The sequence below is a fragment of the Aphidius gifuensis genome, linkage group LG1 (genome assembly GCF_014905175.1).
Source record: "Aphidius gifuensis isolate YNYX2018 linkage group LG1, ASM1490517v1, whole genome shotgun sequence".
Classification (NCBI taxonomy): domain Eukaryota; kingdom Metazoa; phylum Arthropoda; class Insecta; order Hymenoptera; family Braconidae; genus Aphidius; species Aphidius gifuensis.
In genome coordinates, this window is record NC_057788.1 from 14,203,716 (window position 1) to 14,347,894 (window position 144,179).

General features: G+C 29.0%; 5 protein-coding genes across 13 annotated transcripts in view; 2 read left to right on the top strand and 3 right to left on the bottom strand.

The window, feature by feature from the left end:
- Positions 1 to 27,010: 27,010 nt before the first annotated feature.
- On the top strand, positions 27,011 to 29,950 carry LOC122849217 (golgin subfamily A member 7). The gene is made up of 3 exons (XM_044147880.1): positions 27,011 to 27,275; positions 27,416 to 27,583; positions 27,735 to 29,950. The coding sequence occupies exons 1-3, from the start codon at positions 27,267 to 27,269 to the stop codon at positions 28,023 to 28,025; spliced, it is 468 nt and encodes a 155-aa protein (XP_044003815.1). The 5' UTR covers positions 27,011 to 27,266; the 3' UTR covers positions 28,026 to 29,950.
- LOC122848804 (cGMP-specific 3',5'-cyclic phosphodiesterase) lies at positions 29,868 to 35,557 on the bottom strand. Of its 2 annotated transcripts, XM_044147153.1 has the most exons (11): positions 34,533 to 35,557; positions 34,206 to 34,328; positions 33,808 to 34,148; positions 33,489 to 33,725; positions 32,877 to 33,404; positions 32,473 to 32,770; positions 32,348 to 32,386; positions 31,989 to 32,273; positions 31,493 to 31,869; positions 30,943 to 31,379; positions 29,868 to 30,868 (listed from the first exon to the last, which is right to left on the bottom strand). In XM_044147153.1, the coding sequence occupies exons 3-11, from the start codon at positions 34,086 to 34,088 to the stop codon at positions 30,204 to 30,206; spliced, it is 3,147 nt and encodes a 1,048-aa protein (XP_044003088.1). In that variant the 5' UTR covers positions 34,089 to 34,148; positions 34,206 to 34,328; positions 34,533 to 35,557; the 3' UTR covers positions 29,868 to 30,203. The 2 variants fall into 2 exon arrangements, with proteins under 2 accessions (XP_044003088.1, XP_044003079.1); XM_044147144.1 differs by having other exon boundaries at positions 33,808 to 34,328; positions 34,533 to 35,556.
- A 1,403-nt stretch (positions 35,558 to 36,960) lies between these two features.
- On the bottom strand, positions 36,961 to 72,782 carry LOC122848860. The gene is made up of 7 exons (XM_044147255.1): positions 72,147 to 72,782; positions 63,707 to 63,835; positions 62,322 to 62,813; positions 61,269 to 62,255; positions 48,952 to 49,292; positions 44,649 to 44,900; positions 36,961 to 37,754 (listed from the first exon to the last, which is right to left on the bottom strand). Exons 1-7 carry the CDS (start codon positions 72,253 to 72,255, stop codon positions 37,500 to 37,502), a joined length of 2,565 nt encoding a protein of 854 aa, XP_044003190.1. The 5' UTR covers positions 72,256 to 72,782; the 3' UTR covers positions 36,961 to 37,499.
- Positions 72,783 to 81,132: 8,350 nt separating this feature from the next.
- On the bottom strand, positions 81,133 to 83,091 carry LOC122849212 (peptidyl-prolyl cis-trans isomerase-like 3). The gene is made up of 4 exons (XM_044147868.1): positions 82,877 to 83,091; positions 82,711 to 82,785; positions 82,348 to 82,628; positions 81,133 to 82,233 (listed from the first exon to the last, which is right to left on the bottom strand). The coding sequence occupies exons 1-4, from the start codon at positions 82,877 to 82,879 to the stop codon at positions 82,107 to 82,109; spliced, it is 486 nt and encodes a 161-aa protein (XP_044003803.1). The 5' UTR covers positions 82,880 to 83,091; the 3' UTR covers positions 81,133 to 82,106.
- A 12,584-nt stretch (positions 83,092 to 95,675) lies between these two features.
- LOC122848753 overlaps positions 95,676 to 144,179 on the top strand; it is a 49,023-nt gene continuing 519 nt past the window's right edge. Inside the window, exons 1-12 of one of the 8 annotated variants that reach the window (XM_044147086.1) lie at positions 97,868 to 97,979; positions 98,041 to 98,129; positions 121,305 to 121,487; positions 125,609 to 125,832; positions 126,516 to 127,311; positions 127,776 to 127,894; positions 128,672 to 128,752; positions 137,390 to 137,720; positions 138,092 to 138,315; positions 138,397 to 139,489; positions 142,343 to 142,798; positions 142,914 to 144,179. The exon at positions 142,914 to 144,179 is cut by the window's right edge and continues 519 nt beyond it. In XM_044147086.1, coding sequence (XP_044003021.1) covers positions 121,482 to 121,487; positions 125,609 to 125,832; positions 126,516 to 127,311; positions 127,776 to 127,894; positions 128,672 to 128,752; positions 137,390 to 137,720; positions 138,092 to 138,315; positions 138,397 to 139,489; positions 142,343 to 142,798; positions 142,914 to 143,504 — 3,921 coding nt within the window. In that variant the 5' untranslated portion in view covers positions 97,868 to 97,979; positions 98,041 to 98,129; positions 121,305 to 121,481 and the 3' untranslated portion in view covers positions 143,505 to 144,179. Of the gene's footprint in view, positions 95,817 to 95,990; positions 97,105 to 97,220; positions 97,980 to 98,040; positions 98,130 to 121,304; positions 121,488 to 125,608; positions 125,833 to 126,515; positions 127,312 to 127,775; positions 127,895 to 128,671; positions 128,753 to 137,389; positions 137,721 to 138,091; positions 138,316 to 138,396; positions 139,490 to 142,342; positions 142,799 to 142,913 lie in introns of those variants that run through there. The other 7 variants (XM_044147061.1, XM_044147052.1, XM_044147068.1 and 4 more) reach the window with 7 other exon arrangements.

Below are 144,179 nucleotides of genomic sequence, written 5' to 3' on the forward strand. Positions count from 1 at the left end.
AAATGGCGGAGTTTGGAAGTATTTTGATCCTTTGTTGTGGTAGATCTGATTTTTTTCATTTGAAAATATCTGATCAAATTTGACGTCAGCCAATTTATTCGACAGATTTAAAATAATTAAATAGAAACTCTGTCAACTTAAACCTGAAAAAATACTAATACTTAATATTTCAAGTTATTATAAATCTCTGGCCTTCTTTTTGGCTATAGTGATGTATCATAGTAACTTTTAACATTATTAGGATTTTCATTTTTTTCGTCGCCATTTTGAAGTTCGTACGGACTGGATAGCCACGGAACGCACCCCATATTGGGTGCATTCCTTCAATAAAAAATTTTTTTTCGCTCTGCAATTTCGCCCTGTAATACTGACAAGTGGCTAGAAACAGAAACAACGACAAAAGTGATAAAATTCTCCATGCAATATCCTAGACTTTACTAATGTCTAGTACGACCTATGTGACAATAACAAGCAAGTACAACAAGTCTATTTTTTATTTTTTTCAGTTTGATATAACAATTGAACAGTCATTTAGGTAATTCTTCCAATAATTGGAAGCTTAAAAAAATAATGTCATGTGCCAGTACTGCCACTACAAGAAATAGCATTTTCCTATAAAATTTCGGTCAGTATTAGAGGGCGAAATTGCAGCACTCGTATTATCGGGGCAAAATTGTTCTCATTCGGGCTTTTTTTTCCACTGATGGCGCTTGACAAAATTTTTTTTATATAGATTTCACATAGAAAAGCTCCACAAACGCCACCATCGGAAAAAAAACGCCCTAATGAGAACATCCTCTGAATACGGCAGTCCAATTCACAGGGCAAATTTTTTACAATTTAGGGCTTTTTTTTGCCGGTGATGGCGCTTGTCAAATTTTTTTTATATATATTTCACATACAAAAGCTCTACAAGCGCCGCCAGTAGAGGAAAAAAGCCCTAAATTGTAATGCCCTGTGAATTGGACTACGGGTGCTGAGCGAAAAAAAAATTTTTATTAAGGTTGAATGTAAATCGCATCGGTGGACGAATTTTGGGCCCGAGAGGGTGCGCATCTACATATGGTTATAAAAAATATTTTCAGTGCCCCTCTGTCTAAAAAATATTCACTATACTGACAGGCTCTTGGGCGTTTTTTCTGATGGCGGCACTTCAAAAACTTTTTGTCAGAGTTCTGTATGAAATGTACTCTATGACAAGAGAGCTCATTTTTATGCTGCCAAGCTGGGATATCGATGTATATATGACAAGAAGACTAGAGACCAGGGGTGCGTTCTTAAGGAGGTTATGCAGAAATTACTCTTTTTTCAAAAAATATAATGAGAATGTTCTGAAATTTTGTACACAAGTAGATCTTTTCATTCTGAATACAACGGTATAATTATTTTCTTATGTTGATCGGTTAAATTTTTTGTAATTAATTATTGAAAATAATATTTAACATTGGCTCTTATGGAGATTTCAACCATTTTTTTCGGATAGAAAAAATGATGAAAAAGTCTTGAAAAAAATCACACATATACTAGAAACCGAGTTTTATTGATTGCGCGAAAAATTTTCATATGTTGATCGGTCAATTAATGAGAAATTAATTATAAACTTTACAAAAATTAGATGTGACAACGTATGGCATGTTCAAACACACACACATACCCGCAATCCCATATATTGTATACGGGGCGCAGGCGCTTTTCACTTTATTTTTTTACAGTGTAGCCAGATTTCAGTTTTGTCTGTGACATCAGAAGCGCCCCGCAACACCCGCAATGAATTTGTGCATAACCTCCTTAAATAATGAGTTACGGGGTAGAGTTAGGCAGAGTTAAGTCAACACCAGACTATAACCCCGGTCGTTCTTAAATGAACGAGGTAGAGTCAGTGGGTTAAGACGTATATACGTGTGTTTAAGTCTTAACCCACTGACTCTACCTCATTCATTTAAGGTTGAATGTAAATACGAATTCCCTCTACTCGATTTTGCTAATTTTTTTTTTAATCGCTAGCTAGAACGTTTCTCTATTTTATAGAATTTTTTCAAATTTTTCGACCGTGAAATAAACTTGACCGATTTAAGACGGCCGTAAACGGAAAAACCCACGTTTTGATCTGTATCTAAAAACCCCTCTACTCGAAATTACTAAATTTGATTTAGATTTGTAGTTTTTTTAATTACGAAAATTCAAAAAAAAAAATCATCAATTTCGACCGTGTTTTTTAGAAGATATTCAATCGCAAACGATTAATTAACGCCGAAATTTACTTCACTTTACTGCTGCAGTCGTAGTTGTGTGTGTTCGTGTAGGCCGGGTACACTCATACTACTACAGATGTGATAGTAACGAACACAGATTTTAGGCATAGACGGCACCAATTTATTTTAAAAAAGCATGGGCTGGGGCGAGCCCCTTTGGCACAAAAAAGTTATTCGACGATGGGACTTACATTCAACCTTAAGGGCTCAAACTCACGACACGCAAAAAGTTTGCGTTTTTACATGGCTGCCGGAATTTTAAACATGGCGCCTCCGTGATTCAAGCTTTGAACACTAGATACACTACACACACATTACACACATCTACATTTTTCAGTGATATTTTGCTAATATATAGTAATTTCTAGTGATTTAAACGCGCATGTGAATTTACCCGCTCGACATTGTCGAGCCGGTGGATTAAATCCCGGAGGCGCCATGTTTAGAATTACGGCAGCCATTATGCTAGTGGCCACACGCCCTAACTCTACCCCGCAACTCTCTATTTGGCTTGAGGACACACGGAAAGAATCATGTTGGTACGATTGGTGCAACAGTAAGAATGTGGAAAGTTCCTACATCGCCCTGGTGAAAATAATTTTGACAAAATTTGCCAAAATTAGTCAAAATTTGCCAAAATTAGTTAAAGTTTGCCAAAATCTTCAATTTTTGGCAAACATTGGCAAATTTTGACAAAATTCAACTAATTTTGGCAAATTTTGTCAAATTTTTTTTGTCAATATTTGTCAAATTTTGTCAATTTTAATAAATTTTTTCTTTTGATAAATTTTGGAAACATTTGACAAAATTTGTCAAAATTTGTCTAATGTTGACAAATTTTGTCAAATTTTTTCTGTCAAATTTTGTCAAATTTTTTCTGTCAAATTTTGTCAATATTTGTCAAATTTTGTCAATCTTAATAAATTTTTTTTTTTGATAAATTTTGAAAACATTTGACAAAATTTGTCTAATTTTGACAAAATTTGTCTAATTTTGACAAAATTTGTCAACGTTTGTCTAATTTTGTCTAATTTTGACAAATTTTGTCAAATTTTTTTCGTCAAATTTTTTCAATGTTTGTCAAATTTTGTCAATCTTAATAAAGTTTTTCTTTTGATGAATTTTGAAAACATTTGACAAAATTTGTCAAATTTTGTCTAATTTTGACAAATTTTGTCAAATTTTTTTTGTCAAATTTTGGCAATATTTGACAAATTTTGTAAATTATAATAATTTTTTTTTTTTTTGATAAATATTGCCAAAATTTGTCAAATTTTGTCAATATTTGGCAATATTTGTCAAATTTTGTCAATTATAAAAATTTATTTTTTTTTGAAAAATTTTGAATACATTTGACAAAATTTGTCAAAATTAGACAAATTTTCTCAAACTTTGCCAAATTTTTTTTAAACCGTTAATTTATAAGAAATTATATGAATTTGATAATTTTTTAAAATTTATCTATAAACCGGAAGATATCGTCGAATTGTTACCTTCTTTGCTACTGATGATATTAATTAATTAGAACAAAATAGAAAATAAAATATTGATGAATGTTTCTCGCATGCAGTCATGTAATGTTCTGTTAGTATATAGAGAAAATCATATATCCATCACTCATATGGAAATATTGAACAGATAGACAGATTTCTATAGATGATGTGTTAAACTTATGAAAATGATATATAACTGTCGGAAATTGGGTACATAATATGATTATGCAGACAACATAACTAGGTTTTTTTTTTTTTTTTCAATTCAAATAATTTTAGCAAAATTTGTCAAATTTTGACAAAATCATTTGACAAAATTGACCTTAATTTGACAAAATTTGTCAAATTTTGTCAAATTTTGCCAAAATTAGATTGTCCGTAAATTGAGGAGTCCCAATTTCCTCTCAAAATTTGCCAAATTTTGACTAAATTTGCTAAATTTTGACTAAATTTGCTAAATTTTGACTAAATTTGACAAATAATTTTTGACAAATTTTGTCAAATTTTGTCAAATTTTGTCAAAATTATTTTCACCAGGGCGGTTTTGAATTGAAAATGGCATCAACCAAAAGGATAAATTACCGACTCAACAACTTTTTTATTTATATAATGAGCAGAGCCGGGAAGTTCGTCTGTTATTTCAGCTTGTCGTAAATACCATGGCAACATGGTGAAATATAGTTAAAAAAAAAGACGATCTGAACCTCGTACATGGAAAAAATGGCCTCAAAAAATGGCCTTATATTTTTGGCCTCTTCAAAATGGCCTTAAAAAATGGCCTTATTTTTTTGGCCCCTAAAAATGACCTCAAAAATGGCCTTATTTTTTTTTTTGGCTTCTTAAAAATGGCTTTAAAAAATGGCCTTATGTTTTTGGCCTCTTTTGGCCATTTTTTAAGGCCATTTTGAAGAGGCCAAAAAAAATAAGGCCATTTTGAAGAGGCCAAAAATATAAGGCCATTTTAAAGGGCCATTTTTAGGAGGCCAAAAAAAAAAAGGCCATTTTTTGAGGCCATTTTTTCCATGTACGAGGTTCAGATCGTCTTTTTTTTAAACTATATTTCACCATGTTGCCATGGTATTACAACAGCTTTTTCTGTCTGATAATGAGTAAAATTGGATCCATTGGCAGATAACATCCGGTGTATTTGCGTTATGATAGATTCAAAAATAAATGAAATATCATTCATATAAAATGCTGATAGTTAATTAACAAAATGTTGTTACAAGCATAAGCTTTGAATTTTAAATCAAACAGACTCACGGAATCTTATGAGCAAAGTTTTTTATGATGTTATTAAATTGTCGAGTTTTGTAATCTTTTATTTGAGAAGAATGTTCAATTGAGTATTTTAGAAATTACAGTTTATATCCATCATTAGTGTCAAATATCTGTTACATACGTTAATTGAAATTGACGAGTTACATTTTTTTTAAATTTCAATTGTCAATGAACATACTTTGAGATTGAATATTCAATCAACTTATGTATGTGATTGTTTAAAAACGAAAAACTAGTCTTTTATTTCGTAAAGAAATTGAATAAATGTTCTAAGGGGAAACATAAATTTCATTGTATGATTAATTCCAGAATTTATATGACATACGAAACAATTTATTATAAATTCTATTTTCAAGACGATTTAAAGATGAAGCGTTCTTATGGAAAAATAAAAAGTGATTTTTATCAAAAGTTTGCCGACAGTAGAAATTAGATGCATTACATAATCCAATTCTATTTTAGTACAGAAGATTATTATAGTGATAAAGAATAAGTATGCTGATGCTAAGAGTAGGTCATTAAATTCACTGGATTCCGTTTATTTTATACTGTATGACATGAATCGATTGCATGATGTAAAGTATTGCAAAAAGATCGAAAACCAACAAAATCTGATTGTTTAGAATGATTTAAGAACGCACCCCTGGGGTCCGTTCGTAATGGCAATTCGGCAGGGTTAGGGTTAGTAGGGATAAGTTAACACCGAACTATATAACCCCGTCCGTTCGTAATGGATGGAGTTAATGTTCGCACTTAACCCTGGCATATGAACAAATCCGAATCGGTGTCTTATTTTTTTCAATAATATAAACAAGATTTATTATTGTAAAATCTTAAGCAATTGCTAGAAAAATAGAATTCGTTTGAATAATATTAAAAAGTTGTAAACATGATAAAATTGTACACGATAAAATGATCCGCGAATTCGTTTATATGCCAGGGTTAAGTAAACACTAACTCCGGCCATTACGAACGGACGGGGTTATAGTTCGGTGTTAACTTATCCCTACTAACCCTAACCCTGCCGAATTGCCATTACGAACGGACCCCTGGAGTGCTATTCTTGGTCCAATGTTGCGGGAGATGTTGCTAGTCGAGCAACATCGATTCGCCGACATGAATTTTTGTCGCTACAGAAAAATATAAAGGCGCTTTCTGATGCTTTTTTGTGAATCTGCCAAAGTGCTATATATTATTTGTTTATATTTAATTAAAGGTTATAAACACACAACAAATAAAGTATCATTTACAAAAAAGCATCAGAAAGCGCCTTTATATTTTTCTGTAGCGACAAAAATTCATGTCGGCGAATCGATGTTGCTCGACTAGCAACATCTCCCGCAACATTGGACCAAGAATAGCACTCCTGGATAGCTATAGGTATATTCTTGACACAATTATCCCACCTACATGGGATAACATGAAAACGCTCGAAAGCGATATTGAGAAACGCACTGTGGGCGTGGCCAATCGCTGTAAGCAGTCGGCAAAAAAAGAAACTAAATACACACACCCAAGTATATCCCATTAACATTGAATTTTATTGTTTATTAAAAAAATGTTATTAACTATTGAGTATATACTTTCATGGGCACGAAAAACGAATTCCTCACGAAATTCCCTTGAAGAAAATCGTATTATATATGCGGAACATATTACGAGTATTGGTGTAAAAATTGATTCAAGTGATGAGTATCATGTGTTTGCCACTTGATATATTATCAAAATGTGATTTTACTTTGACAGGTTGTTGTTTGTCTAACCTCGAAAATGCATAGAAACTCAGATCTCTATTTCTCCTGGAATTACTGTTGCACCCAGAAACGTAAAGTCTTGTTTTTTATTTTTTTATATCAATTTTGCGGAAAATTTTGTACCAGACCTTTTAAACATTTTGTAAAAATATTATTCGTTTATTAATTTAGCATATATACTGTGTATACCACATATGAATGGGTGTATGAAATAGATTCCAGAAAATTACCACCAGACGTCGTGGTGAATTGTGCGTTTCCCATATTGCGGATATGTGTGTGTGTTTGAACATGCCATACGTTGCCACATCTAATTTTTGTAAAGTTTATAATTAATTTCTCATTAATTGACCGATTAACATATGAAAATTTTTCGCGCAATTAATTGAACTCGGTTTCTAGTATATGTATGATTTTTTTCAAGACTTTTTCATCATTTTTTCTATCCGAAAAAAATGGTCGAAATCTCCATAAGAGCCAATGTTAAATATTATTTTAAATAATTAATTACAAAAAATTTAACTGATCAACATAAGAAAATAACTATACCGTTGTATTCAGAATGAAAAGATCTACTTGTGTACAAAATTTCAGAACATTCTTATTATATTTAAAAGAAAAAGAGTAATTTCTGCATAACCTCCTTAAGCTAGATAAGTCATGAAGATATCTATGTTATTCAATATCTGGTCATTTTGGTGAAGATAAAAATGAAAATGTTAAATTATAATTGGTTGTGATGAAAAATAAAAATGCCAAAAAAAATTTGAAGTAATGTAGACTACAAATTAATTTATTTTGTTGAACCCTTCTCTTAGATACATTTACAAAATTTATTATAAATCATTTGACCTGACAAGTAAGCAAAATGACTAAGCTATTTAATATTTAATTAATTTTTTTCAATTTAATTAATGGAAGGTTTAAAATACTAAAATTTAAAAAAACAAAAAAAATATAGTCCATATTTTTTCGACTGATATATTATACTTAAACAACTACTTTAATTTATAAATAAACGAAAAAAATTAATATAATATTAATTTGTTCTTTTTTATACGATGTTAGTTGCGGTTTTATTTCTATTTAGATTTTTATTTTATATCCAAATTTTACCACAAATTACTTTAATTTAATATTACAAGATTTTAGTTAAATATTTTAAATAAAATCAAACACAATTTTTTTAATTTAATATTATTTTAACTCTGTATTTTAATATGCAATTTATATGATATACTGGTACAATATGCTTTTATGTATGGGTGATGTGGCAAAGCCACGTCACCAAAAATATTTATAATTTTATTTTGCGGACGCACTCGATGGTGGCCGGACTGGAAGTGAAGTTTTTATTTTTCTCTCCCTATCGAGACACACATACAAACATTTTTACACCTAAACTCTCTCCGTCTAGTGTCACGGACACTCATACATACATCTTATACATATATATATTTGTACACGCTACAACTACCCCCCTTTTTCATTATACATGATTTATCATATTAATGAAAATTATAGTAGCGTTTACATACAAGTAGTATACAAAATATTTATAATAAACAATTTAAAATTCTTAATCATCATAGACTTTAAAATCACTATTATTTTACATTTAAAATTAATTTTAACTGTACCTAAATAAAATTTTACAATAATCCTTATTTACAACCACAAATACTTCTTTTTTAAAATCAAATTAATCCTTGAAATTTAACATACAAAATTATAGTTATCAAATATTAAAATTTTACATTATTTTTTAAAAAGGATATAATATACATTTACATTGATTAGTAAAATTCAGATGAATTTCTGCCACATCTTACATATTCCCAGCATATTGTAATCGTGGCATCCATCATTGAGTTATTGAATTTAACTTCTAGAATATTATATACGATATATAACATTGAAGTTATTTGAATTAGGATCATCAACAATATGCCACCTGGTCCTTGGCATGAGGCAAATGACATTAACCAGAGTAATTCAGCATTCACTCTTCTCAATTGAATAGTCAAATCAAAGTCAACAAACATATCCAAATGACCCAAATATCTTTTACATCCAAATTTGCCATCAAATTTGTACTTTCTGCCATTCATATTATTATTATTAATTAAATGTTTGTATTTTATCTTGCATTTAATTTTATTTTTAATTTTATTATTGACACTATTGACCAGTTTGTGTCGTTGCCCAGTATTTACTTTTCCAATATTATTGTCATATTTATTATTGAACACATTGACTTTCATTTTCTTTTCAGCAACACTCAAATTGTTATTATTAGCATTATTTTTACATATATTATTATCACAAATTATTTGGTGATAATTATTTATTTTCTCAACATGATTCTGGTGATTATTATTGACAAAATTTAATTCATTTTCATGACAACCATTTGTTGCATCAATGTATTGATTATGAATTTTATCCACAATATTAGATACACTTTTATTTTCACAGATATTTTCAACAAAATTTAATTTATTTTGCTGATTACAATTTATTTTATCATTTTGATTGTTGTGATTATTCATCACAATATTAAATTTATTTTTATTTTGATTATCAACAACTATTGTTTGATTGTGTTGATCACCCATTGTTTTATCATTGTGATTAACATCTCTTGAGATATCACCCCCCTGCTGATCATTTATTTTATTTTTATTTTTAAACATATTGTCATAATCATTCAATTTATTTTGTTGATGGTTATTTATATTTTCAATATGTTTAAATTTTTCTTCAAGCTGTGCTCGTGCTTTATCTGCACCCGTATTCACAGGGCATTACAATTTAGGGCTTTTTTCATCCACCGGTGGCGCTTGTAGAGCTTTTATATGTAAAATCTATATAAAAAAAATTTTATAAGCGCCATCAGTGGCAAAAAAAAGCCCTAAATTGTATAAAATTTGCCCTGTGAATACGGGTGCTGCTTGTGCACGTTTATGCTCAGCTTGCGCACGTTCACTTTCAGCTCGCGCACGTTCACGCTCGGCTTTTAGTTGTGCTTGTCTCGACTCTTCTATCTCAAATTTTAATATTAATATTTCTGCCTCTTTGGCTGCCATCTTGCACAACAATGTGTTATTTTTATTTTTATTATTTTTATTATTTTTACTTTTATCAACACTTGTTGTATTTATTTTATTTTTATTTTTGCTTTTGTGGCAATCTCCTGAGGTGTTACCCCCCTGTTGCTCACTCAATATTTTCATGTTTTCTATAATATTTAATTTTTCATTTTTATGTTGTGACTTCATATCACCAAAATACTCAACAATATTATATTTGTTTATGCTGATAGATTTATCACCATAATTTATTGACACTTCATTTTTAATCATCCATTGATAGCCCAGTATCATATCATACTCAAGATCATATTCCACAACTGCTTTGTCATAAAATTTGACCCCGTTTATTATATATGTAAAATAAACTGTTTTATTGGCTGGATTATTTTGGTCATCATCTATTTCTAAAACTTCTAGATGTGATTGTTTAAAAACATTGTAAGACATCATATTATGTGCACCACCTGTCCTTATCAATGCCTTGTATTTATTTTTGCCCATTGTAATTATTACACTTGGACATTTTATATTCAATATATCATTTAATTTCTCCATTTTATCATTATTTTAATACCAGCAATTATTATTTTAAATATTCAATTATCACTTATTTTATATTGAGTATGTTTTTAATGAAAATGTTGTGTTTACTTTTCACGTATTCTTTTCATACAATTAATTTTATTGAAAATATTATTATTATTATATGTACTTTATTATTTTTATTTTATTTTTATGATGAAATATTCAATACTATGACGTGTCCAACTTCTAGTTGCCACGTGTAATTTTATTTTATTTTTATTATTTTTAATTTTCTTGACAAAATTTTACACATCAAGCGTGTCCAACATTAGTTGCCACGTGTAATCAGATTTTATTATTATTATTATTATTTAATTTTTCTGATGGAATTTTCACAAATATGGCGTGTTCAACACTTCGTTGCCACGTGTATACAAATTATTATTATTGTTATTTTGCTCACAAAATTTGTTGATTTTCGTTTAATTTATATGCGAAAATTCTTTCTCAACGATTTTTTATATTTTAATTTAATGATATATTTTATACATTTATCAATTTTATATACAATATTATTCTTCTCACTCTCGTGATTGAGATTATAATTTTGAGACAATTATATGTACTCACGACTGAATTTTCACAATTTTATTGATTTCTTTCTTTTATCAAATATTTATATATATATATATTTTTTTTTTTTTTCTCACCTCTTGGTTTGAGCTGCTAATTGGAAGCCAATTGTGAATTTTGATCACAACTACAATTTATAATTATTAATTTATATAAATTATTACTCTTTTTTTTTTTTTTTTTCACCGCGTGGTTTGTGCCACTAGTTGGGAGCCATTTGTTAGTTGCGGTTTTATTTCTATTTAGATTTTTATTTTTATATCCAAATTTTACCACAAATTACTTTAATTTAATATTACAAGATTTTAGTTAAATATTTTAAATAAAATCAAACACAATTTTTTTAATTTAATATTATTTTAACTCTGTATTTTAATATGCAATTTATATGATATACTGGTACAATATGCTTTTATGTATGGGTGATGTGGCAAAGCCACGTCACCAAAAATATTTATAATTTTATTTTGCGGACGCACTCGATGGTGGCCGGACTGGAAGTGAAGTTTTTATTTTTCTCTCCCTATCGAGACACACATACAAACATTTTTACACCTAAACTCTCTCCGTCTAGTGTCACGGACACTCATACATACATCTTATACATATATATATTTGTACACGCTACAACGATAACAAATTTATACGATTGGAATCTTATTCATAAAATGAAGTGGCGAGATACTGGTAACCATTTTTCTCCAAAACTACTAGACCCATTCACTTTATTTTTTTTCCATACAATCTTTTTGTCGGGAAGACGAACGTATCGCCTATTATATATTCATGTCAGGATGCATCCTTGTTTTACAGGAAGTGACAAGAATTTCACCATGTGAGCAATGTTTTTATTATTGATATTATTATTATTATTTAAATACTATATATATACAAATGAATGTATATAACTACTGTAAAACTGTAAAATATTAACACTGTGTAATAATATCAGTAATAATAACCCTGTGAGTAATGAGTTTTTACCTGATTTTCGAACGATACGATTAAAACTCATTGCTCACAGGGTTTTTTTCACATCATTTTCAAATGGTACGGATAAAAAAACCCTGTGAGCAATTACTTTTCACCTGATTTTCGAATAATACGATTAAAATTCATTGCTCACAGGGTTCTTTTCACATAATTTTCAAATGATACGAATAGAACCCTGTGAGCAATAAATTGCTTTATTCGTAAAATTTAAAAATCAAATAAAAAGAACTCTGTAAGCAATGAGTTCGTTCATATATTTTGAAAATAGGTCAAAATAACCCTATGAGCAATATTTAGTGTTACTAAAGTATTTATTATTATTATTATTATTATTATTATTATTATTATTATTATTATTTTATATAACAGAAAATAAATGAACAAATACTGATGTTTTTTGATATGTTGCTATGTATAAAATAATTCAAATACTATTTTAAAATTTATAATATTTACTTCTAATATAAATGAGTGTTTTTGATTTTTTTATATGAGGTGATCATTGTAGTTTATATATATTGGTCTAGGTAAGTTTTATCGTTTTATTAATAAGATATAATGATTATTAATATAATTATAAAAAAATTAGTATGGGAAAAAGAAAAATAATTGGGAAAATCATCATATTCTTCTGTAAAAAAAAAAAAGTTCAAAAAAAATAACGATAAACAGAAAAGCTGATGATGATGATGATGATAATGATATCCCTGAAGTTTACAGTAGTGAACGAACCAGATAAAGAAATTTTTAAAAAAATTTAAAAAAGATAGCATTTTCCTATAATCAAGAATATGACTATGAATTCGAAAATAATATTTCAATTGGTTTAATGGATAATGAATGTACTTATTGCAAAGCATTAAAATACAAAAAAGAACCAAGTGGTTTATGTTGTGCAAATGGTAAAATTAAACTGCCAGCAATAAGAAGTCCAATTGAACCATTGTAATCATATTTAATTGCTGAACTGACGAGGCCGGCGGAGCCGGGTAACACCTGCTAGTTTATAATAAAGATGTCATCCGCACTCAGAGAAGGATAAGTTAACAGTTAACATACCAATATGTTTACATTAAACATACAAAAGTTTAATGTTAAGATATATATATTAACAATAAACATAGATATCTTAACTGTTAACATACGTATGTTTATAGTTAACATACGTATCTTTACGCGGCCAAATATTTTGATGCGCCGGTCTACTTCTTGTCATCTTTTTTTTTTGACATTATATTGTGATACTATTCTAATTGTAATATAATATAATATGTACTCGTGTTGTCATAAATTTATTTAAATTTAGTTTTTTTGTAAATTCATTCTTAATTTTACATTAAATTTTCATGTTTACATACGTAAATGTCTTCAACTATCAGCCTAACCTTCAAATTGTGTCAATTACAGATATCTTAATAGTTAACATACGCATATTAACTATTAAGATACGTATGTTTAATGTTAATATATATATCTTTGATGTAAACTTATCAGCCACCACCCATTTTAACATGGCATATGTTAACATTAAACAGGATATGTTAACTGTTAACATATCCTTCTCTGTGTGCGGCCTTTTTAACATAATTTTATAAATAAAAAAAAATTATCAACTTATTACAGCTATAATTGGGTTTGAATAAATCATTAAAACCAACATTTTTTTAAAATTAAAATTATTGTGTCAAATGGCTGATGAATTTTTTGGACCGTGATTCAATTTATTTGGGTTTTATCTTTCTCTTAGATACATTTGCCATAATTAATAAATTAAAAAGCTATTGGCAAATGGTTCTCAGAAAAAGATGGTGCCAAATAAATTAATTAGTACAGCCATTTTACAGCCATTTGACACAATAATTTTATTTGAACAGAGAAAATAATAATGTAAACTTGATATAGACTGCGAAATAATTTAATTGGCTACACGTAGCAAAAAGTTTTATAAACATTTCTATAAAACGTTATTATAAAAATTTTTATACAAATTTTTATACAAATTCTCATATAGATTTGGCGCTTTTTTTATAGAATAAATTCTATAAAATTTGTGGTTGATTTTTATAGAATGAATTTTCTTAATTTTTTATAGGATTTGGTTTATAGAATTATTTTTATAAAGAAAAATGATTTGTATCCTATATCATAATCATAATAATACGCTGTTCTATAAAAATATTCTTCTATAGAATTTTGAATGATTTTTATAAAATATCCGAAACGGAATGTTTTATAAAATTTTTCCTATAGAATAGTTTTTATAGAAATATTATGAAAACTCTATAGAATAGTCCTGTATAGATTTTTTTATATATGTATAACATTGTATATAATTGATTCATTTCATTTATTTATTGCTGTAACGAGTCTTTTTATTTATTGTACAATAATATTCATTTTTTAAACAAAGATATAAACCAAGCCAATTAAACATGATGACACTTAATCCATTGACAAACAGTTACAGTCACTTCTGAATCATCAGGGTCTATCTCATTATTAAACTCGACTAGAACACTTTTTTTTTTTTAATCTATACAATAAAAAGACATGGCCGGATCCTTGGAAACGCAGTTTTACGCAAACTATTGGTCCGATTTACATGAAATTTAACTTAGATATTCAGTTTGAGTTCAGGAGGGTTTAAGTCAACGAAAATATCACCCAGGTTACTTTTTACGATCACCAGGAGGTCAAAATGATTTTTCTATTTTTCTTCGAGATTTTTCTTATTATGTTAATATTATTTTAACTAAAAATTATATTTTTCCAAAAAGGGGTTATTAAAAATATTACATTAGTTTGTATAGCTGGCTTCCGGTTTCCCAGGATGTGGAAATTGAATTTTTTCATCATCTCCTGGGTTTTTTTTGATTAAACAGTATATTTTATCGAGAACTCAATTTAGAATAATATTGTATTATTTTATAATGTTGGTTTTCGGTTCACCAGGATGTAGAGATTCGATTCTTCCATCATCTCCTGGGTTTTTTTTTCGATTAAACAGTATATTTTATCGAGAATTAGAATTAGAAATATTGCATCATTTTATAATGTTGGTTTTCGGTTCACCAGGATGTAGAATCAACTCCTGGGTTTTTTTTTATCAGATCGGACGTATAATTAATACTTAAATTAAATTGATTGTGTAATAAATCAACCAGTATAAAGTTTTATTTATTATGCATTGATAATTGATAGAGATGTAAGACAAGTTTGGCAAATATAATCCAAAGATTTAATAATGCCGTGATATGCAGAATGAGTGAAAAAAGGTTCTGAATTACAATTATTCGAATGATCTCTCGCCGGATGATTGGAAACGCAGTTTTACGCAAACTATTGGTCCGATTTACATGAAATTTAACATAGATATTTAGTTTGTGATCAGGAGGGTTTATCTCCACGAAAATATCATCCAGGTTACCTTTTACGATCACCAGGAAGTCAAAATGATTTTTCTAATTTTCTTCGAGATTTTTCTTATTATTTTAACTAAAAAATATAATTTTTGAAAAAGAGGATATTAAAAATATTACATTAGTTTGTAATGGCGGTTCTCGGTTCACCAGGTAGTAAAAATTGAATTTGTTCATAATCTCTTGGGTTTTTTTTTGATCAAACTGTATATTTAATCGAGAATTAAAATTAGAAATATTGAATTGTTTTATAATGTTGGTTTTCGGTTCACCAGGATGTAGAGATTGAATTTTTTCATCATCTCCTGGGTTTTTTTTGATTAAATAGTATATTTTATCGAGAATTAAAATTAGAAATATTGTATTATGATATAATGTTCGTTTTCGGTTCCCTAGGATGTAAAAATTGAATTTTTTCATCATCTCATGGGTTTTTTTTTGATCAAACTGTATATTTTATCGAGAACTAGAATTAGAAATATTGTATTATTTTATAACGTTAGTTTTCGGTTCACTAGGATGTAGAGATTGAATTTTTTTCAAAAAGTAGATAATAGAAAAAATGTAACAGGTATTTATATATCATACTATTTATTATATTCGATTTATTCTCTATTTATGATATTTATTCTATTTGGATGGATAAGAGTTATACAAGTAAGACAGGGCTCACAACAATAATCCAAAGATTTGAGAATGTCGTTATCTAATATATAACCGAACCCAGGTTCAAAATTACAATTACTTGAATGTTCTCTTTCTAAACTCAGAATTGCATTTCGAAGTCGGTTTATATCAATGTTAAGAATCTTCAAATGACAAAAAGAACATATAATAACTTTTTTGGTTGAAGACATGGTCAACTTTCTTTTTATACATATTAAACATGCAAAATCATTACGTACACTTTCATTAATCATCTCCAGTAATCTGATTACCTCTGCAAGAATGAAATATGGTTGAATCTAGAAATAATTTTTTTTTTTTTAAATGATAAAATCATACCTGCTTTATCAAACGAGAATTCCTGTTCATATTCTGAAATCTCTATTTGATCGTCTTGGATACTGTGATTATTAGCAATTGAAAAAAAATTTTTCTTCAAAATGTTGAGAAGCAATTTATATGAAATTTTTTTTTTTGAATGTTTATTTCAAACTTTGACTTTCAAAGATATATCATCGAATTCAAATAAAATATATCTACTATTGAAAGTCATTTCGCAACATGTCTAATTATTGGAATATAAATAAAATATTAATAAATATTAAATATAATAAAAATGAATACAAAACAAACTTTGAAAATTTGATGATTCATGATGAATAAAAAACATCAATTAGCTTTGTAACAGGAAACCTTTGTAGTAAATAATTTTTATAATAATTTTTAAGAAAAAAATTAAACCATAAATTATTTAAATATAATTTACTATTTATTTAATTTTCAATATATGTATCTCAATTATGTATCTTAACGTACAACGCTAGCAAAATTTTTGGGGCGTGGCCTAAATCCAGCTCCTATGCTTTAACACAGGAAATATTCATGCTTGACAACCCCAAATAAATAAAAAAAAATATTTTCAATTAGTTTTTTATGTATGAAATCAATCATTATTTATATATATTTTGATCAATCTAATTATTTTATAGCATAAAGAATCATTTTTCCATAAAAAAAAATTTTATAATCGTATTTAAAAAAAAAACACTGAATTGTGTTTATTATGTTGTCAGATTGATGGTGATAAACAGTGAAAAACCTGATGAAATTCCATTTTTTTGTGGATAGTTTTTATAATTACAAAAAATCTAATATTATTTGCCCTAATAATATTGGTATAAAAAAAAACTTGATATTTTTTTTTATAATTCAGTAGTTTTTGGGAAATCTGTCATTTCATTTGACCACATTTGTTTATGTTTCAAATTATTTAGTCACACTTGCTCCCATAAGAGCCATGTATAACCTCTCTAAAACAGGCCTACTTTAATAATTAATATAAAAAAAACGAATATTATTACCTATAATTCTAAGGGCATATTAAGATTCGTTATTATTTCATTTATCTAATCTCAAAATTTCAGAACATTCTCATTCCATCAAGTTTACTAGCGTTGTACGTTAACCTTCCTTGATTTACAAATCTTCCTTGGCAACTGAAAATCATTAACATTAAAAAAGAAAAAACAGCTCATTATTTGAAAAAAAAAAAAAAAAAAAAAAAAAAAAACAATTGAACGTTGAAATTAAAATTTTTTCAATTCACTTAAAATTTGAAAAATAAAAATTCTAACGAACAAAAATTAACTTATTTAAAATTATCTTATTTCTACAATCAAGAAAGTTCTTATTTTTTTTGATGTACTTACATACAGATTAGTGAATATGAACATAATAAATGTTTTAAAGTCCTAAGGGTGTTAAAAAAGAACTGAATATTCCGGTTTATTGGAAAATATTGATAAAATGAGTAGAACACTTTACCGGAGGTTATCGAATTGTCATATTTTATTTATCTTATCATTACGGATGACAATCGTTTTTTTTATTCCAAGATAGTTCTGACTTTTTTTTGAGTTACTTAGATTCAGGTCTATTTGTAAATATGAAGAATTTCTCGAACTTTATTGAAAAATTACCGCAATTTTTGACAGTTTACTGGAAGTTATCGAATTGACATATTTTATTACTTTCATTATTACGGATGACAATCGTAATGATGAGATCATTTTTTTCGATTTACTTAGATTCAGGTCTATTTGTAAATATGAAGATAATAAATGTTTTTTCTTCGATGTTCAGAATTTATGATAGAAAAAGATTGAAAATATTTTTGAATGTACTAAGGGTATTTAAAAAAAGCTGAATACTTTGGTTTATTGGAAAATATAATTGCTATTGATAAGATGAGTAGAAATTATCGAATTTTATTGAAAAATTATTGCAATTTCAACACTTTACTGGAAGTTATTGAATTGTCATACTTTATTTATCTTATCATTACGGATCACAATCTTTTTCTTTTATATCAAGACAGTTCTTACTTTTTTGTGAGTTATTTAGATTCAGGTCTATTTGGAAATATGAAGAATTTCTCAAAATTTATTGAAAAATTACCGCATTTTTTGACACTTTACTGGAAGTTATCGAATTGACATATTTTATTTCTTTCATCATTACGGATGACAATCGTAATGATGAGATCATTTTTTTCGAGTTACTTAGATTCAGGTCTATTTGTAAATACGAAGATAATGAATGTTTTTTCTTCGATGTTCATAATTTATGATATTAAAAAATAAAAAAAATTTCTAATTTGCCCCAAGATTTTTCTTATTATGTTAATATTATTTTAACTAAAAATTATATTTTTCCAAAAAGGGGATATTAAAAATATTACATTAGGTTGTATTGCTGGCTTCCAGTTCCCCAGGATGTGGAAATTGAATTTTTTCATCATTTCCGGGGTTTTTTTTGATTAAACAGTATATTTTATCGAGAACTAAATTTATAAATATTGTATTATTTTATAATGTTGGTTTTCGGTTCACTAGGATGTAGAGATTGAATTCTTTTATCATCTCCTGGGTTTTTTTTTGATTAGACAGTATAATTTATCGAGAACTAAATTTAGAAATATTGTATTATGTTATAATGTTGGTTTTTGGTTCACCAGGATGTAGAATCAACTCCTGGGGTTTTTTTTTATCAGATCGGACGTATAATTAAAACTTAAATTAAATTGATTGTGTAATAAATCAACAAGTATAAAATTTTATTTATTATGCATTGATAATTGATACAGATGTAAGACAATTTTGGCAAATATAATCCAAAGATCTAATATAATGCCGTGATATGCAGAATGAGTGAAAAAAGGTTTTGAATTATAATTATTCGAATGATCTCTTTGTAAATTCAAAATCCTATTTCGAAGTTGGTTAATGTCAATATTAGGGATCATAGATTGACAGAAAGAACATACAATTACATGTTCGGATAATGACATGGTTAATTTCCCTTTTTCACATATGAAACAAAGAAAATCATTAGGTAAACTTTCATTAATTATCTCCAGTAATTTGATTACCTCTGAAAGAAATAAAATAATGTTGAATCTAGAAATAATTTTTTTTTATAAAATGATAAAAACATACCAGCTTTATTGAATGAGAATTTCTGATCGTATTCTGAAATCTCTATTTGATCAAATTGGATACTTTGATTATTAGCACTTGAAAAAAAATTTTTCTTTAGGACGTCGAGAAGCAATTTATATTCGAGTTTTTTTTTGGAATGTTTATCAATGACTCTTGAAGTTATATCATCAAATTTAAATAAAATATATCTATTATCAAAAGTAATTTCATAACACGTCTAATTTAAAGCAAAGAAATAATTAATAAACATTAAATATAATAATAGAAGGATTACAAAAAACAACCTTTAAAAATTTGGCGATTCATGATAAGTATTGGCTGTGTCCCAAAAGACCTTTGTGGTAAATAATTATTGTAATAATTTTCAAGAATAAATTCTTTGAACATAATTCACCATTTATTTATTTTATTTATTTATTTATTTTCAATTGTGTATACCAATTATGTATCTTAACCTTTCTTGAATCACAAATTGCTTGGCAACAGAAAATCAACAACATTAGAAAAAAAAACAAAGAATTAAAAGTTGAAAGTATGTTTCGAATTACTTACATTCAGGTCTATTTGGAAATATGAACATAATGATTTTTTTTTCAAAATGAGTAAATTCAAAAAAAACGTAACAGGTATTGATGGTATTTGATTCATAATCTATTTATTATATTTATTCTATTTGGCTCAATAAGAGTTATTCTTTTTTTTTAATAACGTACATTCAGGTCTATTTGGCAATATGAACATAATAAATCTTTTTTCGTTGATGTTCAGAATTTACGATCATAAAAAATTGAAAATATTTCCTGATGTACTAAGGTTGTTTAAAAAAACCTGATTACTTTGGTTTATTGGAAAATATGATCTCTCTTATAATTACCGATGACAATCCTTCTTTTTATAATGTGAGAGTTACAACTATATTTCGAGTTACGTACATTTAGGTTTATTTGGAAATAAGAACATAATAAATGATTTTTCCTTGATGTTCAGAATTTATAATAATAAAAACTTAAAAATATTTCCTGATGTTCCAAGTTCAAAAAAAGGTGAATTGGATATTAGAATAATTACATCTATTGGAAAATATTTTTTTTAGAAAATTTTCATTGATTCAATAATTTTATTCTTATCTGAAGTAAGCTGTATGTTTTACAAAAAAAGACAATCATTTGAATTGCATAAAATTATCTCTTATAACTGACATGTCATGTTACAAATAAGTGATTAATATGCCGAAAAGAAAACAAAATATTGGAAGAAAAACATTATTAGGAAAAAGATCAAAAAGATTCAAAGATCCACATGATGAAATTCAAGAAGATGATGATGAACCACGAGAAGATGTACAAACATTAACGTTAGATCAAATTCATGAACAAAAAAGTGAACGTACACAACGAAGACATTCTAAAATGAAAAAAAAATTCGAAATGAAAGCTTTCAATTATAGTCATAGTGATATGAAGATTGTCGTATTTCTATAGGTCAAATGAATTTCGAATGTAAGTATTGTGGAGCTTTAAAATTTAAAGACGAATCACATAGCCATTCCCATTGAGGAAAATAACTCAAAGTGGCCAAATACGATCTCACATACTGATAATAGATATTACCAGTATCTGTGAAAACTAAATTTCCTAAATAATTGAAAAAAAAAAAAAAATAAATACGTGTAAATTTTTCTTATTCGATGTACTTTAATTTCGTCTCAGAGAATTTTCACGATCTGAACACCCCTTTGCATCTATCAACCAAATGATAACAAGACTTTGGATCAATTTTTTTATTATATTTTCATGTTAAAATAATGAATGAATTTTGTATATGTTATACAAGAATCTTAGAAAGTACTTGGTGGATTCAACAAGTGTTAAAAATACATTCGAAGTCTTTTTATGTTACATCAGCACGTTAAGAGGTACTTGGTGGATCCACCAAGTGATAACGAGTCTTCGAATATATTTTTATATAATACTAAGTGGTATAAAAATACATTAAAAATTCGAAAAAAGTGTGCAATTGTATTTGTCTAGGAATTTTTAACTTTTCCATTTTCAATAACCTTATTGAGATAGGATTAGTATATTACTAATCATGACCGTAACCAGCCCCAACGGTATTAATATTTGAAACTTACCTGTATATATTTTATTATACAATATAATATTTGTTTATTTGTATATGTAATATTTTAATAAATATAATATTTGTATGTATTTTATATATTATATTTGTGTATATATTTGTATACTTTATACATGTATACATATGAAATGTTTTTTTCGTTTAATTATTTGTGTATCTGTTGCTAAGAAGAAAAATAACGATAATAAAAAAAAAAAAGAATAAAACATATTGACATAAGCATTACCCCGGCATAAGCATTGAAAAATAATTCTTTGGTCACATTAATTCCTTAGCTACATCTTTTCCTTAGCTACTGCTTTTCCTTGGACTTTTTTAATTTTTTTTATAAATAAAATACATGTAAATTTATTTTTCAACAACAAAAATCCCAAGGAAAAGCAGAAGCTAAGAAAATGATGTAGCTATGGTAAGGAATTGCCAAATAAATTACTTCGTAGACTAGATTATTTTTACAGCATTATTTTCTAGTTTAAAAGAAAATTATTTGGTCAAATGGCTGTAAAAATAATCTAGAGTGGCAATTAATTTATTTGGCAACATTTTTTTCTCAGAACCACTTGCTGATAGCTTTTTTATTAATTCATTATGGCAAATGTATCTTAGGAAAGAATGTTTCCAAATAAATTAATTCGTAGCTCAGATTACTTTTACAAACATGTGACTTAATAATTTTTTTTTAAACTAGAAAATAATGCTGTAAAAATTATCTAGTCTACGAATTAATTTAAATGCTATCGGCAAATAATAAAATCGAAAAAAATTTTTTTTGCAAATTTACATTATTTCCATAGACATTTGCCAAAATAGAATAATAAAATAATTTTGGTAAATCGGTCAGGAATTAATCAAACCAAAACGTTTTCCAATATTTTATCTAAATTTTTACTTCGCGAAGGAAGTACACGGTCAAGGCACTCGTGATCCACTAATGCAGCTCGTATGGCTTGCATGGTGTCTGCTCCATCTGCCGTACATTTTACGAATACACTCTGCATACACTATGAAGGCACCAGGGGTATAGCACTACGTGTATTTTTTTCTGGGCTTATATTTTTCCCTAACTGAAGATTTTTCTCATGCGCAGAGACCGATTTTTGCGTTTGGGTGGAAGAAGAGGAGAATGTGGATAATATGACAATAATATCTTCAATATCGGCCCGAACTATGCTACCGAGTGATTTATTTTATAATTTGAAATGTGACTAATATTTTTTATTTTTATTTATTTATTAAATATCGTATGATTAATAAAAAGCTATAGGAAAAATGTCTGTAAAAAAAATGTAGCCACATGTAAATTTATAGAAATTTAATTTTGCCAAAGAAATAAACATGTTGGCAACATCCTTTCCTTAGCTGATATTTTTCCCATAGCTTTTTATTAATTTATAGAAATAAAAAGCTAAAGGATAAATGGCAGCTAAGGAAAAGAAGTTGTTTACCTGTTAATTTCTTTGGCAAAATTAATTCTACATAAATTAACAGGTAAACAACTTCCTTTCCTTGGCTAATATTTTTCACATAGCTTTTTATTATTTTAAATAAATGAAGAGCTATAGGAAGAATGGTAGATGAGGAAAGGAAGTTGTTTACCTGTTAATTTATCTAAAAATGATTTTGCCAAAGAAATTAACAGGTGAACAACTTGCTTTCCTTAGCTAGAAAATTATGTTTTAATAAAATAATGTTGCTTAAAATATGATTTTTTGGCAACCTCAATTCCTTAAGTAAATATTTTCCTTGGAATTTTTATTTATTTTATAAATAAAATACATGTAAATTTATTTCATAAAAATACAAATGTCCAAGGAAAAGCAGTAGCTAAGGAAAAGATGTAGCTAAGGAAAAGATGTAGCTAAGGAAAGGATGTAGCTAAGGAATTAATGCTGCCAAAGAATATATATTTCAAGCAAATATATTTCTTTAAAACATAATTCTTTGGCAGCATTAATTCCTTAGCTACATCCTTTCCTTAGCTACTGCTTTTCCTTGGACATTTTTATTTTTTTTAAATAAAAATACATGTATTCTATCTATTGAATAAATAAAAATGTCCAAGGAAAAGCAGTAGCTAAGGAAAGGATGTAGCTAAGGAATTAATGTGACTAATGAATTATTTCCTTGAACATTTTTTATTTATTTTATAAATAAAATACATGTAAATTTTTTTTTTTTAAATACAAATGTCCAAGGAAAAGCAGTAGCTAAGGAAAAGATGTAGCTAAGGAATTAATGTGACTAAGGAATTAATGTTGCCAAAGAATTATATTTCAAGGAAATAATTCATTAGTCACATTAATTCCTTAGCTACATCTTTTCTTTAGCTACTGCGTTTCCTTAGCCATTTTTTATTTATTTTATAAATAAAATACATGTAAATTTTTTTTTTTGAAATACAAATGTCCAAGGAAAAGCAGTAGCTAAGGGGAAGATGTAGCTAAGGAATTAATGTGACTAAGGGATTAATGTTGCCAAAGAATTATATTTCAAGGAAATAATTCATTAGTTATTATTCTATTACTGCTTTTCCTTGGACATTTTTTATTTATTTTAGAAATAAAATACATGTAAATTTTTTTTTTAAAAATACAAATGTCCAAGGAAAAGCAGTAGCTAAGGAAAAGATGTACCTTAGGAATTAATGTGACTAAGGAATTAATGCTGCCAAAGAATATATATTTCAAGCAAATATATTTCTTTAAAACATAATTCTTTGGCAGCATTAATTCCTTAGCTACATCCTTTCCTTAGCTACTGCTTTTCCTTGGACATTTTTATTTTTTTTAAATAAAATACATATAAATTTATTTTATAAATAAAATACATGTAAATTTATTTTTATTCAACTACGAATGTCCAAGGAAAAGATGTAGCTAAGGAAAAGATGTTTTTTACATGTTTATTTTTTTTAGCTGAATTAATTTTTTATAACATAATATGTGGCTACATTCTTTTCTTAGACTTTGTTTCTATAGCTTATTATTTATTTAAATTAATCAATTATCAAATATAGTTATTACAATCATCAAAAGGAAATTCAATTTAGCGGGTAAGAAAGAATCGCGACAGATAACGTAGAAATAAACCGATTTACCATCTCAATACAATATGGCGGGCTATACTTATACTCACTAGACTCAGTCTAGGGTCCCTTGTGGCAAATAAGCCCACATAAAAATACATGTAGTCAGTGTTGGGTAAATGGTCGATTTTTGGGTTTAATACTTTCATACCGGTATGAAAGTATTAAACCGGTATAATACCGGTATGAAAGTATGAAAGTATGAAACTCAGGAACGCCCCCTATGGCATCAAAATTGTCTACCATACCAGCATAAAACTCTCGAATGTCAAATTTTTTGTTGATATATTAATAGATGTATTACAGAATAAACAAATAATATGAACAATATTTGATTATAAAAACAACAACAGTAATGTATTTTAATTTATTTGAACAGATAATAAGCTATTGACAAATGGCTAAGAAACGGATGTAGCTTCCCTGTTAATTTCTAAAGAATTAATTCAGCCAAAGTATTATCATTTTTCTTAGCTACCATTTTTCCCATAGCTTTTTATTATAATTTAAATAAATAAATGGTCATAGGAAAAATGGTAGCTAAGGAAAGGAAGTTGTCACATGTTAATTCATACGAAATTAATTTTGCCAGAGAAATAAATAACATCCTTCTCTGATAATATTTTTCCCATAGCTCTTTATTTATTTAAATAAATAAATGGTCATAGGAAAAATGGTAGCTAAGGAAAGGAAGTTGTCACATGTTAATTCATACGAAATTAATTTTTTGTTAAAGAAATTAACATGTAGTAATATCCTTTCTAGCTAATATTTTTCCCATAGCTTTTATTTATTTAAATTGATAAATGGTCATAGGAAAAATGGTAGCTAAGGAAAGAAAGTTGCCACATGTTAATTTATACGAAATTAATTTTGCCAGAGAAATAACTATGTAGGCAACATCCTTTCCTTAGCTAATACTTTTCCCATAGCTCATTTATTTAAATAAATAAATAGAAAATGGTAGTTAAGGAAAGGAAGTTGTCACATGTTAATTCGATGGAGTTTAATTTTGCCAAAGAAATATGAGGCAACATCCTTTCTCAGCTACCATTTTTCCTATGACCATTTTTTTTTAATAAATAAATGATGGGATATTATCCAAGGAAAGGATGTTGCCTGCATGTTAATTTCTCTGTCAAATAATTTCATAACACATGATAACTTCCTTCTAGCTACCATTTTTCCTTATAGCTTTTATTTGTTTAAATTAATAAAAGCTATGGGAAAAGTATTAGCTACGGAAAGGATGTTGTTTCAGAATTTCTTTGGCTAAATTAATATTTATGAATTAACATGTAAATAAACATCCTGTTCTATAGACATTTTTCCAATAGGTTTTACATAAAATAAAAAAAAAACTATGGAAAAAATAACTAAGGAAGTGTTGCTTCACATATTGATTTATAAAGAATTAATTGAGCCAAAAGAAATTAATAAGCCTCATCCTTTTCTGACATTTGTCAATAGTTTTAATATATTCAATAAATTTATTACTACTACAAAGTCTGAGAAAAGGATGAAGATCATTACTATTATGCTATAATTAAAGGAATGATATTCTTAAATTTAAATTATGAGCAATTAAAAATGGTGTGTGACGTAATATACGAAAATTCCTTCAGATGGCGTTACTAACGTGGTATGAAAGTATGAAAGAGTTCCGCGGTATAATACCGGTATTATAACGAGGTTTACGACCGGTATGATACCACTATTATACATAAAAAATGATACTGCAGTCCAATTCACAGGGCAAATTTTTTACAATTTAGGGCTTTTTTTGCCGGTGATGGCGCTTGTCAAATTTTTTTTATATAGATTTCACATACAAAAGCTCTACAAGCGCCGCCAGTAGAGGAAAAAAGCCCTAAATTGTAATGCCCTGTGAATTGGACTGCTGGAAGGCACGATAGTGCATGCACGGCGTGACCTCAACGTGAACGCAAAGTGTACGCCGCTGGCTATCGGGGTTGACACAAGTGCTATGGCATAGAACTTGGTCGAGAGAAAAACTATGCTAGTGGCCACATGCCTTAAGAGTGTTTAAAACATTATGTTTTATACATGCCCATCCCTGACTGTAAGAAACCTTGGAAATCGACCGAACATACATTCGATATAGTACGATACGTATAATTGTATAATACCCCTAAAATCGTCGAATTTCCCATCGTTGATAGCCACTGGGTGCCACACACACTTTGTTTGCCAGTTGTTCGTTTTTTTTTCTCAACATTTAATTTTAATTCAATAATACATCAAATTGAAATAAATAAAAATAAAAGACTAATCCAGTTTACATATATATTTAATAGAACTAATAATGAAATTTTTTAATCACTAATGTTTTCTGGTTGTTGGAACAATCAAGAGTTGACCTTTCGTGGGTTGATTACACTGTCAATTTCACACAATAAATCTAAACATGTCATTAGTAAGTCAAATCTAATTACAACAATCCGTCTAAATAAATGAAAAAATTAACCAAACAACAATAATATTTAACATCAACAAAATTGCTATAATTTCGGTATCCAATTAATTTTAAAAAAAAATTATTTCATTGCGTTATAGGGTAATCATGTTGCATTGACACCTTTGGATGACATGTCAGCTGGACCTGGTAGACAAACTGGTGGTGTACCACCCGCAAACTGTATGAAAGTTTTTGTACAAAGAGATTATAACCAAGGAACAATGGTAAAATTTCAAACGAGATTTCCACCTGAGCTATCTGACCGAGTAAGTATTTTTATAATTAAAGTAAAATTATCATTCTACACCGAATCATGAGTTATATTATCTAGTTCATCTAGAAAAATAGCTGCAATAACACACAATCTTATTATCTTCATTAAAATTTACTTTTAAATAATGGTATTTTTTTTTAAAGTTGGAACTCGAGACATTCGAGTATACCGTTAACCAGTTAAACAATTACTTTGCTGAAGCTGAACGTGCAAGTTGTTCAACTTATTGTGAAGGATGCTTGGCATGTTTGACTGGCTACTTAATATACATATGCACTGAAACACATTATGAAAAATGTTTACGTAAAGTATCCAAATTTATATGTGAACAAAATGACCGGATTTACCGACCGCGCGGTTTGTTATTAACGGATCCAACAACACGGGGTTTAAGACTTATAGAAATATCGGTTTTAGATCGTCCACCATCGTGACTGCATGTCAGTCGATCCACTGAATTTTTCATGTGATTTTATACATTACAATTATGAATACTATGTACTGAATTATTTTTAATATATCTCGTGACGCGCAAATATAAACATTACCTGATGAATGTAATCATGCGAGATAAAATAGTAGTATGAGCATAATGTTAAATTCTTTTTAATGCAATTTATGATATGGAAAATCTCCAAATGAATTATTATCTTTTTTTTGTTAAAATGTTTTAAAGATCAATGAGTACCATTTGTAATTTTAAGAATTCTTTCTTTTTGCTCTTGTTAAATGAATTTTTTCTGTTACTCTTTAACAAATATTTATAATTATTCAATAGAAATTATAAAATCTGTATTTATCTTATCAAACTCAATAATACAAAATAAAAAGGACATGTTGTATTATACCGGGTAAATTGAATCAACAAACTATTTTAAATAAATAATGTTTTTGATTGATATTTTCAACTTATTTGTTAGAGATTATTTTAGCTATACATACTTAATAATTTCATGCATTTTATATTCGGTAACTTATATATAAATAAAAATCAAAAGAAAATATTCTAACCGTCATGAACAAGACCAGAGATAAAATATTATTATAAATGATTATTGTATATAGTATTTAGTATCAAAGGGTTGGGTTGTTATACTTAGATTGATTTAAAAATAAAAGTTGAAAATAAATTGATTAGAATGAATGTATGATTATGATAAATGATCAATATATATAAATATTTATGTATTCTATAAAAAAATGCAACAGGGCTCTTGGTCTGAATTTCTTAAATGAGAAAAAAAAAAAAAATCAACCAATAAATAAATAGCTGTCGAGCAACTTATCGATCAGTTAGTTAAAATTTCAATAATTGACCATTTTAAATTTATTATTTATTTGACTATTCAAAGTCACAAGTTCTCTTAATCGAACAAAAAAAAGTCGTGATTGCGATTATGGTGTAATATTATAAGTTTAACATGTAAGTTCTTAATGTTTGTTATAATAAATAGATGAAAATAATAATAAGGTATAAAAATAAACAAATATGTATTTTTAATTTATTGTGAAAAAAAAAAATGTATCATTTGGCTTGGTTGAGCGTGTCATCTCATACAAAATTAATAAGTTATATATTTTAAATCAATGTAGCATTCTATGAATACATAGTTTTTTTGTTAGTTTTTATTACTTTTCATTTATCATCTATCCGTAATTTAAAAAAATTTAACAAATAATAATTCAATAACTATTTTTATTTTTAATCTCTTTTGTAAATTACCTTGAAAAAACAATTAATGAAAAAATAATGATAATGTTTCATTTTTTCTATCATCATGGAGGCCAATGTTGTATTCATAGTTACTCCAAGTACAACCAATACTTGAGCGATTTGATCGATAAAGATGATGAAACCTTAAAAATATATAAGTATATTTGCTTATGTCAAAATTGTCGGATGTTCTCATTTTGTAACATAAATAAGTCTTATTGAACATTAACATATGGTTATAATATTACAAGAAAAAAAAAACAGTGATTTTCTGTTGTTAAATAAAAATAAATATATATCAACATAATTTGACTGTACAATATTGGATTAAATCTAATAATTAAAAGAATTAATTTATTTTTTTTCCACTCTCGTTCATTATCAAACGCAACAATAATACATTTAAAAAATAGAAACAATAAGACAATAACCGACGACTAGTTTTACAATATAGATAATTTTCTTCAAATATTTTTTTTTTTTTTGTTGCATTGATGATACAATAAAAGATTGTCAAGAACCTTTAAAGCCATATAAATATCTGCATCATGGACATCATAGTAAAAACTCACCTTTTTAGACTAGCATTGACTTAATTTTTTAAATATAATTCTAACTTTTTTCAATACTATATTTTCGTTTTTTTAGTTTTTGATTAACTTAATATATCACTTTCCGGTAATTATTATTACTATTATTATTATTATTATTATTCATTCTCCAACATTGAGGGACTGATAAATTCAAAAAACTGATAATTATTATTAAAACCGATGTTAAAATATATTTTAAAAAATTTGATGATGAGAGAACTAATTGTCAAAATTTAAAAGATATTTTATTTACTAATTATTAGTCACTCGGGTATACTTTCCAAATTACTCGATGTCGTAAGACGTCAAATAAGAAGACACAATTTATTATTATTTTTAGTTTTTCGCTCAGGTAATGCAACCTTGACTTTACCAATATCTTCAGAACTACTTCTTGCATATAGTGATCTACTTAAACGATGACGTACACCTTTACCAATTGAACGTCCACCTTTTCTCAACGATGCAAATCTACCAAGTGGCGTTTTTGGTGCATCAAGTGTTTTAGTTGTTCCTACAATTGCTTCTTTTTTTTCTTGTACACAATTCAACGTTGTTACTGTAAATTCAATATCTTTTGGTTCTTGTGATACAAATTCTTCTACTGGTTCTTCGATTGTATCACGATCAATCCATGTTAAACCCATTTCAACTTTCTCAGCAAGATCTTGCCAGTGTTTTCTATTATCTGCAGTACCTTCGTACAATGGCATTATCCAAGGAAATGTTTCTGATAAAACTTTGTATAAGGGTAAACAAATAACATCAATGAAACCAACTTGCATTTGTGGTAATTCATCACGACGTTCACGATCCATCATTGCAACTGGTTGTTGATTTAGCTGTAATTTTTCTAGATCACCCTGATCAAAAAATTCATCAGCAACTAATTTTGCAACTATGTGTTGTACTTCCCAAGGTTTTGCAATTGCACTTACATCACATGCTGTCATCATCATCCCACAAAGTACTGAAAATTAATAATAGTTTTAGTATTTATATTTTTTTTAAAATTAAATTTGAAAACAAAAAGAATACACTAACATTCTTTTTTTTCTTCACTCTGCCAATCGAATTCACCATCATCAATTAATTCCATAAATTTATTCTTTTTTTTAAAATAAACAGCAAGATCAGTTGACAATATTGCACTTTCAACGACTTTCATAACACGTCTATAATCCTCCATTGAGAGTGTTTGAAAAATATTATTACTGTCTGAGCTGAGTATCATGACACATTGATCAAAATGATGATGTTCCATTGTACTAGTTGAATATAGAATTGCAAGTGGTGATTCTATTTTTGTTTGAAATGCATTGTTTGTCCCTCGATGATCAAGATCATGACACAAACAAGCAACCAACAAACCAAGTATCTCCAAATCAGTCATAAATTGTTCCATTTTTCCAGTTTTTAACATTGCAAACATTGTCTGAGCAACATTAAGAGCATGTCTCCAATTGTGATATTTTACAGGTCTATAAAAAAAAAAGATATAAAATATCCATGCAAACGTTTAAATTATAAAATTAAATTTAAAATATGTAGGTGACGCGGAGTATCCAACCTGCGTAAAATTAATCAAACTCACCGGTAATTTTTTTTAACACTCAAAATCCAACGACAAAGTACATCATAAGGAATATGAAATCTTTGAATAAGATTACATGCTTTGAACATTCTTACAGTTGCACGACAAGTATCATCATCATTGAGATCGAAGTCAATAAATGTAAAACTAAATAAATTATACTTGTCTGCTGATGGTATTTGTTCAGTTGTTAGCTTAACTGCATCTTCATTGCTTGCTGTTGCATGATAACTAAGACACTCAAGTGCTACTTTTTGTTTAGCCATTAATTTACATGCTGATTCGTACATCTGAGTATTGTGAATACCTAGGCCACAAAAAATTGCAAATGCTTCAAATATTGATACATCCAAATCGGTAAAAGAACTTTGATTATCCTGTTTAGTATAAAAAAATTTCAAACATTACTCAATTCAAAAATTTTCTTGTTTCTTTCTTTTGTTTCATAAATTATTTTCAATAAAGATTTAAATAAAATAAATAAATAATTAAATACCTTGTTTATTAACTGAGCAACACCAATTACAATTTTTTGACCATTAACAATTGGCATGCATAGAATACTCTTTATTGAATTCATTTCTTTGTCTAAAACTTCACGTTTCAGCCAAATAGCAACATCACTGATATTCAATATTTGACCAGTACTTGCAACGTATCTGGCTATTTTACCAAGTGGACTGGACAAATCACTGGTACTTGGACGACTGACACGTGCTTCCTGGCTTTGATTTTCCATTTCAAATGCCATTGTAAATTTTGTATTTCCATCATTCACAGTCTTTAAAACAAAAAATAATTTCATAATCACATTTTTGTTATTTCAATTTATCAATTTATTTTTTTGTTAATTACCTGGCGTGAAAAAATATCTTCTATGTTAATATTATTGCTCTGAAATTAAAAAAAAAAAAAAGAGTACAAAAATTAAATTAAATATCGATCTTAAGAAGGTTGAGAATAATTTAAAAATTTTTTACTTCTCTTCTCGACAATGGTTTTCTATCACCTTGAACAAATTTACCAGGTCTCTCAACAATTTTTTCCAAATGTCCAGCTTCACTACAATCAAGATCAAGCAAATAAACAGCACATTTTTCACATTTAAGCAGTCCTTTTGCTTCAGTCATGATTTTAGTAACCAAACATTCAAGATTATTTTGATCTTCAAATATATTTCTTGCTAAATTTAACAAAATCTGATTTCTTTTATATTCTTGAACAGATAATTCAAATAATTGTGCATTTTGTATTCCAATGCCACAAAATGTCAGGTATCTAATGTAAAGAAAATTAATAATTATATTATTTTTTTATAATTTATCAATTATCATTAATAAATAAATTCAATATTAATATGATAAAATAAACAAATATACAATACCTTCGAAAAACTTCAACATCTTTATCATCAAATTCATTACTACCGTCAGTTTTATTAATAATTTGAGCAACTCCAATAACTTCACCCTCATAATCACAAATTGGCATTGACAATATTAAATTAGTTTTATAACCAGTTCTCATATCAATTGTATTGTTAAATCTTGGATCATTGTAAGCATCTTTAATATTTATTATTTCTTTAGACTGAGCAACGTAACCCGCAACACCAATACCAAATGGTATTTTTACTTCTTCATTTTTAGCTTTTTTTACAGCAGCTTCGAGTTCAGTATCTTGTGTTACATCAAATAATTTAGCTGTTAAATAGCGTTCATCTGATGATCCTTTTGCAAGAAATAAACTTCCTCTATCTGCATGGGTTAATAAACCAACATTCACTAATATTTTATGACATAAAACATCAATATCCAGTTCATTAGATATATCACGTATTAATTCCATAAATAGTTCATTGTCATCAAGTTGATTTAATTCTTCACGACGTCCCGTGAAAGTTATTGGTCGACTTATTGAATTTATATAATTATAATCAATTAATACATTGAGTAATATTTTATTTACAAAAAATACGAGTAAATATTTTTATTACCTGGAAGAACTTTTTTGTTTTGGAACAGATGAATTTGTGGCCAACCAAGATTTAAAAATTTTTGTTGTAACACTGTTTTTTTTTGTTTCTATAAGTGTATTGTCACTCGATGACGAATGAAGATTTAGAGTTGCTGATGGAGGCAAAAGATTCGTGTTTAATAGTCTCATTTTCAAATCTGGGCTTGCTTTGTCTCGTAGCCAGGCTTCAACAGTTGCAGGATTATCCTCAAGGTATCTTAGAATATATTCAACTTATTCATATTTTTGTACATTCAATTATTTTATTTAAGTAACTTGATGTTGTTTGAGTAACTTACCTGCCAACTTGATCCATTGTTATATTGTTATTTTCCTCAATATTATCTTCATTACACTTTTTACTATTATTATCGGTCATCAAATCAGTTTTGATCGTTTTAGTCTTTATATTTACATTTAAATTTATTTTTGATTCAACATTGATTTGCTCAGAATTCTCATCTGAGTTGCTCAAAAACAGTTCATGATTTTCATTTGAATTCTGAGATGATTTAACCAGTAAACAATCATTTTTTCTCGTCAATGACTTTGGTGATCTTGACATTGTTGAGATCTTCATTTCGATTTTATTTATACTTGAATTATTATTAGTAGTATTATCATTATTACTGTTGTTTTTCTGTAAATTTAATTTTAACAATTTGGGTTTTTTTCTCAAATTCAAATTTTATATTACCCTTGCTGTCAGGTCCTCCTCACTCTCGGCGTCCGTATCATTTGTTTATCAAAATTTCCAATCTTAAGGAAGATTAAAAATATTATTTCTTAATGGTTCTAGTTTAAAGTCCAAGACGATGTCCTAAAAAAAAAAGCCAAGTTATCACAATTACAGTTTTCATTTTTCACATGTTCCTTTATTATATCCAAAGATAGTTGATTTTAGTTACCGCAACCCTCCCTGCTCTACTTAAAAAAAGTGTAGCAGTTTACCAGAAGTAGTTCTACATTATTTTTAGCATCATTAAAGAAGTATTCAATTATTTTTTGCTGACATTTCACATACCTGATTGAAAATATTCAAATTGCAAGAAGAAATTACACACGTTATCTCCATTATTATCAGACATCCGCGAAAAAAGTCAATAACCCGTCCTAGCGGTGGTTTTTTAATAACCGCAAAAAAAACTAATATATTTTATTTACGTTTGAATTTAATTGAATTAAATTTAATACACAATTTTTTTTTTTTTTTTTTTTCAATCGAAATTTTTTGATTTTTTCAAAAAAATTATTATTAGCTATTCTATCAATTTTAATGTATCGATGATAATTGTTAACAGTGATCTCATTTGTTAGAATAAATCATTGTTGAATCTCATAATTAATGATAAACTACCACCAACAAGAACTTTTTTTTTTTTTTTTTTTCAAATCAATTATAGAAAAAAACAAAAATTATCACACATATTATCACATTGTTCCACTTTTTAAATTCGTAAAAAAATATATTTTTTTATATTCTCCATGATAATTACTGTTAAATGTTTATTACAAGAATTTAATAAATGTCATTCGTTATTTTTGATAAAAATAGTAAAACTCCGTGTGTGAACAGTAGCCAAGTTTTAAGCTTACTGAAAGATTTTGCCAGGTTCGTGGAACTACTGTAAAAGAAAAAAAAAGGGCTGATAAGAGCTGTAAGGGCGCAGACGCAACGTATTATCTGCATCTATCTAGGTACATATAGTTAGATAAATAGATAAAGAAAAACAAATATGGAGAAAAAAAAGAATATCGAAAAAAGAAGTAGTGTAGAATACTACTTTATTTTGATGGTTAACTAATGAGGATGATAAGGAAAAATTTGAGAATTGCGAGTGAGAGGGATTAATAAAACCAGGATGAAATATAAAAGAAAAAAGAGAATACAATAATAATAATAGGGTATCAGATCGATACCGTCGAGTATGGTCCTGGACCAGCCAGCATCAGACCACCCTCTTGCCACCTGAACACACTACAATGACCTCTTTTCACATGTTATTACTTATGTATGTTATACGTATATATATAAGTGTACATCCAGTGATTATATCCAATACATTAATAAAATTTTATGACGACACAAAACATGGAAGTAAAAAAATTAGGTGGTAATTTTATTTATTTTTTTTCTTTTTTTGTAGAATTTTTTTTTTCTCATTAAAGAGTTAGTCTTCTTTTTTTGCTTGCTCTGACCGAATTTGGGATTTACATACCGCCTTAATCCAAATTTTCCTAATGCCTATCGGTGGGGATCGAACCTAGTACTTGGAGATTGGGAAGCGGACACGGTATACACACTGAACCACGATATGCTCGTTGAACACCGTTTTACGTAGGTGGGACGCTTCGCGTCACCTACGTATTGGATTTGTCTACCGAAAATTAAAAAAAAGCTCTCATTTCTTAAGTAATTGTCAGAGACACTTCGTGTTAAAACAAAAAGAAGCGTATTTTCAATTTCTTTAATTTGTATATTTTCGATTTTTTCTCAAATAATTATTAAAGTTGCCAGAGCCAAAAATGTTAAAAACCTTTTTTTCTTTTTTTTTTTAAATATTAAATAACTTTTTATCTGTAAGCGTGATCGATTTGCACCGACTAATTCAAAGTTTCCTTTTATTTTGATCTATAAATCGCCGCTATTTTGAAAACGATATCTTTAAAACTCACGGAGTTATTAGAATTCTAATAGAAAAATTTGATGTGCCTTTTTTTTTCCCGATTTACATTGGAACCCAACAAAATCATGTTTTGTGGAGATTCGACGCGCAGTGTTGGCAGCCCTGCTTAGTTCGTCTTACTCACACAGATGAACATATTTATTTTATGATAAAATTTCATAGTGTTGTGACTAAACAATATGACATTTTATTTGAAAAAAAAGAAAATTACACTAACTAATAATTGCACATAACCCACCGGAGTATTGAAAATTTTAATTTTCGTTATATATGATTTTTTCTTTTGTCAACATAACGGATTTTCGTATCCAGTATATAGCGTTAGAAAATTACACTACAGTTTAAGAATTTTATGATACAGATCTACTATATTTAAAGCATTGGTATTAGAATTTTAAAACTGGTATTCTAAAATTAACTTTTTTTAAAATTTAGTGTGGGTGCGGCCCTCACGAAAATGATTTCTCCGATTCTTTTCGATTTTTCTCCGATTTTACGAAACCAGCAAAATTCGGAAAAAATCAGAAGAAATTAGAGGTAATGCGGACAAAAATGTATGTAGGTATATGAATAGTTTTTGGCAATGGAATTTTTAACGTAAAGCGTTACAAATATTGTTACTTTTTTTCCAAAATTTGGCAAAGTCTGCTCAAAACTGCTAACTTATTTCCACAAATCAAAATTTAAGTCTAATTATAACTTATTATAGTTGACATTATATTGAATTACATTTCAGTATTACTTAATGAAAAATTGAAGACTAAATTCGATTTATTATTATTATTTATTCGACAGAATTTCCACATAAAATAATAATTAAGTTACGCTTAATATTTTAGGTCAGAAAATTATTATTTAACTAAAAAATTCGTCTTTTTTTCCTCTACAGACTGATAGTTTTTAAGAATTCTTTAACTTTTAGTTTTATATGAAAGTTTAAGTTGAACCCAAAAAAAAGTAAAATCTCCCTATCTCACCGTGTTTAACCTCGAAAAAAATAGCAACTTTAATAGTTTATTTTAAACAAACAAAGTTACCTAGGACAAAAAAAAAGTTATGAATAGATGTATTTCTTTGCATAGAATCGTTTTTTATTAATTACATTGGTCTCTAACTATTTTGACAGTGACACTTCGATGCCTTTCCAGAGTTTTAGGCCATTTTTTTAACCATAAAATTTTTATCTACGCTTAGATTCTTTTAATTTTATTTCATTTCCAACTTTAAGGTATATGATATAAATATTATTATGATAATACTTGTTCCAAAAGATAGGAATACTTTTTGTTAGATGATTTATCGGGTCAAAAACGTGTTATTTTGATTGTATCAATATCTTGGTTTTCTTTTTCTTCAAATGTTCCAGTTATTAAACAGCTTGGACTAGGACTTCGTGAAGAATCATTTTTATTTGGGCTTGATAATTTATTGCATTTTTTATCATGGAAGTCTGTTTCCATATTTTTTTTTTTGAAATTATCTTGATAGTTACTTATAGAGTACGGCTGTGCATACTCAAAATTCGTTAAAATTAGTTGAGCTCGTAAATTTTTTTTTGTCTGAAAAATTCAAAATATTATATAAGTTTACATTTATATAATAATTGCTAGACATGTTTTCTTATAATTCCTAATATAAACTTATCAGTGACTTATCGGTTGCTTGCCGATAATTATATTTCTGGTAGATTTTTTTTCCTATGAGGCTTATTTTTGAAATGAAATAAAGGCAATTGCCAAGTTCGTTCCGACTTCCCCGAAATGCCCAGATTAATTTTTCATTTTTCGGCCCGTTCATCCGAGTTCGTTCCCGAAAAAAAATCCGAGTTCGTTCCAATCGTTTCCCCTACCGTGTCCCCTTTACTTTGCCACTATTTAGTTTTTTTTGGTATTACTTAGATATTATCTTTTCCTTAGCTAAATTTTCTACTTAGCTATAATTATAGGCAAACACGCAATATCTACATAATTTTACCAGCTTAATTTTTCCTTCAGCTACATCTTTTCCTCGGCTAGATTTCTTACTTACCCGTGTAAGAATCGCCAAGCATGGAAACACGGCCATACACTGGCCGATAAACGGCAGCCCATGATTGGTAGCCAAGCAAGGGCCATTAATGGGATATACTTGGCAAACCCGATGGGTCCATTATTGTGTTGCCAAGATTGGCAGTCTTGTCTTGGCCAACGTCTGGCCATTAATTGGCTGGCCATTCAATGGCTGCCATTCATCGGCCAATTCATGGTAAATGCATTGCTGGCCATTTAATGGCTGCCGTTCATTGGCCGATCATTGGCAAATTCATGGCTGGCCATTTATCGGGTACACTCAGAGGATATGTTAACAGTTAACATATCCTGTTTAATGTTAACATATGCCATGTTTAAATGGGTGGTGGCTGATAAGTTTACACCAAAGATATATATATTAACATTAAACATACATATCTTAATAGTTAATATGCGTATGTTAACTATTAAGATATCTAAGATATTTGTAATTGACACAATTTGAAGGTTAGGTTGATAGTTGAGGACATTTACGTATGTAAATATGAAAACTTAATGTAAAATTAAGAATGAATTTACTACAAAAAAACTAAATTTAAATAAATTTATGACAACACGAGTACATAGTATATTATATTACAATTAGAATAGTATTATATCTAGATATCTTAACTGTTAACATACGTATGTTTATAGTTAACATACGTATCTTTACGCGGCCAAATATTTTTATCTATCAGTCTACTACTAACTGTTAACATATCCTTCTCTGAGTGCAAGTCTTGTTACAATAATGGCATTCAATGCTTGGCAGCCAATCGTGCGCCATCCATGGGCCAAGGTTTGGCTGACTCATGACTGGTTATTTGCTTACCAAGGCTTGTATTCCAATGCTTGGCCGACCATTGGTTATCAAGCCATTTATCGGCCGAGTCTTGGTAAATTATTGGATGGCCGAGACTCGAAACAGATGATTAGGCCAAAGTTTGGCTCATTAAGGGCTGGCCAGCTAATGATCAACCGTTCATCGGCCAAGTCTTGGTAAATTATTGGGTGGCCAAGACTCGAAACAGATGATTAAGCCAAAGCTTGGCTCATTAAGGGCTGACCAGCCATTGATCAACCATTCATCGGCCAAGTCTTGGTTAATTATTGGCGGCCAAGACTGGGTATATACAATGAAGCTAAGAGTTGGCACATTAAAAATTCGTGAACTTGACTTGCCATTTGTCGGCCGAGTGTCGATTGTTCTTTGGGTCACCAAAATTGATTATTCTTCATTTTTTCGACATATGTGAATATATATTAAGCGCCACTGTTATGTATTTAATATTGAAAATTTTTCATTCAATTATATACTGTATAACAGCTACTCATTTTTTTCTTACATAACGAAAATTTCAAGAAAAAAATTTTTTTTTTTTATAAATTATTAAAATATATTCCGGGGTTAATGAAACAAATAAAATTTATATATCGGCCGAGTGTCGGTTGATTCTTGGATTGCCATGATTATAATGTAAATTCAAGTAGAACAAATTTTCCTCATCTCCAATTGTTGCTGCTATGGTTAAGTAAGTAAGGCTCTGGAGTTTCAACTAGAAGATCCCAAGAAGATGTCCAAGTCCTGGTGATGTCAAGTATTTATGGTGTAGTTTTTTCAGTCAAATAAATAATTAATTATATAAATAACAAAATTAAATAGTTTAAACTTATAAAAATTTTTTTTTTTTATAAAATTATTCAATTTTTGGATCTCTTGGCCAAGTATTGGCAGCCAAGCTTAAATTGGTGTCAATCCCCAAGCCTGGTGCAAGCACTGACCAAGAGTGGCAGCCAAGACTTGGCAGCATTTTTCCAGGCTTGGCCCAATGCTTCGCCACGTTGTTTTCTCCTTCACGGGGTACCGCCCCCGGGAACGAAATCTGATTTTTTTTTGGCCTTAATCCGGCTTGGGAACGAACTCGGTACCAGCCGAAATAAATATCTTCATTGTCAAATTTTTTCAGATTTTTCGGACTCGGTCTTTTTGAAATAATGATTGTTTAAGTTGACAACTTTTTTACACGAGAAATATTTTTTTTTCTTCAAGAGCATAATGCATATTTGATTTCTAGTAGTAAACCTATTATTTACTATCAAATTGTAGTGCTTACAAAGACAGTAGAATTTTATGTCCAAGATCCGAATAAATGATAATTTCTGAACGGACTCAACTCACTGGTGAATTTTCGCACTCAACGAGTTCGAGAATCAAGCATCAGCGGTCAAATTCACATCCACACAGGGCAAAATTTTACAATTTAGAGATTTTTCTCCGCTGGTGGTGCTTCCCGAGTGGAAATTTAGTTAAGGTTCTGATCAGAACCGGATCAGGGAACCTGATTTCAAATCAGAACCGGATCAGGAATCCTGTTCAGGAACGGATCAGAATGTAACGCTCTTTTTTAGGATTCTGATCAGAACCGGATCAGGAAACCTGGCCAGATTGTAGGGTTAGAGCCAGGATACCTGAACAGGAATGGATCAGAATTCCTGACTAGAATATAACCAGGAATCCTGTTCAGGAACGGATCAGAATGTAACGCTCTTTTTTAGGATTCTGATCAGAATCGGATCAGGAAACCTGACCAGGATACCTGATCAGGAACAATTTCTGAAACGGATCAAGTAATTCTAAAAAAAAATTAATTTTTATTATTTGATGTTTTGTAAATCGGCTAATTAATTTACTATAGCAATGTTAATGATGAACCAGGTTGAATGATAAGATTTTATATACCTAACATAACTTAAATTACCTAACCACTAGCGGGACGCGAACTCGGATCGTTCAGATTACAACTACGGGCCTTAACACGCGCGTATCGATGATCGGATGTGATCTTTTGCTTTCATAAATTACATCAACTAAAAAAAACTTAAATTAGAATTTGCGACGTAAATTTAACGTAAAAATAAAATATAACAATTTGTTAAATTGTCCCTTGTCATTTTGTTTTAGAATTAAAATTAAAATTAAATCCAAAAAATATTTTTCCTGATAATATTCTGGTCAGAATCTGTTCATGAAACCTTATTCAGGATACGTTCAGGTTTTCTGTTCCTTTCCTGAACAGGAAAACTGAATAAAAAAAATTAATTTATTTGATAAATTTTTCCTAATAATATCCTGGTCAGAATCTGTTCAGGAAACCTTATTCAGGATACGTTCAGGTTTCCTGTTCCTTTCCTGAACAGGAAAACTGAATAAAAAAAATTAATTTATTTGATCAATTTTTCCTAATAATATCCTGGTCAGAATCTGTTCAGGAAACCTTATTCAGGATACGTCAAGGTTTCCTGTTCCATTTCTGAACAGAAAAATTGAATAAAAAAAATTAATTTATTTGATAAAGTTTTCCTGATAGTATCCTGGTCAGAATCTGTTCAGGAAACCTTATTCAGGATACGTCAAGGTTTCCTGTTCCTTTCCTGAACAGGATTGGGGGAAATCGTAAGGTATCCTGACCAGGTTTGGGTCAGGAATGAGTCAGGTTCCCTGAATAAGGAATCCTGATCCGTTTCTGATCAGGGTTTGAGGTCAAATAGGGCATCCTGAAAATTTTTCCACTCGGGTTGTGGAGCTTTTTTATATACCTATACAATATACATATATATCATGTAGAATAGAGAACAAGAGGACGAACTGTAACGAGGCTATCGCGTCAAAAACGCTCTGAAAACCAACTATGTCTGGCAATTAGTTATATAATTTGACCTATACATATAGAAAGCTCTGCTGGGCAATATTACGATAACCGTGGAGACAAAATTTTATGACTGATTCCATATGCTTTTTTCATGAAAAAAATAATGGCTGCATCTCGAATATTTTTTTGAGATATCCTTTTTTTTTTTTTAAATCCAAAGATTGTCGAAAAACTATATTAACCCATCCGAGGGAACATTTTTTGACGGGAAAGTGTGTTGTATTGAAGTCCGCGAAGCATTGTCATTTGTGATCTTGTTATTGTTTTAAAGTTCAGTCTCTGATGTCTTTGAACATTTGACAACTGGCGTCGTAATAAAATGATAACTCAGAAGACTCGTAATTCAGTTGTTCTACTGTCGTAGATTATTACAGCTATTGTCGGAAAATTGCTGAAGTTGTTGTTTCCAGTGCTAACGTTCGGATGGGGGAGTAAGTAAAACTGTCCATATTGATGAGACATTTTTAACCAAACGTAAATCATCGTGGTCGGCTTACCGAACAGATGGTAATAATCGTTCTGGAATTGTACTGTAAGGAAGACAAAAAAGAGTTATTTTTCGTTGTTGAGGCAGAGAGCAACGCTGAGTTGTGGCCATACATCATTCAATATGTTGATCACAACACTGCACGGCTTTGTTCAGACAGTGCAAAACAGTATTCCTTAATCCCGAGGCTGTAAATTTGTCACCAAATCACAGCAAAAGATAATACGTAGATAAATCTAATCTAATCAATACCATCAATGATTTCAAAAATTACAATAAGTTGCTCAAAAAAGCACTTATTTGTAGAAGGACAACAAAACTTCTCCATCAATACATGGCTTTATTTATAGAATAGCATCGGAAACATGATATCGGGTCTCAAATCATGGAATTTTTTACTGTATATAATTAAAGTATATATCCAAGAATAAAAAATGTAAAAAAATTAGAAAGATTATCACTGTGGGTATTTGATAAACTTACACCAGAGTCAGAAAGAATAGAAAGATACATCCCATCTCCTACACGTGCCAGAGTTATCACTGAAAAAACGTTCCCGCTGCAGGCACGGTCTATTGTACCGGTAATGGTAGACAGCTACAGTAGCAGGATGTCCATGTAAATCCACAGTAAGCACTCGTATATTCTCGGTAAACTGTACTGCTGTGAGAGCAGTACAAAGCACTGCTGTGGCAACTGAATGCGCACATCTGTATGCGCGGTCATATACGATTTACGACTTTGACATCACTTATAGGTTAGGATTAAAATTTAGAATTTTTAAATGTTCAATTAAACATTTCTTTTAATGTTAAATTTGAAAATTTTTTTTCACGTTAAAAATTAAATTTTTTACATTTTTAATTTACCATGTAATATTATTTTTATGCTATCATTATAGTTAATGCAATTTCTTCGTTTATTCAACAAGTTAATTTATTATTATTACACGGTAAATTAAAAATGTAATTTTTTTTTTTTTAAATTCTATATTCAAATAAAATATATTTTTTTCATATTTTTTATTCATATTTTTTTTATAATATACAAGATTTTAAAATCAATTCATATTCAATAATAATAGTAATATATAATTATATTTATTAATAATGAATATTAATAATATACTTATATACATCATTTAATTTATCGAATGAGTCTTTACGTGTCATACAGCTATTCTTTGTACTGCTAATACGCCTGAACTCATCGACAGTAAAATGTTCGGCTGCAGCAGCAGTGCTGTACTGCTGTAAGAGCAGTACAGAAATTCCAAGTTGGGTGTACTGCTCTCACAGCAGTACAGCGCTTCGCAGTCTACTTTACTGCTACGGCAGCAGGAACGTACCGTGCCTGCAGTGGGAACGTTTTTTCAGTATACGGCAATTAAATTCAAAATATTCGAAATTCTATTGCAGCCACTATTTTTTGCTCCAAATGACGTTTTAACATCGATCTTAAAAATTTTGGTGCCACGGATATCGTAATCTTGCCCTCTGCTGCAGTGCTGAGACCATTTTTAATTGTAGTAGTCACGTACATGTGATAATAAATGAAACTTTATATCTTTACATTTATCATGTCACTATGTGAAAACCCGTATTTTTTATTTTTTTTATAATGCATTATAAAATATTCAATAACCATACTATAACATGGTGGAAAAAATTTTTCCGGATTTCTACGTAATTGAAACTTCGGGAAATAGAGTTTTCTAATTTACGGAGATATTCACTAAACAATCTCTAGATTATTTTCATAATACCTCCGGATTTTTTCCGGATGTTTCGCGTTAAAAATTCAACGGAAAAAATGGAAAAATGAATTAAAAAAACGAGAAACAAGAGAAAACATAAAAATCCGGAGAAAATCGGGAAAAATATCTCCGGAAGTCTCAATTGCGTAGAAATCCCTAAAAAATCCGGAGACATTTTTTCTACCAGGGAATATTTGAACTATTATTTCTCAAAATTCAAGTGCAATTATAACTATTCAACAAATATATGTTTGATTAAAAATATTTTAAAAATTTAATTCAGGTGTCAGTTTCAAGGATGGTATCACATGGAGTTCGAGCTCCTAGGACCCGTTCAGAAATTATCATTGGGGTCTTTAAGATAGTCGACTGTCGAGAGATTTTTTTTTCAAACTTCTTTTTGCAAAACGAAGTTTCACTTAAGAAGATTTAATAAAAAATAAACTTACTCGAGAATCTTCAATTGAAACTTTTGGAATAACATAATGGTTTTCAGAATCTTGACCATCTGAATGATAGCCAGAATTGTAGTGAGCAGTCTTGCCATCAACATAGCTTTTTCCACGATCGTCATACTGTTTTTTTTTATTCATAAAACTAGAGTTAGCATAATAGTTTTGATCTGGCAGTTGACTAGTACTAGTTGTGCTGGTTATCATATTCTTCATAGGTAAAGTATAATCAGAAAAAGATCTTGATGGCTTATTAAAAAATAAAAATTAGATTCATGTATAGAAATATTTTAAATTAGTCTTATTAAGGCGGTCTGATGGCAATTGTAAAATTGTAAAAAAAAAAAAATTTACAGATTTTATTAATTGAGGGTCTGGATGCAATAACACGTCGAGCGCTCGAAGTCAAGAAAATGTTATGTTGCTGTGGGTGGAAAATAAGAAAAATTAAAATTGAAATAATTGAAAAAAAAAAAATACAGTCGTCGATAAAATTAAAAAATACATGTTTTTCTCCAAATAAACTTTTTTATATGATAATTAGTTTACGGGATAAAAAATAAAAACGAAATTTTTTTTTTTGAAAAAAATACTTTTTTTTAATCATATAACTCGAGACAACTTCTTTAAAAAGTGATAAATCGACTGGAAATTTTGACTGTAATTTCATTACAAGCTACCGATTGCAACAGTATAATAAAAAAACTCATTTATTCATATTGTTTAATTTTTATTATATGATTATTTAATGTCGAGGAAAAATTCAATTTGTCTAACTTTGAATGAAAAAAGAGTCGGAGAAATTTAAAAATTGGGTAACTTGTCAGTAGCAATATTGTTGAGCAGTATATCAAGAAGTTTTTTACAAATTTTCAGATATTTTTATTAATTATTTACTGAGTTATTAATTTAACAACAAGTTGCGCGGATACTGTTTGTATTTATATGGATATACAAACGCGCGAACAAACGCGTTCGCGAGAGAGGGGGCTGACGATCACGCATACATAGCCCTAACGGCAGCTCGCAATTTGTTGTTAAATTAATAACTCAGTAAATAATTATTAAAAATATCTGAAAATTTGTAAAAAACTTCTTGATATACTGCTCAACAATATTGCTACTGACAAGTTACCCAATTTTTAAATTTCTCCAACTCTTTTTTCATTCAAAGTTAGACAAATTGAATTTTTCCTCGACATTAAATAATCATATAATAAAAATTAAACAATATGAATAAATGAGTTTTTTTATTATACTGTTGCAATCGGTAGCTTGTAATGAAATTACAGTCAAAATTTCAAGTCGATTTATTACTTTTTAAAGAAGTTGTCTCGAGTTATATGATTAAAAAAAAGTATTTTATGTTACAAGGGCAGTGGGAATAATGTGTGAATTTCCAAAGCGTAAGAGGGGTAGTGCGCTTTTTGGAAATTCACACATTATTACCACTGTTCCTAGTAACATAAAATATAGTTCGTTACATGTGCCCAATCAGAGAGCCCGCTCACAACTCATTTGGAGGGGAAACACTCGCCAAGGCTCGTGCTTGCCCCTCCAAATTCGTTGAGAGCACACTCTCTGAGTGGGCACTTGTAACGAAATATACTATTTTTCAAAAAAAAAAATTTCGTTTTTATTTTGTATCCCATAAACTAATTATCATATGAAAAAGTTTATTTGGAGAAAAACATGTATTTTTTAATTTTATCGACGACTATATTTTTTTTTTTTTAATTTTTCAATTTTAATTTTTCTTATTTTCCACAAACAGCAACATAGCATTTTCTTGACTTCGAGCGCTTGACGTGTTATTGCATCCGGACCCTCAATAATTATTATTGAGGGTCCGGATGCAATAACAAGTCGAGCGCTCGGAGTCCTATGAAACGTAACGTTGTTCAGGTTAAATTTACGAAAATTTCAAAATGATTTAAAAAAAAAAAAAAAAAATATACCTTCATGTACAGAATCAAAAATGACATATTTTTTTTCAAACAAATGATTTTCAATTACAATTATTTAATGGATTAAAAAATGAAGTTTGATTATTTTTCCAGGTATAACTCGTCATAACTTGGTTAATAATTAATGAATCGACTTGAAACTTTGCATATAGTTTTTTATAGTCTAGCGATAGTAAAAGTAACATCAAAAATATTATTTACTTGTATTGTTTTATTTTATTAATTTATTGAATAATGCCGGCCGCAAAATACGTTTTTTGAACTTTGAGATAAAAAAGTGTCGAGAAAATTTTTGAATTTAAAAACTTGTCAGTTAGTCTGCTCAAAATCTTTTTAACCTCGGGAATTTTTAAGTTTTTTAAAACAAAAAATATAGGGGTATGTAATCGGGGCTCGCGAATCGAATGGTTGGGTTTATAATTTGATAGGGCGAAGAGAAAGGGTTAAAAAAAAATAATTAAACATAAAATAATCAATTACGCGTTTCCCGTTAAACTTAGAGTAAAATGTTTCAAGTAAAAGTTGTAGATAATAGGATTTTAGGGGGGGTAGTTCTTATAAGTTTTTTTTTTTTAACCGTCGATTATTTAACAAATTATTCACGATTTCTCCGGCAAAAAGAATTTTTTTTCTATTCTTTTCGCGACGCGTAATTATTTTTGAGATAAAAGGGGTGGTTTTTTCGCGAAAGTGCCCTAAGACGAAATTAATCTACTATAATCAAAGAAAATTTTCCCGTTCTTATTTTATTTTTCCGTTGGTTATTTGAAAAGTTATTCTATTTTTTTCCGGCACAAATATTTTTTTTTCTATTCTTTTCGCGACGCGTAATTATTTTTGAGATAAACGGGGTGGTTATTTCGCGAAAAAAAAATTGTAATATATAGTAGACAATATGTAGTCATGTAGATCATTATGAAATCAATAAATTTTTGTGTATTGCCTAATCAATAATTAATATTTGCATAAACAAATAAAATTCTTTAAATGAACGAGTTTTTTTCTTTTTTATGTTTATGTAAATATCTATTGTTAATATGGTGAGACATAAAAATTAATTTATTTCATAATAATCTACATAGTAGTAGGGATAGGCGCGGGGTATGCGCAACGTATCCGAAGAAATTAGACATTTCAGCTTGAAAATTTATTTTTTAGTAAGATTTGATACCTGGCTTTTACTGACTCTTATATCTTTTTTATTATTTGTTGGAAAAAATCGAGAGTAGGCTCATTGGAAAGAGAGGCATCGATATATATAATGAAACTGTTTTTATTTTTTTTTTTTAACAAATAATTAGAACGACATTTGATAAATTAAAAACGACGACGTCACGGACCACTGACATAAAATACTTATACCCGGTAAAGACTCTCGCTTTTTAAAAATTGAGGCGAGGCTCTACCGAGTCTCTTGATTCCCGAGGTTGAAAAGATTTTGAGCAGACTAGGTGGCAGGAGCAGACTAGGAGCAGACTGCAAGTGGCAACATTGTTCATCTATATATCAAGAAGTTTTTTCCAAATTTTCAATTTTTTTAAATAATAATTGACCAAGTTTTTAATTAATTGTGAGCTGCCGCTGCCATTATTTATATGTTTGCATGTGCAAGAGATTAGTACATTTATAATGACTAGAGAGTGCGCATACGTTCGCTTCGGACTCTACGATCGATTTTTTTTTTTTTTTTAAATCATTTTGAAATTTTCGTAAATTTAACCTGAACAACGTTACGTTTCATAGGCCTCCGAGCGCTCGACTTGTTATTGCATCCGGACCCTCAATTTTAAACATTATCACTATTAATTATTTTAACGCATTTAATGATTTATAAGACTATATAACTTTTTTGAAAATTAAAAACCAATAAATAATCCGAATTATCGCGTGTATAACCGCTATTTTGACTTACGTTGTCTATCTATAGATTTGAATAGATAGGAAGTATGACATTTTTTGTTGTTTTAACATAATTATTTCCTTTCGATGAACGGCAACCTCATATAACGATAGTATCAATAAAAAGTAGAGATAAAAATGATTATTTGAGATAGTAAAGTTTTATTTCAAAGTTTACTCAAAGTACATGAATTTTTTATTTTAAACATAAAAAAATACGATATATACCACTATCTACACCATATAAATATGCTGAACTTTGATAATTAATGTTCTTTTAAAATGCTCGGGAACTTATGTTGAAAGTTACATTGGGAAATGTATCATTATTTCATTTAGATATATGTAGAAAAAATATTTTTTGTCAAAGTGAGCTTATTCCCTGCCATCGGGCCACCTTAACATGTATTAAATTTTTTATTTATTTTCATTACCTGCCGAGTGCTGGATGATTGAGTTGTGTGAATTCCCAAACTATCACCATCGACATAAACTGATGCTTTGTTATTACCATGAATATCTCTTAACATAAAGTGGACACGTGGTGCCAATGTACCAATAATAACGATATAACCAGTTGATATTAAACCAAGAGATACAATCAAGTCTCGCCACTCTTGATTAACCAGCAAAAAAGTCGATATCCATAGTATCCAGACTATTGTCATCCCAATTGTGGTGAAATAAAAACATCGACCTTCTTCATAATTCCTTGATGTTTTCGGATATAATATACCAACACCGAGAAGAGATAAGAGTAGAAAAATATCATAGCCTTTTAACATAAATGAAAAATAATATTAAACTTTTTAGTGATTCTTTTTTATGATTTTTCTAAATCTTTAAGGGAGAACGTCCGTATCATATCACTCTAGCCATATCTTTCGTTCATACGAAGTCCAGTCCGAGGGGCCATTTATGCCCTGATTTAGATTTTAGTGACACGACACTGAGAAAAAAAATTGCTACAGTTTAGCAAATTTTTTCTTGGAACTTTTTTGTCTTAAGTTGAAAAAAAAAATAATTAATTCGAGAAAAAATGTCTTGTTTTGAGAAAATATTTTTTTTCAATTTGAGACAAATTATTTTTTTTTTTTTAAAATATAGAATTAATTTAAGAAAACTTGTGATAAACTTAAGGATATTTTGTCTTTTGATTTGAGGAAAAATTTGCAAAAAAAAAATGACATATACCTCAATTTGAAAGACAAGTCATTCGATTCAAGGCAACAAGCGTTCAAGTTGAGAGAAAATTTGCTAAAATAAAATAATATATGCCTCAATTCAAAACAGTATTGATTTTTTTTATGTAAAATATTTGTTAATTAAAATCACTTGAGAACTAAATCAAAGCAACAAACAATTAATTTGTGAAAAACATTTGCTAAAATAAAATGACATATACCTTAATTTGAAAGACGAGTTATTCAATTTGAAGCAGCGAGCGATCAAGTTGAGAGAAAATTTGCTAAAATAAAATCAAAATTTGCTCTATTTATATCATTATTCACTCAACTTAAATATGTTCTTTTCTCAACTTAACTTCATTTCGTTTTTTATTTGTATCATAGTTTTTTTTTTTTCGTCAATTAATTTTTTGTCCCGAGCGCGATTCGAACCTATCTCCTAAAAACCTATCTAAACCTATATTCCAAACGCCAGTGTGGCCCTAAGCCATCGCACGTTAACTTGAAAGACCGAAAATTTTCATCCTCATTAAGAATGACTTTCTTTCACATATATTATTTATTGAATATATTATAAACTTGACGTCTTATAATACATTTATTTGAATAAATTAGTTGAATCTATATTGTAACGTGACATGTTACCTTCTCACTCAATTCTCAGACTTTACTTACAGGCTCGGATCAACTTATTTCTCAGACAAAGGGGGGACAGTAAATTTTATTCTACGACGCTAAAACAAACCAAAAACGTCACTAAAACTACACAGAGATTTTATTCTACGTCGCTAAAATCACCAAAAACGACAATTAAAATATGCCAGTTGCTTTATTCTACGTCGCTAAAACAACAAAACGACCTTAGAACTAACCAAATAACCAAATACCAAATACCAAATAACCAAATAACACACAATAACCAAATAATCCAAATAACGCACAATAATCCAAAGAATCCAAATAACGCACAATAATCCAAAGATGTTGATCCGGACCTGCAATAGTAAATCTTAAAATTAAGTTGAGGGGTTTGCCTGGGTCGCTTAGTATGCTGGTTTGTGGAGAGAGGGACGGGTAAAGAATATTAAAATTACGTCACTGAAATAATAAAACAATGGGAAAATAAATCACTCAACAAAACGATAATTAATGTACTCAAAATTAACCAAGTTTATTTAATAATTAAATACGTAAACCTATCTAATATCCAAATACAACACAATAAAAGATTGACCAAGTACGCTTACTAACAAAGGGAGACAAAAAGAACCACACATTACTAACAATGACCAAGGTAAAGGGGAATCTTAGGATGGATGACTCCTGCTCCTAGACCTTGGTGGAAGGGATGGCTCCACTTCCTAAGGCTATGGAATGGATGACTCCAATTCCAAGGGGGCAAGGGAGGGGTTGTCCGAGGTTCTGGGATGGCTCACCAGAGAACCTGGACTCAATGCGGCTGTAGGCAAGGGAAATGTATGTTGTGTGTGCTGTGCCACAGCTTAAATAGCTGTGATTCTACCCTTTCCAATTTTATTCCCACTATGACTGATATGGACCAATCTCAATGAAGTTACTCAAATTGACCAGTCAAAATCATAGTAAGGCACACGGTGGGAATGGTAGTACTAGAGGGGATATTATTAGTGTACAAACCGGTTATTCCCCTCTTTACTCACAAAAATAAAAATAATAAAAGCGTCACTGGTCAACCGTACAATAATAATAATAAAGAAAAAATATTCAAGAAAAATAAATATAATTTTAATTTAAGGTAGACGAGCGAGTCTCGTCACAATATATCTATGCAGTAAAAAAAGAAAATATATGATTGACTTTGTTAACTTATTCAAATTAGAGTATGTATTTTATAATAAATTAAATTACATCACCACTTAACTTTTTTTTGTTATTTGTCTAAAAAAAATAAAATAAAATAAACTTTATTCAAATAAATGTATTATAACTTTATAAGACGTCAAGTTTATTATATATTTAATAAATAATATATGTGAAAGAAAGTCATTCTTAATGAGGATGAAAATTTTCGGTCTTTCAAGTTAACGTGCGATGGCTTAGGGGATAACACACTGGCGTTTGGAATATAGGTTTAGATAGGTTTTTAGGGAGATAGGTTCGAATCGCGCTCGGGACAAAAAATTAATTGACAAAAAAAAAAAAAACTATGATACAAATAAAAAACGAAATGAAGTTCTCAGTGAGCGAAAAATAATAATTTTTTTTTTTTTTTAATTAAAAAATGTATTTTTTCAACTTTTGATTATTGATTAATTTAAGTTGAGACAAAAATCATTTAAGTTGAGAAAAGAACATATTTAAGTTGAATGAATAATGATATAAATACAGCAAATTTTGATTTTATTTTAGCAAATTTTCTCTCAACTTGATCGCTTGTTGCCTTAAATCGAATGACTTGTCTTTCAAATTGAGGTATATGTCATTTTTTTTTTGCAAATTTTTCCTCAAATCAAAAGACAAAATATCCTTAAGTTTATCACAAGTTTTCTTAAATTAATTCTATATTTTTAAAAAAAAAAAATAATTTGTCTCAAATAGAAAAAAAATATTTTCTGAAAACAAGACATTTTTTCTCGAATTAATTATTTTTTTTTTCAACTTAAGACAAAAAAGTTCCAAGAAAAAATTTGCTAATATGAAGAAAATTTTTTTTTAATAACAGCAATTTTTTTTCTCAGTGTACCACTACAAAAGTAGTCAAAAAGCAATCAAAATGACTGTGGCTACGAGCAGCTGGTGACTACGAATGACTACATGTGACTACGTTTTGACTACACTTTAGCTAAATCAAAGGAATTCAATGAAAATAATAATTGCCAATAACAAATTAATAAATAATTGCTGATTTGCTGTTAATGGAAAGATTTATAAATAATGATAAACAAATAAAGAATAAACAAATAAACAAATAATGACGAACAAATTTTTTTATCATAATAGTAATTAATTGGACAAAAAATAATTATACTAGAGATAATATTTTTCATTTTTTCTTTATTTTAAAAACTTTAAAAATTTATAGTATATGATAATATTCAAACTATTAGTCATTATTTTAAAAGCATGTTTCGACTTATGAATCAAGTCTTAAAAACTTTCAAACTAACTAAATACTGATTTAGGCATATACTGCCAATTTTGATTAACACACAGTTGAGCAAAAATAAAACAACTGAGCCCCCCTCAAAATGCCTTACCCGGGATTATAATAATAAGTACTATTTTTTTATAGTTCTTAAGGATACAAGAATACGTTTTCGTTGTTTTTTGAAAATTTCGATTATTTTAATTGTTATTAATAAATGAACTTTTTGCTAGTGTCAATTGAAAAAAATGATATCTATTGATCTGCTAGAAGGAAATAAATAATTTTTATACAGAATATTGAAAATAAACCGATCTTTTCAAAAAAAATAAAATAATAAATTTAAATAAAAAATTAGCAAAAGTTATGAACAATTTTTATAAACAAATAGAAATTCTACTACTTTCTCCCTCTTTTTTTACATTTTTTCATTTTACCTTTTTTATTCTCCATTTCATTACGCAACTTTTCACGTTAAAAAAACTCATTAACATTAATATTTAAAAAAGTTATCGACGCACTAGAAAAATATTGATAACATTTTCATTTATTTTATAGATAAAATACATGTAAATTTATTTTTTTTAAATAAAAATGCCCAAGAAAAAGCAGTAGCTATGGAAAAGATGTAGCTAAGGAATTACAGTTGCCTAGAAAATTATATTTTAAGCAACATTATTTCCTCAAAACATAATTCTTTGGCAACATGAATTTCTTAGCTACATCTTTTCTTTAGCTACTGCTTTTCCTTGGACATTTTTATTTTTTTCAAATAAAATTACATGTATTTCATTTATTAAATGATTAAAAATATTCAAGGAAAAGCAGTATATGACGGTTAGCTACCTTATTTCCTACATGATAATGATAATAATCATAATAGTAGTATACCTGAGTGAACAATACAATATACAGATGTTAAAACAATCCGTAGTTATATTCTAACACAATATTCAAGACGATTTTTTGATTTATCAAACTTGTTGTTTTTAATCCAAACCGATCCAAACATGAACATGATTGTTAAAGTTGCATATTTAAAACTACTCGTCGCTAGCCTGCCGGTAAAACAGCAGGCTTAGTATTTTTGATATACAGTAATTGGATGAGAACCGTTTTTTCATAAATGTGGCCGAAAATCTCGACTATAACCTCAAGCTGTCATCTTAAAGTTAATTCGAGTAAAACAAAAAAAATTTACTTAATCTATTGAAAAATATTCATGATTAGAATGATTAGAAACAAAGTACAAACATAAATAGTCTATCTATTAACAATTTAGTTTCTTTGGGAAAATGCAATCGATATTCTAAATTTTTCACTTAAAGGGAATTTAACAGAATATCCGACGTCGGTCCGATGGAAATCCTGACTTTTCTCCGACTTAATAAGTCGGGTGCGACACATATTTTTCTACCTGGGTATTTATTTATTATTTAACAATCGGGCTTTTATTAAACAAACTATTAATAATCAATTGAAGAAATTATCATTAAACACTGTAGAGATTTGATTCTACCTGGACTTTAACTCAGGTCGTCTTGTGTGATATCCTGAAGCATTACCACTCGGCCACGGCGGCTATAACGAAACTTATAAATAAATTTCTAATTTAAGGGATTTGGACGATTTTTTAAAACGAAGAGTGAGACAACATTTTTTCTCTGTTTTTTGTCTTTTTCGCACTCATAGAAATATTGTGTTTCTAGAAGTCGTCCGCAAGAGGTCTCTAGTGATTTTTCAATAATTCCTCATAAAAATCCATTTTTTCATACTTTAATTATTAATTGTAAAAAAACTATGCTCCAAATCTCTTTTTTTTTTTCTATACGTTTTCTTTTATCTCATTTTATAACCCGATAGTTTTTTTTTCATGATGTCATATTGTCGATTGGAGATATTGGTATTTTAATGGATTTTTTTTTGACAAAAATCGCATTTTCCATAAGAGCCAATGTTAAAAGTTGTCAACTTTAAAAATTAATAAAAAAAAAACGAGCTTCCAAACAATTACCAAAAAATCACATAAAATGTATTAGTATTTCAAAAATCTACTGTATAAATTTCATTTCTTTCTCATATTCCGAAAAAAATCGTCCAAATCCCTTAAGGAGGTTTTGCACAAATTCATTGCGGATGTTGCGGGGTGCTTCTGACGTCGCAGACAAAACTGAAATCCGGCTACACTGTAAAAAAATAAAGTGAAAAGCGCCTGCGCCCCGTATACAATATATGGGACTGCGGGTATGTGTGTGTGTTTGAACATGCCATACGTTGCCACATCTAATTTTTGTAAAGTTTATAATTAATTACTCATTAATTGACCGATCAACATATGAAAATTTTTCGCGCAATTAATAAAATTCGGTTTCTATAGTATATGTGTGATTTTTTTCAAGACTTTCCCTCTCACTCACGCATGCGCACATTGAATCTTGTACAGTCAACGTCAAAACAAACTAGTACTGAACGATATAAAAGTTACATTATATTTCAGTACAGTCTCAACCAACTTTAGTTGACGTGACTGTACTGACAAGGACAAAAGCCTATCCATTGAATCTCTCTCTCGGCGACGCTAAGTTCGGCTTCCAGTTTTATTATATTTCAGTGCCGCGCACACACATACTACTAAAGAACTTGGTTTTTTCATCAGTGGCGCCACAAAAATTTCAGGACACGGGAATAAAAAATAGCGTTATTAATATACGGGCCCTTCGTGGCATAAATATTGGTACGGCGATGGGACCTTAATCAACCTTAAGTGGAAGTGACAAACAAGATTTTCTGCTTTTTTTCATCTCGTTCGCACTCATAGAGATATTATGTTTCTAAATGCCATCCGCAAGAGGTCTCTAGATATGCGCGGGTAACACCTTAGTTACAAAAAATTCAACCGATCAACATAAGAAAATAATTATACCGTTGTATTCAGAATGAAAAGATCTAACTGTGTACAAAATTTCAGAACATTCTCATTATATTTAAAAAAAAAAAAGAGTGATAGCTGCATAACCTCCCTAAATCAAATCAACAAAAGACCAACTATTGGCCACCCGAGAGTCAGCCGAAGCTTGGCCAGTGATGGCAACCAAGCAATGGCCATTAACGTATCAGCCAAAGATTGGCCAACGATTGGCAAACAAGCAACGGCCATTGAAAGTCTACCAAGGCTTGGCCGATGATCGGCAACCAACGAATGGCCGTTAATGTATCAGCCAGGGATTGGCCAATGATTGGCAACCGAGCAATGGCCATTAAAAAGTCAGCCAGGCTTGGCCCATGCATTGTTGCCAATTATCGGCCATTTAAGAATCAGCCAAGGCTCGGCCGATGCATGGTTGGCAATCATTGGCCATCTAAGAGTCAGCCAAGGCTCGGCCATGAATCAGAACCATGAATTGGCAGTACAAGAATGGGCCAGTCGTTTGCCAATGATGAACCATGAATCACCCATGCCTGGCTACCAATCATTGGGTGCCATTGATGGGCCAATGCATGGCCGTGTTGTGAGTCTTGGTGCACGGAAAAAAATTTTTAGCTGCAGCAACGAGCTGGATAGCTGTCTCTCCTATCCACGGCTAACTAACCTTTGGATAGTTAGCAGAGGATTGTTATTTTGGCAATCCACATTTGACAGGTTACTATTCTTGTGAAAACAGCGTGCTTACTCGTTACATTAGCTACACTTTGGATAGCTGTGGTAGCTATCCAAAGCCTGACAAGCTGGTATCGCTGTAGTAGCTATTTAGGATTGCGTATATGCATAACTATAAGTATATAGACATACGAAGTACAAACAATATATTAATGTACATTTACTAATTTTTAAAATTATTATCTAATTAATTTTATACTAAATTTGATGCACCAAATAAACGCCAACTTGAATACAAAATCTTATGCTAAATTTTTAATAACTATATGGATTATTTTAGTCATTGTTAATAATAATTTGGTGGATCTGTCAAAAAAGAGAGGTTATGAACACAACAGCTGTTGACATTGAGATTATGTCGAACCTGACGAGTTGGTTAGCCACGCTAGCTATCCAGTCGGCTGGAATAACTAACCGATTGTCTTTTTAATATATCGGGCTTGATTATTAAATCAACTATCCTTTTTTAACTATCCAAACGCCTCGTGACTGCAGCTAAAAATTTTTTTCCGTGTGATTCTTACACGGGTACTCCAAATAACTACAAAAGTGGACTAGGAAAAATCGTCATAAATTTCCGGTGACTATACATTGACTACTTCATAACTACGGCCTGATTATGTTTATGAATGGTCCCTTAGTCCAGTTACTGTCACGCAATACTGTGGATTTTCTCACTCACGCAATTACCAGAAATTCACACTTATACATGAGCACTATCAATCTGACAACATTGTTAGTGGTAGTTATCAGATGACGATCAAACTATTAACGTTAACTCAATGCAAGGTTGCCATATTTTTATTGCTAATTGTTTTCAATAAAGCAATAGTAATGTGTAAAAATAAAATTACAAATGTATTGCAATGATTTTTCTTTACTTGTATTCACAAAAAAACTATATACGATTCCATTCCGGTATTTTTTATTTTTTTACAATTACAACTGTGAACCGATGTGAAAGGCTATATGTTTTCATGTCTCCACATAAGTGCCCATGTTAAATTTTTCTAATTAATGTCATTGTAAATTTTTAAAAGGATTCAGAAATTTATTTAAAAGATGCCTCGTAATTTAAACTATCTAAGAAACTCAAAATGAAGAGAAGATAAGTCCTAAATTTAAAACCATTACCAGTAAAAATTTCATAACTTCATCAAGTGCGGAAATTTGTGTACACGGAAAAAAATTTATAGTTTTTATTACTATACTTATAGTAAATTCGGACAGCGACAAAAGTATGGTTGAATTTACTATACCGTATAGTAATAAAAACTATAAATTAATTTAGTTACTTTACTATACGTATAGTGTACAGTTACTATTACTATACTGTATCGTAAATATTACCATACTGTATGGTAAATATTATTGTACTGTATTGTAATCATTATTATACTGGTACAGTTCTTTATTTATATGAATAAATTTATTTAATAAAAAAGAAAATTTTTACCAAATAAATCATTTGAATAAGTTGCTTAAAGAAAACAAAAAATAAATTTAAGGCAAGACATTCAAAAATATTTAATAAAAATTAAATTTATTTATAATAAAAAATAAAAAAAAACTATAACGAATAATTACTCGAATTTGTAGTTTTTTTTTTTTTTTCTTCAATTTTCTTAGTTTTATTTATAATTCATCTCAATTTATTATTTGATTGAAAAGTTACAATGAAGAAGAATTCCGTGTCTCAAAAATTCAACAATATTATTTCATATAAAAACACTTTGTAAATAGGAGAAATTGTTCAAGTGGGCTGAATTAAATTAAAAATATATATTGGTCACATCGTAGTTTTGAAAGACATCGACTGAGTGATCATGACACTGATCAACATATCGAAAATATAAATAGCCATATATAAAATCTGTTTCAATAAAAAATTCATCAATATAGATACTGATAAATTAGAAGAGGATAGCTCTGATGAAAGATGTGCTGAATCATTAAAAAATTTTCTATTTAGATTTAGATAAACAAGCAACCTTATATTCGTTTCTAAATTATATAATCTTTATGAATTACCACGAGTCAAAATTACTGACATTATTATTGAAGTGAAAAAATTATTAAAACTGGAAGCTACTAATATTTGAAATCAGTTAACTAATGAAATATCAAAAACTAATTCTCTATGGAAAAAAAAATTTAAAATATATTTTTTGACGTATATCTGAATTACTCAATTACAAAAAATAAAATAAATCATTTCCGTGCTGGGGGCAATAACTTCTTAATTTATCAACAATATTCATGACAATTGGTTTATTCACCACTGGAAAAATTTGAAACTAAACAACGTGCTTTTGAATTTCGTAAATAAATATATATTTTCCTCGTAATGATTCCGTTTAAATTATTCCATCAGAAAAAGGACCATGTTTTTATTTGGTATACATTGTATATCATATTAAAAATTGAAAATAAAATTTGTATTGTAGTAAAAAAAATCAATTGATATTGAATGAGATGAAATTAAATGAGATTTTGTTGTAATGCATTAAGTAATTGAACAATCAGAAAAACTTTATACCTAAGCTGTAGTTATACATGTATAAAATGTATAGTTTTTTAATGAATATTTTTTATTTTAAAAAGTAAATAAAAAATATATATTTTTAGTGTTCCGTAGGACACTTATGTTTTCACTTTTCGTGTGACTTTTTGTTATTTCGCGATAAAAATAAAAGTTATGAATCGAATTGGCTTCTATGAAGCCCATTAGGTTCCATTTTTTTTCCCAAAAGCAATCATCGTATTTATTTTCAATTTTTGGCCCTTATCAGTTGTGATAGTGCCATTTTTCTACAGGGTCCAATTTCAAATATTGACGGATCGGATCCGGCAATGATTCAATCGACGACGCTTCATGTGTAGACTCTCCGATATTTTTTTGAAATTTTTTGGTCGTTTATTTTTTTTTTTATTAAACAAAATGTAGTGTCAGAATTTGTTTTTGCAAGATATTTTTTGAACCACCGAACCGAATTAGTTGATGTTGAATAATATTTATGTTTTTTTTTTTTCCCAAAAGCAATCATCATATTTATTTTCAATTTTTGGGCCTTATCAGATGTGATAGTGCCATTTTTCGACAGGGCCCAATTTCAAATATTGACGGATCGGATCCGGCAATGATTCAATCGACGACGCTTCATCTGTAGACTCTACGATAGTTTTTTGAAATTTTTTGGTCGTTTATTTTTTTTTTTATTAAACAAAATGTAGTGTCAGAATTTGTTTTTGCAAGATATTTTTTGAACCGCTGAACCGAAATAGTTGATGTTAAATGAAATTTATGTTTTTTTTTTTTCCCAAAAGCAATCATCATATTTATTTTCAATTTTTGGGCCTTATCAGATGTGATAGTGCCATTTTTCGACAGGGCCCAATTTAAAATATTGACGGATCGGATCCGGCAATGATTCAATCGACGACGCTTCATCTGTAGACTCTACGATAGTTTTTTGAAATTTTTTGGTCGTTTATTTTTTTTTTTATTAAACAAAATGTAGTGTCAGAATTTGTTTTTGCAAGATATTTTTTGAACCGCCGAACCGAATTAGTTGATGTTAAATGAAATTTATGTTTTTTTTTTTTCCCAAAAGCAATTATCATATTTATTTTCAATTTTTGGGCCTTACTAGATTTAATATCCGCATTTTTCGATAGGGCCCAATTTCAAATATTGACGGATCGATTCCGGCAATGTTTCAATCGACGACGCTTCATCTGTAGACTTTACGATATTTTTTTGAAATTTTTCGGTCGTTTATTTTTTTTTTAATTACACAAAATGTCAGAATTTGTTTTTTGCAAGATATTTTTGAACCGCCGAACCGAATTTGTTGGGTTTAAATTAAATTTATTTTTTTTTTTTTCCCAAAAGCAATTATCATATTTATTTTCAATTTTTGGGCCTTAATAGATTTAATATTTCCATTTTTCGATAGGGCTCAATTTCAAATATTGACAGATCGATTCCGGCAATGTTTCATTCGATGACGCTTCATCTGTAGACTTTACGTTATTTTTTTGAAATTTTTCGGTCGTTTATTTTTTTATTTAACAGAAATACAACTCTAGAAAATAAAACAAAACTAAAAAAATAGTCATTTATTTTACAACAAAATGAAAAAACAAACAACAAAAAAAAAAATAAAAAATCCTACGGAACACTCAGGGTGCACCTTGGGGGACTTGACTATATTTTTTTATATTTGATTTAAAAATTTATCGAATCCCATATATTATTAACATTGTTTTTTCTGAATATTAATATTTATTGAATTTTATCTTCATTATTATTTAACTAATAGAAAACATTTCAAATATATTGAATATAAATTTTTTTTTTTTCAATAAACTATATGTAATGTTTTACTTTGTTAAAATATTTTTTTATTTTTTAATTAATTTTTTTTTAAAAAAAGCATAAATTTACTATACTGTATGGTAAAAGATACTATAAGTACAGTTAAATTTACTATACCAGTATAGTAAATCTGTATAAAATTTTTGTTTTGTTTTACTATACCAGTATAGTTTTAATTACCATACCAGTATAGTAACCTTAACTGTACTTTCTTTTCTAGAAATTATACTATGCCGCTGTCCAACTTTACTATAAGTATAGTAAATTTAATCATAAAACATAGTAATAAAAACTATAAATTTTTTTCCGTGTATACTATATATATAGTAGATAATTCTTACAATAATATATTACATATCTCAATTCTTTGTCGTTAAATTTTGGATTTCATATATACGTACATAATAGGCCGATGAAAAGTGGACTCCTTACAGTATCATTTGACCTCTCCGAACTCGTCAACAAATACATCGTCGACATTCCCATTTGAACGCCAGCGACAAAAAAAAGCATAATTCCCTGAAGATATCCGTTGACATGGCTGGTGAAAATTCGACCGGCGGAAGATGCCAAAAAAAAGGACCTCGTCAGCATGATCGAGAAAACGAGTCCACTTGACAATGTTGAAGTGTAAATTTTTATTGAATTGAGAGTATTATGTCCAATATAATAATCTTCAAAGAAAAAAAAAATAGACGAATGAAGAAGGGAGATGCACGCGACGATTAAGAGTATCGTCAGCATTGGATTTCCATCAAGAGTGTCATTGGTTAGGTAAGAATAAATGATAAAAATTCCAATAGCGATTGAAATAATCGTCCCACACACAACAAGTGCTAAAACAAGTAAAAACCAAAAGCCAGTTTTAAAAGTTTTTGTTTTATTTTCAATTACTTCAAAATTGCTCGATGTTGTCGGCCGGGTAGAATTAGAAATTTCTTTTTTCTCAAAATTCAAACACTGGCTACAAGATATTTCTTCACATTTATTCATTAACGATGTCCAAGAACGGTTTGTAATCACTTGGAAAGTCTCAATATTGACGCTATAAGTCGATATGTTTTCCATCATACCCATGACATGTTGAGAGACGGTGTATTTCGAAATTTGAGTTTCAAACGGTAACTTAAGCTCGTCAATAATTTGACTTATCGTATGATTCTTCAACAGCTTTGTATCGAAAAAAGGCAACGAACACATTTGACCAATAAGACAATTGTTTTTTTTTATTTCAGAAAATAATTCAGCTATAGAAAAAATTGATTTTCCTATACCAAGAAAATATGGCGATTGAACAGTTTTATTTTTTGATTCAGCTGTTAAATAATCTTTAAATTCCAAACCATGTGATTCTGATTTAATCACATAAGATCCAAATGGTACGATATCTAGAAAAAGTGTTTATTATTTGAATTTAAAAAAAAAAAACTATTTTCAGTAATAAAAAAACAAACCATCGAGATTTGAATCGTCAATTGGTACCAGAAACCAATTTTTATGTCTGGAAATAATATTATCGTTTATCCATGATCTTATAATTTCTCCACCACCAATTACGACAATCAATCCATCACTTTCAACATCCAATTGACCTAAATCATTGATATTTTTAACGCAAACACCTACATCACTTGTTTTACGTAAAAAAAATTCAAGTACACTATCACAATCTGTCAGCAGTAATTCAATTTCATTGAAATTTTCTCTCACAAAATGAACAGCAGCCTGGATGAGTGGATTTGTCGTGTTTTTGTTAAAATAATAACTAATTGGTAGATCACTCAATTCTAATAGAGGCTGTAAAACTGGTATGTAATTTTCCGGTGCAAGGATTCCAAGATCGTAATAGTGGTTTTGATTTTCTGTGCAATCAGACTCGGCAGTCGTCTTCAAACAATGTTTGTAAACCGACTCTGGATCTTGACATGTATCAATCATCTTCAATCCTAAAATTTTATTAGTATAATGTATATGTGTAGTGTTTTTATTCTTTATATAATTATCAGAGCCGGAGGGTTGGTCTGTTATTTCAGCTTGCCGTACTATGGCATGGTATATGGTAAATATATCTGGCTGAGCCGCATGAAAAATGGCCTCAAGAAATGTCCTCATTTTTTTGGCAAATGTTATCAGGACATTTTTTAAAAAGCCAACAACATGAAAGAATTTCTTTAGGCCAAAAACATAAAAAGCCATTTTTAGAGGGCATTTTTAAGAGGCCATTTTTCCCATGTACGAGGTTCAGATCGTCTTTTTTTTTAACTATATATTTCACCATGTTGCCATGGTATTTATGACAAGCTGAAATAAAAGACGAACTATCCGGGTTTCAGTTGGAGGTTGGTTCGAATATTATGGACAGAAATATAGTTTAAAGACGATTCTGAACCTCGTACATGGAAAATGGCCTCAAAAATGGTTTTTTGGCCTCAAAAAGCCCATAAAATGGCCTTATATTTGGTCTTTGTATGGCCTATTTTTTTTTTTGGCTTAAAATGGTTATGTTTTGGCCCTTTTGGGGCCATTTGATATTTTTAAGAGGCCAAAAAAATAAGGCCATTTTTGGCACACAAGAGGCCAAAATATAAGGCCATTTTACAAAAATATAAGGCCATTTTAAAGGGCCATTTTTAAGAGGCCAAAAAAAATAAGGCCATTTTTTGAGGCCATTTTTTCCATGTACGAGGTTCAGATCGTCTTTTTTTAAAACTATATTTCACCATGTTGCCATGGTATTTACGGCAAGCTGAAATAACAGACGAACTTCCCGGCTCTGTTCATAATATATATTGTTTTTTATCATTCAATAGTTGAAAATATTTTACAGTAATTTTATTACCTAAAGTTATTCCTGGTATGTAATCATGTCGGTTTAATATTGATATTACGTAAAGTACTGTTGATACTTCTTGGTAGCCTTTTTCAAGTGATTCATTGCAATATGGACCAGAACTTGCGTCAATAAACACTAAAAAAAACACAAAAATCATTATTCAGAAAGACAGTTAAGACAAAAAGACATGGTAACATTTGTTGGGCCATGTGGCCCGCATTACCCGTTGAAAATTAAAAATTTTCAATACTCCAGTTAGGGCCATTGTTATTTTTATTGCTTAGACATATTTTAATCGTTAATTAACGAAAACATTATTCATATTTAAAAGAAAGATATTTGAATTTTAGTTGAACATTTAGATGATCAATACCCAGGTAGGAACACTGAGAAAAAAAATTGCTACAGTTTAGCAAATTTTTTCTTGGTACTTTTTTGTCTTAAGTTGAAAAAAAAAATAATTAATTCGAGAAAAAATGTCTTGTTTTGAGAAAATATTTTTTTTCAATTTGAGTTTTTTTTTTAAAATATAGAATTAATTTAAAAAACTTGTGAAACTTAAGGATATTTTGTCTTTTGATTTTGAAAAATTTGCAAAAAAATGACATATACCTCAATTTGAAAAGATCATTCGATTTAAGGCAACAAGCGTTCAAGTTGAGAGAAAATTTGCTAAAATTGAATGACATAACCCTCAATTCAAAACAATATTGATTTTTTTTATGTAAAATATTTATTAATTAAAATAACTTGAGAATTAAATTAAAGCAACAAACGATCAATTTGAGAAAAAATTTGCTAAAATGAAATGACATAACCCTCAATTTGAAAGAAGAGTCATTCAATTTAAAGCAACGAGCGATCAAGTTGAGAGAAAATTTGCTAAAATAAAATAATATATGCCTCAATTCAAAACAGTATTGATTTTTTTTATGTAAAATATTTGTTAATTAAAATGACTTGACAGTTAAATCAAAGCAACAAACAATCAATTTGAGAAAAAAATTGCTAAAATAAAATGACATATACCTTAATTTGAAAGACGAGTCATTCAATTTGAAGCAGCGAGCGATCAAGTTGAGAGACAATTTGCTAAAATAAAATCAAAATTTGCTCTATTTATATATCATTATTCACTCAACTTAAATATGTTTTTTTCTCAACTTGAATGATTTTTGTCTCAACTTGAATTAATAATAATCAAAAGTTGAAAAAATACATTTTTTAATTAAAAAAAAAAAAAAAATTATTATTTCTCGCTCACTGAGAACTTCACTCCGTTTTTTTTTTGTATCATAGTTTTTTTTTTTTTTGTAAAATAACTTTTGGTCCCGAGCGCGATTCGAACCTATCTCCCTAAAAACCTATCTAAACCTATATTCCAAACGCCAGTGTGTCATCCCCTAAGCCATCGCCGTTAACTTGAAAGACAGAAAATTTTCATCCTCATTAAGAATGACCTTCTTTCACATATATTATTTATTGAATATATAATGAACTTGACGTCTTATAATACATTTATTTGAATAAAGTTTATTTTAGTTTTTTTTTTCAGACAAATAACGAAAAAAAGTTAAGTGGTGATGTAATTCAATTTATTATAAAATACATACTCTAATTTAAATAAGTTAACAAAGTCAATCATATATTTTTTTTCTTCACTACATAGATATATAGATTCAACTTATTTCAATTAGAGTCTGTATTTTATAATAAATTAAATTACATCACCACTTAACTTTTTTTTGTTATTTGTCTAAAAAAAAAAAAATAAAATAATCTTTATTCAAATAAATTGCATTAATTATAAAATGTATTTTTTCAACTTTTGATTATTTATTAATTCAAGTTGAGACAAAAATCATTCAAGTTGAGAAAAAAACATATTTAAGTTGAGTGAATAATGATATAAATAGAGCAAATTTTGATTTTATTTTAGCAAATTTTCTCTCAACTTGATCGCTCGCTGCTTCAAATTGAATGACTCGTCTTTCAAATTAAGGTATATGTCATTTTATTTTAGCAAATTTTTTCTCAAATTGATTGTTTGTTGCTTTGATTTAATTGTCAAGTGATTTTAATTAACAAATGTTTTACATAAAAAAAATCAATACTGTTTTGAATTGAGGCATATATTATTTTATTTTAGCAAATTTTCTCTCAACTTGATCGCTCGTTGCTTTAAATTGAATGACTCTTCTTTCAAATTGAGGGTTATGTCATTTCATTTTAGCAAATTTTTTCTCAAATTGATCGTTTGTTGCTTTAATTTAATTCTCAAGTTATTTTAATTAATAAATATTTTACATAAAAAAAATCAATATTGTTTTGAATTGAGAGTTATATGTCATTCAATTTTAGCAAATTTTCTCTCAACTTGAACGCTTGTTGCCTTAAATCGAATGACTTGTCTTTCAAATTGAGGTATGTCATTTTTTTTTTGCAAATTTTTCCTCAAATCAAAAGACAAAATATCCTTAAGTTTATCACAAGTTTTCTTAAATTAATTCTATATTTTAAAAAAAAAAAAATAATTTGTCTCAAATTGAAAAAAAAACATTTTCTCAAAACAAGACATTTTTCCTCAAATTAATTATTTTTTTTGAAGTGAAACTTCTTTACGCAGGGTAGTGAAAAAAAAAATAGTGTGTCGGCCATGTAACGCTCGGAGCAAGCGAACGCTCAGACCGAGCAAGCGTTGACACATATAACTAATAGTGAGTGAGTAAGTGGCTACGAGCGAGAAAGAAGATATGTTTTGAATAAATGTGTGTGCGTGTGTGTGTGTGCGTTGCCAATAGTGTAGCTGATCGGTTTGCAGCGTTTATAAAAATGATGAATCAAAAAATTATAAATGAATTTCCTCAATTGAAAATTATTATTAGTATATTAATATTATTAATATAGTTATTATAATTATTATTTTATTCTTAATATCGATATAATTATTATGAATATGATGAATACCATTGATATTATTACTAATATTAAATTGATATTATTATTCTTGATAATATTATTGAAATTATTATTATTTATAATAATATTATTAATATCTATAACCATAGTATAAATGAAAATAACAACAATAATTTCAATAATATCATCGATAATAATAATATCAATATAATATTAGTAATAATATCAATGGTATGAATCATATTAATGTTAATAATAATAATATTGATAATGATAAGATCAATACTGACATTAATATTCAAGTATAAATATTAGTAATATCATGTATTCCAAATATTATTATGATAATAAAATGTAATATTATTGTTAATATTATTATTTATATTATGACTAATATATATTGATATTATTTCTAATCTATAATGTTATTAAAATTATTATTGTCATTATTATTCTGGATAATATTATTGAAGTGATTGTTATTAATAATACTATCAATATATATATTCATTCATAGTATCCATAATAATAACAATAATAATTCCAATGATATCATCGATAATAATAAAATCATTGATATTAATATTATTAATATCGATATAATATTAATAATAATAATAATAAGAATAATAATAGTGATATTCAAATATAAATATTAGTAATTAATAGTATTTATATTTCGGATATTATTATTATAGATATTGTTATTAATATCAATAATATTGTTGATAATTTATAATATTATTTAAATTATTGTTATTATTATTATTTATATATATTCGTTGTATAAATAATGATAATATTGATAATAATTTTAATAATATCAAAAATTTATAATACCAATGGTATTAATAATAATAACAATATCAATAACGATATAATATTGATAATATTATCAATATTTATATTTTGAATATTAACGATATGATTGATATTATTATTATAAATATCATATTGATATCATTTATACTATGAACTTTATCAATATTAATAATATCATCACTAATTAATTGATTGTTGATATTATTAAAGTCGTTACAAATATCTTGACAGACTGCGAAAGAAGTTTCACTTCCCTCGCGCGTACTGCTAACACACACATTTTTTTTTTCAACTTAAGACAAAAAAGTTCCAAGAAAAAATTTGCTAATATGAAGAAAATTTTTTTTCAATAACAGCAATTTTTTTTCTCAGTGCCTAGTAACATAAAATATGGTTCGTTACATGTGCCCAATCAGAGAGCCCGCGAAGGCTCGTGCTTGCCCCTCCAAATTCGTTGAGAGCACAGGCACTTGTAACGAAATATACTATTAAAATTTTTTTAATAAAAAAAAAAAATTATATTTTTTATTGTCAATTACTCTTTATTATATGGTTGTCCATTAGCTCACGCGGCCATCGCAAGATTATGATATTTGTGAGTTTTTTGTAAATTTAAAGTACAAGTTGGCCGACCCAGGTAGGATCCTACAAGGGTGAACGGCCATGCCAGGCTTGTTACAAGCTTGTGTTTCCTAGCCTTGTTGGACTAGGATGTGCCTAGCTTGGCACAGAGAATTTTGCCAGTCATTGCACAAGACTTGTTAGTCGAGGCTTGTATATAACAAGCATGTGTCAATCGTTAATTCCAAGCCTCACACAAGGTTAAAAATTCCAAGCTCGTGTCAAGCCTGTATTTATAGTCATTGCACAAGACTTGTTAGTTTAGGCTTGTACCAAGCCTGTGTCAATCGTTAATTCCAAACCTTACACATGATTAAAAATTTCAAGGTTGTGTCAAGCCTGTTTTTCCAGTCACTTGACAAGCCTTGTTAATCCAGGCTCGACACAAGACTGTCCCCTTGATTTTTCCCGCCCTCACACGAGCCTTGTAACACAGCCTTGTGTCAAGCTGGTGCCCATTGTTTCACCAAGCCCGACACGGAACTTGACTTATTCATATATTTAACTCGAAAAAAAAAAATTATAGTAATTAAATATATAAATTTAATATAAATTTCAAATAAAAATTATCAGGCTTTGACTATTGTGTGAGGCATTCGCAAGGACTGTGTGTTCCGTTTCAATAGAATTTATTTATATAAAAAATTTTGACGACCACTTTCATCAATACCCCGATGGTCGCCATGATAGTCCATTGGGCTTCCGCGTGAGAGGCCCCGGATCGATCCCGCGTCGCGTCCCTAGTTTTTCGTTTAAATATTATCGTTTAATTGTCTGAATTAAAAAATAACAATGTTGGAATTAATAAATTAACAATAATAATAGATTAACCATAATAATTTATTTATATTTTTTTTTTAAATTGTTTTTGGAAGCTTGTGTCAAGCCCGAGGCACGAGCCTTGGCACAAGGCTGGAATACGAGTCTTGACACGAGGCTGGGACACGAGCCTTAGCACAATGCTTGTCATCAAACTTGTAACATAGGCACATTTCCAATCACTTAACAACCTTGGCACAAGCTTGTAGCACAAGCTAGTGCACAATCTTGTGCCAGGCCTGGCACAATCGTTTACTTCTACCTTCCATGGGGAGATATATTAAATTTACAAAGTCTTGCAATAAAAAAAATATTTAATTATATTTTATTGGACAAATTTTAAATCCTTTAAGAAACAAAATATTAGATGTCTAAATATGAATTTATAAATTCGTTCAATTAAATATTATTTCCAGAGTAAATTTTTTTAGTATTTAAAATTTAACCATAAATTATTTATCATTGTTGAGTTAAACTATTTGTTAACGTTAAATTTGTTTTATTGTATATTTATATTATTAAAGTAAAATTTGTTTAATTGGAAGAATGACTTATTTCTAAGTATTCACAATTCATCATAAATAAATAGTTTTTACAATATTATTAAAATTTATTATACACTGTTAAAATTTTTTGTTGACATTAAGACAAAAAATTCTGTTAAATAGAAATTTTTGTCTAGTAAATAAAAACATTTATAAAAGAAGTATAAAAAACAGTTTGGTTGAAAGAAAAACTAAATCTTGATTCGAGTATTAGAAACATCAAATACAGTAAAAAAAGATTTATTTTAAACCACTCATATTAGTTTCATTTAAAACAATTGGAGGAATTAAATTAATATTTTTTTTTCTTATTCAATAAATATAATTGTCTTGAAAAAAATGAAAGTATCTAAATTTTAGACACATTCGTCTTGCTTCGTAATAAGTTTGGTTCTCTTAAATTCTGTTTTGATCAAAAATTGTTCAAACACTTAATTCATCAGGGATGTAAACAAAGTATAACGTTGTTTATAAGTTGTGTAATATACTGAATATTGAATCTATTTAACTATGCATCGGAAAAATTAAAAGATAGGCTCATTGGATAGGGAAATATTGATTTTGATAAGGAAAGTGATTTTAGTTTTGATTTATATTTAATAATAAGTAAGTTATTGAGCAATTAAAAGTTCTTGACGTCATACCCATGCAACCTATTTATATTATTACTCGGTAATATAAATCATGTCGCGCTGGGAAAAAATGGATGGATGTTCCAATTTAACTTAACTTATGATTTGCTGACTCTAACTATTTTGTTCATTTCATGTCACAACAGTACACTAAATTTTGGAGTGACTTCCCCTTCGCTATAATTTCATAATCGCTGCTGCGGTTAGGCAAGTAAGGCTCTGGGATCTTACGCGAGAAGCACCAGGTTCAAGTCCTGATCTTAATTATTTATCAAGAAAATATATGGTTTTTATAAGTCATTACAAAAAAAAAAACTAAGTTGTTCAAATAATTGTAAAATAATTTCTTGGAATTATTTTTATTAAAATAATAAATTTAGATCTCATTAGATCTAGAGAATTTTATTTTCGTCTGGATCAGTTCAGATCTGAAAATATTTAATTATCTGTTTCTGGTCAGATCTGGTTGTTAACGATTTCGAATACTTGTTGCTCTTTTTTGTAAAAGAAACTGTTTGTTTTTTTTTTGTGATCCGAACATAACCAGAAAATTTTTTTTCCAGGTATTTAAATATCTTTGAATATATTCAAAATTCTAACTTCCAGTATATATACACGGAGAGAAATCCGCAGCAAATAATGCTGTAGAGTATCAAACAAATTTTACTGTAGTCTACTGGAAATTGAGAAGTTGCGTGGGGAGGCCACCAGGATCGACTAGAATTTCCTACTACACTACAGTAATTTTAATCAAAACAAAACAAAAAAACGTCACAAAAAATTAAATAAAACCTTATTATTTAAACATCAGAATAAAAATGTAATGTGTTTATTAATTTTAAAAAAATAAACCATTTTATAATTTTCATGTGTTTCACCGTATTTTTATTTAAATTCATGAATAAAATAAAAACAATAAACTTTTTTAGAAGAGGTTAGGAACACACTTGATTTCCAATAAATATTCGTGTCATCTGGCGGGAAAACCTGCTGTACACTACAGTAATTTCTGGCATAAAGTATACCATTAACTCGAGACTTCCAAAAATTCCGGTAGACTACAGTAAAAAATTTAGATGAAATATAATAATAATCATTATAATAAGTGGGAATTAGTCGCTTTAATGACGTCAGCTATGATTTTTACGATACCACTACAGTAATATTTGGTGCGGATTTCTCTCCGTGTATCCTTGACCATAAATATAAATAGTTGGTGCACTCAGAGAAGGATATGTTAACAGTTAGCATATCCTGTTTAATGTTAACATATGCCATGTTAAAATGGGTGGTGGCTGATAAGTTTACATCAAAGATATATATATTAACATTAAACATACGTATCTTAATAGTTAATATGCGTATGTTAACTATTAAGATATCTGTAATTGACACAATTTGAAGGTTAGGCTGATAGTTGAAGACATTTACGTATGTAAATATGAAAATTGAATGTAAAATTAAGAATGAATTTACAAAAAAACTAAATTTAAATAAATTTATGACAACACGAGTACATATTATATTATATTACAATTAGAATAGTATCACAATATAATGGCAAAAAAAAAAGATTACAAGAAGTAGACTGGCGCATCAAAATATTTGGCCGCGTAAAGATACGTATGTTAACTATAAACATACGTATGTTAACAGTTTAGATATCTATGTTTATTGTTAATATATATATCTTAACATTAAACTTTTGTATGTTTAATGTAAACATATTGGTATGTTAACTGTTAACTTATCCTTCTCTGAGTGTGATATTTAGAGATGTGGACAAAAGTGACATTTTCAACTGCGGTATTTTATATATATTTTAGGGCTGACATGTGTCGCCTGAACTAATCATTCAGAAATATTCTTCCACACATGGAAAGGCTAGATAATGGTTAATGTATTTTAAATATAGAAAAATTCATTATAATAATAAAGCGTTCATATGTATTTACTACGGCCTTTCGTTTAGCCCTTCGAATCACCAACACCAGTGCAATATGTTACTTTCTTATATAATAAAAAAATATCAACGGAAAGAACCAATTAAAAAAATTATTTACGGAAAATTTTTGTAAAACTTATTACCTGTTAGTACTGCATCACCATCAACTTGAAGAATTGTCTGATTTTTCAGGCAAAAACTATCTTTCGAAGCAACACTTCCCAAAAAAATTATCAATAACAATATAAACATATTGTTATTTCTAATCTCTAAAAAATATGATTAATCATAACCCTCTATTGTTGTCTTTGTTTAAATATATCGTCAACGCTACAACCATACAATAAAAATTGTATAATAAATAAAATTGAATAAAAGTAACGATAAATAATTGAATATTAGACAATTTAATAACAAGTTGGGTATTGGTAACTTTGATTATCAATAAAGAAATATATACTTTCTGTTACTATAGTGGGTAACTTTTTTTTAAATCTTGACCTCAGTTCTCAAACTAAATTAATGAAATTACATTACGCAATGACATCTCAATTCAAAGCCACAATTGGTCAAAGTTAATTGTAATATTTTATTAGATTAGACTAGTGTTCAAGTCATAGATCCTGTCACGTCCTGTTTAGTTGTTTAATTTAAAAACAAATTTTTTGTCACTATTGGTACGAAATACTTTTCACGAAAATATTTGCTCACATAAAAGTGCTGAATTTTGTTCTCTACTTTTGCGAGTCATATTTGCAAGAAGCCATATCAACTACCCCTCTTTTTCCATTTAACAAATTATCATTGGTTCGATGACGCTTGATAATTTTTTCTACCCTTGTATTGTAAAAAGTTGTTATCGTCGATAACGTAAAAAGAATAGACAGGTAAAAATGAAGTTTAATACACGGAGAGAAAAAAATATCAGGTTTTACTAAAAAAAAACACTGGATTTTACTGTTTTGAGTACTGGTGGATGTTTTGGGAAATTTAGCAACATTTATCATGTAAACAGTGAGTTTTACTATGTTTGAGAATTTTAATCAGACGTAGTAAGTATCATAATACTCAATCGTAAAAATGGCCATGTTTAAAATAAAAAGTACTATGTTGTATAGTCAAAAATATATTTGATTAAAAAAATATTTTGAAAATTTGTCAATTTTTTTTCTGTTGTATTATTAACGCAGAAGCTTTTGTTTTGTTTTGTTTTTTTTTTTTTTTTCACACTCTGACCGGGGATCGAACCGACGAAGTATGTATTGACGTGGTATCGGGTACGCTTTAGACCGCTCAGCTACGGGACTTAAGGTTGTTTTCAAATGAAATTCCCGTAATTTAATTTTCGATTTTTTTTTTTTAATGTTTAAATGAAATAATTATCTATTTGGTGGAATTTTTTCGTAATTTTCTTCTGCGTCAAAATCCAGATAATTAGTGTCAAAGTTGACAACTTTAACACGCAAGCATAGGGAGTATAGGTACGTTTGCGCTTGTACTTTTAAAACTCTTAAGGCTGAATGTCAAAATATTGAAAAAAAATTCCCTCTCACAGATTTTGATCAAAGTAGGCTTATTTTTTAAGTGAAATAAAGATCTATTTTATCAAATTTTTTTTGTAATTTTCTACCACGATTTAAGCGAGATAATTGGGGTCAAAGTTGACGCTTTTTACACACGCATAGGAAGCATCGGCACGTTTTCACTTCTATTGAAAAAACGCTCTCACAAAAAACCTAGAGATGCCGCGATACGATACGTTACGATAATTGGCTGATTATCGTATCGTGTCGCGAAAGATGATTGTCGTTATCGGATCGTGTCGTCTAAAAATTCGACAAAAAATCAGATTATCGTGTCGTCTTATTATCGTATCGTCATAGGCGTTGTCGTATCGTATCGTGCGTTTTCGACATTATCGACGATATTTTTTTTTTCGAGTATAAGTTACAGTGAAATTTTCAAATATTTTTGACATACAAAAACATTATATAAAAGCAGGAAGAATCATCTTAAGGACAATAAGTAAATGACATGAATGATCTAAGTAAAAATTATTATGCTAAAAGTTTATTATGTTTAAATTCATGGTTTAAAAGCTCATTGGCAAATAATATTGAAGGAAAACTTGAAAAACAAATAAAAAAAAATATATTATAGCACATGCAACAACGTTTTATATAATTTATATAAAATTATTATCAATTATCATATTATTATAATTTATATTCATTTCATATTGTTAGATTGATATATCCAATGTTATATGTTGCAGTAATCTATTTTTTCTTTAATACATTTTGTGGAGTTTAACAATACGAGAATTTTAGTTTGGTTTAAATGTATATTTTTTCCGACATTATCGCGATAACACGATAATTTTATCGGTTATCGTCAGTCAAATATCGTATCGTGTCGTGACGACAATACGATAAAAAATAGCATTATCGTATCGTTGTCGTCATTATCGTATCGTCTTGTCGCAATGTTATCGATTATCGCGGCATCTCCAAAAAAACCTTTATTTTACTACAGCTAATACTTCTTCAAATTACGAAAATAATAAAAAAAAAATCATCGATTTCTACCACGGATTTTGAAAGTTATTAATTATTTAAGAATATTAAAAACAGTCAAAAAGTACCGGGTGAAGCATTGAAAATCTGCTGAAGTAGATTAGTGTGTGTAAATACACTCATACTCTTAAAGACGCGGCAGTAAAGTATAAAAATTTTAGACATTAGGGGGCGCTTATTATTTTTTTTAACTATGGTTATAAGGGTGCCCTTTTGCACCCAAAGAGTCGTCCTACTTTGGGATTTACATTCAGCCTTAAGGTGTTACCCACGCATATCTAGAGGCCTCTTGCGGATGGCATTTAGAAACATAATATTTCTATGAGTGCGAACGAGATGAAAAAGAAAGAGAATATCTTGTTTCTCACTTCCACTTAAGTATTTAGACAAAGACAAAAATTTATTTTTATTTATTGTAAAATAAAAAGGTCTCAAAGCCCTATTAATTTTTATATCAAAAGTTTCCTTATTGTTTCCTCTATCTATTTTTAGTTTTTGATAAAGCTATCTGCGTTTTCCATAAAATGGCTAACCAGGTTTCTAAAAACTAAACCGGACTTTCCACAAGAACCTATGTATAATCTCCAAAAAAGTAGCCTACTTCATTAATTAATTACTAAGTAATTAGCTACAAGAAAATTATCATAAAATTTGAGCGTATGTATTATTATTTCATTAATCTACTTAAAAAATTTCAAAGCTGTATCTGCGTTTTTGATTGGTGATGGTAATCCCTTAATTTAAATTTTGATTTTTTTCTACAGGTTTGTACACTTTACAAATACGAAATCAATGAAAAAAAAATTATCCGTTTACTCAGTGCCGTTTAAAAGATATTGGCTAATTACTTTTTAAATTTACGGGTTTCAGCCGGCTGAATTACATTGACAATTTGGGGTAAGTTCCAATACCGTCGTTCGGTTTTATTCTTCTAGCTCTATCCTTTTCTCTATCTTTTCTGGCTCAATCTTCTATCTCTTCTTCTATCTTTCTCGTACAAGAAATGTACGGTTTTGGAACTTCCCCCTGAATGTTTATTGCTAGAGTAGTATTAGTGTCTGTAAATATAAGTCGGCAACACTCACACTACTTATGACGCATCAGTAAAGTGAAAAGATTTTAGGCATGAGGGGGCGCTACAATTTTTTTATTCAACATGCGTTTGTAAGTACCCTTGTGAACCCAAAACGTCGCCCGGTCATGCGATTTAAAAACAACCTTAACTGGAATTAACGTAAAATTGACTCTTTTGTTTGGTATTTCGTCTTTTTGCATTTTTTACCATGTGAACATAGTAAAATTCGCTTCAAATATCGTAATTAATATAAAACACACAATAAAAATTAAACCGGGAATCGTATTATTTTTTAAAATTGATGAGTAGTATAAATAACATTGTTCGAATTTAGGTACCGAATGATTATTTTAACGAGCGTCAATTGTCAATTCTACTATGCTAACATAATAAACATTAATTTACACATAGCACTTTGTAACTACAGTTTATTCAAAAAGATGAGACAGTTGCTGAAGCAACTGTGCCTGCCCTGCGGGTGGAATTTTAATTTCTTTTTTTATATATTAAAATTCGTGACTAAAAATTTATTTCATTCTCCATCGTTACAATGATTACTGTTACAACTAAAATTTATTTAATTTTTTGACACTTTGTTTGTAAAAGACGCCATTACGCACCAATTATAGTGCGTGAAGAAATACTTTTACGCACGATTTTTTAACAAGAAATCGTGCGTAAAAGTATCTCCTTACGCACTATATTGGGGCAAAACGGCGTCTATATTACAAACCTCGTGTCAAAAAGTATTGTATATAACTCGTACGTGAAGAAGGTGATCCTCCACGACTAGTTATATAATATACCATTCATTCATTTTGCTTGTTCCTTTTAATGGGTCATCTTCATGTCCGGAATCGCTTTCTTCTAACTTTTTAAATTCTCTGTTTTTACTCATTTTGTTGTACCATGATTTTAGACTGTCAATGTCAAATATTTATTTATGAAATGGTCGAATTCGATTTTATTTATTTGATTTACTTTTTTCCCTCGGTTAAATCAGGATTTAACGTTTTAGTTGTTGTTGAAGTCATATTATATTTTTTTTTTTGCCAAAATAATTTTACCTGCAAATGAATTAATTGGTAGATGTATGATTTCTTGTATTTTTTTGAACTCGAAATTAATTTTTGGTATATTTTCATTTTCCTCATCGTCTTCGAATTTTATATTAGCTTCTACTGGTATCATTATTTCTTTATTATTTATTAATGAGTATTGTTCATTAACTTTTCTCACTGATTCTCCAGTGATCGTATATATTTTGTTTAACTTGAATGTTTAATAATTTATCATGTAAATAATTTTTCTTGTCTCGATATCGTCTCGAGTAAAAAAAATCAGAGTCTCGTCTAGTCTCGGCTTTATAAATATAAAGTGAACAAAAGTAAACTTTTTTTTTTTATTCTTGTAATATATATGTATATAAAATATTTTTTTTTTCTGAAAATGCCGTAACAAGGGGTGGGCAAGAGGGGCAACTGCCCAGGGCGCAGTAGAAGCGCAGTAGAAGGGCACTTAGAAGCGCGTCACAAGAAAAAAAAAATATTCTTTTTTAAACAATTAAAAAAAAAATTATATTTTCAGGAAAGAAATTGACTACAGCTGTCATTTATGATCATTCAGATATTACATAAACATGATTGTCTTTCTGAATTTTGAAGTTAATTGCAATTAAGTCCTCATTATTGTCATTTGTCGTTTAGAGACAATCGTCCTAGAACAATATTAAAAATGCAAAATAAGACGTAAAATAAAGAATATACTTAATAATTTGAATTGAAATTTTTTTTTGTTTCTTCTGACAACGGCCAAGACACGATCCTCTATACTCTAAAATTCTACCTACTTCTACCTATCACTAACATCGTACTATAACCGACTTAACCACTAACGCAGGTTAACATGGACTGATTTTTATTCTGCTTGTATTGACTATATGCCAAAGGTTTGCCTATCTTTTTTTTAATTGACGAAAATTGAGATGATTATGGCAAATGGCTGAGAAATTAATTCAGATTACGAATTTATTTATTTGGTCATATTCTTTTCTTAGAAACATTTGCCATAATTAATTAATAAAAAAGCTATTGCCAAATATTGCTGAGGAAAGAATGTATAACCAAATATATTATTTCCTAGTCTAAATGAATTCTTTAGCTATTTTAGATAATAATTTCAATTTATGATAGGAGATATTGCCAAGGAATTAATTTAGACTAGGAATTAATATACCGAGTGTCCCATTTTAATTTATCAATGGATTTTTTTCGAAAAATATAGGTCAAATTGTAAAATGTTTCAAGTAAAAGTTGTAGGGTTTGGAGGAGGACGAAGAAAAAAAAAAAAAAAAAATCGAAAAATCCAAAATGGCGGAGTTTCCGGTATAAACATAGTTTTTTAAAATGGATACTGCATTTTTTTTTTGAACCAAAACATTTTCTACATCAAAACTAACACTTTTTATTTAAAAAATTTTTCGTTAAAATCACTTTTTTTCGGGCCGATTTTATCTGTTTATGGATTTTCCTGAAAAAATATGGCTTTAATTAAAAAATGATATTAAGAAAAGTTGTAGCGCCCAGAAAGACGAAAACGAAAAAAAAAAAAACTTCCGAAAAAAAATAAAAATGGCGGAGTTAGAAGCATAAACAAAGTTTAAAAAAAAAATCGATTTTTCCGGAAAATTTTATTTAGAAAAAGTGTTAGCCTTGATGTGAACAATTTTTTAATAAAAAAAAATTACACCTAACCTCGAAAAAAAATGTTCATACCGGAAACTCTGCCGTCCGCCTCCAAACCCTACAACTTTTACTTGAAACATTTTACAATTTGAGCTATATTTTTTGAAGAAAATTCATTGATAAATTAAAATGGGACTCTCGGTATTTGGTTACATTCTTTCCCTAGATACATCCCTAGATAATTTATTAATCAAAAAGCTATTGGTGACTGTTGCTAAAGATTGGATGTAACCAAATAAATTATTTCATTATCGAGATCAATTTCTCTGCAATATTTTCTATAATACAATAGAATCATTGTGCCAAATTGATTGTATCTTCAATAGACTTCGATGACATCATAGATGAATTTTCCAGCGACAACGCCAGAAGACAGAAACTGTTTTGATTTTGTAATGATTCATTCTTCATCTATATCACTTTTAAAATATTTTGTCTTTTATATTATTATCCACAACAATTTTTATTTAAAAAAAAAAATAATTTCAATATATTCTGGCGGTTTTGCTTGTTATATATATTATTGTTAAGGCATGTCCAACGCGGAACGAAAATACAGAGAAGTTTTTGAAATTTCGACAGTAGATTATTTATGTAATAATACACAATCTCTAATTTTTTTATAATTTTTTTGTCGGTGGTTTTTCTTAAATTAATTAATAAAGTTGACATTTTCGAAGGAGGTTATACATAGGCTCTTATGGCCAGCCGAGTACACTTCACACAAACCTGGTTAGAAACTATATGAAAAAATACAGAGACTATTTCGAAAAACTGATATATTATAAAATGAAAAAAGACGAAAATTTTGAGCCGTATATGAAAAAAGTTTTGTCGGTGGGTTTTTTTTAATAAATAAAAATAGACGCGAAAATTAGGAATTTTGACATATTATTGTCGGCATAGTTTGAACATAGAGTAAAACTGACAGAAGAAGTTTGCATGTGTGGTCACACAGACACGTAATTGCCGTGATCTCTTCTGCCAGTCTCACTCTATATTCAAGTTGGCCAACATTAAATTTCAACATAATTTTTAATTTATAGTAAATGATATTTTGGATAAATAAATTTAAATAAAATAAGATAATAAACATTTTTTTATTATGAAATAAGGTCAAATATGGTAAAAATAACGTGTTATGATTGATTTAAAAAAAAAAAAATTATTTTTTTGGGGTTGGCAGTGCATTTCTTGTAATATAAAATAGATAGGACATTCTCCCCTCCACAACACTCTAAAACCGGCGTTGGACATGCCTTAAATACACCTAACAAATGATTTTTTTTTTATATATTATATCGATAAAAATAGAGCGGAAAATATAATTTTGCCCAGGGCGCAAAAATTCCTTGTTACGGCACTGAGTATCGCCGGGTCTCGCTTTTATACTAATATTTATTCATCCAAGTAAAGTAAAAAAAGTGATTGAATAATACCATGTATATCAAATTCGTGTAAAATAAAAACAATTAATATTGTATTACCTAATTTTTTTTAAATTATAAAATATAAAATAATGCAATAAATATTGAATTATTTTAATTAATAAATTGATTATTAATTTTAATATTAATAAAATTGATTAATCATACAAAATTATGACGAGAATTATTTTTATATACGACGTTTGTTTTTTATCGAGTATCCTATTTTTTCCATCTCATTTTCTAGTTCTTCAACAAATGTCATATTTGAAGAGGCGTTATCAGTTGTAATACCTTGAATTTTCGATTCTAAACCAAAGTTTTTTAAATTAGTCTGAGAAAAGTCTTTAGAAATGCCATAAACTAGTCTCGGTACCTATTAGACGAGACTCTGATTTTTTTTACTCGAGACGAGACCGAGACGAGACTCTGATTTTTTCAGCCGAGACGATACCGAGACGAGACTGTAGTTTTGGTTATTTTTCAAGACCGAGACGAGACTCGATCTAGGGCTTCATGCGGTACCGAGACTAGTTTATGGCATTTCTAAAGACTTTTCTCAGACTAATTTAAAAAACTTTGGTTTAGAATCGAAAATTCAAGGTATTACAACTGATAACGCCTCTTCAAATATGACATTTGTTTCTTTCAAATTGGAACTAATATATCAGGTAAACGGGAAAACAATCTAGCTAGTTTGTAGTGAAAAAAATTAGAATTTGTAGTTGAACCGTTTTTCCGGAAAAATTAATTTTCTTATATAATACTTTAATAAACATTGCATAACTTTTTTATTTATGGACCAAAATTGAAACTAAAATATCAGGTAGATTCGAGAACACTCTAGCTGATTTGTAGTGAAGAAATTCAAATTTCTAGTTCAACCGTTTTTCCGGAAAAATTAATTTTCTTAAATATTACCTTAATAAAATATTAAATATTGCGTAACTTTTTTATTCAAGATCAAAATTAAAACTAAAATATCAGGTGGATTCGGGAACACTTTAGCTAATTCGTTGTAAAGAAGTTAGAATTTATAGTTAGACAGTTTTTCCGGAAATATATTAACTTTCTGGTATAATAATTAAAATTAAAAAAAAAAAAAAGTTCCAAATTTTTTCTGGAAGAACGGTCCAACTACAAATTCTAATTTTTTCACTACAAAAAAGCTAGAGTGTTCTCGAATCTACCTGATATTTTAGTTTTAATTTTGGTCTATAAAAAAGAAAGTTATGGAATAGTTTAAGGTATATAAGGTATATAAGAAAATTAGTTTCTTCGGAAAAACAGTTCAACTATAAATTCTAATTTCTCCACTACAAATTAGCTAGAGTATTCATACATCTATCTGATATTTTAGTTTTAATTTTGGTTCATAGATAAAAGAGATATTAAGATTTTAATATTTTGGAGTAAATAAAAAATAAATAAAAAAAAATACCTGTAGTTTTTTTTTGGATTACCGGATAAATAAAAAAGTATTTTTATTCTCTACAAGTCCCCCTGCATCTAACACAATTGTAGAATTTTTTGTTTTTATCATAAACAAGAGTTATACAATTTTAATAAAATAATAGCTCCAAAAAAAAATTTTTTTTTTTTTGTTACTAATTTTGAACTAAAAATCAAAACTCCTTCACTACAAATTATTTCAAATTTTAATGGAGCTATTTGACCAATTTAGCATTATTTTTATTCAATTTCTGAAGAAAGTACATTTTAGCCCTACCTCCACCCTTAATTTTTGAACTACAAATTAAACCCTTTTCACTACAAATTACTACAATTTTCAACAAACGTATAGGTCCTAATTTCATCGCAAGTGAAATTTTGAAGAAAGTACCTTTAAGCCCTTTTTTAACCCTTAATTTTTGAACTAAAAATTTAATTCTTTTGATCAATTAGATTACGAACAAAATACAATCAAGTGTCTTTTTTATAATAAGAAAGAAAAATAAATAAATAAATAATATAAATAATAATAGAAAAAAAAAAAAAATCAGGAAGAGGAAAATGACATTAGTTTTCAATTTGTTCTACTGCATTTTCAATGATGCGGTTTTTGAATTTACAACTATAATAAATATTTCAATAAACATAAATTATGTCAATAAATATAAATACAATTTTGCATACAAAAAAAACGTCGATTGATGCATTTTTTACTTTTCACTGATAGCAATGATTGCTTTTTAATTATTATTTTTTCCGAATGCGTCTGTACATATAAACATATGAGTACATTACAAATCGAGAAAAAATTATTATCAAATTTAATTAGTTATGCTGCCAAAGGGTTGGCATGAATTGTCACTCGATTTATATGTGTGTCTATTAATGGTCTGTAGTTTTTAGGATTGACCGGCAGCTTTTCGAGTTGTTCAAGAGTATCATGTCCATCAATTATTCTGAAAAAAAGAAAAACAATAAATGTAAAAGATTTTTAAAAAGATAACGAACAGTATAAACAACTACCATTCATTATGTATGATTTCATGTAATTAACTGATTGATTATCTTACTTTCCAAAAAGTGTGTATTTAAGATCCAAATGTGGCTGAGGTGCGTATGTAAAAAAAAATTGACTTCCATTCGTGTTAGGTCCGTTGTTTGCCATCGATAATAGTCCTCGCGCGTTGTGTTTCAATTCTTCTTTAAATTCATCTTCAAATTTGCCGTCCCATATCGATGTGCCACCTTTGCCAGTTGATGTAGGATCACCAGTTTGTACTATAAAACCTTTGATATTACGGAGAAACTTGCAATTGTTGTAGTAACCACTTGCACAAAGAGCCAAAAAATTCTGTAAATTAGTTGATTTTAGGGTTATATTTAGATTTTTTTTAGATTTATGATTCAATTGTAATATTTGTTTTGCATATTACCTGGCATGTTTTTGGACATAATTCACAAAATAATTCAATTTTAATGTCACCGAGGTCCGTATGTAATGTTATACTCTGTGAAAAAAAATTACAATTGTTTGCATGAAGAAAATTTTACGAATGACTTAATTAACTGAAACTTAGCAATTGAATGAACTATACAAACCATTTTTTAATATATTGTTGATACTGTTGTTTATTAAATGGATTTATTATTTATGTACATACGAAGATGTCGTGAACTACGGTTAGAACAGGTTTTATACAATTTAGGGCTTTTTTTTGCCACTGATGACGCTTATGAAATTTTTTTTATATAGATTTCAGGGGTACGTTCCAAAACCCTGTTCGGTTCGGTATATCAAGGGGGCAGCGATTCAAATCCATATATTTAATACTACTACTGTACCCGTATTCAGAGGATGTTCTCATTAGGGCGTTTTTTTCCGATGGTGGCGTTTGTGGAGCTTTTCTATGTGAAATCTATATAAAAAAATTTTGTCAAGCGCCATCAGCGGAAAAAAAAAGCCCTAATGAGAACAATTTTGCCCCGTGAATACGGGTGCTGTAGTATTAAATATATGTTCAAATCAAATATATGAAAATTTGAAACACCCCTATAAACTTTTCTATATTAGTGTTAGTTGATGTATTTTTAGTAGAGAAAGGAGAATAATATTAGTTAGTTATTTTTTGTTCTAATCAATAATAAGTAGAAGTGATTAATCTATTATTGCGATAAAAAAAATGGCAAAAAAAACACTGAAATCCGCAGTCCAATTTACAGGGCATTACAATTTAGGGCTTTTTTTCACCACTCACGGCGCTTGTGAAGCTTTTGTATGTAAAATCTATATAAAAAAAATTTTTACAAGCGCCATTAGCGGCAAAAAAAAGCCCTAAATTGTAAAAAATTTGCCCTGTGAATTGGACTGCAGTGATGGGTAAATGGTCGATTTTTGAGGTTTCCTACACTTACAGTAAGATACTGTAAGATACTGTAAGAAACTGTAAGATACCTGAGACGCCATTTTTGAACATTCTTACTGACTGTCGACTCGACAATTAGCTGTCATTGCTCGATATATGTTGGTACATGGATTTTATTTGTTAAATAAATATATAAGATATCAAGAAGAAGCAGTGGCTAAGAAAAGATGTAGCTCGGAAACTAATGTTGCCAAACAATTATGTTTTAAGAAAGTAATGTTGCTTGAAACAGAATTTTTTTGGCAACTGTAATTCCTTAGCTACATCTTTTCCTTAGCTACTGCTTTTCCTTCGACATTTGTATTTTTAAAAAATAAATTTACTTGTATTTTATTCATAAAATAAATAAAAATGTCCAAGGAAAAGCAGTAGCTAAGGAAAAAATGTAGCTAAGGAATTGAGGTTGCCAAACAATTATGTTTAAAAAAAAATAATGTGGTTTAAAATATAATTCTTTGGCAACCTTAATTCCTTATACCCACTGCAGCAACTGTAATTCCTTAGCTCCATTTTTTTCTTAGCTACTGCTTGTTCTTGGGATTTTTATTTATTTAATAAATAAATGACATGTATTTATCGAATAAAAAAAAAATTGTGGCATGAAGGTTCCACTAAAAAATCATAGGAGGCGCTGGGAACGCAGTGTAAGATACCTCGATGTATGAAACCAATGATGTAAGATACAGTATCTTACATGGTATCTTACCTACCCAACACTGGTTTGTATAATACCGCGGAGGTTTCATACTTTCATACCGCGTTAGTAACGCCATCTGTAGGACTTTTCGTATATCACGTCACACACCATTTTTAATTCCTTATAATTTGAATTTAAAAATATCATTCCTTTAACTATAGCATAATAGTAATAATCTTCATCCTTTTCTCAGACATTTGTCAGTAGTAATAAATTTATTGAATATATTAAAAGCTATTGACAAATATCTAAGGAAAGGATGTGGCTTACCTGTTAATTTCTTTGGCTCAATTAATTCTTTATAAATCAACATGTGGTAACATCCTTTCCGTAGTTATTTTTTCCATAGTTTTTTATTTATTTATTTATGTAAAAACCTATTGGAAAAATGTCTATGGGAAGAATGTTGTTTACATGTTAATTCATAAAATATTAATTTAGCCAAAGAAATTAATACGTAGGCAACATCCTTTTCTTAGCTAATATTTTTCCCGTAGCTTTTTATTTATTTGCTATGGGAAAAATATTAGCTAAGGAAAGGATGTTGCCTGCATATTATTTTTTTTGGCAAAATTAATTTCGTATAAATTAACATGTGACAACTTATGTTGCCTGCATGTTAATTTCTTTGGCAAAATTATTTTCGTATAAATTAACATGTGACAACTTCCTTTCCTTAGCTACCATTTTTCCTATAGCTTTTTATTTATTTAAATTAACAAAAAGCTATAGGAAAAATGGTAGCTAAGGAAAGGATGTTAATTACTTTGGCTGAATTAATTCTTTTAAAATTAACAGGGAAGCTACATCCATTTCTTAGCCATTTGTCAATAGATTATTAGGTGTGTTCGTTCACTATTCACACCGAGCGTATGCAAGGAAGCGCTAGAGTTTTGCGGTCTTTCGAAGAAACTTTAGTAACTAAAATTTACTAAAACATTCGTTATTTTCAGTCATTGTGTTTATTTTGTTAATTTAATAATTTTTTCTCAGACGCAAGAACAAATTACCAATTAATAATAATGAAAGAGAGCGAAAGAACTGGAAAAAACGAATAGCAATAAATAAATAGTAAATTTTAGTTACTACAGTTTCTTCAAATGATTCCCAAAACATAACGCTCCTATACACCTGTCAATTCACAGGGCAAATTTTTTACAATTTAGGGCTTTTTTTTGCCGGTGATGGCGCTTGTCAAATTTTTTTTATATAGATTTCACATACAAAAGCTCTACAAGCGCCGCCAGTAGAGGAAAAAAGCCCTAAATTGTAATGCCCTGTGAATTGGACTCGGTGTGAAAAGTGAACGAACACACCTATTATCCGTTCAAATAAATTGAAATACATTACTGTTGTTTTTTTTATAATCAAATATTGTTTATATTATTTGTTTATTCTGTAATACATCTATTAAGGGGTGCATTCCTTTAATAAAATTTTTTTTTTCTTTTTGCAATTTCGCCCTGTGATACCGACTAAAAACTAGAAACAGAAACAACGACAAAAGTGATAAATTTCTCTATGCAATATTTCAGGCTTTACAGTTTACGATAATGTGTGGTACGAGCTATGTGACAATAACAAACAATCACAACAAGTCAATTTTCTATTCATTTCAGTTTGATATAAACATTGAACAGTTATCCATCTAATAATTGGAAGCCAAAAAAAATAATGTCATGTGCCAGTACTGCCACTACAAGAAACAGCTTTTTCCTATAAAATTTTGGCCGGTATTACAGGGCGAAATTGCAAAACGAAAAAAAATTTTTTATTAAGGTAAAACACAAGTTGTTCTGTTTTACCGGTAAAGCCTATGTGTTTTATATAGGAAAAAATTAAAATAATAATAATAGTATTTTTTTTGCATGTAAAAGCATACAGACTTTACCGGTAAAACAGAACAACTTGTGTTTCCTCTTAAAGGAATGCACCCAATATATCAACAAAAAATTTGACAGTCGAGAGTTTTATGCTGGTATGGTAGACAATTTTGATGCCATAGGGGGCGTTTTTGAGTTTCATACTTTCATACCGGTATTATACCGGTATATAAATCGACCATTTACCCAACACTGATGAAAATGCAAAAAAAAGGTAAAATTTATATGAAAGCAACAAGAATGCGACTTCATGTTTTTCGATCGCAACAAATATTTCTTGTCGGCGAATCGTTATTGCGGCACCCGTATTCACATGGCATTACAATTTAGGGCTTTTCTCCTCCACTGGCGGCGCTTGTGAGCTTTTGTATGTGAAATCTATATAAACAACATTTGACAAGCGCCATCAGTGGCAAAAAGAAGCCCTAAATTGTAAAAAATTTGCCCTGTGAATTGCACTTGGTTTATCATGTGTTTGCTATTGTTGGAGTCTACTTGAATAATGTAGAACAAGAAGAAGAAGATAAACATAGAATATTACGTATTTATAATATGAGAAGAAATAATATGATTAGTAAAGTATCCAATCCATTTGATACGTTAGATGACAGAACTTTTTATAAATTATTTTAGGGAACTTACAATTTTCAAAATAATGTAACGAAACAAATTATAAATTATCTTTCTATAAAAAAAAAAAAATTAATAAATATATTAATAATAATAGGTTACCAAAACAAGTTTTCTTTCGAAGTTCTTTATATTAATATTGCTTTCTCTCATACTATTTCATCATTTTTTCTAAATTTTATTTTCGAGCTTGAGTCAGTATGGCTCTAATCGCTCCAATTATTTACAATAGACATACATAGAGTGAAACCGTCAGAAGTTCACGAGGTATGTTATGCGCATGCGCGAATATTGACGCACACAGAGACAAATTGTATATCTGTGTGTACAGGAATTGTGAGTGGGGGAATGAAGCTGTTCACACAGATATACAATTTGCCTTTGTGTGCTTCCATATTCACGCATGTGCATATGGTTTCTCATGATCTTCTTCTGCCGGTTTCATTCTATGTCATAACTTATAAGGTGTGTTCGTTCACTTTTCACACCGAGCGTATGCACGGAGCGTATGCAAGGAAGCGCTAGCGTTTTGGGGTCATTTGAAGAAACTTTAGAATCAAAATTTACTATTTATTTATTGCTATTCGTTTTTTCCAGTTCTTTCGCTCTCTTCCATTATTATTAATTGGTAAGTTGTTCTTGCGTCTGAGAAAAAATTATTAAATTAACAAAATAAACACAATGACTGAAAATAACGAATGTTTTAGTAAATTTTAGTTACTAAAGTTTCTTCAAATGACCGCAAAACTCTAGCGCTTCCTTGCATACGCTCCGTGCATACCGTGCATACGCTCGGTGTGAATAGTGAACGAGCACACCTATAAAGTCATAATCATATATGCGGCGTATTCCTTTAATAAAAAATTCTTTTTCGCTCTGCAATTTTGCCCTGTAATACCGACTAAAAACTAGAAACAGAAACAATGACAAAAGTGATAGAATCCTCTATGTAATTTTCCAGACTTTGAACATTTACGATAATAGCTGTGTTCGATGGTCGTCTCGGCTCAGTTCCGTCTCACTTACGGCTCACTTATGGCGCTAGCGACGTACGGTTGTTTGAAGAACTACAAAGGCACAAAATCTCAATACAGGTGCTTATCTATATCATCACTGTATTAATGCCCCAATAAATATTGTTTATTTACAGTGATGATATAGATAGGCACCTGTATTGAGATTTTGTGCCTTTGTAGTTCTTCAAACAACCGTATGTCGCTAGCGCCATAAGTGGGCCGTAAGTGAGACGGAACTGAGCCGAGACGACCATCGAACACAGCTAATATCCTGTACAACCTATGTGACAATAACAAGCAATTACAACAAGTAAATTTTCTTTTTATTTCAGTTTGACATAAATATTGAACAGTCATTCAGGTAATTTTCCAATAATTGAAAGCCAAAAAAAATAATGTCATGTGCTAGTACTGCCACTACAAGAAACAGCTTTTTCCTATAAAATTTTGGTCGGTATTACAGGGCGAGATTGCAGAGCGAAAACGAAATTTTTATTAAAGGAATGCACCCATAATCGATGTGATCTCCAACGACTTAGGGCTTCTTTTTGCCGGTGATGGCGCTTGTAAAATTTTTTTTATATAGATTTTAAATACAAAAGCTCCACAAGCGGCGCCAGCGGAGGAAAAAAGCCCTAAATTGTAATGCCCTGTGAATTGGACTGCTGCAGGATAGCTATTCTCGACATAATTATCCCCTGCACCCGTATTCAGAGGATGTTCTCATTAGGGCGTTTTTTTTCCGATGGTGGCGCTTGTGAAGCTTTTCTATGTAAAATCTATATAAAAAGTTCACAAGCGCCGCCATCGGAAAAAAAAAGCCCTAATGAGAACATCCTCTGAATACGGGTGCTGTACCGGGGATAACATGAAAACGCTCGAAAGCGATATAGTCGTTTGATGGAAACCATTGAAAAGATACAAATAAAGCCATAAATTAAGGTAAATTTCCACAAAATAGTTATCCCTGTCGCCGGGGATAACTGAGGGGATAATTATGTCGAGAATAGCTATCCAGGATTCACTTTAGTTGTACAGGCTAGAGTGAATAAGAATATTTTGTTCTGTCTTTTTTTTTGGTCAAGGGCTGATGCCAGCGCTGCAGCTGGTAGTTTTTCGAACTGACTTACTCCGAAATTTAGGCTTCAGTGACAACCTATGCTTTAACACAGTAAAAAAGCAGAGTTTACACTCCTTATTCACCTCCATGGCTGGTTCACTTTGTTTACAGGCGAGCTACTGAATGTTTGGATCTGAGTATTTTTCCTTGAAGCCTATGATTCCCCTTCTATGCGTCCACTAAGTCACACATACATTTGCATACATTTATAAAAAAATAAACGATGTAAACCGAGTGCTGCCGAGACATGGTGATTTCGGCTGATGTCGGCTATCTCAAAGTAAACTCGGCAGCACTCGATTTACATCGTTTATTTTTTTATAAATGTGTGTGTGACTTAGTGGACGCATAGAAGGGGAGTCATAAGCTTTAAGGAGGTTATGCACAAATTCATTGCGGGTGTTGCGGGGCGCTTTTGACGTCACAGACAAAACTGAAATCCGACTACACTGTAAAAAAAAAAAAGTGAAAAGCGCCTGCGCCCCATATACAATACATGGGATTGGGGCATGTGTGTGTGTTTGAACATGCCATACGTTGCCACATCTAATTTTTGTAAAGTTTATAATTAATTACTCATTAATTGACCGATCAACATATGGAAATTTTTCGCGCAATGAATAAAACTTGGTTTCTAGTATATGTGTGATTTTTTTCAAGACTTTTTCATCATTTTTTCTATCCGAAAAAAATGGTTGAAATCTCCATAAGAGCCAATGTTAAATATTATTTTCAATAATTAATTACAAAAAATTTAACCGATCAACATAAGAAAAAAATTATACCGTTGTATTCAGAATGAAAAGATCTACTTGTGTACAAAATTTCAGAAGATTCTCATTATATTTTGTAAAAAAAGAGTAATTTGTGCATAACCTCCTTAAGAAAAAATACTCAGATCCAAAAATTCAGTAGCTCGCCTGTATACCCACTCTAGTACATATTACATGAGACTGCACTGCTGCCAATAGGTGCGTTCTTTCGCTAGCGGGAGCCTGCGGGTATCCCCACCTCTAACGATCCCTCTCTACTTTTTTTCCCTTTCCTCTTTTAACTTGCGTGGAATTGGAGGCGCAATAACGAAATTTCACGCAAGTTAGAAAAAGAAAGGGAAAAAGAGTAGAGAGGGATCGCTAGAGGTGGGGATACCCGCAGGCTCCCGCAAGTCAAAGAACGCACCTAATAACAACAAATAATAACATCGTTTTATATAATACCCAAAAACATTTATGAATTCAACGAACTAATTTTAATTTAGTGGTGTACAAATAATCAGCATAAGTCACACATGCCACAAATATACATAAAACAAACACAAATTTATTGTATATACGTGTGAAGCGAACGTTTCCGAGTTTCCTACTCGAATTATTAGGGGCTTTCTTTCACGGCGTCGACCGCCAGAAATACCCCCTCCACTGCTCACCGTCGCTACTTTTATATATATGGGAGAGTTACAGTGGCGCACACATATATAGAAGTCGTGACAGTGAGCAGCGGAGGGGGTATTTCTGGCGGTCGACCGCCTTGAAAGAAAACTTCTATTATTTGGACATGCGCAAAAGATTTTTGTCGAGAAGGATGACTCTGATACAGAGATTGTCTACACCGTAATAAATCCGCACAAAACGGATGTAGATACTCTGGTTGAAATAATTAAATTCTCCGTAAAATTCCGGAAACACCCCGTAAAATTCCGTAATCACTCCGTATTGGCTCCGGAATTGGCCCATTAAAATTCCAGTCAGCTCAAAAAGTGTATTCTTCGTAATATTCATCAGTTTTTTGATAGAACAATATTCAATTTTTCACGAAAATGTTTTATTCGTTTGTTATCTTTCATTTTACCTAGTAATTCCAGTATTTTTAAAGTGCTACGAATTTCTCCATGTTTTTTCGAATTGAGCTAATTCCGGAATAATCCGGAGAAATACGGAATAATCCAGAGATTTCCGGAGAAATTATTTTTACCAGGGTACCTCATGTTAATATCAAAATATATATACGTCTTTCCAATACCTGTACAGTTTGTATATATTTTAATTTAACAAAAAAATGATTATTAAAGTCGAGTTCTGATCAAGTTGTACCGTTTAATTTCATACTTTTTTATATTTTTATCTTGAAATCACCGTATTTTTTATTCAGATACCTCTGAAACTCACAAAGTTACTGGTATTTTGAGACCAAAATTTTTTTTGTGACAGTTTATGCCCTAAACTGTTACAATTGCATCGAAGATCACTTGAAAAATCCGGAGGTTATATGAAAACAATCTAGAGTTTGCTTCGTAAATATCTCCGTAAATTTTTTATCTGAAAACTCTATTTCCAGAAGTCTTCATTACGTAGAAAGATTTTTTCCACCAGAGAATTTATCAATTTGTTGAATTTGTTAAATAATCATAGTACCATAAGAAAAACTAATTTATACGTATATATAACAGAAACGCTGAAAAAAAATTATATGATTAAAATACATTGGATTAGGGCTGGATACGAAACGAAACGATACGAAATTTTCGTAAGTTTCGTTTCGTTTTCGTTAAATGCAAAAAATTTGACTTTCGTCTCGTTTCGATTTCGTTTCGCCAGTGTAGAGGTAAATTTCGTTTCGTTTTGTTTCGAAAAACCGAAACGAAACGAAACGAAAACGAAATTATTTCGGTCTCGGGTCCAGCCCTACATTGGATATAGCAATTGCACCGCACTCACCGGAGTGTTGAAAGTTTTAATTTTCGTCACTCAGCCTTTTTTTCTATTATAATTATCAATTTTAAAAGTTTTTTTCGTTAGTATATATGCATCAGTGATTTTTATTCATTTCAAGTTCTCTACTAATATTTAATTATAATAATAATAATAATAATTTTTTTATTGTTTCTTTTATGAACGCTTAAATTTCCCCGCTATTTTAATATAAAGGCTCCCCTTCCTCACCAGAAAATCAGTAAAATCCGTGAAAGAAGCCCGTGAAGGAGAAAACAACATGGCCAAGCATTGGGCCAAGCCTGGCAAAATGTTGCCACGTCTTGGCTGCCAGTCTTGGTCCGTGCTTGCACCAGGCTTGGGGATTGACACCAATTTAAGGTTGGCTACCAATACTGGGCCAAGCATTGGCTGCCAATACTCGGTCAAGACTTCCAAAAATTTAATAATTTTATAAAATAAAAAACACTTTTTAATTATTTGAACAATTTAATTTTTTTATTTATATAATTGATGATTTATTTGACTGAAAAAATTACACCACAAATACTTGACATTACCAGGACTTGAACACGGTATCTTCTATTTGAAATTTCGGAGCCTTACTTACTTAACAATAGCAGCAACAATTAGAGATGAGGAAAACTTGTTCTACTTGAATTTACATTATAATCATGGCAATCCAAGAATGAACCGACACTCGGCCGATATATAAATTTTATTTGTTTCATTAACCCCGGAATATATTTTAATAATTTATAAAAAAAAATTTTTTTTTCTTGAAATTTTTGTGTTATATGTAAGAAAAAAATGAGTAGCTGTTATACAGTATATAATTGAATAAAAAATTTTCAATATTAAATACATAACAGCTGAGCAAAAATAAAACAACTGAGCCCCCCTCAAAATGCCTTACCCGGGATTATAATAATAAGTACTATTTTTTTATAGTTCTTAAGGATACAAGAATACGTTTTCGTTGTTTTTTGAAAATTTCGATTATTTTAATTGTTATTAATAAATGAACTTTTTGCTAGTGTCAATTGAAAAAAATGATATCTATTGATCTGCTAGAAGGAAATAAATAATTTTTATACAGAATATTGAAAATAAACCGATCTTTTCAAAAAAAATAAAATAATAAATTTAAATAAAAAATTAGCAAAAGTTATGAACAATTTTTATAAACAAATAGAAATTCTACTACTTTCTCCCTCTTTTTTTACATTTTTTCATTTTACCTTTTTTATTCTCCATTTCATTACGCAACTTTTCACGTTAAAAAAACTCATTAACATTAATATTTAAAAAAGTTATCAATATTTTTCTAGTGCGTCGCGCGACAATTGAGGGTCTGGATGCAATAACACGTTGAGCGCTCGAAGACATGAAAACGCGACGTTGTTCCGGTGAAAAAATAAAATTGAAAAATTAAAAAAAAAAAAAATACAGTGATATATAAAACTAAAAAATATACATTTTCATTCAAATAAATTTTTTTGTATCATAATTGGTTAATGCAATAAAAAATAAAAACAAAATTTTTTTTTTTGAAAAAAATCTTTTTTTTTAAACATATAACTCGTGATAACTTATTCAAAAATTTATAAATTGACTTGAAAATTTAACTGTAGCTTTATTATAGGCTAGCGATGGCAATAGTGATATTAAAAAACTTATTTATTTATATTGTTTAACTTTTTTTATTTATTGTATTGTGCTGATGGAAAATTTAATTTGTCTAACTTCGAACGAAAAAAAAGTCGAAGAAATTTTAAAATCGAGTAACTTGTCAGTGGCAATATTGTTGAGCAGTATATCAAGAAGTTTTATGCAAATTTTTGGGTATTTTTATTAATTATCTATTGAGTTATTAATTTAACAACAAATTGAGAGCCACCGTTAAGGCTTCCCGCGCAGTACTTTTCTTACTAATTGTCGCGCGACGCACTAGAAAAATATTGATAACTTTTTTAAATATTAATGTTAATGAGTTTTTTTAACGTGAAAAGTTGCGTAATGAAATGGAGAATAAAAAAGGTAAAATTAAAAAATGTAAAAAAAGAGGGAGAAAGTAGTAGAATTTCTATTTGTTTATAAAAATTGTTCATAACTTTTGCTAATTTTTTATTTAAATTTATTATTTTATTTTTTTTGAAAAGATCGGTTTATTTTCAATATTCTGTATAAAAATTATTTATTTCCTTCTAGCAGATCAATAGATATCATTTTTTTCAATTGACACTAGCAAAAAGTTCATTTATTAATAACAATTAAAATAATCGAAATTTTCAAAAAACAACGAAAACGTATTCTTGTATCCTTAAGAACTATAAAAAAATAGTACTTATTATTATAATCCCGGGTAAGGCATTTTGAGGGGGGCTCAGTTGTTTTATTTTTGCTCAGCTGCTCTTAATATACCGGAGAGACCCCGGATCGATCCCACGTCACCTCCATTTGTTTTCGTTTAATTAATGTTGTTTATTCAAATTGTTTAAATAAAAAAAAAATAATGTTATAAACATAAACTCACAATAATAGTTTATTTTATATTTATATAACCAGGCTTGTCTCCGTCGTCACTTCCTACCTGGGAACTCTATGTGAGCCAGATATTAAAAAATTTCTCATTATTTGTAAAATGCTGGATAAAATTTTGGATTTAGAACTCATACGAATTCATGCTTAAGCTATCTAAAAATAGTCAATTTTAATAAATTATTTAAAAAAAATAAAAGTCAATATCAAAATTACTGATTTGACAAAAAAGTGCATTAATATTTCAATTATCTACTGTATAGATTTCATCAAGAAATTGTTAGAGTTGGGAGGTATCCAGTATAGTGTACTTTACGTCGAATCAATGAACTTTACACCATCGATTTCATGAAAAGTTTTTATTTAATGAAACAAAATAATCTTTCTATCAAATAACTCCAACAAAAATGACTTTTTTAAAACGAAAATGACTTTTTTATAACAAAAATGATTTTTGCTATCAACGGTTTTGATCAATTCAATGAAAATATTCATTGATACGATGACCTTTTTTTCTACATATGAAAACAATAAATTAATATAATTTTACTTTACGAAATAAATACACGAACTAAAAATCAAATATCGTAGACGAAACTGTGAGTCACCTCCGTAAAATTTGTTTGAAAGAGTATTTTCGCCTTCACTCTTTTTTTCAAAGAAAATAAAGATTCAATGAAATTTTTCTTGCATAAAAAAAATACTTTCATAAATAATATTTGTTTATCTAATTCTACACACAATTTTGGTAATAGTTTTCGGTCAGTTAAATAAAAAAACAGTGAAAAAACTAAATAAGAAAAAAATAAACAAATGAAAATATTCTTCAATTATTGTCCCATTTTGCCCGACTCACCCCTATATTTATATCAGTAAATATGTATCTCAACAGCGCTGAGCTTTTTGAAATAAAATATACGACGTCATCGATTTGTTAAAAAACTTTATTTTGAAAAATTAATTTTGTTATGAGCAACAATTAATTTTATTTTAACATTGCAATTATACTTTTACAATGTATTCAACTTGTATAAGAACAGACTATCAATAATGACGTGATGCATCCCCTCTATTTTTTTTTTTTTTACATATTGTTCTTTTTATTTTTTTTTTTTTTCATCTTGAAGCTTGTTGTGGGTGCAATAACCGGGAACTTTGTCAGCAATAACTTTCTCATGTGCTTATTTTACTCTCAGTTGTATTTGCGCAAGTCTTATGCAGAGAGGGAAATGTCACGTTTTTGGTTTTCCTAATCCTTTTGGGTGTGGTGGGAGATTGAGATTGATGAAGTGAAGTGGGAAATATCGCGGAGGCTGCGCGCAAAACAATTAGATAATATCTTGATAAAACCCCTTCTGGATATCTCTCCAGCGCCACGAAGACGCAACTGCCGGTTTATTGTTCAGTATGTCAGCTCGTGCTGCGTGACACGTGTGTTAATTTATTATTTATGTGTTAACGAATGCTGTTAAATTTTTTTCATTAAGTGATAAAAATCAACTAATTTTATAAAATTTATCAGTAATATCACATTAATAAATATTTATCTTCCTCATACTAGAAAATTTATTATTCATTACCTCAATCCTTTTTAATATTGATTTGTTTTTATTATTCCATTCCGGGTACTATTGATACTAAATTTACAACAGTTATTAGGATTTAATTCTTAAAATATTTTAAACTATTCAAATAATGATTAAAACTAGTTATTAAACAAAAAATAGAAATTGTTATCACGAATTTATTTGTTGCACTTGTATTTTTTTTTCTTTTTTAATTATGGTATTAAGTAACATTACTGTTGTTGTTATTATTAATTAATTTGTTATACCAAGTGTTGATAAAAATAATTGTATATAAAATTTGATATAGAAGTGTGTATAGCTAATTAATTTTAGTTTATATGGGTATAGGTGTGTTAATTAGTGAGTCGTATGTGAATATCTGAGATTTTAAATGATAGCAAAAATAAGCAAATTTGATATGAAAAAATTGATATTATTGATCATACACTTTTAAAAAAATAACGATTATTGAAAATTTAATTGTGAATAAAAATAAAGTATCTTTTTTTTTTAATTTGAGTTATATTTAAAAATAGTTATTTGCTGGTGAAATGTTTATGGCCAAGTATGGTGGTATTAACGACAATTGTAGTTTTCGGGAAAAATTTTACCAGTTCACATATGGGTTGTGGGAATGAATTATCATAGACGAAATAAAAAAACCGTTGTAATCATGAAACCCATTTTTTTGTGCTAGTTATACCAAAATAATATTACATTACCTTGGCTTTAATTGAATTATTGATGGCAATAAAATTGGAATTGATAATTTTTCCAACTCAAATCTTCAGGGAATTTAGTCCACTTGACGTTAGTCTGACTTGATATTATAATGAACGCATGAAGTAGACAAATTGCACTCTTGATCAATTGTTCGCATTCCTCAATTCAATTTGAAAGGTAATAGCTTGCCAAAAAATTTTAACAACTTGGTTATTAATATAATAAAATAGAAATTTCACTTTTAAGTACTGGAAGATTAAATAAACATGTAAAATACGTGAGCCAAAAAATATAAAAAAAATGTAAATACTGAAAATATAATACTATCAATCAAATTAAAAATAATTAGAACACTTCACTTATATTTGTCGCAAATATATGTGTAGATTCTTTATTATGTTATTTTGTTTTCAAATAATAAAAACACGAACAGCATATGTATCAGTGAGTCCAATGTCTATATATTGCCTAGGTCATCATGTTAATCCAGTTATTAAATTAAAAGCCAATGACAGAATGTATGCTTTTGATACTAATTTTAAAATAATTATACTTATTAGAAGATTTTATGAGGTCTAAAACATTCAGTAGCTTTTATTTAATTTAACAAATAATTTTTTCTTTAATATTTCAGGAAATTTTATTCTGAATTTTCATGTGTAATGGATTTTAATAGTAGCTGCCTGTTCGATTCCAAAGAAAGTTTCAACATCGAAATTAAGTGCTTAAAATCAGTGATACGTAAAAAAAAAGTTTTTTACAAAAATAATAATAATTGTGTGAAAAATCTTTTTTTTAGTAGGGTAGTGACATGATTTCGTGGAAGGACTGGTAATTAAAATATGAGTGAGGTCAGTAGGTCGAAAGGCTTTTAAGCATTTTTAAGTCACGTACGAAATTTTTATCCACATCTTGTAGTGTCAGTGTGTTTTTTTGACCATATAAACTAAAACTAATTTTGCCATTATACACCATCAAAATACCTTAATGTACAGAAATACGCCACTAAGGATTTTTATAATGAGAAATCGAAATCTTCTGTAGTGGTGATTTATCATGATGAGCTACGTCTAGCAATAATATAAATCCAATTTTAAATGTGTATTCTTAAATTTATATTTGATCAACATAAACAAGTGGCTCATAAGTTAATTCGAAAAATAAAAAAAGCCATAATGTTTTTTAACGATATTGATGAGAGGATGGGTTATCCTAGGATTGTAAAAAGACAGAAATGAAGTCATCAGTGTCAGCGTTTAGAGCTCAGGCGAGTGCCCATCGTAAGATCCTCATGAACTATCAGCATCAGCTGAGTTACGGTGCTACAACGCATCATCAAACGTCGTCAACACGAAATCCAGTTGATCCCGCATCATTTCTCACTGGCCTCAAGGTGAGCTTCCATTATAATAAACTTAATTTTTAGTAACTCATAATTATATTATTTTTACTAGCGCTGTAGTGTCCAATAAACCAATGAGCATGATTTAGTTTTTTTTCATCAAATGATTTGCTCTAAAGTTGATGTACTAGCTGCATAATGGTATGAACTATAATTTGTTTTATATTTATTTAATCTTAATTAGAAACTAAGTTATTAATTACCAGCATGCAACAAAACGATTATTTTATTCCCTGATTATTTTCTGCAAAAAGAAGTATCATTAGAAATTCAACATTTCGGTCTTTTACGATAATCAGTTATATTCACTTTCAACCTGCTTACATGTAATGGAATTTTTATCAGGTTTTAGCAACTTAGGTGAGTGCTAGAATTTTTACATATTTATCGATTAAGGTAGATTATTAGTAAATTTTCTCGTTATATAGTTTTCGATTTTTTATTTAAATCTTTAAATAAAATAATAATCTATACTTGAAAAATTAATTCAATAATTTGTGGGTTCGTTAAAATCAAGACAATTTATGTCAAAGTTGACAACTTTAACACACAAGCATAGGGAGTATACGTTTGATTGCATTTTTTAAATTCTTAATTTAAATTTAGTTTTTTTTCGATAGATTTGTACTTCTTTAAATTATGATTTATGAAATTAATGGAAAAAAATAATTTATTTCGTCTTCGCCATTTAAAAGATATACACTGAAAAAAAAAGTTCTACCAGATAGAAGGTTAATTTTGTTAACAAGTCAAAAGAAAAATGTTTTGCTTATTATTTTTTTTACATATATCATAAGACAACTTATAAGACATAATAAAATATTCTTTTTCGATGTTTGTATTACTTTAATAATAATATGATAATAATATGAAAAATAAATACCGACTAAAGATTAGTTTTCTATTAAATTTTTTTTCTATTTTTTCGTAACTATTATTAAACTTTAGTTTTTTAATTCGAATATGACTTAAGGGATTACCTCGGCCAGTCCCTAAATATTAGAATGCTTTGAAATTTTTACAGTAGATTCTTGAAATACTGATACATTTTATGTAATTTTTTGAAAGCTCGTTAATTTTTTATTAATTTTCAAAGTTGACAACTTTTGACATGGACTCTTATGGAGAATACGATTTTCGTCAAAAAAAAGTCCATTAAAATACCGATATCTTTATTCGACAATGTCACACCGTGAAAAAAAAACCTATTGGGTTATAAAATGAGACAAAACAAAACGTATAGTAAACAAATTAAAGAGGTTTGGAGCTTAGTTTTTTTATAATTAATAATTAAAGTATGAAGAAATTCATCTAATCGAGCAGTATATATGACGTCTACTATATTCTAATGTATGCTTTAATATTTTTTTTTTTTTTATTTAAATCAGTAGTAATTGACTTCTTCAATTGAATCTAATTTTGATTTGATAGAAATCGTTTTATCTTAAACTTATAAAAATTACTATGGTACATTGTAGTATTTGAAAAAATGCATAATAATTTTTTCAACTTAAATTTGTAAAGATTTGATGTTACGTTGCAGTTTTTATTTTATACAAAGTAAAAAATTGAAATCTCAAACATTGCTATGGTCCATTGCGCAATTTTTTAATCACAACATTGTTTTTTTTCTTAATATATTTACTGTAAAAAATATATGAGTTGACCGATGTTTCTTGAATATTGTGGAACCATAGTAAAATCTACGGTAAATTTTTTTCCGTGTAGTGATGCATTTGTAATTTCGTAATGAGGGTTAGAATTAGCCGGGTTAAGCTAACACCAGAATCCCGTCCCTTCGTAATGGACGAGGTTAGTGTTAACTTAATCGTATTGTTAACCGTGCCATATATATAACAATCATGGAGGTGAATCCAAAGCTCACTCTCCTTATTCACCTCTATGATAGCAATCTTACACTGTAAAAATGTTTTGTTGAAATTAACAGTGCCGTAACAAGGGGTGGGCAAGAGGGGCAACTGCCCAGGGCGCAGTGGAAAGGGGGGCGCACTTAGAAGCGCGTCACAAGAAAAAAAAAAATTCTTTTTTAAACAATTAAAAAAAAAATTATATTTTCAGGAAAAAAATTGACTACTGTCATTTATGATCATTCAGATATTACATAAACATGATTGTCTTTCTGAATTTTGAAGTTAATTGTCCTCATTATTGTCATTTGTCGTTTAGAGACAATCGTCCTAGAACAATATTAAAAATGCAAAATAAAACGTAAAATAAAAAATATACTTAATAATTTGAATTGAAATTTTTTTTTGTTTCTTCAACGGCCAAGACACGATCCTCTATACTCTAAAATTCTACCTAATTCTACCTATCATGGTAGAAATACACCAGGTATGACAGTGCGCAGCCTGGTTTGGCCGCTGTGAATCGACCAATCAAAGGTCGCCTTCTCGCCACAAAATGGAAGACTTTATACGCGCGCGATAAATTTGTTAAGAAAATTTTCAAGTTTTTTTAAATTTTTCAAAAGTTATCATATTTATTCAACTAGATTTGGTATATTTTATAATGATTCACATTAACACAATAATAAAATTAATTATTTATATTAAATAAATGAATCCAAGTATAATAAATACAACACAACCTCTATTGTTTGTGGCATCAAAAAAAACAACAACAATGAAAATATTATAATTTATTTGTTAAACTGTCTTGATTTTTTTATTTTTTTGATTTTTTATAAAGATGCTCCACATATATTTATTAGTATTTACAACAATATGAAAAATAGTTGTCAAAACAGTATGTTAGAGGATCTTATAATAGAGATTGCGTGTTAGAAAGAAAAGCAAAACAGCTCGATGGCGCGTTGTTGATTGGTTGAAAAAAATAAGGCTGCGCAGAACGCGACGAAAAAAGCATGGACTACTGCCTGCTACTGCCATACCTGTAGTACTTCTACTATGCTACCTATCACTAACATCGTACTATAACCGATTTTAACCACTAACGCCGGTTAACATGGACCGATTTTATTCTGCTTGTATTGACTATATGCTGCTTTCTTTTCCCTATCCTTTTTAATTGACGAAAATTAAGATGATTATGGCAAATGGCTGAGAAAATTAATCAGATTACGAATTTATTTATTTGGTCACATCCTTTTCTTGGCAACATTTGCCATAATTGATTACAAAAAAGCTATTGCCAATTTTTTTTGTTTTTGTCTTTTTTAGCGCTACAACTTTTTTAGATAACATTTTTTAATTAAAGCCATATTTTTTCAGGAAAATAAATAAAAAGAGAAAATCGGGCCGAAAAAAAAGTCATTTTATCTAAAAATTTTTCGAATAAAAAGTGTTAGTTTTGATATAGAAAACGTTTTGGTGAAAAAAAAAATGCAGTATCCATTTAAAAAAACTATGTTTATACTGGAAACTCCGCCATTTTGGATTTTTCGAATTTTTTTTCCGTCCCTCCAAACCCTAACAACTTCTTTTACCTGAAACATTTTAGAATTTGTGCCATATTTTTAAGAAAATTCATTGATAAATTAAAATGGGACTCTCTGGTATTTGGTTACATTCTTTCCTAGATACATCCCTAGATAATTTATTAATCAAAAGCTATTGGTGACTGTTGCTAAAGATTGATGAATTCAAATAAATTATTTCATTATCTAGATCAATTTCTCTGCAATATTTTCTATAATACAATAGAATCATTGTGCCAAATTAATTGTATCTTCAATAGACTTCGATGACACAATTTTTCAGCGACAACGCCAGAAGACAGAAACTGTTTTGATTTTGTAATGATTCATTCTTTCATCTATATCACTTTAAAATATTTGTCTTTTATATTATTATCCACAATAAATTTTATTTAAAAAATAATTTCAATATATTCTAAGCGGTTTTTGTTTGTTATATATGGCTATTGTTAAATACACCTAACGTAATGATTTTTTTTTATATATTATATCGATAAAATAGGGCGCAAAATATCCTTATTCACCCTATGATAGCAAAATTCCTTGTTATGTTTTGTTGAAATTAAGGCAAAAAATTCTACAAAATAGAACTTTTTGTCTAGGAAAAAAGAAAATTTGAATGAAATAAAAAACAGTTTGATCGAAAAAAAACATGTTTTCTCGACAAAAAAAAATTTCTCGATTATATATTTTCTGGGTTTAACTCGAGTATTACAAACATCAAATATAGTAAAAAAAGATTTATTTCAAACCACTCATATCCTTCATTTGAAACAATTGAAGGAACTGAATTAATATTTTTTTTTCTTTCTCAATAAATATATTTGTCTTGAAAAAAAAACAAAATTGTCTAAATTTTAGACAATGTCGTTTTGCTTTATAACATAATTAGTTTCATCGAAAACAAAATTGTCTTATAAAAAATTTGGTCCTATTTAAAACGAGATTGTCTAAATTTTAGACAATATTAAGTCTTGGTTTATAACAGATTTGGTTTGTATTGAAACAAAATTGTCTAAATTTTAGACACTATAACGTCTTACTTTATAACAGATTTTGTTCCCCTGAAAATGGAATTGTCTAAATTTTAGACAATACATATTAAGTCTTGTCTTATAACAGATTTGGTTTGTACAATAACAAAATTGTCTAAATTTTAGACACTATTTCGTCTTGCTTTATAACTAATTTGGTTTTGTTGAAAAATAAATTGTCTAACTTTTAGACAATGTCATCTTGCTTTGTAACATAATTAGTTTCCGTGAAAACAAAATTGTCTAAATTGTAGACATTGTTACGTCTTCTTTTATAACAGACTTGGTTTGCTTCAAAACAAAATTGTCTAAATTATAGACACTTTTTGTTTTGATGTAAATACTTGTATGCCTTGGTTCATGAATAAAGTCCCTTAATTTTATAAACAGTTTGTCTTCATATACATGCAATCTTGAATTTAAATAATAACATTCTTTTTTTATGGACAATGTACCTCGAATCAAAACTTAATTTTTTTTCTTTCAAGACTTTATTTTTTTAATTAAAAACAATGTTAGTACACGGAGAGAAAAAAATATTATGTTTTACTATGCTACTGTAGTATCGGTGGATGTTTTCGGATTTTTGATAAGATATAATATTTTTTTTATATTTTTTATTATTTATTTTATATATTTTAATAAAGGCACATAGTAAATTAAATCATTTGTAATCAAACTATGGAACAAGATTTTTTTTACTGAAGACATAGTCGAAAGTACTAACGAAAACTCTTTTTTTTAATAAACTGTAGATACAAAGTGCTATGTGTAAATTAATGTTTATTATGTTAGCATAGTAGAATTGACAATTGACGCTCGTTAAAATAATCATTCGGTACCTAAATTCAAACAATGTTATTTATACTACTCATCAATTTTAAAAAATACGATTCCCGATTTAATTTTTATTGTGTGTTTTATATTAATTACGATATTTGGAGCGAATTTTACTATGTTCACATGGTAAAAAATGCAGAAAGACGAAATACCAAACAAAAGAGTCAATTTTACGTTAATTCCAGTTTAGTCCCGTAGCTGAGCGGTCTAAAGCGTATCCGACACCACGTCAATACATACTTCGTCGGTTCGATCCCCGGTCAGAGTGTGAAAAAAAAAAAAAAAAAACAAAACAAAAGCTTCTGCGTTAATAATACAACAGAAAAAAAATTGACAAATTTGTAAAATATTTTTTTAATCAAATATATTTTTGACTATACAACATAGTACTTTTTATTTTAAACATGGCCATTTTTACGATTGAGTATTATGATACTTACTACGTCTGATTAAAATTCTCAAACATAGTAAAACTCACTGTTTACATGATAAATGTTGCTAAATTTCCCAAAACATCCACCAGTACTATAAAACATAGTAAAATCCAGTGTTTTTTTTTAGTAAAACCTAATATTTTTTTCTCTCCGTGTATGACTTAAGGTTGATTCTGGAAATCTGAAATCGCAACAGATTTTTTTTTTTTTTATCTTATGTTCAAATGAAATAATTATCTACATTGTCAATTTTTTTCAATTTTTTTTTGTGTGGTTTTTTTGAGATATTTACTGTCAAAGTTGACAACTTTAACACGCAAAGTATAGGCGGTACATCATATTTTTATTAATAACTTTTTCAAAACGCAACAGAAAACGTTAAATTTCTATCAGTTTGTAGTGCTAGAAAAGACAAATTTTTGATATAAATTTTTAGTATTTCGTCTGTTGCGTTTTAGAAATAAATAACTTTAAAATTCAAAAATTTCGCGAGAAACGCAGCACACAGACATGAACACAAGCATGGTTTCAGTGTACGACGTAAACTTTGTTTGCTAGTGTGTTGCCGCGCACACACATACTACTAAAGAACTTAGTTTTTTCATCAGTGGCGCCACAAAAAATTTTAGGACACGGGAATAAAAAATAGCGTTATTGATATACGGGCCCTTCGTGGCATAAATATTGGTTCGGTGATGCGACTGGGAATCAACCTTAAGACGTAAAAAGATATTTTTAAATTTTTTGAATTAAAAAAAAAAAATTATATTATTTATTGTTAATTTCTTTTTATTGTATTATAATCTATTTGAATTCTACCTATTCTAAAAAAAACCTGATTCTAATTTTGTTGTCTTAACCGCAAACCGAACCTACTATCTTCTAATTACTAAACGCATATCTTTGCCCGCGCGGTCATCGTACGATTATGATATGGAAGTGTTTTTTGTAAATTTAAAGTACAAGTCGGCTGATATGAATCAAATTTGCGAAGTCTCGTAATAAAAAAATTATTTAATTATATTTTATTGGAAAAACTTCTTTTAAAAAACAAGATGTTAAATGTCTAAATTTAAGTTTATAAATTTGTTTTCTAAGAATAAATAAAAGAATTGTACAGCATCATTGAATGTATATTGATAGATAATTTTTACAATAAAATTATGTAAAAAATCTGGCCATTGATTATATACAATACTAAGCCATAAAATTTACACAATTTTATTGTAATTTCTGTTTAAAAAAATGACTAAATTCACGACACTCACAAGTAAATTTTAGCAGGCTGAGAATTTACCCACTACCAGTTTTAGAATTTACTAAATTTTATTATAAATTTTATTTAAAAGTTGGACATTTTTTGTGTTAAGTTCGGCAGTTTGTGCTAGATTCACGGAGAATAGAAATCAATTCCCGGCAACATTCTTTCTTTTCTGTTTACACGCTCAAAACTCGAAAACTAATTGTTAAATAGAAAAAAGTTATTCTTGATAAATTGTTTAGAAATAAATAACTAATAATAAACCTCGCTTAACCCCATACCTAGCTTCAACAGATAAGGCTGTAGAAATGCTTGAAATTACATGACAGTTCAATCATTAGTTCAATCGGTCGGCCATCTTTGTGTTATTTCGCCCCACGAACAGAATTTTTACAAAGCTATATAGTAAAAAATATTTAAGTCTATGCTAACTTTTATATGTCTACATCATAATTTTTATTATATATATAAGAATATTTATTAAATTGTGCAGTATTTTTTATTCAACCATATAATAATTTTTATTCTTTTCACAAACCATGTATGTCTTTATTTTAATTAACTCATAACTCATTATCTAAGAGATTAATCAAAAAAGTAATTCTTCATAAATTGTTTAGAATTGAATTTTCAGTAATAAACTTCACTCAACCCCATGTCCATCTGCAATAGATAACGATGTATAGAGGCTTGAAGTAACCCAACAATTTTTTGACATTTTACACATTTTACATAATTTTATTGTAGAATTCCATCTCTCGCGGCCAGTCCCAGAAATAAAACAAAAATTACAAAGCTGTATAGTAATTTCTATTCAACCGTGATTTTAATTTTTAGTTAATATTTCTCTCAGTGTAGGGTATCAGTAAATATAAAGGAAAATATAGAAAAATATAGCAAAATATCAGGGAAAAATCACTGAATATAAAGAAAAATAAAATATAAATATAAAATATAAAACAAAAAGAATAAAAAAAAATTTTTAGTAACGCATTCGTTATCTAATGAAAATTGAAAATTTTCAAAACTCTGGCGAAAGCCCGTGTGGTTCCTCTTGATTATTCCGAATTCATTATAGTTTTTTTTTTATTAATAATTTAAAATTATATGATTAAATATTTTTTTTTTTTTTTGCGCTGTTTTTCACCTGTCAAATTATGTACATAAATCAAAATGCAGATGAAAAAAATTTGAGGTTATATCACATGTAATTAATGATTTTATTAGATTCGTTCAAGAAAGAAATCAATACAAATATAAAAAAAATAAATCGTTCAGTTTACTTTTTTTTTAACTAAACAAATTTTTTTTAGAACCATTTTATTTATTACTTTTATTTATAAAAATTTGTCCATGGTATTTTTTTTTTTTATTTCAATAACATGATAATTTAAATAACTATTTTATCGATCAAGCAAATTATAATCACAGCAAAGAAAGTTTTACGCATGCGCTTTAAACTTTTTTTTGAAGAAAAAATGTTTAAAATAAAAATCGGTAATTGTTTATATTTTGAATAACTTTTGAACAAATTAACATAAAAAAGTTTTATTGAGCTTAAAAAATTTGATATTAAATTCCTGAGCGCCACCCTGCCTTAATAAAAATCATTAAAATCACTCCTTCATTACGATTTTTCAACTGTAACATCAGGGATGATCTTCTAACGTCATTCCTAATATCCTGGCAAAAAATCGCATCCATGATTTGTTCTTAGTTTTCTTATTATTTGACTTTGAAAATTATACGATAATCGTTTTTTGTTAATAATAAATAAACTAACAATTGAAATTACTTTTAGTAATTTCCCGGTTTTAGTATTTTCATAGACGAATAAATCAGTAGAGGCTAATATAAAATTCGAAGACGATGAAGAAAAGGAAAATATACTAAAAAATAATTCTGAATTTAAAAAAATACAAGAAATCATACATCTACCAAATAAAATTATTTTAGTTTATTTTAGTTTATTTAATTTATTTTTACTGATAATGATATTATATAGATATCATCGCAATTATAATAGCAATCAATGAAGTGGATTTTATATATGCAATGGCAAGACGGTTATTAAAAAAAAGAACAATAACATTAGCAGACGACAGTGATTATGAAGTAAAATAAAATTTAAATGGAAAAAAATTTAATGAAACTAAGTAAAGATACTAAATTGACTAAAGAAAATATATTTTAGATTAAACTAACTGTATGGAATGGAGAGGCAGAAAATTTCGAGGGAAAAGAGGGTGACGTAATACGCCTTTCCAGTAACTCTCGTGGCGCCACCGGTGGCTGAAAATAATACAAGCGTCAGTGCTCCGAGGTCTAAAGAGGCCATAAGCCCATATAAACATATGTAAAATGTTAAATAAACAATTACTAAAAAAAAAAGTTTTATTAATTGTCTAGCCAAAGATTCAAATTTTCTTTTCTGGTCTTGATTCTATGAGCCTTTGTACTGTCTGTAATTCGTAATTGACAAGCCATTAATACAATTTTTATTCGCATTGTTTTATCATCAATAATACTATTAAATGCATGGTACTGTGTAGATATGTCTCCTGTGTTGATAAACTTATATAATTCATTTATTAACTCTTTTATTTTTTTTCAAAAGTTCTAACTTTTCATCATCTTTTTTTCATTGATTTAATGATAATTCCTTTACTATATTTTTCCAATTGTATTTCTGGTGGCTTATTCCATATCATTGGTAAATCAGTTTTTAATCTGCAAATGGTATTTTTTTCATTTACATCAATACAAATTGTTGCTGTATGTTTACAATATCCATTGCCAGCTTTGCAAATATATTGTATTATTAATCTTGCTATTTTTTTCGACCTTCAATGAAATTATTTTGAAAATTTGATGCAATAATTTTTTTTATCATGATAAGTATAATACATACCCATAAAAGAAAAAAAAAAACAAAATTACAATATACCTGTACAATCGAATAATACAAGTTATTATTTTTTGTTAGTACTTTAAGCACCAAGAGTTTCACGTAATACAGTACCATGAATTAAAATATTTAAATCACCTCGACGTTCATCTGATCCATTGCTATATATATATAGCAATAAATACATATAACGTGTAAACTGTGTACCAATTCTTTACTTTAATTTAACGGTTTTTTACGAAAGATTTAGACATCAACTGCTTGGAAATGAGCTTTCAATATTGTACTTATCATTAATTTTTTCATTAAATATAAAGGAAAATATAGAAAAACCGCTGAATATAAAGAAAAATATGGAAAAAATCAATGAATATAAAGAAAAATACGATATATATGGGAAAATATCAGTAAATATAAAGAAAAAGTTGCTGTATATAAAGAAAAAACCGATAAATATGGAAAAATATCAGTAAATATGAAGAAAAAAGCGCTGAATATAAAGAAAACTCCGATAATTATAGGAAAATATCAGGGAAATATTGGTAAATATCAAGGAAAACTTACTGAATATAAAGAAAAATACGATAAATATGGAAAATATCAGTAAATATGAAGGAAAAATCACTGAATATGAAGAAAAATACGACACATATGGGAAAATATCAGTAAATATAAAAGAAAATGTAGAAAAAAATAGGAAAATATCAAAGAAAAATCGGTGAATATAAAGAAAAAACGATAAATATGGGAAAATATCAGTAAATAAACAAAAAAAAGCGCTGAATATAAAAAAAAATCCGATAATTATGGAAAAATATCAGGGAAATATCAGTAAATATGAAAGAAAAATCACTGAATATAAAGAAAAATACGATACAAATGGGAAAATATCAGTAAGCTTTATCTGGCGTTCGAATTTTGAATTAATTAAAAAAACAAAAACAATTTAATCCATGGCGCGTAAACACACACGTGGGTTCAGACGCCATAATGATAATAATTATCGACGCTCGATTCGGATTGTTCAACTTAAAACGTTAATAACTCAGGCACAAAGCGTCCTAGACCCAAAATTTAAAAACATGTACTATTTGAAATTTCACGTACAATCTCGTGGTATACCTACCATGCGCGACTTACGAGACATCCTGTATATCTTATAATATATTAGATATAGCTGCTTTATATTTTTTGTTTATTGAGTTTCACAAATATTGAGATTATATATCTGTATATATATTCAGAATATATTTCACATGGATATATCAGAAAATATATTCATAGAATATATATCTCATTATAATGAATATATATTAGTAGGATATAATTAAAAGGTTGTAACTAGCAAAATGTATTCATATTATAGTTTCTGGATATATTTTCACAAGATATATTCTGAGGGCCAAATAGATATATTTCCCAGTTATATTTTTTTTTATGCGGGAATTTAGTTGTAACAGTAATCATTGTAAAAATAAATTTATAATCACGAATTTAAATAAAGAAATTAAAATTCCCCCCTCAGGGCAGGCACAGTTGCTTCAGCAACTGTTTCATCATTTTTTTTTTTTTTAGATAAATTTTCAATTAATAAATTTGCATTTGATAACCAGCTGATTAACATGTAAATCATATGTAAATCATATCGAGATACTGGATCGGCGTATAGCATTAAAGGAATTATTAATAAATGAATATAAAAAAATTAAAAATATAACGACGACTTCAACAACAACTAAAACGTTAAATCCTGATTCAACCGAGGGAAAAAAGTAAATAAAATAAATAAAATCAAATTTGACAATTTTATGAAACAATATTTAATATTGACAGGCTAAAATCATGGTACAACACGATGAATAAAAACAAAGAATTTAAAAAGTTAGAAAAAAGCGATTCCGGACATGAAGATGACATTCCATTAGAAGGAACAAGCAAAATAAATGAAAATTGAATAAATTTGAGTTGTAACAGTAATCATTGTAACAATGGAGAATAAAATAAATTTGTAGTCACGAATTTCAAAATACTAAAAAAGAAATTAAAATTCCCCCCGCAAGGCAGACACAGTTGCTTCAGCAACTGTTTTATCATGTTTTTTTTATGGAAAACTTACTGTTACAACTAAAATTTATTCAATTATTGATATGTTCCCATATTTATCGTATTTTTCTTTATATTCAGTGATTTTTCTTTGATATTTTCCTATATTTTCTATATTTTTCTTTATATTTACTGATATTTTCCCATATTTATCGTATTTTCTTGATGTTCAGTAATTTTTCCATGATATTTTTCTAAATCTTGTCTTATATATAAAAATCTCGCGTTTTGTCATGGTGTTTGTCCGTAAACTCCTCCGAAACTACTCAACCGATTTCCTTCAAATTTCGCATAGATGTTCCTTAGGTATGCGAGTAGAAAATTATCTAATTTTTGACCCCCTCACTCATAAGGGTAGTTCACCCCAAAGTTCACCCTTATACTTTATTACCATACTACACCCGACGGTCGGTAACATCGAATCCGGTTTTTCTCACAAGTTCATATGACTCAAACAGAAATTATTATTATTATTATTATTTTATACTATTATTATTATTATAAAAAATCGAAAAATCGAGTAGTTGTCAGAAGTTATAAGAAACTGAATGGTCGGGAAAATTTTTAGAATGTTGAAAAATCAAAAAGGGTTAAAAATGGGTGTTTTTTGGGAATATCGCGAAAACTAAGGAGTTTAGGAGAGAATAGTTCTAATAATAGTTATAGGGCGAAAAATGGGCTTCAATTGAGTTGTCGGGGGTTTTTTGCGTATGTTAAAGGGGAAACCGTGGTTGAAAAAAAGCAGTTTTGCAGTTAGAGCCACTCTTCCTCACCACAAACGAGTCACGAAAAAATAAAAAAATTTTTTATTCAGTATAATTTTTTTTTGGTTTTCCTCCTATTATAAAAAGAAGAAAAGTAACGGCAGTTCTTTCTTCTGTGATTGGTTGTTTTGTTTCCCTAGATTGATATTCTTTTTTTCTCTTTCTTTATTTTAATTAATAAAAAATAAATTTTTATTCTGTTTCTTCGTCTGTTTTTTTCTAAATTTTTTTTTTTTTTTTTTGTTCTTTTTATAATATGGTGGTTGGCAACGGTTGCTGTGGGGTCAAATATTCTATCTCTGTTTTTTTAATAATAAAATAATTTATTATCCTGTTTTTTCGTCTTTTTTTTAAGTGCGTAAACTAACCATGCATAAGTTCTAGAAAAATTTTTTAGGATACTTATTAGAAGCGTCTTAGTTTGTACTATTTTGTACCGTAAATGTTTCAATTCGTATCTCAAAATTAAAAGGTGTGGAGAGGGTTAAAAATCTACTTTTTTTTTGATGAATTAAGGGGGAAAAAAAAATTACTACGAATGCATAATAATTTGTACCTGAAAAATAACAACAAAAAAAAAACTATTTCATCCAAAATGTTAATTGACAATAATTGCATATCTGCTTTAATAATCAACATATTTCGATGTTTTTTCTTCCAAAGTGAAGAGTAAGTTGTGCTTTAATTTGTACCATTAAATTTAAAATAAAAAAAAAATTATCCAAAAATATTTATTTTTGGAAGCAGTATAGAAACATTTTAGAGTAAATATTTTTTCTTTGTTGTTATTTTTGAGGTACAAATTTCGGGCTTGGTGGTACAAATTAGTACGAATTATTTTGTGTTTGTATTTATTTTTTTTTCCCTTTTTTTGCCATCTAAAAAAAAAGTAGATTTTTAACCCTTTCTCCACTATTTAATTTTGAGATAAAAATTAAAACAATTACAGTACAAAATAGTACCAATTGAGACGCTTCTAATGAGTATCCTAGAAAATTTATCTAGGACTTATGCAGGCTAGGTTCACGCACTCCTGTCTTTTGTCTCTTTTTTTTCAAACTTAAGGTACGGTCTCCAAGGAGCGTCTGCGCCGGCTGTCCGACTGTCGCGTTCGGGCGTTCTGATCAAGCGCTTTGGAACGCTCATAGCCGAGTGGTCTCCAAGGCGCGCTCACAATTTCTAAACAGTTGAGCAGCTGTATGATGAATATACTTTTGTTTTAAATAAAAATATAAATATCATAGATAATAGAGAAAAATTAATTTTGATAATAGCTGATAAAGTTACTTAAGAATATTGTAGGAGAAAATGACAGAAAAATTAAAATGAAATGAAAACCTGTTAGCGATTTGCATACAATAAAAAATGAGGGACATTTCTAAATATTAATAAATGGCCATTTAAACAATAATGATAAAAAATTTCATCGATTTTTCTGCCTTAATATACATCAGTTTGACTATTTTTTAAATTAAATTGAAAAAAAAAACTATGGTAAACATAAAAACATTAGTATACTGCACTAACACTTTACCAGCTAAACACATACAGTTAAAGAACTTCTATATATGTGCGTGACTGCCCAGCGTTTACAGAAGCCTGACCCGACTTTGGTCAGTCGAGCGTTCAGACACGACTTCTGATTGCAGCGCTCCGAGCGCGAACGCGCCTTGGAGACCAATAACATAAAACTTGTATTCTCGGGACGAGCGTCTCTGAACGCGACAGTCGGACAGTCGACGCAGACGCTCCTTGGAGACCGTAGCTTAAAAGAGGCAGAGAGATGTTAACTAGTTTTCTAAAATAAAATATTTGAACAAAAATTTTTATATAGCATGCTATCGAGATTCGAATTCTTTATAATAAATTTTGTTTATAACAATATCGATCATTACTTTAGCTTTTTACTTGATTGAATGTCAAGTTTATATATTTTGAATACAATATATACATGGCAAAACAACGTTTGTCGGGTCAGCTAGTATTTCTATATTTTCCCATAATTATATCGTATTTTTCTTTATATTCAGTGATTTTTCTTTGATATTTTCCCATATTTTTCTTTATATTTATTGATATTTTCCATATTCATCGTATTTAGATTGAGGGACTTAGAAAATTTTCAGGGGGGTGCCTACCATGGTTGGGGGGGGGGGGGCGCTACATCTTTTCCTGAGCTACTGCTTTTCTTTGGGATTTTTATTTATTTTATAAATAAAATACATATAAATTTATTTTTGAACAAAATAAATATCTAAGGGGAAGCAGTAGCTGAGGAAAAAATGTAGCAGAGGAATTAAGGTTGCCGAAAAATTTTGTTTTAAGCAACATTAATTCCTTGTTCATAAATAAAATACATGTAAATTTATTTTGTAACAATTAATATGTCCGAGAAAAAGCAGTAGCTAAGGAAAGGATGTAGCTAAGAAATTAAGGTTGCTAAAAATATATATTTTAAGTATGATTGATTCTTTAAGGTTGAATGTAAATAGAATTTCCAAGTATACGATTTTCGAATTTTTGATCCTATATAAAAACCAGATAGATATAGGACGGCATACATACACATGCAACAACCCAGTTAGGAAGTGACGACGGGCACAAGCCTGTGATAAGCCTGAGTACCCGGCTCTCGGGCCTGTGTCAGGCCTGAGACACAAGCCTGTGTCAAGTCTGGAATGTTCACGATGTATTTGCTGGTGTCGGACTAGTGTATCGGGCTTGACACAGGCTTGTGTTCCCAGGCTCGACATAGTCTTGTGTTCCCAGGCTTGACACCGGCTTGCAAAAAAAATTATAAAATAATATAAATAAACAATTATTATTAATTTATTAAGTTGACATTATTATTTTTTAAGCGATACAATTCGAATTAACGATAATTATCACTGAGAGAAATTTTAACTAAAAACTAAAATCATGGTTGAATAGAAATTACTATAGTAATTTGTAATTTTTGTTTTATTTCTGGGACTGGCCGTGAGAGTCGGAATTCTACAATAAAATTATGTAAAATGTGTAAAATGTCAAAAAATTGCTAGGTTACTTCAAGCCTCTATACATGGTTATCCATTGCAGATAGACATGGGGTTGAGTGAAGTTTATTATTGAAAATTCAATTCTAAACAATTTATGAAGAATTACTTTTTTGATTAATCTCTTAGATTATGAGTTATGAGTTAATTAAATAAAGAACATACATGTTTAGTGAAAACAATAAAAATTATTATATGTTCGAATGAAAAATACTGCACAATTTAATAAATATTCTTATATATATAATAAAAATTATCATGTAGACATATAAAAGTTAGCATAGACTTAAATATTTTTTACTATATAGCTTTGTAAAAATTCTGTTTGTGGGGCGAACTAACACAAAGATGGCCTACCGATTGAACAAATGATTGAACTGTCATGTAATTTCAAGCATTTCTACAACCTTATCTGTTGAAGCTAGGTATGGGGTTAAGCGAGGTTTATTATTGGTTATTTATTTCTAAACAATTTATCAAGAATAACTTTTTTCTATTTAACAATTAGTTTTCGAATTTTGAGCGTGTAAACAGAAAAGAAAAAATGTTGCCGGGAATTGATTGCTATTCTCCGTGAATCTAGCACAAACTGCCGAACTTAACACAAAAAATGTCCAACTTTTAAATAAAATTTATAATAAAATTTAGTAAATTCTAAAACCGGTAGTGGGTAAATTCTCAGCCTGCTAAAATTTACTTGTGAGTGTCGTGAATTTAGTCATTTTTTTAAACAGAAATTACAATAAAATTGTGTAAATTTTATGGCTTAGTATTGTATATAGTCAATGGCCAGATTTTTTACATAACTTTATTGTAAAAATTATCTATCAATATACGAATAATTCTTATAAATGACGGGGGAACGCAGTTTTTACTATTTATTTTGTAATTTTTTCTTTTACGTTTGTAATTCTTAGTTAAAATTCTCAGTGTATATGAACGAAAATAGATGGCGTAACGGGGGATCGATTCTAGGTCACTCACGTTGAACTCCAATGCTCTATCAAGTCAACCATCGGGGTATTAATGAAAGAGTCAGTCAAAATTTTTTATATGAATGAATTTATTCGAGAGTCAATACACAGTTCTTGTAAAAGCCTGGCACGATAGTCAAAACCTAATAATTGTTATTTAAAATTTCTATTTACAATTTATAGATCTAATTAATATAATTTTTTTTTTTTAATTGAATATATACACAAGTCAAGTCCCGTGTGAGGCTTGGTAAAACGGGCTTGACACAAGGCTCGTGTGACGCCGGGGAAAACACAAAAAAACAGGCTTGACACCAGCTTGGACTATTGAGGCCTGTGTGAGACGAGGAAAAACAACGGGGACAGTCTTGTGTCAAGCCTGTGTTAACAAGGCTTGTGTGAGGCCGGTTAAACACAACGGGGACAGTCTTGTGTCAAGCCTGTGCTCCCAAGATACACGACCCTCGCACAAGCCTGGCACAGTTGTTCAAGCCCGAGAACTCCCATCTGGGTAGAAGCCTTCTGATTTGTACTAATTTGTGCTATACAATTATTTTACTTGTACTTAATAAGTATTTTATAAAATTATTCAAAAAAATTTGCAGGCTAGACTCGCGCAGTCTTTTAGGCACCATCAAATATTATTTTTAAATTTATTTTTTTTCTAATTAAAAACTTCATCTATTTTTTTTTTTTTTTATTCACATCACACAATGACCTGTCATTGGCATCAATCGACACATGTGAACAAGGGAGGCCGGTAACGGCGCTAGTAAATAAAAAAAAATTATGTCTCTTACAAAAAAATATCGAAAGTTTTCTAAAGACCGCAATTTTTCACGTTCTGAGCGAACGACTGACTACGAACAAACCCAGTGAATTAAAAATATTTCGGCATTCAGCTCTGATTTTTTCTTTTAAAGTTCTAGCTAAGGACTCATACAGCCTCAATATAACAGCTATTAACATGAAGCAAGAAAAATGCACAATCATAATAATGCAAATTAATAACATTGAACAATTGCTTGTTTTTTTTGTTGTTTAACTAACCATTTTCTATAAATCAGACAAATAAAAAACAATAAGGTTTGTAACACGCAACCAAATTACCAGTTTTTTATACCTCCTAAATAATAATCATTTTATTATTCATTTATGAAACTAATATTATTATCATTATTTCAAGTTTTTTATTTGTTTTTTTTTTTACTGCTGTTTGCTTGCGTGTATAATTTATCATAAGGAAATATGTCTAGTGTTCCGGTGGGATATATCATTTGAAAGTTTCATGTCATGACTTCATAGCATAATTAATAGTAGCATTATCAAACTGGTGATTAATTACATTGGAGTTTATAAAATTAAAAATATAAATTAAACAAAACTAACAATACATGTACATTGTACATATGTGTCTATCACATAAGAACTTGATACATTCAAACAACAATAGTGTGATATCAAGTTATTATATGAGGGAACATTAATTCAATTAGACAAATAATTAACGCATGTTAAATATATAACTGTCTTCGTATAATGGATTCTTTATTCATACTGGGCAATTTTGAAATTTTTTAAAATAAATATATGATTTAAATGAAAAGATAGTTTATTTGGAAATTCGGCGTGGCGACTCTATTTTATATGAGCGTTTTTTTTTTTTGTTTGAATAAAAATAATAAGTTAATAAAAAATAATAATATTATGAATAATTCCAATAGTTTCTTTCTCGAGGAATATTATGGTCTAAATAACAAATGGAATATCTTAACGGTCGACTAGACGATTTTTTTAGTGGAAGTGAGAAACAAGATTTTCTCTTTTTCGCACTCATACATAGAAGTATTATGTTTTCAAAAGCCATCTGCAAGAGGTCTCCAGTATTTCTTTAATAACTCCTTAAATAAATTAATTTTTTTCATACTTCATTTTTCAATTATAAAAAACGAAGCTCCAAACCTCTTTTTAATTCAATCCCATACACTTTGTTTTATCTCATTTTATAACCCTATAAGTTTTTTTTCGCGGTGTTATATTGATGCTTAGAGACATTGGTATTTTAATGCTCTATTATTTTACTACAAATGTATTCTTCATCAGGAAAAATTATACTTCTAAAATTATAATTTTTTTATTTCAAATACGCGTGAATAAGGATATTTCAACATGAATCTATTACGAGGACTATTATTTACACTAAGAATCTATACACTACCCATACGTATATACTGCCGCTAGAGTTAGCTGAGTAGACTATAGGGCGCGGAACTGTCGGGCGCTAGTTTTAGCTCCATTCTCGTCTCGTCTCGTCTCGTGTCTCGAGGCATCACTAACACATACGTATACTCGTCTTACGTACAGTTGAGCTTGTCAATGTTAATCTCGGGGTTAAGCTAACACATATGAACATAAAGCGTCTTTGAGGCTTGGTAAATGAAAAGAAATCCGCACGGACGCTTTATGTTAATGTGTGTTCGTCTTAACCCCAAAATTAACATTGGCAAGCTCAACTGTAGCATCACGTAGTATACATACGCACACAACTACAAGGTCCCCAACATAGCGTTTGGCATGGTAGAAATATACAGGTATGTCCATGCCTCGGACGAAAATAAAAATCTACTGCGCAGACCATTGGCGGCCATCTTGTTTGCATGTGTGTAAATCTGTGTGTCCGTCATATTATTATTATTGTACTGTTAATTATTTATGTATGGCATGCTTAAAAGTTACATTAATCATAAATAAAAACTTTAAAAATATTATTTGATAATTCTACGTATTTATAGATGTTGCAAAACAATTAGAAATTGAACTTTTACTTTTTCACAAAAATAAAAGAAATTTTTACATATTTAGTTAACAAACTAAAAGTTTGCATAAAAAGAACAATATATATATTGCACTGGATGCAATACAATGTTTGGTACATACTTGTACGTACATTTGACTCAGAGTTTTTAATGAGCAAATTATAGAAGATAAAAAAAAAAAAAAAAAGAAAAATAAGTTAAAAAAAATATGTAACAAAGCTTAATATGTATTTTATTTTTTATTTTTTATATAATTAATCATTTGTTTATGTATTTTTATTATTTTAATCTTCTACTAAGATCATCTTTAATATGTATTTTAATTTATGATTTAAATAAAGTCGCGCCACTTTAGCCAATATGGCAACCGGTGGTCAGCACTTCTTATTGGCTTAAAAAAACGTATGCGCATGGACCTACCTGTATATTTCTACCATGGCGTTTGGTGAAATGACCTGACTGTCGCTGCTGTCGTTGTATGTACAGACTAGGGATGAGAAAATTTTTGTGACATGTCATGACGGTCAAATGACACAACACGATGTCATGTGACAATTTCGTCATAAAATAAAATTATGACAATAAAAAAAAAGTTTGACCGTCATTTTTCAACTATATAGCTGCCATTGACCCAATTGTGTCAAATAAAAACCGTGACTGTCATTTCTCAATAAGTGTCGCAGCGACTGTCGCCCCTTGGTTTTAATATTTTAATTAAGTCTATTTTCACCAAATATCGCCCGATACTGTTTTTTAAGGGCTTTTATTATTTGTAGACCTAGACTTTGACTGCTGAATGTTTGAGTAAAATATGACAAAAAAAAAATGACAAAAAAAAAATGTGACGGTCATGTTTCATCTATATGATCGTCACATGACAACTTCGTGATAGAAAAAAAACATGACAATATTTTGTGACAAAAAAAAAAAAATGACGTCACAGAATTGTCACATGACGGTCATTTTTTTTATGACATGACAAAAAAAATTGTGACCGTCATTTTCACATCCCTAGTACAGACCTTGATAGACCTCTATGCTCAATTCTTTAAAACGCGCTTTGCTTGAGCTCACCAGACAATAAATCTTTTGAGGCGGTGGTCCGTGATATCACCATTTTCAATTTATTTTATATTATAATTATTAGTTAAAAAAAAACTTGAAAATGTTTTCACTATATATCTATTACAAAGTCTTACTAAAATATAAATTTTCAAGTTAAAATGTCCACATTTTATGTTCTCATATATGATATGTCCTTATATGTTAGGAAAATCGATATGTTTTGTTTACTATATTTTAGTAGATTTTTACTAAAAAGTTGAAAACTTTGTTATTATTTTTTTTTGTCCAATGAAAAAAACCCAATATCTTTTGTGATCTACGATGACAGTATATAGCTCCTTCTCAAGATTAATGAAATATTTATTTTTAACTGTCAACAGCGTCTAGTCATAAAAAAAAAACTATTTACTATATAGATAAAAGTTTTTTACAATGCAGATTCGGTGGCTGTAGCTTATAAAAAAAAATTTTAATCTATTTTAATCCCAGAACGAAATGACTTAAGTAATCTTCTTCACAAGTAATTTCCAGTGTCCATTAAAGGTGCACAATGGTCAAATAGTTGACATACATCCGCCCTGATACGAACCTTTTTTGGCCATAATTTTTTTTGATGAACGGCAGGTGCTTATATTAAAAATAATAGAGAACGATTCTGTTCAAAAAATTTTTTTAAATCTTTTTTGATAGTAGAAAGTAAAAATTTGTGTTTGACTTTTTAAATTCTTAAGTATAGGTTTGGCTTTCCTATTTTTTTTATTGGTTTTAAACATTAGCTGTTCTTTTTCCTAACCATAGTAGACTCACCTCTCCTTATGACTCCCTCGACTCGAAATTTTTTTTTTTTTACATTGTGTATATATATATATATATATACATTGTATGTGTAAACAATGGGTAGTTCAAATGACAAGTCGTTAACAAGCAAGTTTTTAATGTTAACTGACAGAAACGACTCATTATATCCATATACATATATCTTAACGAGAGATAAAAAATATGGGTCATGAAAAATGATCCATTCAAAAAAAAAATAAATATATACATCATAAATATATATGTAAAAAATTTGCGTTCAAATTTATTTATGTTCCTATATATTTTCCATTTGGGCCTTAAAGTTTTATGATGTACATATCTAGTGATGGTAACTCAAGAATCGACCAATTCTCGGCCTGACAATGGCAAGTCATAGATTAGACAACCTTGAGTGAGCCAAGACATGATTTCGATTAGTAACCTGATAAAGAACCAACTCTGAATTCGACCTTTTTCCAACCCATGGCGGTGCACTTCACTTTTCTTAGATCCTTGTTTGGGGAAAAAATTATTCTAGCAAAATAATAACAAATTATAAGTCACCAAAATTTTATGTATCATTTTTCAATTTCAAAATAAAAAATTAATAGAATAAATTTTATCATCATATTTGCATTTATTTTCTGATAGAATTCAATCATGATAGAAAGAAGGTAATTAAAATTCTTCTGGTTGAAAAGCAAAGTTGCTTTAGAAACTGTATCATTAGTTTTTTTTTTCTCTCAAGGGATATTGATTCCCGTACCGAGAATAGATCAATACCGCCCTCCATTCTTCTATCTCATCCAGCCTCGGCAACTTCCCTCGTACGAATTTATTAAACAAGCCGAATTTTGAGCTGTTCCAATATATATATATATAATATATATATATATTGTATATTGAGAAATGTATTCAGCTTTCTGACCTTATTTTATTATTTTATTATCTCATTCCTTTACATATGTACTCCAATAGTTTATGTGATAAGATTGAGCCTGGTATTTTATCAACCGTTTCTGGAAATCGATTTTTTACTTTAAAAATATAATCGTTTTACGTAGATAGTTTCTTTTAAGTTGCATCGAAATAGCCGTTGGTTAGATTTTATAATTTATATTATCAAGTTATTTTTAGGATTTTGTTTTATAATTTCCTTTCGACCTTTTCAATTAGTCTTTTTTCCTCTTGTTCATGTTCAAAATTTTAATATACTTACAAAAAAAAAAAAATGTAGATTCTTTTTTTTTTTTTTTCAATAGAAAAAAGAGACAATGTAAACGTTTGAAAACTTTTTGAATAAATTTGTTTGGTATAAAAAAATTTTGATCTTATATGTAAAAGTCGTAAAGTAAATAACCCTTTTAATAAAGCTTGCCATTTATATTTTTTATTTTAAAAATTTTTTGATAATTTCATTTAATTGTAAACATATAGATTATAAATTATAATAAATTATTGTTTTAATAACACATACAATAGAGATTATTAATATAATTAAAGAATATTCAATATTTATTGATTCAATTAGAAATTGAAATGGAAAAAGAGATACTCATATATCAAAATAAAGAACGGCATAAAATGTTGATCTATGTGATGATTTAGTAGAACTTAAATACTTATATAAATATTTCATTAATTTTTGTTCTAATGTACTATTTTAAAAATTGAAATATTATTCTGTGTATTAACATACATTATCTATTATTTAGTGTTTTTTTAGAATTAAATATTTAAAATTAATTTATGTAAATGAATATTGAGATCGTTCAATATTCATTATCGTTCATCAACTAGCACAATTTATTTGTTTAATTTTAGGAAGTTATTGCGTGAGCCCGACAAGCCTACCCCATGGGAAATCAATAAATTGGCTTAATATGCTTTGTCTAAAAAAATATTTTTCTGTCAAAAAACATAGTAAAAACATAGTTCATTCAAGAGTTATAGTTATACGTTTACGATCAACTAATACAGAACAAAAAAAAAAAACAAAAAATGTTGGTAAGTAACTAATATACGTTTATACAAAAATACAATTATTGTTAATATTATTTTGTCATATTAAATTGAGTGAAAAAACAAACCATTACTTATAAATGGCAACTACTTATAAATTAACGCTCTTTTTTAAATGTCATTTTACCGGCTTAAAATTACATGAAAGTATTAAAAAAAGTGAATATCCATGTATTACTTTGCGTGCATGACGTTATTGTGGTTCGCATAATTAAGATAGTAAAATTCCATAAATTTAAAATTTCGTTTTTTTTTTCTATAATTTACATATTTTTTAAATTTTATGGATTACGTTCTCTAAAGGTTATTAAGATTTTTCAATGTCGGGCTATAATCATCTTATATAGTCATTATAGGCTTGTTTCGACTTACAAAATTTATTTATAATAAAAATACAAGAACCTAAATAGTTTCTGAATAATTTCGATTGGATTTTAAATACATTTTGAATTGAATAAAGAAAAAAATTGAAAAATAAACTTTAAAAAAAAAAAAAGTTTTTTTGAAACGAAGAAAAAAAGCATGATAAATCATAGAAAGTTTGTTGATTAATGTAAAAGATAGTATTTTTGTTCTTTATTTTTGCTTTATATTTGTAGAAAGTGAGTACCAAGAATCATCAAGTTAAAAAAAATATACAATAAACCGAGGGGCCATTCGACCCGAATAGGAGCTTAAGAAAAAAAAATTCTGATGACAGCTACCCGTGATAAAAATTTTAAGTACGGAAAAAGTCTTGAAAAATAAGACTCAGAGTTTTGAAATAGAATTGTCTGAATTAAAAAATAACAATGTCGGAATTATTAAATTAACAATAATAATAGATTAACCATAATAATTTATTTATATTTTTTTTTAAATTGTTTTTGGAAGCTTGAGTCAAGCTCGAGGCACAAGCCTTGGCACAAGGCTGGAATACGAGTCTTGACACGAGCCTTGGCACAAGGCTTGTCATCATGCTTGTAACATAGGCACATTTCCAATCACTTAACAACCTTGGCACAAGCTAGACACAAGCATGTGCCAGGCCTGGCACAATCGTTTACTCCTACCTGGGTTATTAACACGGAGAAAAATTTTCACCAAATTTTACTATGCTGCCACATTACCAAAGAACTATCTTTTGACTATTGAAATATTTAATATCATTTTAACGAAAAAAAACAATAGTAGTCTTGAAAAATTAAAATGTAGCATAGCAATTTCTCATGTTTTTTTTTTTGCTATTTCCCGATGAAAAAATTACAACGCATAAAGAAATTTTTACAGAAACCGAATTTAAAATTTAAAATAATCCAGCCTCAAAATTACAATGTAGCATAGCAAAAAATATTTGTTTTTTTTTTTGCTTTGTATATTTATAAAACTTACTCTGTTGTTGTGGAAAAAATTAAAATGATCCTCTGAAAATTTACAATGTAGCATAGTAATTTTAATAACTTTCTTGGAATTCCTGTAGGTGTCACTAACAAATACAAAGCAACATATTTAAAATTACGATGGGGCATAGCAAAATTGATGACGGACTCAGAAATGTCAACTGCCCCCACTTTTTAGTCGACTGCGCAGGCGTGACTTTGCTTATTTTCCGATTGTTGATGTAAAACAAATAAATTTTTATTTTCACGTGCGTTATCGTGGCGCAACGGATGCCGAGTAGGGTTTGTACTCGAAAGGTACAGAGTTCAAATCCTGAGCCTGGCCGATTTTTTAAGTCTACGTATTCATTGTAAAAAAAAAAAACAAAAATATTTATAATATTTTTTTTGAGCGTTTATAAACAAAGCAAATTTTGCGTTTGACCATTTTAAAAATTACTATGTTACACCGTGGAACGTCGCATGGCCAGTATAGGTGGCGTTCTTCAATGAAAATTGCTATGTTCCATCTCGATTTTTAATATGATGCTCTTATGGTACCAGCTTACTGTAACACAACGCAAAAATTGCTATGCTATTCTATTAAAAAAAAATGTAAATTTTTTTCCGTGAATAATGACCTTCAATAATTACAAGAAAATATATAAGTAGATTAAGGAAGTAAATAAATCGAGACGAGAATGTACGTAAAAAAATTTGATAGATTATTAATGTTGCCAAATAATAATTTTTTTGGGAAAATTAATTTAATAAAAATTAACATTTGGCAACTTCCATTCCTTAAAACATTTTTCCCATAGCTTTTTATTTTTCAAATAGACAAAAAGCTATGGGAAAAATGTTCTAAGGAATGGAAGTTGCCAAATAATAATTTTTTTGGGAAAATTAATTTAATAAAAATTAACATTTGGCAACTTCCATTCCTTAAAACATTTTTTCCATATACCTTTTTAATTATTTCAATAATAAAGATAAAGGTAAGGAATTCATGTAATAATCTTTTTTGTCAAACAAATAAATATAATACATATGCTTGTTACTAATAAAAATGATATGCATCGTGTCAAAGATGGCTGTTTTTTTTTTTTTATCTTTTTAGAAAAAATTACGGGGTATATCGTAAATACGATATAATTCCGAACGAATAATTCCGCGAAAATTTGTCTTTTTCTACATAATAATCCCGTAATTATAAATTCTTAAATTTTTACGGTATTCTTTCGTGAATAGTAGGAACCGCATGCAGAATATTAGTGTAAATGACTACTTAAATACGGAAATGTCAACTCGGCCCAGTTTTTAGTTGTTGCCCCGTAAAAATAACAAAAAAATTCTCTCAGTATACTTTTTTCTGTGGTATAGTTTTTTTTGAGAATAATTAAAAAATTTATTATAAATTATTTATTTTATATTAATTTATTATAAATTATTTATTTTATATTAATTTATTATAAAATTTATTTAAAATATAATTTATATTCGTTTATTTATTTTTTATTAATTTAATGAAATAATTTATCAGATCATACTCAAATCAATATTACATAACACAAACGTATTAATTAATTAATTAATCAATTATTAGTTGTAATTTTCTAAAATAAAATCGACTCTATATTTAAAAAGAGCTCTGTATTTAAAAAAAATCAATTATTTTATAAACTCTTTATTTATAAATTAGTTTTTTTTTTTACTCCGCATAAAAATTTTTTTAGTGTATAAGATGAAGGACTTAGTTTTATTTAACCAAAATTAAAATTTTCTAAGTCCATAAAAAAAAAGAACTTAGTTTTTTTTTCAGCCGATAAAAAAAATTTTCAAGTTTTTTATTAAATAGTACTTTGGTCTTGGATTCGAGGACTTTTTTAATGTCCACAACGTATCCAGACAAAAATCTTGAAATTAAATACTTTTTTCAGACCAAATTTGAATATCTTGAAAAAAAAAATAGCCTGTCCTGAATATCAGGACTTTTTCCAGACCGAAATTAAAGGCTTCTATCAAAATAATACTTTTGTCGTCAAATTCGTACTTTTTCAGGCCTTTTTCCATACTTTCAATACTTTTTCTATATACTTTTTACTCGACAAGTTTATTGTATATTTTTTTTAATTACCAATTTATTTGTATTTTGTCTTATATATATATGGACAATTGTTTATGAAAGCATATGCTTATAGTTTCAATAATTCAACTGTTACCTTAGCAGTTAGCACAAGTTTCCTTTTGTATGGCGGTCATTCAATTTATTTGATTTTGCGAACAGTTTACTTGGAATTTAACGCTCAACGAGTATATGTACAAAGACTATATAATGTTTGTTAAATTCAAACATTTTATTATTTCAAATTGCTCTACATGTGTTACATCAATCGATTTTACTATATAATAAATAAAAGGTATTTAAGGTTTCGATATTTATTTAGACCCAGTGAATGATTCTAATCGTTCAAAAAATCTATATAATTTTCAATTTCATAATAATAACATTAGTTTTTTTATTAAATATTTTCGAGCAGTTCCATAAAATGAACTTTTTTTTTCAAAACATGTTCTTAAATAATTGATAAAGACAAAAGAAAAAATATTTAAAGACACAAAATTATATTTTTAGGTAAATATTTCTAATATTTCTTTTTTATTTTTTTTGCATATTTTTCGACTTAATAATAATAGAAAAAGAAAGAAGAAAAAAGTATTTAATGACAAATATTTTTGCGATTACAGGTAGATCGTTCGGATAACGATGAGTCCCAAAATCGAGGTATAATGTCATCATCAGGTCATGGTAGTGGTGCATGTGAATCAAGAGTTGTTCCAGTAATTGACTCTGGAAGTAGTGCACTATCATCATTGCCTCAATCATTGCCAACATCACGTGACGAAGAGGACGATGAGGAAGAAGATGACGATAGTAGTTGTCAACCATCGCACGAAATACCATGGTCCAGGTCAGTTACAATAACCACTCAAAATAATGAAAAAGCCAAAGCAATTAAGCAACAAATAAAATGGTATAGTAGTAAACAACTTCTTGTTGATTTCAATTAAAAGCAAAATAAATAAATAAAAAAAAGTTTCAAGATATCAAAACCAATTATTTTCAAATAACGAATTATTTTCAAAATTACGAAATCAGAGTCAATTTAAATTTAAAAAAAAAAAAACGAAAACAGTAGTAATAAATAAATAAAAGAAAGAATATTTTTTAATTGTTCCAGGCATCCTGTAAAGGTTGGATATAATAGTAGATATTTTTTAATTTTTAAAAATTATATATGCATATATATATTATATATACTCTCCCTATCTCTATTATCATAAAAACTTTACTGTATTTTTCTTCGGATAATGAACTTACTTTGTTTATTTCAGCAAAATTATAATTTATCAAATTTCTTATTTGAGAAAAAAAAAAAAAAGACTTAAAATATAAATAAACATTTCGCATGACATTTTATTTTGGTATATTTCTTTTTTTTCCAATTATTTTTTAATGATGCATGCAATGAAAAAAAAACAATATATATATATAACTGTAGAAAAATATTGTGATTATTAAAAAATTTAATATTTATTTATTTATTTTTTATTTATTTGATTACTTAAATTTTTATATCTTCTATGTCAACAGAAGTACAAATGGTGTATTATCATTAAAACATAATGCTGGTGATAGTTGGCGTAAATTACGAACAACGGTACATATATCATCAGCATTGTCAACAATACAAAAAAAACAACAGTTAAAACGTGAAGATTCATTTTTAAAAAGATTTTCAACACGTCAAATACCAGAAAGTCAAGATACACTTGATACTGGTGACTGTGATGGTGATAATCCAGATGATAAAGATTTATCAAGACCAAGACGACCAAGAAAAGTACAACAAGCACCAACAACTGTTGTCAATCCAGATGAAAACTTTTATTATTATTGGTTAATGTTATTATCATCGTGTGTACTTTATAATTTATGGACATTAATTGTGCGTCAAAGTTTACCAGAATTACAACAATTATCACCAATTGTATGGCTTGGATGTGATTGTTTTACTGATATTGTTTTTTTCATGGATGTTATTATACAATTTCGTACTGGTTATTTGGAACAAGGTTTAATGGTTTATAATACAAAAAAACTAGCTAGTCATTATGTTCAATCAAGAGCATTTATACTTGATTTATTAGCATTATTACCAACTGATTTGTTACAATTTAATTTTGGTAGCAATCCATTATTGAGATTTCCAAGATTTTTAAAAGTTTATAGAGTTTATCATTATTATTATATGGTGGAATCAAGAACAGTCTATCCAAATTTATGGAGAGTATTTAATTTGATACATATTTTATTGATTCTTGCCCATTGGTTTGGATGTTTTTATTACTTGCTGAGTGAAGCGGAAGGATTTCAGGGTGACTGGGTCGTAAGAAAAATATTTAAAAAATTATTATATTATTAACATATAACTTTTTCTGTCATGTGACTAAAAAATGACCGTTTTGTGACGCCAATATTTTTTTTTCTTGTCACAAAATATTTTTACAATTTTTTTTACAAATATGACATTTATATACATATATATAAATATATAGAAAATGATCGTCACACTTTTTTTTTTTTGTCATTTTTTATCAAACTTGAAAATTCCTAAATCTGAATTTATGTCCAGATTTACAAATAATAAGAGATTTTAAAAAATAAATTGATATTTTTTACTATATACTTTTTTTGTCACGAAATTGTCACATAACATCGCATCATGTCATATATGACGGTCATAATATGTCACGTGACATGTCACAAAAATTTTCTTATCTTTATTATTTATTTTTAAAATGTGTCTGGGGTACCACGGAACTGAATTCACCTAGGTCCTTATTTTTTTAGTATCCATATCGTCCTGGTGAATATGCAACACTTACGAGAAAATATCTTGGTTCACTCTACTGGTCAACACTCACATTGACCACCATTGGTGATTTACCAACTCCAGAAACAAATGCTGAGTGAGTAGTTTAATTTTAAAATAAGCAAATTTCTTTACTGGCATGAATCATTAAGAGAATAAAAAACTGCAGTTCATAAATATAGTGTTGCCAGTGAAGAAACTGATAAATTCATTTTTTTTAAATACAAATTATTTTGTTGTAATTTATTATTATAAATATAGAAAGTTTTACATTCGAGTGATTTTTAGTGTTTGAAGACAATAGAATATAGGGCAATAAAATAGTGTTCCTTCTATATATATGTATAGAGGGATGAACCGACTGAAATAGACCGAAAGATTGATGATAAATCAATGCCAAAACAAGCGAGTGATGCTCTCCATATGTGATTAACTCAGTGGACTCATTCTATATTATCAATTATATAACACAAGATAAAAAAAAAAACAGCAAAAAAAATATATGCGTCTAAATTTGAATTAATGGCAATTTTTACAAGCCTTCTGAATGCACAAAAAGTATAAATCTAATTATCTTTATTGAGTCAACCATAAATCACACATGGTTATTGGTTATTAAATTCTATGTTTCAAGCACTATAAATTATTCGAGTATATTTATTTTAGTATATACATGGTCGATAATGATGCTTTTTAAAAATAAAATTTTATTATTTTTGTCACATTTTCATTTATTATTATTATATTTATTATCATTATTATTATTATTTGATTTTGTTTTCAAAATATAATTGACACTTAAATCTCACAGACATATATGAAAAAGTGTCTAGGAATTAGTGTCGTGAGCGGAGTATTGTTATTGTGTTGGCAGAGTCACTACGGGCGGAAACCCCCGGAGCCTCGCTCGTCGCGGCCGACTGTCTCGACTTCTGCAGTTCAAGCATAACGGAGGGTAAATTAAAATAAAGTTTCGAAAAAAAAAAAAAATAAATAAACAAAAAATAATGATATGGAAGATTTTTTAAATATTTATACGGCAAGAAAAATGTAAAATTAATTGGAAAAATAATGGAAGTCAAAACAATAATTAATACATAATTATTGTATATTTTTATTAAAATTAACCGAAAACGCCAACCTCCCGTCGTGATGTTCGATTCGCTTACATGTGTATCGTGCTGCGCTTCACTCGCACTGGTATTCATGGTCATTCTGAGTGCCTGTTATTTTATATATTTTTTTCCATGTATAATTGTAAATATATACACTAAGAAAATTTTTGCTAATTCTTGAAAAAATGTTTTTTGGCAGCAAGAAGCTTTGAAATAAGGTAAAATATATGTTTCTCGCAAACAGAAAATGTTTTGTATCAAGTAATACAAACATGTTAATTTGATAACAATCTTTTTTAAACCGCAATCGAAAACTTATTTGTTTCAAGCAATAATATACTTACATAAAGAAAAAAACTTCTATAGATATTGCTATATCTTAAACTGAAAAAATTTATTTCTGGTCGTATAAATATTATTTTACTGAAAAATTCTCTTTTTTTTCTATATATAAAGTTATTGTTTTTGGCTTTTCGTATATCATTAGCTCTATGCTAAAGTTTAAGTTCATGATTTGAGAAGCGGACGTGACATCCACTGTGTCAAGGTGCACACGTGAAAGTGTGAATTTTTATTCGACATACAAAATTTTTGTAGTGGCCCGAGTGGAAATCTGTTCAAGCTAGCTTGATTTGCTCCCAATCTTGATCAATACTTGATCAAGGTTGCCTTAACTCAGGAAACCTGATCAAGTTTTGATCAAGATTTGATCAAGATGCTTGATTAAGGATAACCTGCTCAAGATAGGATCAAGAAAACTTTAACTCGTCTGTGATAAGGCCGTCTTGATCCAAACTTGATCAAGAAAACTTTAACTCTTCTTGACTAAGGCCGTCTTGATCAAGATAGGATCAAGAAAACTTTAACTTGTCCGTGATACGGCCGTCTTGATCCAAACTTGATCAAGAAAACTTTAACTCTTCTTGACTAAGGCCGTCTTGATCAAGATAGGATCAAGAAAACTTTAACACGTCCGTGATACGGCCGTCTTGATCCAAACTTGATCAAGAAAACTTTAACTCTTCTTGATTAATGCCGGCTTGATCAAGATAGGATCAAGAAAACTTTAACACGTCCGTGATACGGCCGTCTTGATCCAAACTTGATCAAAAAAACTTTAACTCTTCTTGACTAAGGCCGTCTTGATCAAGATAGGATCAAGAAAACTTTAACACGTCCGTGATACGGCCGTCTTGATCCAAACTTGATCAAGAAAACTTTAACTCTTCTTGACTAAGGCCGTCTTGATCAAGATAGGATCAAGAAAACTTTAACACGTCCGTGATACGGCCGTCTTGATCCAAACTTGATCAAGAAAACTTTAACTTGTCCGTGATACGGCCGTCTTGATCCAAACTTGATCAAGAAAACTTTAACTTTTCTTGACTAAGGCCGGCTTGATCAAGATAGGATCAAGAAAACTTTAACTTGTCTGTAATAAGGCCGTCTTGATCCAAACTTGATCAAGAATTGATCAATAAATATTTATCTCGTTACTTGTTCTTTTTTTAAATATTTCTTGATCAAGATAGGATCAAGAAAACATTAACTTTTTAATTTATTATATATTATGTTCATTATTACGATTTTTTTTTTAAATATTGATAAAAGTTTTTTTACTGAGAAAAAAAACGCCAAACGTGGCCTGTCTCAAGACTGGTCTAAATATATAAGCTTCAAAATCACACGGTACATCGTTTCTTCCGTGGTCGAGCGGTTCTAAAGCGTACCCGTTACTACGTCAATCTATACTTCGTCGGTTCGATTCCCTACCGTGTAGAAAAACAAAAACTTCTGCGCTCGATAATTATCTAACTCTTCTCTATGACATCACACTTCATAATACAATAATAAAAAAATTAATGGTTTGTAAATAATTTTTTTTTTTTTATTTTTTCGATCAAGCTTTGATGAAAAATCTTGATCAAGTCTTGATCAAGTATCTTGATCAAGTCTTGATCAAGTATCTTGATCAAGTCTTGATCAAGCCTCTTGATCAAGAACGTAACGCTAAACGTGATCAAGATTTGATCAAGATACTTGATCAAGTTTTGATCAAAATACTTGATCAAATATTGATCACGTTTAGCGTTACGTTCTTGATCAAGATTTGATCAAGCATCTTGATCAAGAATGGATTTGAAATCAATGTTGCCTGATCAAGTCTTGATCAAGACTTGATCTCAATTTCCACTCGGGGGGGTCGAGAATAATAAAAAAAATAAGACTTCAATGTTCCAAATGTTTTGACCGTGAATAGAACTATTTTATGTCGAAGTTGATAACTTTTAACGCACGAACACTTACGTTTTCTGGAGATAACAGCACACCTACATTCAATTCACTTACACATACGACGAACAACAGTTTTTTAGAGCTTATACCCACTTTACAGTTTTTTCTACAGTGGCACACCATACGTTGGGTCCGTTCAGAAACTCACTCGGAAGCTCGGAAGTTCAAGATTGCGATCATAGAAAACTTTTGATATTTTGTAGTGGTAGTCATTATTTTTTTTATTCACAAACAATTTGAAATTGTTATGACAGCTGAGAGGTTTATAAGGATTATAAGTGACGAGCAATGAAATACAGCAACAAAAGCAACCCGTGAAGGAGAAAACAACATGGCCAAGCATTGGGCCAAGCCTGGCAAAATGTTGCCAAGTCTTGGCTGCCAGTCTTGGTCAGTGCTTCCCAGGTAGGAGTTCTCGGGCTTGAACAACTGTGCCAGGCTTGTGCGAGGGTCGTGTATCAAGCCTTGACACAAGCTTGTGCCCATTGTTTTCCCCGGCCTCACACGAGCCTTGTTAACACAGGCTTGACACAAGACTGTCCCCGTTGTTTTTAACCGGCCTCAATAATTCAAGCCTGTGTCAAGCCTGTGTTTTTTGTTTTCCCCGGCTTCACACGAGCCTTGTTAACACAGGCTTGACACAAGACTGTCCCCGTTGTTTTTAACTAGCCTCACACAGGCTTCAATAATCCAAGCCTGTGTCAAGCCTGTGTTTTTTGTTTTCCCCGGCCTCACACAAGCCTTGTTAACACAGGCTTGACACAAGACTGTCCCCGTTGTTTTTAACCGGCCTCACACAGGCCTCAATAATCCAAGCCTGTGTCAAGCCTGTGTTTTTTGTTTTCCCCGGCCTCACACGAGCCTTGTGTCAAGCCCGTTTTACCAAGCCTCACACGGGACTTGACTTGTGCATATATTCAATTAAAAAAAAAAAAAATTATATTAATTAGATCAATAAATTGTAAATAGAAATTTTAAATAACAATTATTAGGTTTTGACTATCGTGCCAGGCTTTTACAAGGACTGTGAATTGACTCGCGAATAAATTCATTGATATAAAAAATTTTAACTGGCTCTTTCATTAATACCCCGGTGGTTGACTTGATAGAGCATTGGAGATCCACGTGAGTGGCCTAGGATCGACCCCCCGTTACGCCGTTTATTTTCGTTCATATAATTATCGTTAATTCAATTTGTATCGCGTAAAAAATAATAATGTCAACTTAATAAATTAATAATAATTGTTTGTTTATATTTTTTTATAATTTTTTTTTGCAAGCCGGTGTCAAGCCTGGGAACACAAGACTGTGTCAAGCCTGGGAACACAAGACTGTGTCGAGCCTGGGAACACAAGACTGTGTCGAGCCTGGGAACACAAGCCTGTGTCAAGCCCGATACACAAGTCCGACACCAGCAAATACATCGTGAACATTCCAGACTTGACACAGGCTTGTGTCTCAGGCCTGACACAGGCCCGAGATCCGGGTAATCAGGCTTGTCCCAGGCTTGTGCCCGTCGTCACTTCCTACCTGGGTTGCACCAGGCTTGGGGATTGACACCAATTTAAGCTTGGCTACCAATACTGGGCCAAGCATTGGCTGCCAATACTCGGCCAAGACTCCCAAAAATTTAATAATTTTATAAAAAAAAAAATTTTTTTAATTGTTTAAACTATTTAATTTTTTTATTTATATAATTAATAATTTATTTGACTGAAAAAACTACACTATAAATACTTGACATCACCAGGACTTGAACACGATATCTTCTATTTGAAACTCCAGAGCCTTACTTATTTAACCATAGCAGCAACAATTAGAGATGAGGAAAATTTGTTCTACTTGAATTTACATTATAATCATGGCAATCCAAGAATCAACCGACACTCAGCCGATATATAAATTTTATTTGTTTCATTAACCCCGGAATATATTTTAATAATTTATAAAAAAAAAATTTTTTTTCTTGAAATTTTCGTTATGTAAGAAAAAAATGAGTATAGCTGTTATACACATATATATATAATTGAATAAAAAATTTTCAATATTAAATTCATAACAGCGGCTCTTAATATATATTCACATATGTCGAAAGAATAAAAAAAAATCAATTTTGGTGACCCAAAGAACAATCGACACTCGTCCGACAAATGGCAAGTCAAGTTCACCAATCTTTAATGTGCCAACCCGAGATGAAAAAATTTTGTATTCGAGACGTATTTTTACTCTTTCTGAGTCTTCATATAGTATTCGGTGATATTTTCTAATCGTTGTCGATGTTTTAAATGTATTTCGTGATATTTTCATGAAGAGGACGAATACTCTCTGTCCGGGACGCTTATCCCTGATTTATATTTCTTGATATTGGAGTATTTCAAATGTATTCGAGAGTGTTCGTGACATCTTTTGAACTTAAAAAATTTAACATATCTTTTCATCGAAGACAAAAAGTCTTCAGATGAAAGATTGCCACTTAGAATAATTTTTCTAAATTGATTTACTTTAATTAGTTAATACTTAATTAATTAATTATTAATATTTCATTTATTAATTTATTTAAATTTTTTTAGAAAAGAAAAAAAAAACTCGAAAAAAAATTGATAAACGCGGACTTAGAATAATTAGGTGCAGCAATAGAATTAATGATTGAATCATTATTTTTGCAATAATTATTAACAAATATGAATATAGTAAATTATAATTTATTTATTTGGCTATATCCTTTCCTTAGCTATTTCTTCCATAATAAATTGGAAAGCTATTGGCAAATGGCTAAGGGAAAGATGTAACCAAATAAATTAATTAGTAATCTTCATTAATTCCTTAGCAACATTTGCCATAATTAATTAATAAAAAAACTATTGGCAAATGTTTTTAAGAAAAAGATGTTGCCAAATAACATAATTATATAATAATTTTACAGGTCTTTTTTAATTTTTTAAATTAAATAAATTCGTGTGGATTGTCTCGTAACTTATGTAAACAAAAATTCTTTATTTTGCAGCTTGTAAAATTGGTATCGTGCGTCAAGGCATAGGTTTCGTGGTTAGGAAGTCGTAGGATCGAACCCGGGCAGGAGAAGAATTTTTGTAAAATAGGGCATCCCAAAATATATCAAGTACGATTGTATTTCTCACGTCTTGAGACCGCGAACACAATTATATTTTTCACGCTTTGTGACCGCGAATACTATCGTATTTTTTTAGTTTCGTTTGTATTTCCCAAGGATCATATGGAATACAATCAAATATCTTTGAAAGACTAAAGATTGTATTCGAAATGTATTTTTAATGGCGCTGAGAAAGATAATATGGAATATCGAATACAATTGTCTCTTGCTAAAATACTTCGATTTTTTCATCTCGGGAACTCTTGGCTTAATTGTATATTCCCAGTCTTGGCCGCCCAATAATTAACCAAGACTTGGCCGCCCAATAATTAACCAAGACTTGGCCGATGAACGGTCGGTCAATGGCTGGCCAGCCCTTAATGAGCCAAGCCTTGGCTTAATCATCTTTTTTGAGTCTTGGCCACCCAATAGTTTACTAAGACTTGACCGATGAATGGTTGATCAATGGCTGGCCAGCCTTTAACGAGCCAAGCCTTGGCTCAATCATTTGTTTCCAGTCTTGGCCGCCCAATAATGAACCAAGACTTGGCCAATGAACGGTCGATCAATGGCTGGCCAGCCCTTAATGAACCAAGCCTTGACTTAATCATCTGTTTCGAGTCTTGGCCACCCAATAATTTACCAAGACTCGGCCGATAAATGGCTTGATAAGAGCTGGCCACCTCTTCTTCAACCAATGGTCGGCCAAGCATTGGAATACAAGCCTTGGTAAGCAAATAACCAGCCATGAGTCAGCCAAGCCTTGGCCCATAGATGGCGCACGATTGGCTGCCAAGCATTGGCTGCCATTATTGGGACAAGACTTGGCCGTGTTGTGAGTCTTGGCAATTCCTACCCGGGAAGTGGCATAAGCAATATGGCTGTGGAGTGCTGTTGTTGTTTAACACTCGACAGTAATGAATAGTAACTTTTAAGTTCATTTTATTCCCATATTATTTTGTTTACTCCGTCACTTCCGGGCTGTTGAGTGAGTTTCTGGACCAATTTTAGTTCACGGGACGTTTTTTTCTCCGTTATCACGGCTTTGCGCCTCTGAACATGCCTTATTTTTGTTACAGGAATGTAGAGTGAATAAAAATCTTGAAATATTTCTGTTTATGAAAAAAAAAGTTTTTTTTCTTGATTCAAAACCTCTTACCGCTAAAAAACATTCTTCTATCGGTGAGAACGTTTATTCTTGCATTTATCTAAAAGATTTTCCCAGTGAATATATTTTGTTTCATTTGTTAGCATGTAGTGCAAGTGCACTCATAACATGAATAGATGCAACAATTTTATTTTAATATTGTTTGCGTAGATGCCAAAAGTTTTAGAGTATAGGCTGTAGGGATGTGCGATACTTTTAAAAGTATTCAGTATCGATATATCGGATATTTTTTTTTTCAAATATCGGTTATCCGATATATCGGGTTGAAAAGTACTCGGTATATCGAATATCGAGTACTTTTAAAATAAAAAAAAAGACCAATGTTTGATGAGTTTTTTATTTTAATTATTATTTTATTTAAATATATCAGTATTAATATTATTTAATACTGGTCTTGTCTTTTATTTAAATTCGAATTGTTTTACATAAAATTTTTTTATTAATATATCAATCAATAATAATAAAGATAATAATAATAATATATGTTAATACAATGTATGTATAAATATATATATGTATTTTTAATAAATACAAAACAATATTTAATATTGGATAAAATTATAAAATATATATTTCAAATTAATAACAATTTTTATCATTTTAATTTATATAGTTGTTTATAAAATAATATTTTTTGGTATGTTTTTTGGTGATATATATTATAAAATCGCTGAAATCCCCAATCACTAGTCTCCGGTACTTTTTGACCGATATCTGGTAAAAAATATCGGTTACTCGGTATATCGGATCAAAAAGTATCGAGTAAAAGCATCCGATATATATTGGCGATATATCGGCTGTTCCGATATATCGCTGAGTATCGCACATCCCTATTAGGCTGATTGTACTTTTTGCTTGCTTGATACTAAAATATACATATATACACACGTCATGTGTATGATGACTATGATCAACTTATTGCATTATGTATTTGTTTTTTTTTTTGACGGTTGCATGATACCAAACGATATATGTATAATTTAAAAATGATATATATGATCATTTATCATTTGCGAAGATAATTAAGATGAAGATACATTTTATCCAATGTATAATGTCGATTTTTTTCTCCGAAAAAATTGTATTATAACACTAAAAAACTTTTGTAATCATCCTTATATTCGTATATATTATATACATCGTATATTTTTAATACACAGAAATGCATGTAGGTGCACATTGCCACCGGATTGAGTTTACATTCAATGTTTCGTTTTTACGTAAGTCCAAATATACGTTATAAAGAATTTTTTTTTTTACATTTTTATTATAAGATATACATGATAGGGTCTCACATTGATTTGATAGCTGTATACAAGCTGCATGTACAAGCTCGACAAAAAGATGCACCTTTAATAAAAAAAAAAAAATAAAAAACGAATTCAGAGCATAATCATTTGAATTTCATAGTAAAACTTCACTCGTTATCTCGAAAATGATCGTGCTATTATTGATTGCGAGCTATAGGAGGACACTGCACGCTAATGAATACATCAATGAGCAAAACCCAAACTTACACTTTTAAGACAAATCGATAATCGTATACACAATTTATCAAGATAATTCAGTCATGAATATCCGAGCGAAGGACTTCAGCTTCGAGGTTGGTTTATATAATAAAAAAACAAATAAAAGATACACGCATATTGTGTAAGTAAATCAATAACTAAATATGATAATTTATTTAAAAAATTGTAAATATAAATGTTAAAAAAAAAATAAAATGAAGGCTCCGGCGGAGCCGCTATCGTCCATACTCAGCCAACGTATCAACCACGACTGATTCTATTTGTTTTTTTTTTTTTTTTTTCTTTTTTTTCTGTTCTTGCTGACAAAAAAATTAAAAAAACGAAAAATAAAAAATAATACTAAAAAAAAAACTAAAATGCTGCCGACACACATCAGATACGTATTCACGATTGTGAGCTACCTCATCGGAGTCTTCATATTTGCAACAATCGTGGGACAGGTTGGCAATGTTATTACCAATCGTAATGCAAACAGACTTGAATTTGAGAGACTACTTGATGGTGCTAAGACGTATATGAGGCATCACAAGGTACCAGGTGGAATGAAACGACGAGTACTCAGATGGTACGATTACAGTTGGTCAAGAGGAAGAATACAAGGGGGTGGTGATATCAATACTGCTTTGGGTCTCCTGCCTGATAAACTCAAAACTGAGCTTGCTCTTCATGTCAATTTATCTGTACTCAAGAAAGTAACAATATTTCAAGTAAGCATATTCTAAATATTGTGTTGTTTACTTGTTTTTTTTGTTTTTTTTACGACTTCACAGTTCAGCCTACATTGAAAGAAACTTCTAACTAATGCCAGAATTTAAAATTTGAATAAAACTTTTCAATTGACTATACTGTTAAGACGTAGTGGTTTGAATAAAAAGTTTATACTACACCAACCCACTACAATATAATTTTTTGTTTCAATACGAATGTATAACTCAAGTATTGCTATATGTATAAATGAGCCTGACATTTTAATATTTTTAAACCATTGACATAACGTGGCATTTGTCATAAATTTTTTTCAGCTTAATATTTGATTTTTAGTTTAACTTTAAATTTTTTTTTTAAAAATTTTATGCAGGCCTGCCAACCAGAATTTCTACATGATTTGGTACTTAAAATGAAAGCTTTCATTTTCACTCCAGGCGACTCAATATGTCGCAAAGGAGAAGTCGCTCGAGAAATGTTTATAATTGCTGATGGAATTCTTGAAGTCATTAGTGAAACTGGTCGAGTTTTAACGACAATGAAAGCTGGTGATTTTTTTGGAGAGATTGGTATATTAAATCTTGATGGTCTCAACAAGTTAGTATTTTTTTTTATTTTTTATGTTTCAGTCCTTGACTCACATAGACTGACAGTAATTGTTCTGATATTATTTTGCAGACGGACAGCTGACGTTAGATCCGTTGGTTATTCTGAGCTTTTTAGTCTCTCGAGAGAAGATGTCTTGGCAGCCATGAAAGATTACCCAGAAGCGCAAGAGATCTTGCAAAATCTGGGAAGACAACGGCTTCAAGAAGCTCAACGTGTTGCTCGTGCGTTTCGAAAAATTTCTACATCACCTGGTCATGACTCATCTGACAATAGTACAAGCAAACGACTTGTTAAAGGACTTACAAGTGTTTTACGAAAAAGTCGTCGTCACGCTCGACGTGATGATGCCATAGAACTTCAGCCTTTAACTAGTAAAGTACCTCCTTTACGGCGTCAAACAAAAATCGATGACGAACAAACTGAAGAAACGGGTGTTTTGAATGAACCTTCAATTTCGCCACTTGGCGCAGGACTTCCACTACTAGCGCGGCTTCATCTTTTGAAAGAAAAACAAGAACGTGAAGAAAAACGTCATCTTATGGATCCGCAAGTTGGTCCAAGTGAAACAATACGACCACAAATATCTGATCACCCACTTCCAGAAATAAATCCTGGTTTACCACTATTAGAAAGGATATTGCTACTTAAGAATAAAAATGAACCTGAAGTAGTTATTGATAAAGATGCAGTAGATATTAAAGATCCGATTTTTTATTCAGTTGTACCAAAACATATATTAGTAGATGATAAAATAACTAGTAGTGATTCAGTATCCATTGATAGCGATAATTGTGAAATAATGAAAAAACCGTGGGCAATGCTTAAAAATGCATCTTTGAGAGTTAAAGAAATGCCAGATAAAATTAGTCCACCAATGACCTCCAAAATTACGAGACAACCAAGTTTTATTCAAACTCAACCACCAACGAAAATGTATACTTCTATTGATGATCTCTCACCAGAATACTGTGGTCTTCCATTTGTTAAAAAACTAAAAATTTTGAATGAAAGACAAAAACTTGCAGAGTTAGAAAGAGTTGTTCGGAGTTCAAGTTTAGATTACGGTGATAATGCTGAAGCAGAATTTGATGGATACTTAACGAGGAGTTATTCCGAGGCTTGTGCAATTGAATATGCAAGAAAATTAGCAAAATATAATAAAGTTAGTACATTCATAAAACAAATAAATGTATTATAAATTTGAAGGATATGGTAGCAGTAGAGTGGTCAATACAACTATTAAAAGAAATAAATTTATATTTAAAATATTTTTACTTCCAAAAATTGGAACAGAAAAAAATTATTTATACATATAATTCAAATATCATTTAACTATAGTTGTTTTTTTCTGAAACAAACGTGGCAATTCATGTGTAATTAAAAACATTGGCACTAACTAATGATTTATGAGAAATGTTGCCAAGTATGTTACGTCAAACGCTATGAACTCTATACCCTTTATTTTGTCCAGCTACCCTACTTTATCAAACTATCAATCGAAAACTAAAAATCTTTATAAGTTTAACATCATTAGACAAAAAACAAAAGGGACCCGAGTAGAAATTTAGTTCAGGATATGATCAAAACTTGATCAGGCAAGAACGTAACGCAAAAATGGATCAAGACTTGATCAAGGTACCTGGTCAAGACTCGATCAAAACGTAACGCAAAAATGGATCAAAAATTGAGCAAGAAACAAATGACAAAAAAAAATTATTTAACAAATCATTTTTTTTTCTTTTTTTTTTTTTTGTATCAGCTAATTACTTATTACTCCTGGGATAGAGTTAGAGATACATGTGCTGAAATGAAAGACAAAGAATATAATTAAGTATAATTGCGAAACTAGACGGAATCGAACCTACGAACAACGGATTACTATTCTAATCGCACGCTTTAGGACGATCGATGCAATGTTTAGTTTTTTAATCCTCATATTTTACATTCACTCACAAGAGGCAAAAAGAAAATGATAGATTTGAAGAAAGATTAATAATTGGAAAAAAAATAATTGTGCAATATAATAATTATTCCTAAATAATTATTTTTGAATATATATTTTAATAAATTAATAAAGTACGAAATAGTTTTTTTGTATTTATTTGTTAAGGTATAACTTGCCAAAATTTTTGGGGGCGTGTCCTAAATATACTGCCTATGCTTTTACATGGATAGTTTTTGCGTTGCCAACCCCAAATAACTAAAAAAATGGATCTTTCTCGGTCGTTTGTGGCTTATTAATAATACTTTTTACTAGAGAATCTTATCATTTCGTCTATTTTATTGCATAATAAATCATATTCTTGTAATTTAAACAATTTTAATTAGTTTTTATTTTCTCGTAATGACCCCGGCAATAGTGCTTTTTTTGTCAGTTTGCAACACTGATCTTGACGCCATCTTAATATCTATTTCATGAATGTATGTGTGTGTATGCTGTGTAAAAGCTAAACATGGATGCTAAATTTTGCTAAATTTGTTGTTTAAATTTTCCCGCTTCAATGCGCTGTTGCCAGAGCCTCAATACTTGTTCTCATAAAATTGCTAAAAATCGTGTTTTTAGCTTATATTTTTATTAATTACGTGAGATTTAGTCTTATAAGCCCATTTCATCCTGATATCAAAAAATTCCTTATTTTTTCTTTTATTATCTATTAGTTTTTGGGATAGGTGAGACCAAAACAAGTATTGTTTTGTTAAGCTCGTAGATATTTTCTAACACCTCCTCCCATAAGAGCCCATGTTTAACCTCTCTAAATTATGTCAACTTTGAATAATTATTAAAAAAAAAAAAGTATTATAACATAAAAACTGAATTGACAAAAAGATGCATTATTATTTCATTTATCTAAATTATTAATTTCATGAGCCTCAGACTATTTTTCATTTTGGCAAGTTATACCTTAATTCGTAATAAAAAATTATGGATAGATATTAAAATGAATTATTTAATAAAAGAAATATTATATGTATAAAGCTGTCAGCAGCTCTACATTTTAAATATGATAATACTTAGAAAATGTTTTGATCATAATTTGACCAGGTTTACTTGTTCAGGATGTGATCAAGATACTTGATTCTATTTTGAACAGGAAAAATTGTTTAAAAAACTAATGTATTTTAAAATATTTAACTTGATAATTTTTTGATCAAGATTTGACCAGGTTCACTTGATCAAGATGTGATCAAGATACTTGATGCCATCTTGAACAGGGAAAATTATTTTAAAAAAATATTTATTTTAAATCATACAACTTGATGATTTTTTGATCAAGATTTGACCAGGTTCACTTGATCAGGATGTGATCAAGATACTTGATCCTTTCTTGAACAGGGAAAATTATTTTGAAAAAATATTTATTATAGAATATTTAACTTGATGACTTTTTGATCAAGATTTGACCAGGCTCACGTGATCAGGATGTGATCAAGATACTTGATGCCATGTTGAACAGGGAAACTTATTTTAAAAAAATATTTATTTTAAAATATTCGACTTCATAATTTTTTGATCAAGATTTGATCAGGTTGCCCTTCTTCAGGATGTATTAAGGTTACTTGATGCTATCTTGATCAAGTTAACTTGAAATTGAACGCAAAAAAGTATCTTGATCAATTCCTGTTCAGGATTCAATCAGGCTTCCTGAAATCAGGTAACTTGATCAATTTTTGATCAGGATCGGATATCAAATCCGTCGAGTCTGACCAGATTTCCACTTGGGGAGGGGTTCAAGCTATATTATAACTGACGCATAAAATAGAGATTTTTAACAATATTACTTCATAAACTTCATGTCAAAAAGGGAATTTCTAATCACAATAATTACTAACGTAAATGTTCGGTTAATAACGGTAAAGTTTCTAACGTAAATTATTTTTTAACTTCCATACATTCTTTATTTGATTATATGTATCTATAAAAAGAAATAGTTTTATTCAAAAAAATGAGATAAGTGCTACCATGTCCTTATGTTATTATGTATACATATATATTCTTAATTTTTTTTTAAATTAGCAATGCTGGAACGAGCGAAATAAACCATTAGATTTATTGACTATTGAAAATGAAACTCTTGAAAGGCGAAATTTAAAAAGTATCCTTAAGAAATTATCAGCTGGAAGTAGAACCAGTTCAGATGCGTCAGCCACTCCACCCGATCCAGAAATGGTTACGGCCGAGTTGAAGAAATTGATGAGAGCACCAACGATCGAAGGATATGCTGCAAGACATTCAAAGCTTTCTAAAAGTGTTACATTCAACAAGTATACACTTCAGAGTCCACCGTCTGATGAAGCATTATCACAAAATCAAAATTATCATGCAAAACAAGAGCAAAAATCTGTATTACCGCTTAATAAACGTAATGTCCGTCCTTTTACTAGTGGTACGCATATGGGATCGATATCAGGAGACGATGAACACCTTGAAGAATTAGTTACTGGAATATGTGGAGTTATTCAAAATCGTTTGGTATGGCATTTAATTATAACTATTTTCTATACATTATTTTTTATACAAAATTTAAATTATCATTAACTTTTGAATATTTGTATTTAAACTTTGTATTTTGAAATTTTACATCTAGGAGAATGTTCAATGTAAATTTGAGCATAAAATCACATCGCTAGAGTTAGAAGTTCAAAAGCGTGATGACATAATAACACAATTACGTAGTCAAATTGAAAATTTAGAAAAAAGTAAAGGGTCAATTAATGATGATGGCGATGATAATGATTCTAATGATGATAATACCGAAGCTGATGCTTCATTTGAAGATGATACAATAGATGATCAGCCATTCATGAGGGACGGATCAGTGGACACAGTTTTAACAACACTAAGACCAGAACTACGACGATCATCAACGGTAATAAAAAATTCTAATAAACGTCGTTCGTGGGAAGAACATTCAGAAGAAGAAACACTTCAGTTACACGATTTACCAAGGTCAATAACGCCCCAGAATATATGGAAAGATGGAGTCGCAATAAGTTTGGAGTCAGACAATGATGATGAAAGTCATGATGATGATAAAGAAGCTATACGAAACAGAAGAAGAAGTGCTGATGATTATGCTGATGATGAGCCAGGTCATAATAATTGGGAAATAACTATGCTGGCTCAACAACTAGAGGCTAAGCGACGTGGCAGTAATAATCCTAGTCTTGGTTCCTAGCGTATCAATAATTGTTTTTCAATTATCTTAAAGCAAAGGTACAATTTCTTTTTTCAAATGAATCAGTATAAAAAAAAAAAAATATGGCCATGCTACTTACACCAGGTATTTGTAATAAAAATAAAACGTTTCTTAATTTATTTATTTATTTATTTTTCTTTTTAGATTAATATTTAAAGATAATAGAAAAATAAACATAAGCCATATTTATTTTCATTCATAACTTGATTGTCTAAAATCAAGGACTAGTATTAGATAATAATATTTGTTTATGGAAAAATATATTGAAAATCATCCGTTTTCATATTAGATATCCAATAAACATCATATGACATTTATTACTGTAATTTATGTTTTATAAAATTTTATGTAAATTATTGATTAACAATTTTTTAATTTAATGGTTCAAAAATTAAAAAATATAATTTACCTATATATTCACAGATGCCTGATGAAGATACATTATATCCTAATTAGGATAATCTAGATGTTTAATAAATAAGTATTTATTGATTACTTGTTGATTTCATTAAAAAAAAGTTTTGTTAATAAAATATATTTTTACGGTTTTTTTTTTAAATATCTTTTTTCCGACACATTTAATGTCATTATTACGAATGACTGTAGAATTAAAAACGGAAAAAAAATAAAGTAAACAAATTATCGAGGGAACAG

Bases quoted from the DNA above. Each gene is read 5' to 3' on its own strand.
- LOC122849217 (XM_044147880.1), top strand. The intron at 27,584-27,734 runs GTAAGTATTTTT...TTTTTTTTAAAG, and splicing joins CACCTGAGCTATCTGACCGA to TTGGAACTCGAGACATTCGA.
- LOC122848804 (XM_044147153.1), bottom strand. From the start codon at position 34,088: ATGAAGATCTCAACAATGTCAAGATCACCAAAGTCATTGACGAGAAAA. The intron at 33,726-33,807 runs GTAAGTTACTCA...ATATATTCTAAG, and splicing joins ACAATGGATCAAGTTGGCAG to ATACCTTGAGGATAATCCTG. The intron at 32,771-32,876 runs GTATTGTATATT...TCTTTACATTAG, and splicing joins GATGTTGAAGTTTTTCGAAG to ATACCTGACATTTTGTGGCA.
- LOC122848860 (XM_044147255.1), bottom strand. From the start codon at position 72,255: ATGTTTATATTGTTATTGATAATTTTTTTGGGAAGTGTTGCTTCGAAA. The intron at 49,293-61,268 runs GTACGTATATAT...TTATGTTAAAAG, and splicing joins ACTTTTCATCGGCCTATTAT to GCTATGATATTTTTCTACTC. The intron at 44,901-48,951 runs GTAATGAAAATA...TTTTTTAATAAG, and splicing joins AATCATCCAGCACTCGGCAG to CCATCAAGATCTTTTTCTGA.
- LOC122849212 (XM_044147868.1), bottom strand. The intron at 82,629-82,710 runs GTAATATGCAAA...ACTAATTTACAG, and splicing joins TATGTCCAAAAACATGCCAG to AATTTTTTGGCTCTTTGTGC. The intron at 82,234-82,347 runs GTAAGATAATCA...TCTTTTTTTCAG, and splicing joins AAATACACACTTTTTGGAAA to AATAATTGATGGACATGATA.